General features: G+C 37.7%; 1 long non-coding RNA gene across 1 annotated transcript; it reads right to left on the bottom strand.

Moving 5' to 3' along the window:
• Window positions 1-41,331: 41,331 nt before the first annotated feature.
• LOC118352134 (uncharacterized) lies at window positions 41,332-111,804 on the bottom strand. Its single transcript, XR_004808731.2, has 3 exons — window positions 111,549-111,804; window positions 104,244-104,361; window positions 41,332-44,868 (listed from the first exon to the last, which is right to left on the bottom strand). It is a non-coding gene; the product is annotated as an uncharacterized LOC118352134 (long non-coding RNA).
• Window positions 111,805-144,179: the final 32,375 nt, after the last annotated feature.

Below are 144,179 nucleotides of genomic sequence, written 5' to 3'. Positions count from 1 at the left end.
TGACCAAAGAATTTTAAGTATTTCCAGGCCTGTAGCTGATATTTCCCATGATGAATCACTAATATGATGTTTGATTATGATTTGGTTTCCTGTGACGTTTGACAACAAGAATAAAATGTGCCAATCATACCAGAAAACATGTTACTGATCGCTGTGATAGCTATAATTCTTACAGTAAGTTTGTAAACCAACATTTCATGGGTCATAGTTTCCTAACATTTCATGAGTCAATTCCTTAAGGCTTTATCACTTCCAATAATAAAAACTCTTTCCCCTTTGTTCTTTCCAGTCCCCTTCTCTTCCCTTCCTTTTTGTTCCTTCTTGAATAATTCAGTTGAAAAGCCATTAGAAGCAAACAAGCAAAATTGGCGTTTTTGTGTGTAGGGGAGCCACAGGTGTCTAGAGCAGGATGTCAGAGCACAACCATGGTAAGAACATTCACATAGGGTGAGGAGTGAGAGATGGCTGAATGGTGGTAATGGAACCTAGAGAGAGTGAGGAGGAAGTCCACATGGGCGGGGGTTGGTGATAGCTGTGTTGGAGTAAGATGGTAACAAAGTAGGAGTCAAATTATATGGACCAACTATGATCCTATTTCCCCAAAACCTGGGAGATGCTTCAACAATGCTTGAAGAACTTAACAGCTTTGGGGTTGTGGGTAAAAGAAAATACTAAAATAGTGTCAATATGAGCTGTAATTTTCAGCTCTAAGAATGGCTGCTCTGCCAATGTTTTCCTGATAGCTCTATCTCAGTCTTTGAAGTGAGCATATCTATTCATCCAGTTTGCTTTTATTAAGCACTATCTATGCCTTAGCCACTGTGTTAAAATCCAGCTATATAGAATAAAATGACTTAATTTCTCTTATTTCATTTTTCCTGGAAGCAGCCCATAAACAAAGACTTGAATGCAAGCAATAATTTGCAAGTGACACTAGGAAGCATGACTGGAAGAATAGGGAAAGTGAGACAAGAACACTGGAAAAGCCAGTCGTGTGTGTATTTATGAACAACAGGTCACTGCTATGGGAAGTTGAGAGTCAGTTTACTGGGGACATTCATCAGAATTGTCCCAGGGAAGGGGCAAGGACACTGGGTATGATATAGTCATCTTCCAAATATACCCACAACAATACCTTCCCATTCTGTATACTTTTCTTTAATGTGATCTTGAGGTTCTTTCATTTAAGAGCTTGTGTTTTATGTTTCTTCCTTTCAGATGTAGGTGGACCTGTGACTTTAGTGGAAGTGGTGCTACATGACTTTAGAGGCTGGGACAGACAGAGCAATACAGCCTCTTCCTGTTTGCCTTGGGATGCTTGTGCTTAGAACACAACATCCATGTTGTGATAAAGCCCAACCTAGCCCTCACAGAGAAACTATGTGGGGGCAACGCACGTCAGCCAGAGCCAGCTGAGGACAAAGCACAGCAGGTACTAACTGCCAGAAAAGTGAGTGTGCAAGCCTTCTGATGATTCTCACCCTTAGTCATCATCACTTGAGCTTTTGCATCTTCTTAAATGGTGCCCAAATGTCCTGAGATAGAGACAAGATGCCCTCACTCTGCTTCTTGTAAATACCCGACTCTCAGAATTGGTGAGCTCCCAGTTAAGATCAACATTGTTATATGGCTCTAAAATTGGGGGTGGTTGTTATGTAGAAGTAGATAACCATACACTGGGCCATTTATCCATCAATAGGCAGCCCCGCCGATTGTCAAGTATTAAGCCCTCAGCACATTGAATGTGCCCTGTGTGGCTGAGCAAATGCCTCCAACCTTGGAGAAAGCCCTCATACAGAAAAGGATGACATTTAGGCAGTCAAAGTGGGGAGATGTCAGAGTGTACTGTCCCTGTCCCCTGCAGCTATGGGTGGGTGCTGAGGTGGACTAAGAGCACAGGGGCAGAGCAACACCACATCTACCTCAGCTTTGATCAGGTTGCACACGTGACCAAGTGAAAGACAAATAGGTGACCTGATAAGCTAAAAATATGCCATATCCAATGACAGGGTTAGCATAGAGCAACCCAGCTCAAAGGAAAGCTTCCTACCCCTGACCTCAAGGTAGGAGAAGGTTTCCCAAAAGAACAGTTAAAAGGAGCGGTTTATGATGTGGGATGGAGAAATTGGTAACCTCTCTAATATGTCAAACTCCTTTGGAGAAAAACATTTACAAAGATATCTGTTTTTAGGATAGCATTATTTGGGACTAAAAATAAAATACTGGTAGGTTGCAATTAAACACATGATCACTACTGGCTTCCTTTTCTGAGAGAACAATGTGTCAGCCTGTATAAAACTGATCTTATGATCTGGCTTATCTTTAAGACAGGGAGGGATACTTCTGCTGTTTTGGTGAGTAGTGAGTGAAGAGTATATGCTTTTTCATACTGAAATTCTGTAAATTCACACTTAATTTAAAAATGTATCATTTTCCAAAAATTGAAGATAGAGAAGGGGAAATAGAAAACCATCGTTATCCTCTGGCTCTCCATCTGAGTATGATAGCTTTGTGAAACACTACTTTCTTCAGCTAAAATTCTGACCCCCTATAATACCTAATTTTTCTAGAAATTTCTACAGTATTTAGCAAACTCTTCTGTTTGCATATCTTTGTGTGGATAAATTTTCTAGTGTTTTTGATTTCTTGACTCTAGGTAAACTTTTTATTAAGTATACCATACAGGGAAGTGCACAAATCATTTTAGCTTAATAATTTCTTACAAACTGTACACACTCATGTAACTAATTCCCTGATCAAGAAACAGAATGTAACCAGCATCCCAGAAACTCTTGAGCTTGTTTCTAGGCACTATCTCCCCAAAGGCAAATACTATCCTCATTTCTAACCATAGATTAGCACCCCCTGTTTTAAGCACTGTACATATGGACTCGTACCATAGATACTTGCTTGGGTCTTCTTTAGCTCAACAGTAATTTACTGAGATTCATACATCTTGTATGTAGATGTTTATGTTGATTGATTTTAACTGCTATTTATTAAAGTATTTTTCACTGGGAATAAAAAAAGAAGTTCACAGTTATCATCTCACATCTTGACATTCTGCTTTCCAACAGGAAAGTCTTTATTAGGAAGAAAAAGAAAAAAGAAAAAAAACAACTTTCTGAAACTCATTGCATTACAGTTAGTGTTTCCTCCGGAAGTCTGGCAAGGACAAAGGAAAGGGAGTGTATTAGTCATTCAGAGGATTTTGTCCTCAGATGTCCTAATTTTGAAGTTGAACAATTCCCATTGTAAGGTAGGATTAATGTCGTTATGCAGTCTCTGTGTATGACTCTATATTAGAAATGTAAAAGCTGAAGTTTAAATTCAAAGTGCTACCAATGATACTTACTTGCTTGCATTTGAATCAGAGTTTGGGCTCACCATCTCTATTAAGGCTGGGAATTTGGGGCCAAGGATGAAGGAAACTCTTTCCTAGAATGAAACATGTCAGTGCCTTAAAAAAAATGATGCAGAAAGATAACCTTAATTTAGTGATCTTTACTAATAAATTCTACCCTGCTGTGGTAAAACTGCAGGACCTTCATCATCCTTGCTCACAAAGTAGCGACATGCTGGGTTGAACCTGCCTTTATAAGAGAAATAGACAACTTAAAATGTGCAGACACTAGAAATTACAAAAGCAATCCCTCCAGGAAGTAGACTTCCTAGGGGAAGTGGGCAACCATCTTCCAAAGAGGTGTAAGCAAGCCCTTAGATTACTTACAAACTGGGTAAGGGCACAAACCTAGTAGCTCTAGCTATGTTTCCTCATCTCCCTGTATTCCTAAATTTTTCACAGGAAAACCCAGCCAACTGTGACTTCTATATGCATCTAAAGGATAATAGTATGTTCTGAAAAGCTAGAGTGCTCTTGGGCTGGTTTACCAGAGGGAGGTAGAAGACAAAGTTCAGATCAAATAGCTCCTTTTTTATGTTGGTCAAATTGCCCCTGCTATATGGTATTTAATTTTTGGTGTCTTGTTGTAAGATAGTTATTAACAAAATTGAGTAACTTTATGAGCTATTGATCATGGTTGTGAGAGATCTTGAGAGGCCCACTAATAGTCACTAACATTTATTATGACATACCAGACATTCCCTGGGAATGATGGCATTTAAACCTCCCAATAACCCCTGAGGTGGTTACTATTATTATGCCTATACTTTCCCACACAACAAGGCTTAGAGAAACTAATTCCCCAAAGGCTAGAGCTGGAAGATCTGAGTTTGGTCAGCTGACCAGTTAGCTCAGTTACTTAGAACGTGGAGCTTAAAACACCAGAGTTGTGGCTTTGATCCCTATATGGACCAGAAACTTGGGTATTCTTTTTAAGAAGTTTGCACTGGAAGAGCTGACTTTCAATCTTAAGTGGTCCGACACCAGATCCAGTGCTCCTAAACACCAAGCCATATGCCCTCATGCACATAGTGGTGAAGGACCCAATAACTATAAAATGGGTGCCTGCTTCATGACCTTCTTAAGCTATTTAAATGAGATGACCCATGTAAAGTGCTGACCAGAGATCTTGACCATAAGAAAGCCTTCAATAAATGCTGCCTGCTGTTATGAATGGAACAATGGTGACAGAATGACTAACCTGGATTAGTGGGGAATATAATTTAGGAAGGACACAGCAGTGGTCTTGGAAATAACACTCTTATAGGTGGTTACGTGTAAGTTGGCAGTCAGCATGGAGTGGTGGGAAGGGGATTGCATTAGTACCCAAAACAGGACACTGTTGTTTCCTTTTATAGCTGACTTTTGGCAAATTACTCAACCACCTTGAATCTCTTTCTGTGTCTCTATGGTGGAGACAATAATTGCTACCTTTCAGACTTTGTATGAAGCACATATAGAAAGAGACCTAAAAAATGTCTGGCACATAATGGAAACCTTACAGAGATTAATTTCCTTCTCATCAACTTCCATACTTCTGGACTAGGGAATGGAATTGTGATCAACCAGAGAAAGTATAGATTTGGCCCCAAAATCATTATCTGGACAAGTTTCCGCAAAAGAAAGTTCTGGTTCATGGAGGAAGTTGACTAAGTATGTCAGATGAGGGATGGGCTGGGTGAACTATTTGACCTCTAAATCTTTATCATAGAACCAAGAAAATATTTACATAGTCCTTCAGAAATTCTCTTGAAAATATTTAAGCCACAAGCAGTTTTTAGTAAATCTCAGGATCCATCAACCTTGTTCACAGCAAACAATAGTCACAAGAAAATGCATCACAGATTCATGTCCTATTTACGGTCTGCTTCTGGTCATCTTCTTGGCTGAGCTTTGTTTCTTTTCTAATTTGAAGGGCTGGTGGTTTTAGTTTTCATAATGACAGCATCTCGGACGGTCTTATTTTATTTTATTATTTTATTTTATTTTGAGAGAGGGAGGGCCTGTGTGCATGACAGGGAGAGGGAGGGGGGAAAGGAGTAGGAGGGGGAGAGGCAGAGGGAGAGGGCTCCAACATGGAGCCCAACTTGGGGCTCAATCTCACAACCTTGAGGTCATGACCTGAGCCAAAATCAAGGGTTGGTCACTTAACGAACTGAGGCTTCCAGGCATCCCTAGGATGATGCATTATTAAAATAATTTTAAGACATTCTACAATGTTCATTTCTCCTTTTTAAACCCAGAGCTGAGGCCTTTACAATTTCCTTTCCTTAGACTTTTACTGACCAAAAGGTAATGAAATGTGAAGGAGGAAGGGAAATACTGAAATGGCTTTGTAGGTAATAAAGGAAAGAAGAAAGATTTCTTCCAGTCTGGGAAGGAGTCAGTGATCCTGTAAGCAGAGAAGACATACTGCTTCCTCTGCTGAGAGCAGCCCTAGGGAGACAGTGAGGCCTCAGAGGGGACTGCCTGATGGACTTAGAGAACCCGCAGAAAGTGAGGTCTCTGAAATCAGCCAAAATCACCATGAATAGAAGCAGCAGCCAGCAGTCCTGGAGGAACTGAGTAAACCCTGCCAGTGGGCATCTCACTGTGAATCAGCAAAAATAAGCAGGTCCCTTTGGCATTACATTAAGACTCTGAGAATTCCTAAACTCTGATGGAGGGTAGCATTCCTAATTGCTAAGAGCCAGTTTTCCATCAGCTTGGTGGATGAAGGCTGAAGTCTGATTTAGGTTGATTGCTAAGAAATTACAATGATGCCTACCATGACTAATTTTGTATCTACAAATTTTTACCTTCCACAAACACAAACTGATTTGTCCAGTCTGAAGTCATAGTATTCAGGTTTCTCATAATGATTAGAAAATGTTGCCGCATTAAGCTGGTTAGAAGTGAACCAAAGAGACCCTGAGAGATACTATGAGACTGATCCAGCACCACCATCAGCGGGGGCCAGACACATGAAATCCGTAATTCTAGATTTCCCACTCACGATTGCTCCCTCTCTAGGTTTGAAAAACACTGTCTCAACATGATATCCATTATTTCAAGCAATGTTTTATTCTGCTTATGCTATTTATGGAAACCTGTAGAAGATGGAAATGCAGTGGAGCTCCCTGGTGCCTTTGAGAGCCCTACCCACTCCCCACCCCTCCCCACTCCCTCTCCAGTACACAGCCTCCACATGGCTTCTGTCTGGCTCTGAGAGTAGAGGCTTAGAGAAAGCGATTCATGATTGAAAAGGACTTTAGAATCCTGAGATGAAAGAGCTTGGTGAGCCTGAAGGGCCGCTCCTTGAAGGATTACCTCTGTTTATGTTTTGGCTGCCACTTGGTCATGTTTAAGGGAAAGGCTGATTTCAGAAATTGATTCCTTTACCCTTTGAGCGAGCCAAAGTGGGCAGAATTGAAAAGAGATTTGAGGCTGCTGCTGGCAGCTTTGTTGCAGAGGCCTGTTATCACCCTGAATGGGGACAGTCTTCCAGGCTGGGCTGGCCTTGAGCAGCTAATGAAGGCTCCTGTAGCATCACCTTCATCTCTTTCCTGCTACGCCTTGCACACTTGAAGGTGGGTGTGAGAGATGAGCTCCCAAGAAGGGAGGAAAGGGGCAGTTGTCTAGCTGCATACTGTCAGCTCCCTTGGCCCTCTCTGATCTGGCTGCTTTCAAAGCTGTGACAGTGAGGCAGTCGGTCCTTACACCATGGGGCTCTGACAGTATGGTAACCAGCCTGGGGTGTGTGAGGGTAGGGAGAGGCAATGTGAGTGGTGGGAAGGGGATTGCATTAGTACCCAAAACAGGACACTGTTGTTTCCTTTTATAGCTGACTTTTATAGCTGTGAGGGAGGAAGCATGGACTCCAGGAAGGTACTCATGATCTCTGGTCACTGTAGGATGACAGGCCTGTCCTCAGTCTTCATACATTGTGATGTCCATAAGTCTCCCCTTACCTCATTCTCCTGTTTTACTGACACTCCTTGTCTCACACTGACTTGCTTATTTTTGACAGCCTTCCTCTTCTTGTAATTGTTCTTTCTTCTTTGTAATATCTCCATAGAAGTAGAGTTTGTTGGAGCTTGAAAGAACTTGAACAATCATCTGCTCAAATCTCTTACTTTGTAGAAGGGGAATCAAGGAGTGAGTGACTAGCCAGCCTGATGACAGAGCCAGGGATGAGGATTTGGTTGTTCTGAGTCCTATCTAGGGCTCTTTATAAACTGTCCCATCTTTCTTCTTCTCCTTTCTTTCTCCTCTCCACTGTCCCCTTCATACAATGATGTCAGAGAGTAGGAAATTAGAGTTCTCGTCCTGATTGTCTCCAAGCCACCATGTGATGTGCTGAACATTACCCAGTCTCGACCTTCATTTTCCCCATCTGCAAAATGAAGGATCAGATCAAAGAGTCTCAGAGATGGTGACAGTTCCGTGCATTCACCAAATTCTGTTCATTTTCCCTCTGGGCATATGGGAGGACACATTTTCCAGCTTCTGCTCTACTGCTTCAGACCAGATGACTGAGTTTGGGCCAGTACAAGGGTTGGCAGTGAGGCAGCTCACCCAAGGCTTGGTTGGAATCCATCCTCTTCAGCCTTCCTCCCCTTTTGTGGTGAACATGGAGGCCACAAAGTCAAGAGTATGACAAGATGGAGAATAATAGTGTGGAGCATTCTCCCCACCACCACATGGCCCTTCTCCACATCTGGGATGTTGGGACATTCCAGGAAAGCACTAGACCTATATTAAGTTACTAAGAATTAGGGATTGTTAGTTAGAGGAGTTAGTGTACTCTAACAAAATCTCTCAGATCCCTTCCAGCCATAATGTGCTAAGATTTGACTTATCATTGTTAATTTATCTTATTCTTCTTTATTCGACATTTATTAAGCACCTGCAACATACCAGAAACTGTGTCAAGATAGAATGCCTCATCTCTGTCAAGAGACTTATTGCCCCAAATCTGATTTAAACATGATTGGGGAAAATTCAGCATATAAAGCAAAACCTGCCTTTGATTTTTCAGTCTTTCTTCCCACCACCATGGTAAAGAGGACGTTGGGAGGAATGGCTTTCAATTGCCATTATGCAACACCATTTAAGAAAGTCTCAATGCAATTATTAAGTATCAGTGGGCAAAGTTACAAAAGAATGAGAGGTAGAGGTGTTCCAAATTACGGAGCTGGTGGGGCCTAGCTAAAATGATTCAACACCATCCACTCCAGGGGACTGGACTATGTGACCCCATTTGGAAATACCTGTATTGGGCCATTGGAGTTCTTTTGAAAACATCTTTAAATCAGGCACATGGACAAGTACTATCTATCCTCATTAGAACTGTCAGTTCCCTACTGGCTGTGGTGTCCACTCCCACTCTCAAATTCTTTAGGTACATTTTTCTTCTCAGCATTGCAGCTGAGCACATCCATCTGGCCAGTGAAAGAATATAATAGGGCATATTTTCAGCATGACCAATTAGATGTGCAACTCCCATTAACAATAACAGGACTTACACTCCAGATTCTTCCTCAATAAATCCGGCCTTTCCCCTTATGAGCAACAGATGGGTTTTCCACAATGGCTCATTACCTTCTGGCTCAGCTCAGCTGCCAGAAGTGAAATATAAAGTTATTTATGGATGGAGAAAGATGCATAAGTCACTGTGGATTATTTTCTGCCATCTTTTTTCGTTTATTTAGTTAGAGTTTTCTATCGTTCAAGATGAACACGTTAGAGAAAATGGTGGGGTTCCCACTGGGAATGAAGATGGATGCCCCTTCAACTTGGTTATGTTTTCTGATGGCCACAGATCTCTGGGGTGATGCTGGGTTTCCCACAAAAAAAAAATGGTAATTGGGATATTTCCATAGAGAAGATACCCATTCCTCAAAAGGCTCTCTAGCCTCTGTCAGGCCATCTCTGTGAAATTTGGTCAGTGAGGGCACAAGTCAGTGCCACTTAAGTGCATGTGATACATTTGAGAAAAGAAAATGAATTGCTTCTTTAAGTCATGCCAATATATTTAGCACTTGACATCACAGCCAGATAGAGATTACTCCTCTATCAATTGAGGGAGAAAAGCAGGGAAATGGGCAAAAAGACTACCATACTGGGTGTTATATGGGAAAGTACACAATAAGAAGGGAAAAATACATGAAAAAAAAAGGAAGAAGAAGTGGGAAAAGGAGTGAGAAAGCAGCACTGAGTGCCACATCCTCTGTGAGTACCAAGCAAGCTGTTCTATATGAATATATGCCCCTTCTCCCCAGCATTCCTTGTGCAATTCCTTACATGCTCCATGCCTCAGTTTCCTCATCTCAAAATGAAAACAATAGGATACTGTAGGATTGATATGAAGGGTAAATGAATTAATATTTGCAAAGCATTTACAATAGTCCCTTCCATATAAAAAGTGCACTGTTTTTTATATAAAGAATCTCGAACCAGCAATGAACCTTACTTGCTCTGTCTTCCCATGTGGTTCAGTGGGGTTGCCAATTATGGGAAACTTCTTGCCCCCAGGCCACAGGAGATATATTATCAATCCAAGTTCTTCCTTTGAATTTTTTGAATGGATACAAAGGAAAGATGGTCAGTTTGTCTCTTAAGGGTAAGGCTATGAGTTATAAATCCAGATATTTGCAGAAGCCATGTGACCTACTATGTGAAGAAACCTCATTATCAATAAGATAAATGAACTCAGCACAGAGAGAAGCATAGATAAGAGATGGGAAGTCCTATAGCAGTGTTCCTGTTCCAAGTTTCATTGGTTGCTAAGCCAGCTATGTCCATGTACTTTCTGCAGTTTGTTTATAGGAATTAAGATGTTCCCTTTCTGGGACAGGAAGAAGGACATAACCAGTTCAAACTGGTTTTTGTCACTCACAATAACAACAACAAAAAATCAAAAACAAAATTTACTGGAAAAAACCGATACTTACTGGAAAATACAACGCCCTGTGCTCCTACCCTCTCTCTCTCCAACTTGTGCCAGACAGAGGCAGGGAGAGACACAAGCACACACACACACACACACACACACACACACACAGAGAGAGCAGAGAGAGAGAGAAAGAGAGAGAGAGAGAGACTGATCGGGGTGTAAGGAATGTGGAGATCATTTTAAAGAGACACCTGAGGAGATGCAATTTTGGATTGCTTCTACAGCCCAAACATGCAAGTCACAGAATCACAGGGTCCCAGAGCTAAGAATTACCTTCTGGATCTCATTCACATGATATGATTTCAGACTTTGCCTAGACAATAATGACATGGGGAAGCCGTTTTTTCTGAGGTGATCAATAGTTGTAATGAAGGCAATTCTGTCTCATGAAGCAAACCTGACAGTGTTCCCTTGTCATTCCTAGTCCTTCCTTCTAGAAGATTATCAGTTTCCTTCCTATTCATCAAAAAAGATTGCAATATTTGAACACGGTTTTTATTTCCTTGTCTTTTGCCCCTTGGGACAAACAGCCCTACTAGAAGCATTCCATTAAACAATACTGAGAGATAAACTTTAGGATATGAGAGAGTCATTGGGGTTGGTGGAAAGGATGTTTGCTTAAGGTCAGACCAATATTGTATTAAAGTGGCAAGGCTGATTGGAGTCTATCCACGTGAAAAGAGAGACAGAGCATGTGCGAGTGAGCGAAAGTGAAATGATCATAGGTCTGTGGCAGCCTTTCAGCAGAAAGAAGAGGTCGCTGCAGGGTTGTGATTCCAGGTACTAGAGACCTGACTTTGGCACCTACTAAACCAGAAACTAATTGGTAATGCATAAGTCCCACTTAATTTTTTTCCTAGGTTGATTTCCTTTAGAATTGACAATAATTAAAACAGATACGCTAAATGGTACCTTTGGTGGGTAATTAGGGTTTTCATTTAAAATACTACATGCTGCAGGGAGTTGATGGAAACACTATCTACCTTCCCTTTACAACCATTTTATTTTATTTTATTTTACTTTATTTTATTTATTTATTTTTAATTTATGATAGTCACACACACACACACAGAGGCAGAGACACAGGCAGAGGGAGAAGCAGGCTCCATGCACCGGGAGCTCGAACGTGGGATTCGATCCCGGGTCTCCAGGATCGCGCCCTGGGCCAAAGGCAGGCGCCAAACCGCTGCGCCACCCAGGGATCCCCCTTTACAACCATTTTAAATGAAAAGAACCTTTCTGAAACCTCATTTCCCTGGAACTATGAAGGAGAGATTAAGCACTAGAACATAGAAGACTTCTCTCCTCCTCACCTCAGATCTTATGCCTTTGGTACTAGAAGTTTGATTCTAGCTGGGATTTTATTCCTATTTAGAAAGGAGAAGTAGTGAAATGACTATAGCTTGTTTTTTAAAAAGTGCAATTGGTGAAACAGACAGGCCTGAGTTATAACTAGAAAAACAAAATGAGGGGGAAAAAGAGAAAGAACAATAATCTACAGAACTTACTGCATTTGAAAGGGCTGACATGTTGTCCCTCTAACATTGGAGGCTACAGAAAGTACCACTGGACATTTTGGAAGTCCTAACAGGTTTTCAAATGTTTCTAACAGGTTGAATCAGAAATAATTAAGGCATAGATTCACTTTGCTATTTTTATTTAAATAGCATTAGTAATTGTGAAGTCCAGAGCACTAGGAAACATTATACCTGGGTCATAATGGCCTAGTTCTTTTGTATCGCTTAAGCATTGGCACAAACACGTTAATCAAATTATAGTTAGAAACCATGGTATGTTAATTTAAATGGCTAAAAATCATAAAATCTGACAATATCAAGTCTTGGTCAGAATGTGGAGCACCTGGAACTCTCATACAATCCTGGAGATAATACAAACAGGGATGGCCATTTTGGGGAACAGTTTGGCAGTTTCTTATAAAATATACCACTTCCATATAACTCAGTGATCTGTTAAATAAAAGCATAAATCCACATCAAAACTTCTATCTGAGTATTTGTAGCACTTTTGTTCATAATCACCAAAACCAGAAATAATTCAACGTCCATCAGCTGTGAATGGATAGACAGGTACAGCCACATACCAGCATACTACTCAGTAATAGGCAGGACAAATTATTGATACATGCAACAATGTGGAACTAACCTCAAATTCTTTACCCTAAGTAGAGAAGGACACAAAGTACTACATACTCCTCAATTCTATTTGTATGATAATCTGGAAAAGGCAAACCTATATAGACAGAACAGATTCATGATTAACATTGGCTAGGAGTGGTGGAGGAAAAGGACTACCAAGAGGAATGAAGGAACTTTTTGGGGTGATGAAAATGTTTTGTCTTGATTGTGGTGTTGCTTTCATACCAGTGTGCGTTTTTCAGAATTTATAGAACAGTGTACCCAAATGGGTAAATTGTATTTCCTAGGTATTGTATTTTAATAAAAGAGCACTATACAACAAGTCGCTCCAAAACTTAGTGGCTTAAAAAATACTTCTTATTGTCAAGGCCCTATGAGTTGGCTGTGTGGTGGTAGACAGTTGATTTGGCCGGACACAGCTGTGGCAGCTTTTCTTGCTGGACATCTGCGGGTCAGGATCTGAACAAGTTTCTCATCCTGAACCTCCAAAATGGCTGAGGCATGTTGTTTTCATGCTGACAGTAGAGGCACTACAGAGCAACTACAGAAGTTCCAACTATAGAAGAATATTTCAAATTATTTGCTTTTATTCCACTTATTAAAGTACCCTTGGCAGGAGAAAGTCAACGACTTAGCCCAAATTCAAGGGGTTGAGAAGGAAACACCTCTAGTAGGTATAGCTACATGGCAAATGTGAGAATTAAGTGTTGGAAAAAGAATCCAATCTTACAGAAGGCTCTTTATTGAACTACAATTTAATAGTATGCTCCTATGCTTCTATAAGGACAGTATGAACAAAAGGTCATATGAAGAGCATTTTTGCTTTTTCTGCATTATCACTGTTGAAGATATGTTTTTTTTATTTTACTTTATTTTTATTTTACTGAGGATCCTTACTATCACTTCTTCTTAGAATTTCAACCAGACATTAATATGGTTTTCTGAAAAACAATATAGTTGCTCTTATCAGACAATTAGACATCTGTAGCTCATCTTGATTCCTTTTCACGTTCCTAACACCAATCTTAAAAGTAAAAGTCAGTTATTTTACTGCAAAATAAGTTTATTCAAGAATAGTAGAGAAATTACAACTCAGGACAAGTAAATTATGGCAAACCATAGGTGAGTCCAATAGACAAAGGGAAACTCAGCTATTATTAGGTTTCAGGTGGAAATTAAAAAGGGTTGTTTTCAACAAAAATTCATTGGAGAAGAACAGTTCGAGGTTATGACGACTTCTCACCAGCTCCAGTGGGTTCATTCTTTTTCTTTAAAGCAGGAGATAAAATTCCTATGAGAAAAGTGTCCTGCCTTGTCAAGACAAGAATTATCTTCCTTCTTTCTGCTTATGCATGCTGCAGTGAGTGCATGAGAGCTCCCCCTTCAGTTTCCCAACTCCATTTTTATGAGGGTTCCTTTACCCATTTTCATCATAACCACAAAGCTCAAAGCCGACTATATTGCTCAGTTGAGACCATGATGTTCCAGATTCTTTGCATGTTTCTCCTCCCTCTGCAGGATTGTAAGCTCTTTATGAAATCTGCCTTATTCTCTTTGTGCTTTTATTGCAAACTTCATAAGTATTTTTTGAAAATAGGCAGGAATACAGAAGGAGAAAGTCACAAATAATGCAAAGAATAGTGATTAGGGAGGTGGAATATTTACAGTTTAATCATTTCCTTGAATATACTAAGCGATCTTTGCAAATCTCTTGATCTCTCTATGCCTTGAGTTGTTACTTACCTTATAAGGCTAATTATGTCTCTCTTTACTTACTTTTCAACATGATGGAGAAAACATGTGAAATTACAATGCATTTTTGGGCACAACTGACTCTTTGGTCATAAGCCATTTTTATTAAGTGAATACACAGGTGTGACTTTGGCCCTAGAGGAAGCCCATATTGTTCTATAAATGGAACAAAAGCCTCTCCTTGATTCTTCCCTGTGGCTTTGCCTGCCGAGTGATTCAAGAGATTTGTAATAAGCAAGAGAAGGTGCAACTTCAGTTCACATGTGGTTTCAAACCTGTGCAGAAGGATGGCAATTCTTCAGTTTCTGACAGTTATGAAATGAGCTGGTGGTCTCAGGATGATTTTAAGTAGAAATCTTGCCACAATCCCAATAATATCCTATGGGATTTACTGTGTCAAAACCAAGGTTGAAGGAAGTACAGGGGATAAAGGAGCTTGACTGGCCACAGAAGGGTAGCTTCTAGGTCACTGAGTCATTGAAATGGTATACCTGCCAATCCTTAGGTGATAATGTGGGGAGGGGACTCTCAGATGAATAAAATTAGTTCAGAGGACCTGCATGTACTCTGCCCCAGACCCAGAGTGCAACACTAGACAAATGTCACAACTTCTTGAAGTCTTTTTTTTTTCCATCATAAAAAAACAAGAAGAAAGTAACTTAAATGACCAATTATTTAGCATTTCTAGGCCAGTTTGAGCCATATAATTTGTAATCTACATGAGCCCAGAGTACATGTTTGGTTTTATCAAAGTGGTAAGACCCATGTATTTCCAAGAAGCCAGAATCAGTAAAAAATTACTTAAAACTCAATGCAAAATTATACCTGAGGGCTCTATTTCTCAAAGAGCATGACAGGTAGGAAAGTACCAATCTATCTATGTCTGGTAATTTGAGAGTTAATTGACAAAAAGTCTCCCTTCGCAGAGAGACTTTTGTAAAAACATAAACTTGATCAGAATCACCTAAATTATGTATCAAAAGTGGTAATTGGGGCCTCCTCAGGACATCCTGAATTAAAATTTCAAAGGCCCTGCCTGGCACTTTTATTTTAAATGGTTTCTCAGCTGATATAAAAGATGATGTCAGAAAAGCCCTGATATTTAAACAAGGTCTACCTTAACTCATGTTTCACTAAGCTGGGTTCTTGTTTCCCTCAGATGCATGCAACTACAGGATAAACAAGGAGCATCACCCAATTTTTCTTCTCTTTTAAAGTAGTCTAACTTGGTACCATTACAAATTTTTTATTTTAAAAATGTTAAAGAGAGTGCAACTCTAGCATGACTTTCTCAGATAAAACAAGAACCTGCAAAAATAATCTTTGCTTGTGTAAGCTATTTTCAGGTATGCTTCCAAGTTTCTTTTGTACTCCTCCCTTCCCTTAAAAGGATGTGGTTGGAAAGTTTGAAAGACACAAGAAAATATTCTGAAGGAGAAGAAGCTGTCAAGGTTATAATAATTCCTTGTACATCTATTTATTTGCTCTACAGACATTTGAAGAGCACCCACTGCATGGAAGGTATCTGGAAAATATGACATGAAGACCTTTTCTGAAAAGGGCCTGAACAGCAACTCTAAAATGAAGTGAGCATGCACTGTGGCCCCGCAGTAGAGGAGAGGTCAATTCTAGCTCTGGGAGAGAAGCAGGGAGGTAGGGGTTGATGTAGTTCTATGGATGAGCATCATGGGAGCTCAGCTGAAGGAACGGTGTTTGTGTTGAGCTGTCAGAGATGGGTATGATTTGAGAAGAGTAAGAATGAGAAGGATGTGCTGGCCTGAAAGAATAGACATAAGCAAAGAAGAAATGGAGGGAGAGCAACATTCATTAAGTGCCCCCAGCAAAGTTACAATCATCACAGCAAGTACTTCAAAGTGATTTTTTGGCATTCAAAATTCATTTTAACTGGAGCACCCTCTTAAAATGCTGCCCACTACTTTTTATATCTTCCAACTTTGTTATATCCTATGCATTTTATTTTAGATACTTAATCACAACTGGTGCCATATTACTTTGTTAGCTTAATCAATTTTATTTATCAATTGAAGTGCTTTCATTTGGAAAACAGACTCTCGAGGGGTGGGTGGTTAGCATTTAAGGCTTTATTCAGAAACCCACTTTTTAGGGACTGCTTTTATCAACTACTTATCTCAGATCAATACCACGGAGGTTGGGGATTGTTAATTTGCTTAATGGATGTTAGAGATTATTTTTCATCAGTGAAAAAATGGTGTTCAGAATAAGTGTATTGATTAGAAATAATACACAGACAACTGTGACCTTGCAAATTATACTCTGTGAGGCCTACAGGCATTGTCATTTATGTCTCTATTTTTTTTTTCAGGAATTCTGTGGCCCAAACAGATCAAGGTTAGCCAAATTCCAGTATTGAAATGTCATTGATTGACTCCTTCACACAAAGGAGCTTGTTAGAAGGCCTGAAAGAATGGAGAACTGGGACTTCATAGAGCTTGTAAAACATTTGTGTGACCAGTTTTTGTGCTGCCTTTCTAACAAATGGTCAAATGTTTGGTAGAATTGAGTCTCAGAGTTGCCATCTTTTTAACATGCTAATTATTAATGAAATTGTACATAAAAAAAAACTATAGCTTTCTCCTGCTCTGACTTTTGGAGGATGCAAATATTTACCAAAAAAGAACTTAATAATTATGAATAACCCAAACAGAATTGCATTGGTTCATAACAGGATACTTCCTTCTTTGATTCAAATTATTCTTATCCTATGACCCAGCAATTGCACTACTGGGTATTTGCCCCAAAGATACAGATGTAGTGAAATGCTGGGACACCTGCACCCCAAGGTTCATAGCAGCAATGGCCACAATAGCCAAACTGTAGAAGGAGCCATGATGTCCTTCAACAGATGAATGGATAAAGAAGATGTGAGATACACACACACACACTCACACACACACACTAGAATATTATTCAGTCATCAGAAAGGACGAATACCCACCATTTGCTTTGACGTGGATGGAACTGGAGGGTATTATGCTGAGTGAAATAAGTCAATCGGAGAAGGACAATCATCATATGGTTTCCCTCAATGGGGAATATAAGAAATAGTAAAAGGGATTATGAGGGAAAGGAGGGGAACTGAGTGGGAAAAATTAGAGAGGGAAACAAACCATGAGAGACTCCTAACTCTGGGAAATGACAAAGGGTTTTGGAAGGGGAGGTGAGTGGGCGTTAGGGTAACTGGGTGATGGGCGATGAGGAGAGCACTTGATGGGATGAGCACTGGGTATTATACTATATGTTGGCAAATTGAACTTCAATAAAAACAAATGAAACAAAAGAACTAGGAAAAACCCCACAAATATTCCTTATCTCTGCTCTCCTATCTCCCTATATGTACATCTGTATATACTTCACTGTGTTTACTGGTTTACTCACTTGTCTTCTTCTCCTGATCATGAGTATACTGATGAGGCAAAATGATCCAGCCAATTTCATAAGTGCACATGTTTTGTGTACTCTTTGGCAAATAAAGGTAGACAACTAAAAGTTTGAAATGGGTGAAATTTAGCTACATCATATTACCCATATTCACTCACAATATTGTAAAAAGCAGATGGCTACTAACTAGATATCTATAGATAAAGAAGTACTCACAAAACAACAACAACAACAAAACAAAAACAAAAACAAAAACAAACCCACACAAGCCTTTCAAAGGTGTTCTAACTTTGTGTGGGGAAGATTCAACTGAGGATCCCTGCCAATGTGCCAGACCCAGCAGGATGCTACCCTTTCAGTGGGCTTCTGGCAACTAGAGTCCTCTAATTTCACAGAACCATTTGACTCTTGATATCATTCCTCAGTATAAAGGGTACACACATCACTGTGTTCCCATATCCTGTTCACACAAGCATGGGGAATAGTTCTACTAAACAGCCTTAGACGTGGAATACCTTTAATTTCACCAACGCAAATCAGTTCCCAATATTTATCACGGCATCAAGGTACTAATACCACATCTAGAAACTCATTCCTAATAGTCACCAAGGTAATTGGAAAGCCTTTGGTGTTGGTTGAGGTAAAGATAACAGATGTACTTTAACAATAATGCCTTATGATAATAGGCTATCAGATTAGCCCATTAGCTGAGTAACCCTGGAGTAAGCACTCTTGAGTAGAATGCAGTCTGGACCTGGGTTGAAATTTTATCCAACTAACACTCATAGGATATCATTCTTCCCATGCAAAACTATTTTAAAGACAATTATTCATATCTTGAACCTGGCTACAGGGACCTTGGTTCATTGGATTTGTAACCCTAGGTAGGGCTTTGCACATTGTCACACAGTGGGTTACCTATTCTCTATTTGTTAAACTAACTAACAAATAAGTGCATAAATAAATGCATGAATGAATTGGTGACTTATTTTAATCCTTACCAACCCTGTGGGATATTATCACCAGATTATAGATTAGAAAACTGACATCTAAAGAGATTAAACAAATTTCTCAAGGTCTGTCCACTTAGAGGAGCTAGTGTTCTAACCAAAGCCTGTCTGCTGCCAAAATCCATATTCTTCCCACAGCATAGGTGTACCTCCCATATGCACAGAGCTATGGAAGTCCACGGTATGTCTGAGAAAAGTAAGAAGTTTGATTTGGTACAACATTCAACCATGAGAATGATGAAGAACATAATTTGGAAATATGGATGTGATTTATCTGAGAACCATATGCCTTATTTTATAGATAGTGGGTGATTCGTTAAAGATTTTTTTTTTCTATTTTTGGTAGAATACTGAATTCCAGCTATGCTTTAGAAAGATGAATCTGGGAGTAGTTTTGGAAATAATCTGAAGTTGGAAATAGGTAAAGAGAAGGAAGCCTAAGCAGAAAGCAAATGGCAGGGAGAATTTAAACAGAATAGATGAGAGAGAAATAATTAAGCCTAAAAAGACAGAGTGTAGTGACTTGTTGACTATGGGATAATAGGGAGATGGAGGAGATTAAGATAACTCACAATTAGGTGCCTAAGTTACTGAAAAAATGTAATAGTGATTCATGTGGGGGCAAGCTGTCCTCTGGAAAATTAGTTCCAAGTTCGATCCCAAGATGACTTTTTTTTATTAATTTCTGTCATCCTGCTCAGATCAAGTCATTTGTTCCTGTGTTGAGTGCTCATGGCCCCAACCTCCTTCATAGCTCCAGGTTGAATTATCATCAAGAGAGGTACACACCTATTGTGACTTTTAAAAATATAATTTTCAGAATGTTTTTAAAAACCCACATAATTATACAAATAGATAGGGAACATATGTCAAAGTTTTAATGAGGGAACCAGCAGGATGACAAAGCCAGTTCAAAGGCAGATGAAAGGAATGAATTCATGTGTTACTTCAAAAGAGAAAATAAATGTATAGTCATTGAATGAAAAAAATGTTCAAGTAATATTTATATGTTAAATACTAAGCTGATTAATGTCACACAGCACAATAAAACAGCTTCTGTGGTTATCTTCTCTAATAGACAAAGTCATTTGCATTGCTATCAGGAAAAAAACTCTTTTGCATACCTATGAGATAGAAATAATTTGCTTTCATTTTCTAAAATTAACATTTTTACAGAACTGTAATTTTACAGTTATAATATGTATGTGCCCTAATTAATAGTAGTATGAAGCTACATTCCTCTGGAGAATCAAATGATCCTTAGGCAAGCTTAACGTTCTAGCATGACATTACAAGTCACAATCTTTTTGTTTTATTTCCAAACTTTGGATAATTTTTCTTCATAGACACGTGTAATATTCTCTTCCTACTCTTCCTATTTTTGGTGGAAATCACCCTTCTCTGACTCTATACTTATGGTTTCAGCACAGGTCACCTTGTCAGTGAGAGGTAGTCTTGCCCCCAAGGTGGGCCTCAGTCCAAAGATGTGTAAATGGCTCAGGAATGAGCTAGAAGATTGGGGCTATTTTTCAACTTCTCTCACTTCACCTGAGATTTATCACATTGAGTGAAATCATGTTAGTTGTGTTGATTTCCATTTCTGTCAACTTACAATTTGTGAAGCTGGATTTTTAGCAATGATTGTAATAAAGATAAATTACATGAATAAATTGGATAGTCAAACTCCATTTTATTTTATATGATCAAATATGAACACACAAGTCAATGTTTCTGTTTTTAAAAAGATTTACATAAAGTAATATATGTAATAAGGGGTTAATATCCAAAATATATAAAGAACTTATATAACTAAACATGAAAAAACCAAACAACTCAATTTAAAAATGGGCAAAGGACCTGCACAGATATTTTTCCACAGAAGCCATACAGATGGCCAACAGACACATAAAAGATGCTCAACATCACTAATCATCAGGGAAATGCAAGTCAAAACCACAATGAGATGTCACCTTACACCTGACAGAATGACTAAAATAAAAAAGGTAAGAAATCCTAAGTGTTGGTGAGGAAGTGGAGAAAAATAGAACCCTAGTAAACTATTGGCAGGAATATAAATTGGTACAGCCACGGTGAAAACAGTATGGAGGTTTCTCAAAAAATCAGAAATAGATATAGCATATGATCCAATAATTCTAATACTAGGTATTTACCCAAAGAAAATGAAGATGCTAATTAAAAATATATATATGCATCTCTATGTGCTATTGCAATATTATTTACAATAGCCAAGATATGGCAGAAACCTAGGTATCCATTGATAGACAAATGGATAAGGAAGATATGGTGTGTGTATACACGCTGGAATATAGATAAATATATGTAAATATAAACATGCACACACACGGGAATATTATGCAGCCATAAAAAGATGATATGGTGCCATTTGTGACAATGTGGTTGGAACTGGAGGATACTGTGCAAAGTGAAATATGTCAGACTATAAAAGACAAATACCATGTAATTTCCTCATATCTGGAATTTAAAAAAATGAATACACAAAAAGCAGAATCAGATCTACAAACCCAGAGAACAAACTATGGTTGCCAAAGGGGAGGACAGTGGTAGGGTGGGCAAAATGAATGAAGGGAAGTAGGAAACACAGGATTCCAGTTTTGGAATGAATAAATCATGAGATTAAAAGGCACCACCTAAGGAATATAGTCAATGGTATTTGATAGCATTGGATGGTGACTGATGACACCTACACTTGTGGTGAGCACAGTGTAATATGAACTGATCAACTCACTATGTCGTACACCTGAAACTAACGGAATATTGTGTGTTAACTGTACTAAAAAAAGGCTTCTATGTAATGCCAACTTTCTTTCATGTTAACATGCATTATTGCATGTATGCGATGTAGATGTTTATGTTTCTCTTATTTTGCCCTTAATGTTTTTACCAAGAAAAATAAAAATGGGCAACTCAATGTCTATTCCTTATTTGCTTGCTTACTTGTTTGCTTGCTTAGAGATGAGTTTTCTTAGAAAAACCAAGCCTGAAATCATCCTAGAAAACCTCAGAGAGCAAAACCATGTTAACGTTCCCACAGTTCAAAGTATAGCTTCAAGCCTTATAATTTTAGAAATCATACGAAGTGTAGGTTATACACTTACCCTACATATAAGGTAGACTCACATTAATGAAAATGAACATATAAAATGTAACAGTATATATAGAACAGAAATATCAATTAATTAAATTAATGGATTCTAACTACAGAAGGGATGGGAAAATTAAGTTCAGAATTTCTCCCTGAATTTATACAATCCCTAGTGCCAAATTACAATCAGGAAGTGACCAAAGAGCAAGTAAGTTAAACAACTTGAGGTGGGCTCCAGGATTCAAGGATTTGCATGGTTGATAGCTTTAGATGGCTTGCCACTGGGAAGAAGGTTGACATCTCCGCGAATCTTTTCTCTTGGGCGATGCTTAAGTGAACATTGCAAACATATATATCTATGCATCTTTTATTGGCCATCTGGGTGAAAACAAAAACAAAGAACCTCTTTTTTTTTTTTTTTTCCTGCAAATCTTTTCTTTTCTGATGGATGTAATACCTTCCATTGGAGTTCTCCAGGGCTGAAATCTCAAAAGCGAGAATGTCCCTTTTGAGAAATCTTTACATACTTGGATTCTGACCCATAAGGATTGATATTGATGTTTTATTCTAAGATGATTATTTTTCTTTCTTTGATATCTCTCCTTTTTAAGGAAGCATTACCACTCCTGTCCACTCCCTACTGCATGCAAAAGTTACAGAGATTGACTGAGGCCTTATCTGATGTATAAAGAGATTATTCCACCATGGGCCTTCAGTCCCCCTCTGCATCAAACCAAAGATACTGCTATAGTCTCTATGTTTATGTCCCCCCAAAATCCATATATTGAAGCCCTAATCCATAGTGTGAAGCTATATGGGTGGGTCTTTGAGAAGCAATTAGATTTAGATAAGGTCATGTGAGTGGAGCCATCTTGATGAGATTAGTGCCCTTATAAGGGAACAAAGAGATCAGGGCTCCTTCTCTTGACCATGTGACGACTCAGCAAAGAGGAGGCCCTCTGTCAACCAAAGAGTGGGCTCTCAGGAGAACCTCATCATCCCCACATCCTATCTGAGACTTCCAGCCTCCAGACTGTAAGAAATAAATTTTCTTGTTTAAGCCACTCAACGTATATTATTTGTTATAGCAGTCCATATAAGTAAGACACTTCCACTGATCCAGTGATATACTTTTCAGAGCTCTGCTACCTTGAAACTATGTTTTTGTTTTGTTTTGTTTTGTTTTGTTTGGCTCTGAGTTCATGTGGAAGTTATATGTCCAGATTTTAATAGTAATATTTTGCATTAGGCAGTCATTTGTTTATCTCACATCACTATTAGGAATTTTCTTTATCCCTACAATATTCCTTGCCCTTGAATTGATTTTGAATTTTAGAAATATTACTTGAGTTCTTCCAGTTTTTCTTTCCCAATAGTTATTTTTGATCTGTGGCTACTTAAAAACACACAGAGAATAAACATAAAGTTCTGGGCTCTTAACATTGCACATACATGTTTTTCCCCTCTTAGGGACTAGCTCAATCCTGAAATTAAAGCTAATATTTATTAGCTAACACCCTTCTTGTCACTATCCTAGACAGTCCAAGTTGTAAACTTAGGTGAATTCTGAATAATAAAAATTATTCCTTAACTTACAGTAAGTTAGACCATGTGAAATTGCCAAATTTCCACTAAAAATGTTTTGACCTATAAAAAAAGGAAATTTCACATAGTTCAATCTAGTAGTTTTCACATATAACAATTCATTCTTTTAAGCAATATTTCCCCAGAGCTCCTGAATTATTTATGAAGCCAATAAAAATGTTATGTATTAGAGAAAAGGTGAAGTGAGGCCAGGTGTGTGTGTAGGGGGGTGGGTGCTATGCCAAGTTGGAAGATTGTCGTCATACTCCAAACTCCTCTTTTCCATAGCCACAAGGAAGAGATAGCCATACACATCTCAGGAGCTGCTTCATTTTGTGGTTTAGTATCTTTGAAAAATCCTTGATCAAAGCCCACATACTTCTTGAATCATTTGCCTATTAGAAAACAAATGTTCTCTGATTTCTGTCTGACCTTATACACTTTACATAGAAATTAAGTCTTTTCCCCAACTTCCTCTAAGTCCCTTTTTCACAATTCCTAAGGCTTCTGCTTCACTTTTGAAAATGATCTTTCCGAACACCCACAATGCTTTGTTTCTCTGCCGCCCTCAGGGATTCTGGGGTTTTGATTACTTCCCTCTACCCAGAATCCCTGTTTATTATTCATCAATAATGTGAGTTAGTTCTCTGCCAAATTGAACAATAGTTTTCAAATAACAGAAGGATATTTACTCAGTTTTCTGTGTTATTGATAATGAAACAGCTACAGACACAGCATACTTTTAGGTTTAGTCTGCAGTGTTAGCATTTCCTTCATTATGTTCTTTTTTTATTTCTCTAAAATGTTTTTGACAAATCTTTCTTGAGTAGGTATCTATTTATCTTTTTTTCCTTTTCCTTTTATTTTATTTTTTAATAATAAATTAATTTTTATTGGTGTTCAATTTGCCAACATACAGAATAACACCCAGTGCTCATCCCATCAAGTGCCCCCCTCAGTGCCCGTCACCCATTCACTCCCACCCCCTGCCCTCCTCCCCTTCCACCACCCCTAGTTCGTTTCCCAGAGTTAGGAGTCTTCATGTTCTGTCTCCCTTTCTCATTATGTTTTTAAATGTAGAACAGGGATTGAAAGCTCTGGCCCTTTGGCCAAATCTCCCTGCACTCTTTTTTGTTAACAAAAGTTTATTGGAACATAGTCATGCCCATTCACTTACATATCTATGACTACATTTTTGCTACAACATCAAAGTTAACTGTGAATCAAGACATATGATTCACAAAAGGGAAAATATTTACTATCTGGCCATTTATAAAAAAAAGTTTGCCAACCTCAGGCCCAAAAGGGCAGAGGGCAAAAAATAAATGGAAGACTGGAGCCCATATTTTCAGTCAAAGAGAACAGATCTTTCACAAAGATGAGAAGCTGTTTTGAGAAAGATCTTATAAGACTTTCAAAACAACCAAAAAGTTGAATAAAACACCTTTGGTTGATCTATGTCGTCTAGAATTCCAAGAAATGTGGCAAAAATTTAAAAAGCACTTATCCTAGCAGAAGATATTCTAGTTTCTCTAGATGCTGATGAAAAATAAATTATCAATAGAAAGAGATGCTGAAGAGGAACCAAGCTAACCTTAAATAGGTACAGATGGTCCTCCTACCTATAACCTCAGTATATTAGCTTTTGAGCTTCATAGAATTCAACGAAATGAGCAACTCTCGGAAACAGAAGCACAAAACCAATGTCCAAATAGTGTCCTAGGTAAAATTTCACCTTTCTCTTCTGAAGCACAGAGGTTTCAAATTAACTGCAAGTCTATCACATTCCCACAGTTCTTGTTCGATGTTTATAATGCCCAAAAAAGAAAAAAGTAAAAGAAGACTGCAAGATAAAATGAGGGCATGTGTGAGCTGTAGAAATAACAGATGTCTTAAAAAGATAAATGATATTATAAGAGAAAATTGAAAAGGTAATTCTCAAAATGCAAATCCTTAATTACTTATTTCTTTTCTGGGTTCCAATCTAATTATTGCTAGAAACAGGAACAGAAAAATTTTCATTGTGTATTTAATACCATTACTATACAACATATTGAATATTAACAGACCCATATATATACTGTTAATATGCCAGTCAAACATGGTAAACTAAAATGAAAAGCTCCCACCAAATCTCTCAGGGGAGCACTGTACACTTTCCTGCAGGCAGATTCATCTGAGATTAGCATCATCTACTATCATGTATTTTATAATGTCTCAATTCTCTGATTATTTACCTGTTCTGGAAATGCTGCTAAAATGTAATTTACTTTGATCCTATTGTATCATGCAATCCTGGCAAAGGCCTGAATTAATAAATACAAATGGAAACACTGGCATTGAAATCTTGTGACAAAGTTTCTATAAGGAGGTCATATACCTAATCTAGAAAATGTGATTTGTTGATGATTATTAAAATAAAAAAATAAAAACATAAAGTTAAAGAAAACTTTTATAGAGAACTCCCAGACCTCTGCCATTACGTCCAAGTATACTGAGGAATCCATTTGTAAATAATTAATAGACAATATTTTTCAAATGCATTTGACTTTAAAACCATGTGTTTTTGGAGTAGCCAGTGGGAACATACTTCAGAACAAATTAAATTGAACATACTTCAATTCAAATTAAATTAAATTCATAACAAGAGTTAAGTTCTGTTTGTTGTATCTCTTTTCCAGGATAGATTAGCCAACTGGAGATATAACCTAGTGGAGGGTTTATATTCTCAGGATACCAGGGGAAAGCCCTTCAATATGAAGTTGAAGCATCACCTTCACACAGCCCAAAACACTTTTAAACTTTAAAAATAAGGAATAGATTACTATACTCTGAGTCCTGAGAGGACCAATGGCTAAAGTGCCAACCCATTGTAAAAGAAGTAGCTCTCCTGGTGATCTGCGTCCTGACGGGGCATTTACAGTTCAGAATGATCTCAAAAGAGAGCCTGTTCTTAAGAAACTCTGAGATCAATTTTGCAGTCTTGGTAAGTGTGGATAAAGTGAAGTCCCTTACAGACTCTTTAGGGCTTTAGCATGATTGTATCTTTACATTTACAGAGCATTTTTTTTTTCAAAAGGCCTTCAGGCATTTTATCGATGTGTGTGTGTGTTTGTGTGTGAGAGAGACAGACAGGCAGGCAGACAGAGGCAGACAGACACAGAGACAGAGAGACACAGACAGATAGACAAAGACAGACAGAGAGAGGGAGCTTTTGTAAAACGAGCTTTTTTTATTAGTCCTCTTGGGCTGCCATAACAAAATAACAAAGACTGGGTGGCTTAAACAACAGAAATGTATTTTCCCACAGTTCTGGAATCTGGAAATATATGATCAAGGTACTGACAATGTTGGTTTCTTCTGAAGCCTCTCTCCTTGACCTGCTGATGACTGCCTTATTGCTTCCCTGTATGATCTTTCCTCTGTGAGCACACACTCCTTGGAGCTCTTCCTCTTATAAAATGCCAATCCTGTTAGATTAGAGCCATTTCTTACGACTTCATTTAACCTTAATTATTTTTTAAAGGTTCTATCTTCATATACAGTCACATAGGGAGTTAGGGTTTCAACATATACATTTGTAGAGGGGACACAGTTCACTCCACAACAATGTATGATCATCATAGAGCATTCTAACAAAATATCAACGTATGTACAAGAGAGTAAAATTCTAAAAAATCATCTAACTTTCTACCCAGACTCAGACATAACTTTAGCTTTTAGGTCAGGGTTATTCTACTTATTTCTCCAACCATTTGGATGAATCACTAGCGTGATAGATTGCAAACAAGATGGGTAGATTTCAATCTATGTAAATAGATTCATAGTATACAAATTACATTCTAAATAATAATTTGAATTTTTAGTGATGTTGTGTTTTATCTTGCAATTGATTCTAAAACCAGTGTATAAAGTTATTATTTTCCCTAAAGATTTTTCCAACACTCATACAAGATACTTGATTTTATGTATAAATGCTGCTTCACTAATTCTTATGAACAGTATTCTTGAGACTTTCTAAAACTAGACTAAAGGGGGAAAAAAAGGAAAATCATGTACATATGTCAAGTCATTTAAACCATTCAATTGATATAAAAGAAAGGGTGAAAAATTATGAAGTGCTCCTAGTTACTTACAAGAGTTATTTCTGTTTTAATATAGTCTCTAGGGCAGCCCCGGTGGTGCAGCGGCTTAGCGCCGCCTGCAGCCAAGGGCGTGATCTGGATACCCTGGATCGAGTCCCACGTCAGGCTCTCTGCATGGGGCCTGCTTCTCCCTCTGCCTGTGTCTCTGCCTCTCTCTCTCTCTGCATCTCTATGAATAAATAAATAAAATCTTAAAAATATATATATAGTCTCTATAATTTTGTAAGTGGTTTTTTGTTTTGACTATTAAAACAAACAGTGACAGCATCTAGCATAGAATTGTAATAGCTTGTCATAGTGGATGCTCAATAAATATGTGTTGAATTAGAATCTACGTTTTACTTAATCAGAGCCACAAGTATTCTATTTTTTGAAAAATTATGGAGAAGAAAGGCCACCTGCCTTCCCAGTTTGACCTTTTGTGTTGGAGTCCTATTGAATAACTTCTGCTCTTACACCCTAGGCAGTGGTCTAATAGAGTGGGTTTTTACAAAGATGTTACCTTCTGTAGTCATCTATAAATTAAATGATGAAATTACACTCTATCTAATGTAGCAGAAGATTATGAAAAAGATTATAAGGACAATTAAGAGTTTGATGTCATTTTTGTATTTTTAAAATGTGTTTCTATTTTAAAATTCCTTGCTACAAATGATGATGGGATTAGGCTCTTCTAGTTACTCCTAATTCCTCTTCTGAGCACTTAGTGTTTGTTATGTACATGTGTGCACATATGTGTTCTATTTTTGGATCATAATTGCCACTATTTCCTAGATCCATTCTTTATGAATTTACTGTTCATGGACTTGCAGAGTTTGTACTTGTATCTTTTAGCTTCATCTTCTGCATTTCCACCTTCATTAAAAAAATCCTCTTAACTATTAGAAACTCACAAAGGAATTGTATTTCATGAGGAATTTGTAAGTACTCCATGATTATAGTTTCTGCATGTTTGAAAATGTGTATGACCTTTATTCTATAATAACAACTTGATTGGGCATAGTATTTGTGGGTCCCATTTTTTTTTCTCTAGGAATTGTATAGACCTCACTCCTGTATTCTAGCTTTGAACGTTGATGTGGAAAAACTTAATAAAAGGTTAATATCTTCCCCTTCCACCATCTGAATGCCTGGAGAATTTCTCATTTTCAATAAATGTTAAAAGCTTGTCCAGGTTTGCTTGAACGTCAATCTCTGTGAATCTATTTTTTCTTCTAAAACAAATTGGTTTTCAACTCACAGGTCAGGTTCTCCTTTTCAAGGCATTTCTTTGAACGCCTTTCTGTTTCATTTATCATGTTTCTTACCTTATCAGAAACATTCAAGGCTAACGATTTTCCTTGTGCTCAGTTTCTTCATCTTCCACAATATTTTCTTTCTAGAATTTTTGATCATCCTGTCATTTCCTTTGTGACAAGGCTCAAGACTTTCTTTAAGTTTGTCATTCTATGCTTAATCATGTTTATTGTGTTTTCATTATGTTCGGTTGATTTATTGTTTCTATAATAGAATTCTGTTTCTTCTCAGTTTGTAGCTTCAATTTTGTGATCTCATTCTTATTTTATTTCGTTGTTTTGTTATCTGGGTCTTTGGGAATTCATGTTATTATTCTGAACCATAAAATATTCATGAAAACTTACTTCTGTTTTTTGGATTTTTTTTTTCTTCTAGAACAGTTTCTTCATCCATTTATTCCTTCCTTTCCTCTCTTTTTTTTCTTCCTTTTTCCCATTTTTCTGCTAAATGCTTCTATAGTTGTTATTAGATAACTTTTCTTCTCATTCTTTTTTCATGCAGGGTCTACTCTCCAGCTGTCTTAGTTGTTTTTATATAGTATGCTTGGATTTTCTTGGACCTCTTACTCTTACCTTATCCAAGACATATATATCTATCTTCCCCTTTAATCTACAGTTGAGGATGGGATTTTAGGTTCAATTCATTTTTCATATTCTGAGATATGGGGTAAGGTAAGATCAACTGGAACTAGTTTCCATTAATGGAAATTACTAACTTTCTACCTTATAGTAGTGGTGCTGGAAGTAAAAAGGTCTCTTATTTCCATGGTTGACAGTTATCTTGAGATTCAGATTATTCTATCAACTGATCATGGAATTGCAGAGTCTGTACTTAGGTCAGAGTTCACTGTGATTATCTGCTTTCTAATTTTATCCCATCCTTATCCAGTAGATATTTCTACTTCCTCTGTTATTCCTCAGATTAAAAGAGGGAAAATATATCGATATTGCCTCATATTCTCTTTATTTCTACCTTTGGGGCAATCAGGATACTTCCAACGTTTGTTTGGCTCAGTACAGTTTTGGGTGGAGGTTAGGAACAATGCTTAATCATTTCAGAGTCTTCTTTCTTTTCTTTTCTTTTCCAAATTTTATGGTATTTACAATACTGGGCTGTGACTGAATTTGAATTTTGGCCTTTTTTTTGTTTGTTTATCAAAAATTTATTTTCACTTTTATTTATTTCTTTAGGTAATTTCAAGTGGGGGGAACTCAATTGCCATAATTACCTATAAGCCCTCATCAGGAAGTTTTAATTCCTCTCCTTTATTGTTGCTGAGTGACAGCTTTGTTATCTTCCTCAACTTTCCAGAGATACTGGGTTTCACCAACAAATAATGAAACTTATTTAAAAAAAAAAACAAACTATATGTTTGCAGGTAAAAACTAGCTATGAAAACCAATTCTTGGTTAATATTTGTTGCTATAACACCTAACACAGGATTTTGGGACTGTAAGATGATTCTATTTATTGTTATAGCAACAAAAATACTGCCAATTTAAGTGTAAGCATATCAGAGGGCTCCAGAGGCACTGTCAGTGGGCATTTCCGTTTTCTGCAAATAGGAAAGCAGATGCACAATTGCAGTATCCTGCTCAAGGTCAGATAGTTATAGAGGCATCATTTGAGCTCCTGTTAGCACTAGGACTGTATCTTTTAACTGTTCCTTAGGCAAGATATATTAAACAAACAATCATCACACTTAACCTCCTGACTGTGCAAATCCTGAGGCAGGAAACCATGGTGAGGCATTGTAGAGGCCCACCACTGACCCAGGCTGTGAATTTCCAACATCAAGTAATCAGTCTCCCATGGATGATCAAACACTAGTGTGCACAGAGGTGTGGGCATTTTTTCCCCCACTTCTGTTAGTTAATACATTCCCTTCTTACTGTGGAATTATACTGGCTTACAGACTGCCAAGTTTGTGTCTCTTAAAAAATTCAGCACATACTTTTAGTCATAAAAGTAGAAACCCAACTGATTTCTGCTCTTGTGAATTTTAAGAGCTGATTGAAAATGTCCAAAGAAATAGATCTAAATGTTCAGCTGTATTGCCTAGGGATGGAGAAAAGCAAGGGGGATGTTGGGGGCCTTCCAAGGAAGGAGGAAGACATAGGAGTCCCTTCCTTATTCCTTCTCAGCTAGGAAAACCTAGCATAACAGAACAAATGCTTCTAAACATCCTTCTCCCACTCCACCCTCTTTGAAGTCATGACCGCAAGCCAAGTGTTTATGGGTATGCTTCACCCTCTGAGTATCACAATATTTTTTTTTTTGAATCACATGGATTGTCTTAAATCACAAAGGTGAGAATTTATATACTCTTCAGCCAGTATCCCTTCACTGGGATAAGTAGACTTCACATATGTGATTAAGGACTTTGAGATGGATGATTATCTTGGATCATTATTGGGGTGGCCTCCATATAACCCCCACAGTCCCTATAAGGGAAAGAGGCAGCAGAGTCAGTCAAAGATTATCAGAGTCAGAGAAAGAGATGAGACAACAGAAGCAGAGGTCAGAGGGAGAGATTTTAAGATGCTACACTCCTTGCTTTGGAAATAGAGGAAGGGGCCATGAGATAATGAATATAGACATTCTCTAGAAGCTGGAAAAGAGAGGGAAATGGACCCTCCTCCAGAGCTTCCAGAAAGAATGCAGCCCTACAGACACATTTCAGAATCCTGACCTCATGAGCTGCAAGATAATAAACTGGTGGTGTTTTAAATAATTACTTTTATAGTAATTTGTTACAATAGCAATATAAAACTCATACAAATGCACAAATTCATGATTCAATTATTGACATGCTGATTTCAGAATAATAAAGCATGACTACTATAGGAACTCTGAGGTAAACAGATCTGGTGCCTTATAATAAAATCCAGTGTCCCTTAGAAGTTATATGAAAGAATCATTTCTGAAGGGATAAGGACCTCTTTTCCTTCAAGTGCCTCCAATACTTTTCAAGAACTGGTAGAAAATAATTTTAAGGGACACAAGAATTATTAATAACCATTTCTTGCTGGATTGTATTGAACAGATATACTTCATTTCAAATTGCCACTGTTTCTACTTCTGCATGCACAAATGCCCACTGAGCTTTTAAAGCTTTTGACTGAAGCATGACCCCACCAGAAAGCTTCTGTTTATGCTTGTGTTTTTCCCTACTCAGGGGGAAGGCTGTCTGTTTTCAAGTACAGAGCTCTATCCATAAGCTAGAGAACATGATTTTTATCATGCCATAGAGAAATAAAGGGCCTCTGTATCCTCAAAGAGACCCCTGATGGCCTTTGTGAAGAATCCTAGGAAGTTCCTGCACATTTATCTTCCTTCCCCTAAAAAAAGCTGCATGACTAATGGCTACTGCTTGGGTGCTGCTGATTCTGACACCAGCTTCTCCATCCAGTTGTCTTCATGAGTTGCTTTGTCTGAGAGACACATCCTACTGATCTCATTCTGTCATTTCTGTCATTGAACACTTCCAATTGCTCTTTTCCCCCCCTGCATCACACCCTTCTGCCTGGCCCAGAGGCTCCTTCATAAACAGCCGCCTTTGGCAACCTCGTCATCTACTACAAACAGTCCCCTACTTAGGGAATTGTAGTTCAGTCAATAGATAACTCAAACTTTATTTTCTCATAGAAAAGATATTTTACAAAGTGCTGAGATGCCAAACCAGCCTGTAAGATGTCACTTAAACTATAAATGTATTAATGGTACTCATACTATTTCCGCAACATATTCCCTTCCTCCTTGCCCCCCATGGTAAGTAAATATCAATAAGCGTTCTCACTTTGCTTGCTAAATGGATTTCTTACTCACTAGGATTACTTCTTGGGAGCTGAGAGTTAGATTAAAAGCAATGCTATGCAGCAATTCTAAATTTTCAAACTAAAAAGGAAATGTAAAGAATATATCCCTCACTCCTTGCCAACACCATTGAGGTGGCCATGATGCTCCTAGTAGCTGTGAGATTTAAAACTGGATTTGACTTGAATTTAAGTGGGGAAAGGCAGAGATTTTTCCCAGGCAAAAGTAACTTAATACCTCACCAAAGTGCACAAATAAAACAATGTTCTATAACTTTATGGCTATGAAAGGAAAATGCCATTTACATCTATTCATTTACTGTGTGATTAAGGAATAAAGAACAGTTGATTTGAATTCCTCTCACCCAAAGTCAGCGATCATGTGTGATTGTTCTTCCATGGAGGAGTTAGTAACTAGTAACATCCCTCACTTCTCTATAGGAAACTTTTGCTTCCTGCAAGGCTCTCTCTCCAGGTTCCATCCTTCCTTTCCCTTCAGTTATGATTCTTTCTTCTTCTACACCACAGAACATTGATTGTAAAGCTACCAGCTAGCTCCACTCTCCACCCTGTTTTTTTTTTTTTTTTTTTTTACATGTCCAAATTCTCTGTCTCCTTTACAACCTGTCTTGGTCCTCTCCAAGGCATTCCCTCTCTTTTCTTCTATAAACCCACCACTCTTCTCTTTTTAATGGGAACAGCAATCTTTTCCTTTTGAGGAACTCCTTGTTTTCCCACCTCCTGCCTCCCACCACTCTATTATCGTGGGAACTAATAATATTCCAGCTCCATGACCACAGTGAATGATATTTGATTTAGCTGGAAACATATGGTACTTGCACATGCTCCTCATCACAATGATTAGCCCACCAGCAATCTCTTCCCTAGGAATTGTCAACTGCTATGATGGGCCTTTTCTTTCCTGGTCACAAGCTGTGCAGATAAGCCCCTTCTAGTTGCCAGTCACTGGGGAAAGTCACTCTGCTTTGCAGAGAAAGCAATCTGCAATAGAAGAAAATAGAACTAGAAGCAAAGAGAAGAGATAAGTAAGATTAAGACACACAGGAATTCTTGAGGCCAACTTGACTCCCACTCTTCCAGTTGTATAACCAAAGAAACTCTTTTCCTTATGCTATTTAGGGTTGAGTGTTTGTCACTTACAAACAGGAGTCCTGGTATGCATCAGTCCCTTTCCACAAATCTCATTTTTAAAATGGTCTACACCATCCTTTAGCACTTATTCCTGCACTGTCCCATTGCAGACTAATGGCTTCTTTTGCATAGGCTTATTCATTCCTAACTGGATTGTGTGATATGAGGGCAGGTAGCCTAACCTAAATTTAGCAACACTGCTTATCATCATGGGAGGAAGCTCAGGAAATACTTGGTGGTTGATTAATGGAGGAACTTCCTGAACAGATGTGTTACATGTTTATCGGACAGTATCAGATATTATTAGCTCCATCAGGTCTATGTAAAAAGAACACAAGAGTCAGTTGATTCAAACCTTGTCTCTTCCTCTGTCTTTGTGGCACTGTTTATATTACTAACCTTTCTGACTTTAGTTTCCTTTTTATGTTTTAGGTAGGGATAACAATGTGTTGGTCATGATACTTTGGGTTGCAAGACACAGAAATCCAATATAATTTGGATTAAGCAGAAGAGGACTTTATAGTCTCATCTAATTTAACGAGTAGCAAAGTAAGTAGACCTTCAGGCACAATTGGATATGGGTAAATGAATAATATCAGTATCTCCATCTCTTGGCTCTAATTTCCCCTGTGATGCCTTCCTTATTCTTGGGTAGTGGATCCTAAGTGGCAAAAGCCACAGGTGTCACTTATCATAATATCTGTCCCCGCTCTCTCACATGTGGCTACAAGGATCAGATATCTCTAAAAGTACTTTGTATCCCAAAATGACCAACTGAATACTAGTTATTATTATATGAAAATGCTCAATTAGAAAGGACACTGGCTGCCCTCTAAGGCATTTTTTTAACACTATGATTAGGCTACTGGAATCATACACACTGTAACAAAAATTCCTTGGAACACATTTACTGCAATCAGGATTTTAAACTCTCAGTATACCTGGATGCATAGCCCTTTGAATTTAAAGATATTTCTTTCAGTTCTAGGAACACAGTACCCTTAGAAAGAACACATAGGTGAGCATCCTGCCAATCCCAGTTTAGTAACTGATGGACACCAAGATGAAGCTAATTATATAATGGCACATGGACAACCAGACCAAAGCAGGAGAAAGATTTTGGGTATTTTGCTTCCCAGACCACAGTGTTGAGGATCACATACTCTTCTCCATCCCAGACTAGTGAAAAGGGCAATGTAGGGATCCCTGGGTGGCGCAGCGGTTTAGCGCCTGCCTTTGGCCCAGGGCGCGATCCTGGAGACCCGGGATCGAATCCCACGTCGGGCTCCCGGGGCATGGAGCCTGCTTCTGCCTCTGCCTGTGTCTCTGCCTCTCTCTCTCTCTGTGACTATCATAAATAAATTTAAAAAAAAAATTAAGTAAATAAAAAAAGGGCAATGTAGCAAAAACAGGCTAATGCAGAATAGAGAACCTCCCCCTCAGAGACAAGAGGATCAGGTGTATAGGATTTCTTTTATCAGTAGAGAGAGCATCAATTGAGTCTTGAATCTGATACAAAAATTATAAGCATGCAATTTCTGGGGGAGAACTTGAACTCAACACAATTTTTATCTCCATTCTTTTGTGCCATTAAATCTTTGATAATGATCTGATAGTAATTTCAGTATACTATTTATGATAATGGAAGTGATTTTAGAATTCCGACTTTAGGGATAATTTTCTTTTGACTTGTGTCTTAACCCACTGAAACATGAACATAGGTGTTTATTTTTCTTGCCAAGGGTGATGGTGGTGTGTGAGTCATGTTTAACCTTAGGAAAGTGTGAAAAAGAGGGAGGTATTTCTGCTTATTTTTTATCACACAAATGTTCTGTTTCTTTGAGGAATTTGTGAATTTCAGGCTTTTCTGAAAAAATCTGGTGCTGCTATTACTGTGGTGGGGACCAGTGCCATGAGAAGATGGGCAGAGTATTGAGGAAAATATGGAACAACTTGGTTAGGATAGCTGTATCCCTTTGAACTTCAGATAACCTAAACACAAACATGAAACAACTTATTATTCCCAGGGAATAGTGCTGAAATGCTGCTGTTCCTGCCACTGTGATCCACTTACCTCTATAACTTTTGGTCAACATTCCACTTCTTAGACAAAAGATTTCAGAATTCTAAATGTCAAAATTTTCCCCTTCTTTAGTAGCCTCTGGGAGTCAGAATCCAGCCAGTTCTTTGAGATTTCCACTTGGTTGGAGAATTGGCATCAGGTTAGCTTATCTCGTGGTAAAAATAACACGTCCTTTTGTTGATGTGCACTTGAAAAATTAGTACAAGTATCTATGGCAAATAAAACGCTTGTTTTGAAAGTTTAAACACTAGGAAACCTGTGAGGTTTTCCCAGGCCACTTCTTATCAAATCCATCTTAGTCTTACTTGATAATAATGGGCATACAAATTCACAGTATTATTAATAGCCCCATTGAAAGTAATCCCCGTTACTAAGCACACATCACATCGTCCTTTATAACTTTGCCTATAACAATAGATATCAATATCACTGTCAGTAATAGCATCTTCTCACACAAAGAACAACCATCATCAGTATTTATCTTTGTCATTTATTTGTTATTCGTTTCAATTCCTCCACTAGTCCATTTTGTCAGATTAATTATAAAGAGCTCTTTCCAGTTTTTGCCCCAGACCTAGGAGTGATCTCTGAATCCACAGATAATTTTTTCCAATTGTACCCTTTCCTATTGGGGACAGAGGGCAGATGACTCCTAAGACTGGCCAGGAATTACTTTTGCTCATATGAAAAGAATTCGAATTCTGTCAAAGCTTCCCCTTGCTCAGTACTTTGATGGCAGGCAGTATATGCCCACAAACCTAGGAGGGCTCAGAGTAAGATGCTTGCTTTTTTGTAAAGCAGTGTTTTCTATCCCAGGTGGAATATTAGAACCACCTTGGGAGCTAAAAACAAGTCAACAAACAAGAATAACAATAGGAATAACAAAACCCTGCCTATGTAACATCCCAGATCAGTTAAGTCAGAATCTTGAGGACTGAACCCATGACTAAGGAAAACCACAGTTCTACAGTTTTAAGTAGTCACAATGCACAGGACTCACCACATTTGCAAATGCTGTATTACCTATTGAAATGAATAAGTAGAGCAAATCTGTAAAGTCCCTGCATGACATACTAAATCAGTGATTTTCCATGAGGAATGACTTTGCAGCAGACATTTGGTAACAATTGAAGACATTTTTGGTTGTCACAAGATGGGAAGAAGATGCAACTGGCATCTAGTGGGTACAGGGAGAGAATATTAAGCAGCCTACAATGTACAGAATAGCCTCTTGCAACAAAGAATCATCTGGCCCAAATCGCCAATAATCCTGAGGTTGTGAAAACCTGCTCTAAGAGAAGGTGACCTTCTCCTTTTACTAGGACCCTGTCTATAAGATATACTGAATTAAAATTCAAAGTTCACCCAAATGAGGCTCAGTACATTTCTTTTTAGAGTAATTAGTAAGGGACCCTGCTGATGTCTTTATCTTCATATAGTCATACACTCTAAGAGAAGATGTTTTTAGTAAAAATGGATATGATCCAGATTTTTTTCAATCTATTCTTCAGCTGGCTAACAGGAAATCAGTTTATTCTCCAAATACCAATACAAAGACACTGAAACACCATTTGAGGGTTTTTCAGACCTGTAATGGATCATAGATTTGAAAATTTACATCTCCCAACAGTTGTGACACCATCCTTCTTAATAATCTTCCCCTAAGTAAATATTTCCTTAAAAGAAAATAGAAAGGAACTGTATCAAATGAACAAACTACTCAATCATCAACATGTATATGTGAGTCATTTAATTTTAGGGTAAGAGAAAAATTATTGTCAAACTGTGGTTCAGAATTTGATATTGTCCAAGGTCACAGATAATGGCAGATTTGGGACTGATACTCAACATGTCTTAACTATGTACCTACTGCCCTTTCCACTAGTCAATTTTTTCAAATGTGAGTAACATCCAAAGATATAATTCAGTAATGTTAAATTTAGCCATTAAAAATTAATGACTCTTTTGGGGTTTTCCCCAAATGGGACTAAGAATGTCAGCTGTTTACCCAAGTAATGCTTACATATCAGGGTGGATGGATTTGATTCTGACAGCCTGATGTAGCAGATTGTATTTTACAAAGATAACTGCCACCAATATCCCATCCTGTATGTTCTTTTTACATCTCAAAGAGTAATGAGGTCTATATCACTCCCCTTGAACCTGGGAAGACCTTCTCAACCGCTTTGCCTGATAGAGCATGGTGTAAGTGACGTGTGTGATTTCCAAGGTTACTTCATAAAAATGACATGCATCTCTGCCTTTTTACTCTTGGATACTTATTCTTTCTTGGAGCAGAGCCATCATACTATGAGAAAGCCAAACAATCATGTGAAGGGACCACCTACAGGTGTCTCTGCCAGAAACCCCAGCTGCTGTCATGATTGAAAGCCAGCATCAGCTGTCAGACACGTGAGTGAATGAACCTGCAGATGCATCCAGCCCCCAGGCATCACATCTCTTCCAGCATTCAGGCTGTTCCAGCCAAGCTGATACCATGCAGAACACAGACATGTAGTTCCTGATGAGTCCTTCCTAAATTACAGATTTGTGAACAAAATAAATGGCCATTGATGTTTTAAACCACTAAGTTTGGGGTGCTTTGTTACTTCGTAGCAGATGACTGTTGCACTTGGCCTCATTAAGCTTTTGAATTATCAACTAACTACTTATGATCATGCTTGGTTCATACTAGATTTTCAATAATTCTTATTTAATAATTGATTGAATCTATTCCATGCTCACAGAGAACTTCCAGATCTAGTTTGGCAAATATTACAAATCCTGTAACAATTTCAGTTAATAAATTGGCATTCTGTATCTATACATTAGACTTTGTGAACAAGTTAAATGTGAATCAGCTCCTCAAAGAAAAATCTATTGTCTATTGCTAAACAGATTGGACTTTCAAATCTGAAAGGACCAGAAACTGAAGAATAGTAAATTCACCACTGTAATGGATCCAAGCCTTTCAGTACTTGGTAGTGAAATAAGTCTCTCCTTTCATACCTGAATTTGGATGACTTCAATCTCAACTGCAATTTTCTCCTTTTCTTCACATAATTTCATATCTAATAAATCACGATGTAAGGATAAAGAAGTGAAAAAACAAATAACTTTGATATGTCCTTAAAGACTATCCTGGGAGGCAGAGTCACAAACACTATTTTCCGGAGCCTATTCATGTTTGTGAACCAGCCCAATCTCTTCATAATCAGGCACATGTTTTTGTAGGAAGAAGCACCATTCTTTATGTTGGCTATCTGCCATTAACACAGAATATGTGTCATATAAACTCACCAAGGAAATCCAGGCCAAGTGTTTTTGATTTATGAAGTCTCAGATGTGGTCTACAATGAGTTAATTACTCTTGGGAGCAAAATGCTATCTAATAGATGAAAGTGGTACTTAAGATTTATTGGTGCTAGTGAAATAACTCAAAATAATATAAGATAATTTCTTCAAAGGCTGTTGCCTCTCAGAGTTGAGAAGTAATCCCTTTTCTTGGGAAATGGGGATATAAATTGGTGATGGCTTCCTCAAGAAATAAAGTTTCTTTCTCGTAAAAAAAGATTTCATTTATTTATTCATGAGACACACAGAGAGGCAGAAACATAGGCATGGGGAGAAGCAGGCTTCCTGTGGGGAGCTGGACATAGGACTCAATCCTGAGTCAAAGGCAGATGCTCAACCACTGAGCCACTTAGGTGCCCCAAGAAAAAAAGTTTCTTAAAGCAAGAATTATTTTGAAGTATAGAAATAGGATGAATGAAGAATAGGAAGATAGGGATGGGATGAAAAGTTTAACCCGAAATAAAAACTCAATATTAATCTAAATTAAGGCAACTTGATATAAGTGCAAGGATGGACAAATAAGAAACTTAACAAAACAGAGAGTATCCAAATAGACTATTACATATAAGTTAACTGAAAACATGGCAGAACTAACATTGTAGATGATTGGGAAAGTATAAAATGCTAATTAATTATGCTGAGACAATGGGTTATCCAAAACAAACAAACAAACAAAAAAAAGAAATTGAGTTTATATCTCATATAATTAATTAAATTAATACTCAATAATTAATTCCAAATGAGTTAACTACTTAAGATTGAAAGGCAAACTTTAAGCATATAGACAAAAATAAAAATGAAAAAGTTTATGACCTTAGGGGCAAGGTTTATAAAAGGATGCAAAAAACATACAATTTAAGGAAGATTGATTAATTCAACTACATTAAAATCGACAGCTTTATAAAACACAAAAACAACCAAACTCCCACCCCCCAAACCACAAGATGCAAAAAGGCATTTGCAACAAATAGAATTGACAAAGCTTTATAATTAAAAATATATTATAGACCCTTAAAATCAATAAAAGACAACTTACTATAAAATGGGTAAAAGATAGAAACAAACATTTCTCAGGAAAGATCACACATACGACCAAATTAAAAAAAAAAAAAAAGGTGCTAAGTTGTATTTGTAATCAGATAATGCAAAATTAAAACTAGAACAATACACCAAATTAAATCACTGGATTGGCAAGGAGTAAAATCTAATTATACCAAGTATTGACAAGACAGTGACCCAAAAGGAAATCTTGTATAATGGCAATGGGAATGTAAATAAGGAAGTCACTTTGGAAAAATATTTAACATAATCTAGTAAATTTGAACATATGTGGATCCTATAACCCCAGCAATTCTCTCTCCAGACATAACTTTGGCATGCTTTACAAAAAGATGTGTAAAAATATGTGTAATAGCACTTTTTATGATAAGAAAACATGGAACCAGGCTAAATCTCTATAGACTTAATACAAATGAATACTCCGTAGTTTATGGACTATTATAAAGCAGTGGAAGCCATAGCTATACTTATCAATAAAAATGAATCTCAAATACACAATACCATATGAAAAAAGAAAAAAATATAGTTACTATGATTTACTGCTTTAAAAAACGTTAAGAAAGGTGAAAAATAATATTTTGTGTACAGGAACCTACATAAATAAAAAAAACTATGAAGAAAACATGAGAATGATTAATGACATCCAGGATATTAATTATCTTTAAAAGGAAAAAGTAGGAGGAACCAATCAAGTACAGATACCCACAGATCTTTGAGGCTATGTTTTCTTAACCTGGGTTATTGGTTCACCATGTTCATTCTATCATTATTGTTTAAATTATACGTATATGGTATATGTAACCTTATCTAAATTACAGATTTCAAAATATACACAGCAAAGAAAGTAGATAACGAGTCTATCTGATGGCACTTTTCACATATTCAAACTTTCTGATATGTTTTAAACTAGGAAACTGGACTGCATTGATTAAATTTCATTTCAGTGGGACACTCAGATTAACTGCCCTGTGTTAACACATAAGGAGTTTGATTCCTGTTGCCAAGCTATAAATACATAAGTAAAGATTATTTTGAGAGGACAACAATGCCTGAGATTTGAATGTTTATTTTAAGAAGTGTTCTCTTGACATTTGCCCTTTCAGCATAACCTTGTCCTAAACATTCCCCAGACCAGAAGGTCCCCATCGAAGCCTTTCCCGGTATGCTATGTGCCTGCTTCCCCACCTCTTCACCTCGTTGGGCAGGATTGCCCTCCTGGTTACTCATGCCAAGCCTTCAACTTATTGTTTGTTATTATTGCTATCTTTCTTTTCTTTAAGTAGACAGAATCAAAATTGAAAGACTACTTCCAGTTTTTTATCTGATCAATAAACAAAGACCTTCTGAAGCAACACCCATAATTCTTCTTTTAACATAGTAAGGGTTCAAATATCACACCAAATCTTTGTCTCAGGGGCCACATACGATAGGAGTACATAAACAGTAAAAAATAGTAAATGGGTACTGAGCTCTAAGGACAATCGAAGTGCAAAAACATAAATTTTAAAGAACTTTATTGATGATGAAAGTGCATAACAAATTACAAATGTCTAATGTGTAAAATTTGATACATTTTGACACATATATCACATATATGTGATACATATATTCCCAGGTATATACATATGTGTCACCCCTAAAGCTTTCCTCATGCTCTTTGTAATCTATCCCTCCCTTCATTCCCCCTAGGCAGTCAAGAATCTACTTCATTTGCATTCTCTGGAATTTATATAGATTAGTTTGCATGTTTAAGGATTTTATATAGATAGACTCATACAGTCTTCTCTTTTTTGTGGGATAGGGGGAGACAGTCTAGCTTCTTTCACTCAGGATAGAATTTTGAAATCCAGCCATGCTATTTCACATTTTAATAACTTTCTCCCCTTTTTTAAGATTTTATTTATCTATTCATGAGAGACACAGAGAGAGATGCAGAGACATAGGCAGAGGGAGAAGACGACTCCTTGCTGGGAGCCCCATGCGGGACTCAACCCTAGGACCCCAGGACCACCCCCTGAGCCGAAGGCAGATGCTCAACCACTGAGCCACTCCGGCATCCCAACTTTTTCTTTTTCTCTTCCTGAGTAGAACTCCACTGTATGGCTATCACAATTTTCAGAGAAGACATACTATTAACTCAGATTTCCCCAAGCTTCACATTTTTAGATTGGACAAGGGTCACAGTGATAGTAAGCAGACAGATCTGGCTTATGCCTTTAGTGATTCATAGAGTGACTCCAAATTCCACCTCTCCCCTTTTCTATCCACTCTGAGTGTCTTCCAAGGCTGTCTTCTCTTGTCTTCTATGAGCTCACAAACAATTCCACCTCTGTTAAACATCTTCCACCCACTCTCAGTTACTGGGAGACTTCCACAGGCAGCTGCCCAGCATAGTGGCAGGGCTGGACACCTACAGATGCCCCAGTTGGATGACATTTCCCTGCAGATGCACAAGGATTATAGTCCACTTGAGAATTTCTCAAACTGACCTGCTGACAGAGCTTTGAATAAGCAGCCCTTCAGTCGTGTTTTTTTTTTCCTTCCTTCTTCTATAGGTACTAAATTCAAAGCCATACATTTAAGTTTACAAGAAATGTAAAGTTATTTTTCGGTAGTTTTAATATTCTATAGTGGAAATCAATGTCCAATTGACTCCCATGGCACCTAGTAACAGAAACTTAAATTTAGTCAATTCAGTGTAGTCACGGTTAAGTGTTCGGTTCCACTCACTCCCCCCCCCCTTTTTTTTCTTTTTTACTGAGCTTTGCAACTCCTTTCTATAGGGTACATGTGTGCACAGCAGTGACATATTTGGCCTGAGGTTGTCATCTACTCTGATGCCCATGGAGATGTGGCTTTTCCCATCAGTCTCCAGCTGCCAGCACCCGCAGATCACCCCTCTGCACTGTCCACGAGGCCTTCTCAGGTCCCCCCATCAGGGCCACCTCTTGTGCCATGGGAAACAGTTTTTATCCCTTCTCTTCTGAGGCTGGCTGCCTCCATACGTTTTAGTAGGTCTATCCCGGATCCACCCGAGATGCAGCAAGAAAATATTTTTCATTTCACATTTTTGAACGAGGAGAGGATATGTATGGATCTCTGGAACAGTGCTATTTTTCAACCTCTTTTGTTCTATTTGCACATCCTCATATCATCTAAAAGTATTCTTCTCTCCTGGGACAAAGGCTGAGGAATGATTCTCATGGGCTGGGGGAATCATCTCAGAGAGTTGGACTTATTCTTCTCCTCCACTGATGAAGAATTCATTACTGTGTTTATATGTCATTCAAAACTCCTTCTTTCTTTATAAATTCTAAGGAAAAGTTTCTTGGTCTTCATTCACGTGGGCTTCTGGTATACAGCCCTTCTCCGTTTGTCATATATACTCCAATACGTACAATTCCAGTGTTGCCTTCCTCAAAATATCATCACAAATCTGCTAATAAAGCAAAACTAAGCTTATTTGAATTTATTGTAGTTGGAGAGAACTCCTTGGTAGGATTTCAGAAGCAACTCAGAAGGGAAAGTCAGAAGTAGGATATTTGTAGCACTCTGAGGCTCTTGGGTCTGGGGTCCGGGCTCAAGTGGTATAAGCTGGGCCTTGCAAGGTGGGTAACTGGCTAGAACTGGACACAATTTATGCTATAATATTTCATAACTGGTTGTCAATCAGGCAACCCTTGAAGCATGTGTTGATAGGCACCTTTTTGTTTGCTAAGCAAGCTGTTTGCTGAGGTGAGGAGACTGTTGTCCGTGATAAATTGATCTGTAGGAATTTCTTTAAGCAAACATTGAAGTTATTTATTAGTTTACAGCTTTATCTTTCCCAGGCAAAATTTTCCTGGAAAAAATTTCTAAGTCATGTTGACATAGGCGACCAAAAAATCTTACGCAAATGATATTGACACAAGTTCTCAGACCTCACACTTAGACCCAAACTTGGACTCACAGTAAATACGAAGTTATTTTTGCAAGTTATACCTCCTAAATCCAGAGAAATTCCAGGAAATTTCTCTCAGTAATGGGCTATCAGAGAATGATGTTCAGATATGATATCTTAAAGCAAGCTTTGAAAAATGAGCAGGATATAGAAAAATGGGCAAAAGCAGTAAGGTGATTGGAAAGGAATAAGAATATGAGTGGAGGCATGGATGGTGAAATTTGTGAAGAACAAGGAGGAGAAGAAGATCTATATTTGACAGTGTGAGATTTTTAGCTTTGGTGGACAGATTAAAGCTAGAGTACCATGAGCTCTGGATGTACAATTAAGGAGTCACTCTATGTCTATTTACATATTTGTCACTGGGGCTTCCCAAGAGCCTTTAAGTTCACTGAATTCCTCTCACTTACATGCTGTCAAACACCCCTCAGACCACAAGAGCAGACTGCCATGTTGTGGGGTGGGGGTGGAGGGATGACTCTTGCAGCATAATTAAGAAAAACAGTAAGTCACTTAACACAGTTTCTTGCCCACAAAAAGCATTCAGTAAATAGCAGTTGTTATTATTATCACAGATTGCAGTCAGAGTGATGAGATTTTCGTGGAATTGTAATCAGGAACGCAGGGACAGTTGAATCCTGTGAACACAAAGAACAGAAGTGAAATGAGAAACACAATTTTATTAATCGCTGTGTACCAATGCCAGGCCCTATGTCTAACGTCACATTTGGAGCATGAACTTTAGGCCGTTCTGTGAAAGAAAAAAGAGAAGAATAAAGAAAAGAAAGTCCCAGGAAAACAGTGAGAAGAGTTAAGTTCATTTATCCACTCAGATACATAGTATCAGAGGAGGCAACTTGAGTTTGCAGACCCTCCTAAGGAGAACTCTCACTGACGTTTGCATCTTTTCCACTTGAAGAGGAAATTAGGCAAAAGCAGCATGGAAACTGAGTTTTTAGTGTTTTGTTTTGCTTGTTTTATTTGAGAGCACAGGGACTGCCCATTGGTAGTTGTGATCTAATGAAAGTCTTGAAACTCTGACCAAATTCACTACTCTCATGCTCTGCAGGAGAAGCTAAGAAAGGGGTGAGCAGAAGCATGAAACAGGGACAGGACACTGCCAAGTTCCCTGAGCCTGACATTCTGCTATTTCTATCCTCTGTACAAATTTACTCTGGATGAGATTGTGGGTTTGGGGCTATACTGATATTTTCTAAGAGACCTAGGAATCCCAAATCCTGCCTCTGTATCAATCTTCTTTCTATGGGATTCTCAAAGGAGCTCAGTCCACATGAAAGATAACAAGAAAGCGACCCAAGATTCCTTTATTAGAGCTATGTAAGAACCTAATACCTATAGTGGTATTAAATGGTATAGTGCATCCACATTAAAAGCTGGGTTGGTACATCCAATTTAGGTTGAAGGCCTCCTATCTCTTTCTAAATCTACATCCTGAGACTATACTATTTGGATGGTCATACAGAGAAAGGAAATTAAATATACTGGAGAATAATATGGCCATGTCTTTACTAAATATCTCGCTGAAAATTCCCCACACAGCCATATGCATCAGGTGGGTAAAGAGGAATCTGGAGTATCTGGGTGGCTCAGTGGTTGAGTGTTTGCCTTCAGCTCAGCTTGTAATCTTGGGGTCCTGGGATCAAGCCCCACATCAGGCTCTCCGCAGGGAGCCTGCTTCTCCCTCTGCCTATGTCTCTGCATTTCTCTGTGTGACTCTCATGAATAAATAAAATCTAAAAAAAAAAAAAAAAAAAAAGAGGAACTTGCACTTCCTTTGCAGGACCTAATAAGATACATTTTCCTTTCCTGCTAGAAATCATGGTCCCTTAACATTCCAAGTTCTGAACAATTATGCTAGTAATTGCAAGGAACTAGGAAAGAGGTGAGCAGCAGAGCCTGAGAAGAGGTTGAAATGTCTTTTCTCCCTACCAGAGTTTTGGGCATTTGCTTTGAAAGGCATCTGGAGACCCATGATTGAGAAAGATATTGAGCATGCTCCTGGCATCTCCACACTTGCACCTTCCTTCCTCCTACTCTTTACCTGTCCAGCCCAAGGCTACTGATGTCGTTGCACAAGTGGGCCAAGGAGTTAAGGCCTGAGTGGAGGGACATTGCTAAGTAGCCGAGTTTAAGCAGACTGTATGCATAGTTTTCAGTGTGTGACATGTGCCTGATAAGTATTTGTTGAGTAACATGCACGAATGCTAACCTGCATGTATTGCCCATTCTTTAAGAGCTCCTGAATCGGGAATTGCGAATACCTGTTTGTATTTGCAGGCACGTACTGCCTGTGTCATCATCACTCATGTGGTGGGAAGTGCAGCAGATTTTCTAACAATGCCCCCTTTCACCTAGATGCCACAAAAGATAAAATCACACTTTCTCAGCCTACTTTGCTCCTCAGGGTAGCCATGTGACTGACTCATTGATGGCCCAAGAGAGGTAAGCAGAAGTCTGCTGTCATGTTTTTTGAAAAGATTTTCCTCCACTAATAAAAATGACAGACATAAGCTATGCTTCCTCTCTCTCTTCTTCCTGCCTTGAATGCAGAACTTGTCTAATACTTGGCTAGCCATCTTATACCCAAATCTGAAGCCAAGACTGAGAGAGCCCCGTTTGTCAGCACTGACACCTTTCAGCCACTAAACCAATATCTGCAACTGCCTCTATCTATCCCTATGGCCACATAAGAAAAATAAACCCCTAACAGCTTAAGCTAATAGGAGTTTTCAATTACATAGAGCCATTAACATTCTTGACTGTTACAGAATTTATCTGGTAAGGAAACAGAGAAATATCTTGAAACTACATCACCCCAATGGAAATTCACATCGGAGTTGGAAAATAATTACCATTTTTCTTTTTGCAATATAAACATTTATAATTCACATCTGCATGATACTTTCCCCAGGTGCTCAAGACAGGGAAGATGAAGGGTAAGGCTGCTCTGGATTTTTACTTGTGAGTTCAGGAACAAATACAGAAAAATGATTCTCCATAGAGAAGAAAAAGCCAAGATTCAAATTTCAAGTGTCTAACTTTGCTCTGTGCCCAGTGCCCCAAGCCATGATGCTGGCTTACCACTCAGATTTCACAGGCCCAGATGTCTGATTTTGAAAAGCTGCTTTGTTGCAACAATGGAGCTATGCACTCTATTTCTTTTACATATTTAAGTTGTTATATATGTCTTCATTACGAACACAGCAGATTTACCAAAAGAGAAAATTATTAATGAAATAATACATCTTAGAGTTCTGGTTTAGCCCAAGACAGCTGGGCTTAATATTAAAACATTTCCTATTCATCTGGACCATGATGCTTCCAGGCTGTGCTTATATATTTGTGTCAGCATACAAGCGAAGAATACCAGCTTTGGAGCCAAACAAACTTGAAATTGAATCCTAGGTCTCCCATCTATAGTTGTACAAGACAGTAGCAGCTAGTACACTGAATGCTCATTAAGATTATAACTTAATGAGTTTAGTTAGTCTATTCAGATCTCAGCATTCTCAGCTGAAAAAAAAAAGTGCTAATACCTGTCATCAAGGTTGCAGTAAAAAGTGGAGAAATGCATTTGATATATAATATCAGCTATTATCATTATGAATTAGCACTTAACAGAGAAATATTATTTCTTTCTACATTACATCTTGCAGGAACTTTTCACTGAGTCATTTTTTTCTGGGATGGACTGGAGAAGGAGGATTATTGGAACTACTACTCCAGAGCTTCAGTCCATGCTCCTAACATCCCCAGGGCAGCTGCTTAAGCCATTTTGAACAAGAAAAATGTAGAAAACAGACATATTCATCTGAGTGAAGACGATCTTTGCTACCCTGTTTTCAGGGACAAAGGCGTTGGCAAGGCTGAGAGTCAGAGGTGGAGGGGAGGTCAGAACCGATCTCTTTTGGAAGTCAGGGCTCCAGATCCAAAGTAGCAAGGAAAAGCCCAGAAGTTCCCTCAAGAGGCCCTATTCTTAATGACACAGAGACGAAAAGCAGATGTGTGCTCACCCTCCTCCTGCACCACTCTCTGCTCCTCCGTAGATTAAAGGCAGAAACAGCTGCGCTCATTGTTAGTTTATTGATCTTGAATAAAGGAATTCTAGGCAAGTTCTTTATTTGGTACAATGTGTCCAAGAGGTACAGAATATGTCATAAGAGGAAGTCTGCCAGATTGTTTCACAGAATTATAAACCAAGCTGACTTCTTATTCTGACAACCACAAAAGAAGTTTCCAATGCTCTTAACCTATCCTAGTAAATATGAAATGCATGAGACAGGTACATTACAAAGATCAATTGATGGATCGATCGATAGATACATAGATAGATAGATTTCAGTGAATGGGAAAATTGAGGTTTAGGGATGTGCCTAAATCCAGAAATTGCCCAGAACCATCTGATGTTCTCCAGAGACTGTGTGGACTTTGGCCAAACCTCAGTTATAATTTGAGATGCACTATTAAATACTCATGGTTTCCTGGAGGTCACACAGCATTTCTAGGTCTCTGAATCCCCACCTATAACATGAGTTCACTTGGATTCAGTTGTCACTGAGGACACCACCAGATCAAAATGCTAGGATTCTTTGATTAAAAATGGTAGCCTTGCAAATTCACCTGAAAGGTAATACCCACCTAGTTGTATGACCTTTCCTGGTTGTCATCATGACACACATGGAATCATGCTGTACGTTCCTGGGCTGGACTACTGCCTTTTCATGCACACAGATTTCTCCCTTTTAATATACACAAGCAACATAAGACTCAAATTTTTCTGGTAGTATATTCCCATGGGAATGTCTTCTCTACCACAGTCAGATTCATTTGCAAGCAGTTACCATATATTATTGATACTTGGGGTTTATACAAATTGGAGGACTATTAGGCTATTTCACTGGACCCTTTTTATTTATTTATTTTTTTGGACCCTTTTTATTTTGAATTGAAAAAAATACAGAGGAGCAGATTCCTATTGCCCTAAACAGGCAGGGAAGTCCGGGAGCAGAGTTAAGTTGCACGGACCTGCAGTGCCACCTGTTGGCTGCTGTGTTAATAATCACAAATCACAGAGTCCTAAACTTTCAGAAGAAAAACAGAGGCTATCTCCAAAATTAAAAACAGGAGAGCAGAGTATGTGGAGATCAAATTGAAGTTAAACCTCGAGCTGAAAAGGAAAAAGGTATCCTTAGAAAATGTATGGTGCAACTTAATTCCAGGTGGCCATGCAGTAATTACTAAATACTATCACTTTACTTTTAATAAAGTACAAGAAGAAAATGAAAAGATAGAGTGGCAGGATTTTCAGAACTGGACATGTGTTTAAATCATAGCATAACTCCTCATTGTAGATATTAAGAAACCAAGATGCTAGAACATTATATATCCCAGAGCTAATGAGCTTGGGATACATGTTAGGACTATAACTCACTTCTTCAAATGTTTAGTTCAGGTTGCTTCTGGATGACTTTCCTTAAGAAAATGCATTTTAAGAGAGCTTTATATTCTCTATTCTTAATAGAGTGCTATTGAGAATCAGAGGCTGTTCTCACAATATTACTTATTTAAATTCACACCATTAGAGAAGCAATTTCAGTAATAACCCCTATTTCTAGCTGTCTATCAAAAACATTCGCTAATTGTTACGACGCTTACAGAATCAAAAATTGCCAAAGAATGACTTTTCTTCTCCTTTCTCATTCTTCTCAGCAATTCGTTCATTTTTCTTCCCACTGTGTCGATGAAAGGCTATGGTTCCCTTGGGACGCAGGATTCCTAGGTTGTGGTTGCCTGAGATGCTAATTGCTCACTTGAGACAACCAAGAGCAAATGCAGAGACAACTCCCAACCCACTTTCCTATCCAATCACATTAACGAGGCCTGTCAGAAAGGGATGGAAACTTACTTAAGTGAGAAATGGGTCATCATAACACAGACAAGTTGTGTCAGGGAAAAAGTTTAGTGTATGGCACCCTTGGGACAAAGGAAGACCGTAAGAGTCCGAGAGGGCTTGTAAACACCATCTGGGACAGAAGTCATGAAATAACTACCAGGAACAATAATTTTTAGAACTTTGCAGTTTTTCAAAATGAAAGAAACTTAGCTCCACTTTTTTATTTTATTTCATTTTATTTTTTAATTAGTGGTTAGCAGTACATTCTTTAAAGTGAAATAATGCTTACTCTTCTCTCCTGAGTGTAGTAAAGAGAACTTGGGAGACTAGGTCTTGCTTCCTAGTCAGTTTTGAGGGTATGTGGTGGTGAGTAGTGGAAGCTTCAGGAAGGAAAGGAAAGCAGATTGCCTCAAACTGGATCAGTTGGGGCAGCCCGAGTGACACAGCGGTTTAGCGCCACCTTGGGCCCAGCGTGTGATCCTGGAGTCCCGGGATTGAGTCACAAGTAGGGTTCCCAGCATGGAGCCTGCTTCTCCCTCTGCCTGTGTCTCTGCCTCTCTCTCTGTCTCTGTGCCTCTCATGAATAAATAAATAAAATCTTTAAAAAAAATGGATCAGTTGAATGGTGTCTTCATGCCTACAAAGTGATCTTAAGGACTTGATATTGGAAATGAGTATGGATCCCCAATTTAATTCCCCATTCGGTTGACTGCCCAAACTAGAAGACTTGTCAATAATTCCCCCTCTCCTTTGAGGAGATTGCACCATTTCCAAAATATCTCTGAATCTGCCTTTCCCTCTCCATTCCCCTATCACTCCTTAGCACAAGTGACATATTGCATTAGAACTGCCTCCTATGGGATACCTGGGAGGCTCAGGCATTGAGCATCTGCCTTTGCTCAGGGAGTGATCTCAGGGTCCCCAGGATTGAGTCCCACATCTGGCTTCCTGCATGGAGCTTGCTTCTCCCTCTGCCTGTCTCTCTCTCTCTCTCTCGATTAATAAATAAAAATCTTAAAAAAAAAAAAAAAAGGAACTGCCTCCTAAATAATTTCTTTCCCTTCACATCCATTTTCCATACTGGCACCAGCTTTATCTATCTGAAATGCAAATTAAATCATGCCATGTCTCTGCTTGACACCACTGAACAAGGACAAAGTCCAAGATTCTCAGCATGGCATATAAGATTTCTCAATTTGAGAGGAAAAAAAAAGCTTTCTCAATTTGGCTCAGATTTCTTATTCAACATTATTTCCTGGATCAACACCTCCAGTTCCCTTAAAAATTTACTCCTTTCTGCTATATATGTGTCTGACTTTGGCATCACTGTCTATACTTACAGTCAGTTCTTCCAACCTGTTATGTCCTTCACTCCCATCACTGGACCATTTCCATTAACACTGTCCCTAAGGAGGTTTCTCTAAAGCTTTTAGGCATGGAACTTCTCTATCCTGTGTAGTTGTACTCTGCTTCCTTATTACTTATATGTATTACCATGAGCATGAAACTCATTGTATTGTAACTCTGTGATCAGTTTGGTCTTCCTTGCATAGACCATGAGTTTTCTAATATAATATCCTGATAGATCTTTTTACAGTTCAAATTTTTATCATACACAGTTCCATAAATGTTCCCTGAAAATTAAGTGTACATCTATCACTGTGCTAAATACTGGAGATGCAAAGATTATCTATGAGTGGTATCCATAGTAATCTCACTCAAGGTCTGTGTTTTCTGTATACAAAGTATACAAAAAGTTGAAGGGTAGAGAATTTTGTGTGCTCTACACTGCTGCACCCCACTGCAATGTGGTGATTCTCTCATATACCAAAATCAATGCTGAAACATATTACATGTACAACTCTTTCCAGTGCTCTATATAGATGACATCATCAACAACATCATCATCTTGTCATGTTTATTGCTTTTTTTAAAAAAAAATGTGTATCATTTTTGTTAAAAATTCACAAAAATGTGAATTGTCCTATGCACTTGTTACCTATGTATTGTACACCAAGACTTGACAACCATTGAACTCTTATTATATGTTTGTGGGATGGATGAATGATAGGTAGATGGGTTAGTGGATAAGCTACTAGAGTGATGGACATAGGTGAGTGTATAGGAAGGCTGATATGTCTAGAGTGTGCAGGACAGAGTACAAAGTAGAAAAGAGTTTCACAGAGTGATCTCCAGAGATCTGTAAAGGGCCCCTCTTGGGTCTTCAGATGAATATTGATCAGAAAATTTGGGGGAAGGACTTTCTAAAACATACCAAAGCTGAAAGAATTTGTTTCTAACAGACCTGAATTATAAAAAGATGCTAAAGGAAGTTCTTCAAGCAGAAGAAAAGTGGTATCAGGCAGAAATCTGAATCTATGAGGAAGAATACATAAATGATGACTATGCAGGTAAATATACATAACTTTTGTTGTTATTTAAATTTATGTAAAAGATAATTAATGGTTGAAAAGAAAATAATAATGTATTATATATAAGGTTTACAATAGTTGTAAAAGTAAAATTTATGACAACTATAACATAAAATGCAGGAGAGGAGAAATGAATATAAAAGATCCTAATACAAAAGGAGAAGTGGTATAATATTACTTAAAGATAAACCCTGATAAGTTAATGATGAAAATTATAAATCCTGAAGCAAACACTAAAATAACAAACTAAAACAATAAGCCACAGATGAAGTAGAATCATAATTAATACAAAAGTAGTCAGACTTTTTAAAAATTAACAAAGAACAGGTAGGACCAAAAGAAAATAGATAACAAGTTGATATATTTTAACACATCTATGCTGATAATCACATTAAATATAAATGGCCTACATACCTAAATTAAAAGTAGAGATGGTCAAATAGGATAATCAAGGCTCAATACCGGCTACTACATGACTAGCACTTTAAATGGAAAGACAGTAATTCTATGGTAAAAGAATAGGGGGGAAATAGACTATGTTAGCATTAATTTTAAAAACCAGGAGAGACAACATAACCAGGAGAGAGAACATAATTAATCAAGAACATAAAAATCTTAGATGTTTATGCAACTAATAACAAAGCTTCAAAATATATAAAACAAAAACTAACAAAGCTTTAAAGAGAAATAGATAAATCTATGATTATAGTTCAGGGTTTCAAAAAGATTTTCCCAATTAGTAATAGTATAAACCAAAAAAGTCAGTATGAGTATGGATGTTAATAAAACTCTCAACCATCATGATATATTTGATATTTATGGATCACTTCACCCTCAAAATCACAGAATAGATATTCTCTGCAAGTGTATATCAAATATTTAATGACAGACCACATTCTAGACCACAAAAAAGAGTCTCAGTAAATGTAAAAGTATGCTACTTATACAAAATATACTCTTTAATCACAATAGAATTAAGTCAGAAATAGTAATAAAGGATCTCTGAATAATCCTCAAATATTTTGAAACAAATAACACATTTTTAAATAACTCATAGGTCAAATAAGAGATCAAAAGTGAAATTAGAAGGTAAGTGAACTAAACCAAAATAAAAACAAGACATTTCAAAATATGTGGGATTCAGTGAAGGAAGTAATAGAAATTTACAGTACTAAGTTCTTATTTTTGAAATTAAGAAAGTATCAAACCAGTGACCTCATTTTATACCTTAAGGAACTGGAACAATTAAAAAATTAGATACAAAGTAAAGAAAAGAAAGGAAGTAATAACTATCAGGGAAAATATCACTGAAATAGGAAACAGAAAAAAAATAATAAGGCAACTCAGTGAAACCAAAAGTAGTTTCTCTGAAAACATCAATAAAATTGGTAAAATTTCTAGCCAAACTGATTAGGAAAAAGAGACCAAAAACACAACTTACCAGTATTAGGAATGAGAGAGGTAAAGTTACTATACTATTAAAAAGGATAATAAGAAATATTATTATTTAAAAAATCCTTTATGCCAATACATTCAACAACTTAGATGAAATAGATGAATTCTTTGAAAAACACAAACTACTATACTTAATTCATTTTATGAGGCAAGGGATATTACTCAGATATCCAGATTAGGCAAAGATATTATAAGAAAAGAAAAATATAGACGAGTCACACTCATTATCATAAATACAAAGATGGTTAACAATGATTTAACAATCAAATTTAGAAATATAAAAGAGTATAATATAGCACAGTTGCATAGAAAAGAATTTACCCTTGCCCAAAGAGAGGTTTAGCCTTTATCCTTGACTCCTTGGTAATAATCTTTAAGTCCTACCTGATAATAATGCCTTTGCTTACCTGGGGGCTTTAGGTCATGCCAAACAATCTGACAATATGATTTACTGTGGAGGCTTTTGATTATGTGCTATTGGTTCAACCTCTGGAGAGGCTGGAGACTAAAGTCAGCCATTTGGGAAATTGTGACAGAGCTCCAATAAAGAGTCTGGACACCAAGGCTGGGGAGAGCTCCCATAGTGGGCAATTGTTGCTGGGAGAGTAGTATCTGCCATTATTGCACTGCTAGACAACAACTGGAAGATCCATGAAACTTCTCTGGACTCTACCCTGTGTCTCTTCCCTTGGCTGATTTTAATATACATCCTTTCTTTCTAATGAACTATAACCATGAGTATAACAGCTTTCAGGTGAGATGTCAGTAGATCCACAAGATGTATGTGACAAAATACAAGTTCCATTACTGAAGAAAATAAAATAAAATAAAGCACAGAAAACTAGGAATGGAAGTGACATTCTTCAACCTGATAAAAATCTGTGAAAAATACCTCTAAGTAACATCCTTTTCAGTAGTAAAACTGAATGCTTTCCATCTAGAATCAGGAGCAAAGGATGTCTGATTTCATCACATCTATTCAACATTATATTGCAGCTCTAGCCAGTGGAATAACAGAGGAAGGAAGATGAGGAAGAAGAAAAATAAAAGGCACCCAGATGGGAAAGAAAGAAACGGTCTCATTTTCAAGATAGCATGATCACTTATGTATTAAATTTAATGCAATATGCAAAATCATTATGAGAATTAATAGTGAATTTATCAATGTTGCAGGATATAATACCAATATGAATAATCAACTGCATTTCTATGACAACAAATTGGATATGGAAATTAAAAATTACCATTACAATAACAACAAAATATTAAATACGTGGAAATAAGTTCAACAAAAATGTTCAACACTCGTATGCTGAAAACTTTGAAAAATCACTGCAAGAAATTAAGAAAGCCTGAAGTCAATAGACATGCCATGTTCATGGATCAGAAGACATTATCATTAAGATGTCAGTTCTCCAAATTGATCTATACATCTAATACACTCTCAGTCAAAATAATAATAAGCATTTTTTGGTAGATATTGATAAGCTGATTCTAAAAATCATATGAAAATGTAATGATCTAGAATAGTGAAATAATACAACCTCGAAAATGAAAAATAAATTTGGAAAACTTATAGTACATGACTTTCCAAGATATTATATTGGAATCGAGTATTATATATATATATAAAATCATCAATACAATGCAAATTTGTTGTCAACATGGATAAATAAATTAATGGAAAAGAATTTAGGGTCCAGAATTAAAATTATATATATGCTTTATATTTTATATATATAAATCAATAAAGCATATATAATATATGAAATTTTATTAATTATCAAATAATATTAATATTATAATTTGTTATGTCATAAATAATGTAATTGATTAACATTAATTATATAATTTTATATATTATATATGCTTTATTGGTGTTCATCAAAGTTACAAAGGAAATTTAGTGAAGAAGGGATAGTGTTTTCAACAAATGGTACTGAATAATTGGATACCCATATACAAAAATAACTAAATAAAACAAACCTTTGATTGATATCTTGAACCATATACAGAAATTAACTCAAAATGGATCACAGGCATAGATGTGAAACTTAAACCTATAAAACTTTCAGAAGAAAATGTAAAAGAAAGAGTTACTTTGGGTTAGGGAAAGATTTCTTAGATACAATATCAAAAACATGATCCATCAAAAAAAAATTAGACTTCATCAAAACTAAGAATTTCTAAGCTTCAAAAGACACTGTTATGTTAATGAAAGAGAAATTACATACTGAAAGAGCAAATTCATAAATCATATATCTAACAATGGACTTACATCCAGAATATATAAATATCTCTCAAAAATTACCAAAAAAACCCCAAATAGCCTAATAAAAAATAGACAATTTGAACAGACATTTCGCCTATACAGACATATATAAAGGTATAAAAATATGCTTGACATCATTGCTCATTAGACAAATGCAAGTAAGACCGTATGCCCATACATTTGTCAAAATGCCTAAAATTGAAAAAATGGGTCATAGCAGATGTTAGTGAGGATGTGGGATGACTCTCATACACTGTTGATAGGAATGCAAAAATGGTACAATTATTTTGGAAAACACCTTGGAACTTTCTTAAAAAGTTAAATATGCACCTATCATCTAACACAGCTATTCCACTTCTAGGTATTCATCCATGAGAAAAGAAAACCTACACTGGTACACAAATGTTCCTACTAGTTTAATTTGACTAGATGCAAATTGTAAACTTAAACATCTATCAAGAGATGAATGCATAAAAGAATTGTGGTATATCTATACAATACATGAGAACTAGTCAATAAAAAGGAATGAAGTATTGATATTGGAAAACAAGGATGGAGCGTTAATTATACTGAATGAAAATAGCAGACAAATAGAGCACACGCTGTAGGATCATACTGATATAAAATTTTAGAAAATGCCAAGTAATCTATAGTAACAGAAATGGTTACTATAAATAACCTGCTATCTGAGGATGGGGAAGGGGCAAGAAGGGCCAAAAGGGAAGGATTATAAGGGCCAATGAGGAAACCGTGCACTTTGTCTTGATTGTGTTGATGGTTTCATTAGTATGTACCTATGTCAAAACTTGTCAAGTTTTACACTTTAAATTTGTGCAGTTTATAATGTCAACTACATCTCTACAGCTCTGTTAAATACTTTTTTCTAAAGATTTTATTTATTAGAGACAGAGAGGGAGAGAGAGAGAGAGGCAGAGAGACAGAGACACAGGCAGAGGGAGAAGCAGGCTCCATGCAGGGAGCCTGACATGGGACTCGATCCCAGGTCTCCAGGATCAGGCTGAAGGCAGTGCTAAACTGCTGAGCCACCTGGACTGCCCTGTTAAATATTTTTGAATGATCCAAAATGTTAATATGTTGTAAGAGCCATGAAACAAGTAATTGTCCATTGAGACAATCACAATAATAAAATTTCAGTCTTATACAAAAAATAAGGCTTTGGTTATCAATTGGAACTTATGATATGAGCACATAGAACTAACTACTTTGAGTAACCTAAAGATTTGTTGCATTTCTCCTTTTCTCAGACTGTGAATAACTAACTACAAGGTAGGTTAGAATGTTTAGTGTGCTGTGTAATAGCCAATGTATAGGGGAGTCCAAAGCCAAGATGCTCTGATGCTTCATGCTTCCATGATTTATGGTTCTCTCCCACATGCATTACATGTGCGTGGGGAAGAGTTTTGATTCTTCCTTCTTCTCCCTCTCTGTTCACTTTGAACTTTCATCTTCAGATTTGCTGTGGTTCTTTCATCCCTTTCCTTTATTCTCTCCTCCATTAGCAGCTCTCATATGCTTCATTGGTCTCAACTTCTCCACTTCCTTCAACAAAACTTGCCTCTTTCTTCATGTCGTGGTTAAATGCTTGTGATTTTCTTTTCTTCCTTTCAAGTTCATTTCAATAATAGAAATAAAAATACTCCCATCCAGTGTAAATATAAAACAAAAATGAGATATCAACAAATTCATGTATAAATTTGATGCAATCCCTAGTGATTTATGTGTGTGTAGTCACACTACATATTATATAATAGGTATCTTCATACACGGCTGGTGGGAGAAAAAATTCATCAAACAACTTTGAAAAAAGCATTTCTAAGACTTTGCAAATTTGATAAGCATGCACATAAGCAACATGATCAATGCATAAATTGTGTATCACAACATTGTTTGCAATAGCCTCCAATAAGGAAACAAAACAAATGCCCTTTACCAGTAGGATAGATACTATAATTATGGTTTTTTTTACACAATGTATTTCAGCTATGAATATGAAGGAATATAAACAAATCTTACAAATATAATGCAAAAGAAGTTAGGCACAAAAGAATATTTACAGTATGATTAGATTCATGCAAAATTCAAAAATAGACAAAATTAAACTATATTGTTTGGGGTATATTTTTTCATAAGTCACCATGAAAAGCAGGGAAGTAATTGATGTGCAATTCAAGATAGTGTTTACCTCAATAGAAAGAGAGGGAGTTGAGTTTGTTGGTTCTGTGATGCAGGTAATGATCAGTTGATGATGGTGTGGGCATTCAATTTAGAAATTTGCTAAACTCTTCATTTATGTTTTGTTTACCTTTTAGTATGTGGTTTATATTTCACAACAAAAATTAAAAAAAAAAAACCCTCACACTATACAGAATAGCCTGCTCCTTAATGTTTTTTAGCTTAGTAATTAATAGTGATTTTCATTCACACCCACAAGCATTAGCTATCAAATGTCTTTCCTAATTCGATAGATAACTAATATAATCTTCATGAAGATGGACATCTTAATATATTTCACCAATAGATAGGCACCTTCCCAATAATAGGTGCTCAACAAATATTTATTAAACAAAATAATTATATCTAACTGATTTGAATTTGGCATGTATTGCTGAAAGTTTGTTTTAGTGGTATTACTGTAAATTGATATCTTCATAGGCTCTCCTTTTTCTTTTTTATATATTCTGGCAAATGACCATCATTATTATTCAAAGAATGACTTTTCTGTATTTCATGGGATCTTCGTGTATTTTGTCTTGGTCAGCACTTTTTCTACTGCCCACTGAAAGGGCAGGGTATACTCCCTTTGCTTGGGTGAGAATAGTCACTTTCAGATTGGATCCTCAGTGGATAACTCAGTTCCTATTACAGATGAAGCATCCTACTGGCAGTAGTCATTATGAGGCATAATCAGATCATACTACAAGAAATGTTTTTAGCATATGTAAGTGTGCACACCCACATATATACTCATATCATGTGCACACCCACACATCGTATCATTAATAAGAACACCAGAGCACGTTGATGGTGGAAAAGATTGTTTTACACACAACTATATGTACCTTCCACTCTTTTGCCTAGCAAACATGTTAGGTATTTATCTACTTGAATGGAGGAGATATAAAATGACGGATGTTATGTATAAAATGAAATCATGTACTCAGATGATCTGTTATCTTTTCCCAAACAGATGTTAACTCATGAAATTGTCTTGAATTAAAAAAAAAACTGAATTGATTCAACATTAACTTTCAACACCGAGTTTGCAATTTTTTTTAAGTTTGTCACTATGAAAATAAGAATCAGGTAGTATTGCCCTGATGGATGCAATAGGGCTCTTAACTTGATGCATGGACAGGATAGTGCTCCTAATCCAATGAAATGGAGAGTAAAAATACAATAGTGTGAATTAGTTCAGGAGTTGATGTAGTTTTAGCCACCTGTCAAGATTTATTTTCTATCTCATGACTAAGGACACAGACTGTGAGCAAACATGTTTTTCCACCGGTAGGATCTTAGAATATAAAGCAATCTGGCTTTTACCAGGTTAAACAAAGTTCACTTCTTCAACAGGGTTCACCAAAATGTTGTTACCTGACACTCTGATTTATATTGAATACTTAATAAATATTTGATTTAAAAGTATTTCTCAGTTTTTATCTTTTTTGAACTCTCTGTAAACTTAAATGCTGTTGACAACTTCCTTGACCTACTTGGAGACTCTGAGCTTTGAACCCTTGATGTATATTGTCTTTAGATTTCTTTCAAGAACTTGCTGTCTTCTCCACAATCTCCTCTTGTTTGTTCCTAACGCATCCTGACAAGTTTTCTTTCTTTAGTCCTTTGTCATTCAACCAGACATCCTCTGCCATTCATTGCTGTGGCTTTAATTATCCCTACAATCTCTTTACTCAACTCTTTCCTCCACCTCAGGGCTCCTCATAAGTCCAAGCCTTTCTTCTTGCTTTCCTTATATTAAAAGTTAGCACCATTATCTACCTGGTCAGTCAGGACTCTGAGTCATACTCCATTCTCACTTGAATCCCCTACATCCAATTCATTTATGTATTTTTTCAACTCCAGGTCCAAATAATTTTTCAAATCTTCTTCGCCTTACTACCTTTCTACTATTGCTGTTGAGTAGGTTCTTATCATTCTTGACTCAACTGTTGGGAGTTTCCCTACCAAGATCTTTGCCTCTAGGCACATTCTACTCTAAGCCAACTCCCAAATTTGCTACCCACATACTGCGAGGCTTAAGTCTGATAACATGTCTCTTTTACCTGGAAATCTTCAGTGGGTTTTTATCATTTACAAGGTAATGGCCCAATCACTTAATATGGCATTCAGAACCATTCAAGATCTTGCCTTTCTGCATCTCCAACTTTATCTCTTCACCCTCCTCACTACACACACTCACACACATTCATGTACATGCTACACACACACACACACTTTAAGCATCACACCCTATTGAGTCATTTCCATATCTTCCTCATCTACCCAGGCTGTTTCATGCTTCCATATTTTGCATGAGTTGTTCATATCTTTGTGTCTCATATGTATCTGAAAAACTTCCTTTAAAAATTCTTTTCCCAACTATTAAAGTTAATCACTTGCTCTATGTTATAATAATGCCTGATACATGTTGTATGTAACGTAATGTATTGTGATTTATTTGTTACGTATCTAACACCCCTAAAATATTTCCTTGAGAATAGGCATGGTTTCTTGTGCTCAGTCCAAGGGATCTGCTTAAAAATATCTGTAACAGAATGATGAATGAATGAATACCTCTATGAAGTATAGATAAGGAAGACAGTGAAGTAGGTGATTTATTTACATAATGTTGTTTAATCTTTACTAACATTCAAGGTTTTATTAGTGCAGCCTTCCAATAAGTTAGGGATATGAGTTAAGAGCTAGAATAACTGTTGATATGTGACTGGTTTGGAAGCCACTTGTCAGCTGTACAACATTGGGCAAGTTACATAATTACTTGGACTCCAGTTTTCTCATCCCTAAAATGAGAATAATTAAAACACCTGTATTAATTGGGATATAGGTTAAATATCATTAGAATAAAGATATTCTAAAATATGACTTAAATAATAAGTGCATGTATTTATTTTTCATAGCATCCTTTGAAGTGGACCATCCTAACTAATCATGCTCCACGTTTCTATCCACAAAACACGTTCCAACTTGTGATTCTACCAACACGTTGAGTATTGACATGGCAGAAATTGTGTCAAGGTGATGATGGTGAGAATCCAAAGCAAGAAATTATCTTTTAAGGAATTGATGCAGAGTTTGCACATAGCAATTCAGCTCTCATTCCTTTGGAGGGAGCTTATTCACGTGGTCACCTATTTCTGCAAAATAGCCTGGGAAATGTAGCCCCTGTCTGGGTGGCCATAAACCCATTTAAAACTTTATTACTGGAGAACTAGGAAGGAGAGATATTGAGTGGGCAGTGAGAAGTTCACCCCACTACTTCATAATGCTGCTATGAAGATTTAAGATGAACATGTGTGAAATCATTCAAAATAGTGTCTGGCACATAGTGTGCACTCTATAAATATTATCTCTTATTATCATTACTTTTACAGGCAAGGAAATTGAGGTTTGGGAAGGTCAAATAACTTGCCTTGAGGGCCCACAATAAGTAAGTGGCAGAGTAGGAATCTGAGCTCTCGTCGACCTGAGTGTAAATATTTCCAGCCTTCCTACTGCCTAAAATATGCTGCTCACTTAATGGAGTTTGGAAAAGAGAAAACCAGTCTTGTTTCTTGGACTGTAATTGCATTCATTTTAGTGAATGAATTCTCTGTATTCTTTAAATAGCTTAATGCCAATAGGGCTCATAGAGACTTCTACCTTACTAATTGTCCCAGAAAATATTTTTAATATGGTCTGAATATTGACAATATCCCCTAAATAAGATTATCAGAAGGGTTGGGGCAAGAATTATCTATATTCATTACAAGAAGGTTAGGGGTTTCCTGCCATATATATGTTCAGAGCATTTTATCTATGGTATGCAATATAAGGGGTTAGCAGGTTTATCTTGCCTTCGAGGAATTCCAATCCACTTTTATGTTCTTTGGCCAATGTAGAGGGCTGGCCTCTACATGGCCTTTTAGCCTAAATGGTGGCTCTCCAAAAAATATGTCCACATCCTAATCTCTGGAACCTATGAATATGAACTCCTAGAAAAATGGTCTTTGTAGATATAATTAAGTTAAGGATTTTGAGATGAAATCATGCTGGATTATCAAATGGGCCCTATATCCAATAAACGTCCTAATAAGAACCAGAAATACAGATGAAACAGAGCGGGGCACATGCAAGATAGAGGCAAAGTTTGGAGTTATGCAGCAGCCATAAGCTGAAGAATGCCTGGAGCCACCAGAAGCTGGAAGAGGCATAAAAGGGATTGTCTCCTATGGCCCCAGAGGAGTACTACACTGCTGACAACTTGATTTGGACTTCTGTCATCCAGAACTATAGGAGAATAAATCTTTGTTGTTTTAAGCCACCCAGTTGGTGGTCATTTGCTACGATGACTCTAGGAAACTGATACACCTAGTGTGGAAATTTTAGCTGATAACTTAATAATGATCCAAAGATGAAGAAAAGAGGCAAGATACTGTACTCTTACAACACTCTTTTTCTACCCCTAAATGCCAAAGACAGAAAAGAGTGAATGAGCATGAGAAAAGAGAGACAGAGAGAGAGAGACAGGAGGGGAAGGAGCTCTGGAGTTTGTGGGAGGTCGGTGGGACATCCAAAGAACTAGCCTCAGTGGGAGAAGAATGGACAGGCTCATCATGTGGCTCCAGGGTAAGTTTTCAGAGGCACTTTTTCATCCTCAGAGTAATTCTGGATTGAGGCATATCAACTTTGTCTGTCTGTCCTATGAAGCTTTCTTCTCTACTGATCTATCTGTGGTCTGCGCCATAAGTAATATTTGTGTATTATTACGGGTAATCCCTCAGGAATAATTTGGGCTTTCAGTTTTTATTTATTTTTATTTAAATTCAATTAATTAACACATAGTGTATTATTAGCTTCAGAGGTAGAGATCAGTGCTTCACCCAGTGCTCATTATATCACATGCCCTCCTTAATGCCCATCACTCAGTTACTCCATCTTCCCAACTCCCTCTCCTCCAGCAACCCTTAGTTTGTTCCCTATAGTTCAGAATCTCTTACAGTTTGTCTCCCTCTCTTATTTCATCTTATTTTTCTTTCCCTTCCCCTATGATCCTCTGTTTTGTTTCTTAAATTCCACATATGAGTTCAATCATATGATACTAGTCTTTCTCTGAATGACTTATTTTACTTAACATAATACCCTCTAGTTCTGTCCATGTTGTTGCAAATGGTAAAATTTCATTTTTTATGGCTGAGTAATATTCCATTGTATTTATATACTACATCTTCTTTATCCATGTATCTGTTATTGGACATCTGGGCTATTTCCGTAGTTTGGCTATTGTGGACATTGCTGCTATAAATATTGAGGTGTAGATGCCCCTTCACATCACTGTTTTTGTATTATTTGGTTAAATACCTAGTAGTGCAATTGGTGGGTCATAGGGTAGCTCTTTTTTTAACTTTGAGGAACCTCCTTACTGCTTTACAGAGTGGCTATACCAGCTTGCATTCCTACCAGCAGTGTGGGAATTTTCTTCACATCCTCACCAAAATTTATTGTTTCCTGACTTGTTAATTTTAGCTGTTCTGACTGGTATGAGGTGGTGTCTCATTGTGATTTTGATTTGTATTACCCTGGTACCAAGTGATGTTGAACATTTTTTCATGCGTCTGTTGGACATTTGTATGCCTTTGGAGAAATGTCTGTTCATGTCTTCTGCCCATTTTTTGACTGGATTATTTGGTTTTTTTTGGGTGTTGAGTTTGGTAGGTTCTTAATAGACCTTGGATCCTAGCCCTTTATGTGATAAGACATTTCCAAATATCTTCTCCCATTCTGCCGGTTGTATTTTGGTTTTGTTGACTGTTTCCTTTGCTGTACAAAAGCTTTTTATCTTGATGAAGTCCCAATAGTTCATTTTTACTTCTGTTTCCCTTGCCTTTAGAGATGTGTCTAGCAAGAAGTTACTGTGGCCAAGGTCACAGAGATTGCTGCCTGTGTTCTCCTCTAGGATTTTGATGGATTCCTGTCTCACATTTAGGTCTTTCATCCATTTTAAATTTATTTTTGTGTATGGTGTAAGAAAATGGTCCAGTTTCATTTTTCTGCATATGGCTGTCCAATTCTCCCAACACCATTTTTTGAAGAGATTGTCTTTATTCCATTGGATATTCTATCCTGTTCTGTTGAAGATTAGTTGGCCACAGTGTTGAAGGTCCATTTCTAGGTTCTTTATTCTGTTCCATTGATCTATGGGTCTGTTTTTGTGCCTGTACCATACTATCTTGATGATTACAGCTTTGTAATATGAAGTCCAGAATTGTGATGCCACCAGTCTTGGTTTTCTTTTTCAACATTCCTCTGGCTATTTGGGTTCCTCTCTGGTTCCATACAAATTTTAGGATTATTTTTTCCAGCTCTATGAAAAATGTTGGTGATGTTTTGACAGGAATTGCATTGAATGTATACATTGCTCTGGGTAGCATAGATATTTTAACAGTATTTGTTCTTCTAATCCATAAGCATGGAATGTTTTTCCATTTCCTTGTGTCTTCCTCAATTTCTGTCCTCAATTTCTTTCATAAGTGTTCCATAGTTTTCAGAGTACAGATCCTTTACCTCTTCAGTTAGGTTTATTCCTAGGTATCTTCGGGTTTTGGTGCAGTTTTTACATGGGATCAATTCCTTAATCTCTCTTTCTTCCATCTCAGTGTATAGAAATACCACTGATTTCTGTGCATTGATTTTATATCCTGACACTTTGCTGAATTCCTGTATGAGTTCTAGCAATTTCAGGGTGGAGTCTTCTGGGTTTTCCACATCAAGTATCGTGTCATCTGTGAAGAAGGAGATTTTGACTTCTTTCCTGCTGATTTGAATGCCTTTTATTTCTTTTTGTTGTCTGATTGCTGAGGCTAGGACTTCTAGTACTATGTTGATCAACAGTGGTTAAGAGTGGACATCCTGACCTTAGGGGAAAAACAGAATGACATTTGCTTTGGGCTTTTCATATATGGCTTTTGTGATATTGAGGTATGTTTCCTCTATTCCCTACACTACAGAGAGTTTTAATCAAAAAAGGATGCTGTATTTTGTCAAATGCTTTTTTGCATCTATTGAGAGGATAATATGGTTCTTGCTTTTTTTCTTTTTCATGTGGTGTATCATATTGATTTGCCCTTTTTTAATGTGTTGTATCATATTGATTTGCAGGTGTATCATATTTATTCCTTGCAACCCAGAATAAATCCCACTTGTTCATGGTGAATAATCCTTTTAATGAACTGTTGGATCCTATTGGCTAGTATCTTGGTGAGATTTTTTGCATCTATATTCATCAGGGATATTGGTCTGCAATTCTACTTTTTGGTGGGGTCTTTGTCTGGCTTTGGGATCAAGATAATGCTGGCCAAATAGAATGAGTTTGAAAGTTTTCCTCCCCTTTCTATTTTTTGAAGAGCTTTCAACCTTTAAAACATAAGAAAGCATATATTGAAGTGCTAAGATCAGTATGGGGAACATCTATATGTTCTACCCCTAGAGAGCACAAATCACTGGGTAAGTTCTTGCATATATGTCATGCCTATGGTGTTGCCCCAATGAAAGGGGATAGCCTCCTGCTTGTTTTTTGTCACAGTCTGACAAGAATTCATTTTTTTGTCAATAATGGCTAAGATTATTAGTTCACATGACATTTCTATACTCTTATTAGTGTAATTGTGCTTTTCTACCAATTGTTTGAGTCTATCTTCACAACAGCCTGATATGGTGAATAGAGTAGATGTTATGATCCCTACTTTTGCTATTTCATTCCCTATTTTTTAAGTGAAAAATCTGGGTATTTAGTAGCTTCTTTCAGGTCATTAAGATAGTCATGGGTGCAGCTATTATTAAAAATGTAAGGTTACTGACTGTTTTTTTCCAATGTTAATTTCACATTGATCATTCATCAACTTACTTATAAACCACCAACATATTGAATATCTACACTATTTAATGCATTGAAGAAGAAAAGGCATAAGAGATGCAGAGTTGAATTCCTGACCTCATAACTGTAGCCATTTCTCAGATATATAAGTCTAGAAAGGCCTATCTAACTTTTAAAGGAAAAGGAAATACATATAGCAAAATCTTGTGATAATATGCCATAAAAATTTTCATATAATGTTATTTAGCCATTGGTCCCTTTTCTCCAACTATCATGTATTCTCATAAGTGAGGATGAGCAAAAGTGTACATAGAGAGGCTGGCAAAACTAGTCAGGGAGATGGTCTGGCAAATATGGAAATGCAGAGGACATCTGCTTACCAAGTACTTTTCCAGTGAGAACAGGGAACTACTAAAATGCAATTTGTGGTATTGCTGTCACTGTCCTGGATGTGTTAGCCAGCTGCCAGACCCAGATTTGGCCTCATTGACATTTATGCCAGAATAGACAACCCATCTCACTGGCACACAGAACTAGCATGAATTTCCATTTTGCATTCAGACTCCTATTCAGACTCTGCCCACACCTCGGCAAACTCTGTCCTTTTTTTACTTAAAAAAAAAAATCACTATGCAGTTCAAATAAGATACATGACAGATGAAAGAAAATGAAATTAAAATGTAAACAAAAGCTGCTGGATGGTTGAAATGCCCTTATTAGAGTGGTTTTAAAGTTCTTTTCCAGTTAATGAATTTTCTAGTTAAAATCATTCAAAATATACTACATTTGAATTATTCATCTTGAAAATTTGATTTCACGCCAAGTTTTCTTGTATCTGCATACTAGAGGCAGATGTTTCTCACAGAGATGGTGGAACATGATTGCTTTTTTCTCTTGTAGAATTTGTATCTAGATGTCAGGAAGTCAAGGTAAATCCCATCAGTATGGTACATTTGGGACCATTCACATAATTTTATTTACTCTAAAGTTAGCAACATTATCCTGATATTCTTTTAACAAGTTGAACCGGTGTCCATTAATACTGTTTCTACTCTGTCATAATAATTGTTTACATCCAGGTCACACACAAAAACCTCATTAGGGTCCAAAAAAAGTAAAAGAAACAGGATGTAAAGCATAGAAAACAGAGGGCTTTTGGCTAATTGGAGATCAAGTGTCCTTCATAAGGTATTCACATGTAAAATGTTAAAAAAAAAAAAAAAGAAACCAAAACAGTGTGCATAGACATAAAAAAGAAAGGAAAAAAAAAAGTCTGCTAATCTGTTTGCTAATTTGCAAACCCTGGTTTACTTATTCAATTCCCAGACTATACCAAATGACCTTTGATACACTGACTGTTATTTGTATACTGAGAGATTAGCTTTGAATTTGGCAAGAATAGAAGTTCAATAAATATTCAATGAATGAGTGAATGAAAAACAATACATGAATGAATGATGGTTAAATCTTAAAAATAGGAAACTGTTCTGGGGAAAGTGAAGTAAGATTTACTGTGTTCTTGCTACTACTATTTTCTTATTTATTTATTTCATTTAATTCTTATAAAAAAACCTTGTGAATACATGAACATTTTCATTTGTCAACTGAGGACACTGATTCTCAGAGATGATAGGTGATAGGTCCAAGGTCATAGAGTTAGCAGTGAGTGAAAGTGATTTCTCTTGGGCTTGAAAGCCCTCAGATGCTCACTTTACTAAGAGTAACTTTTCTTGACAAAGTAAAGTGCCAAACACAGCCTGAGAGTTAAAAGAAATACAAAAAATGGATTATTTTGACTGATTGTCAATATTCTATTTTATGGCCAGAGTGTTTATGGCACGGCAGGCCAAACTGGAAGTCTTATTTGCCGGGTTATTGGACTGTCAATATGCTCAGTCTTGTGATGATAATATTGGAAAACATGAGGTGTGAGTACAATATTACCAACTAAATGCAGACTGGATTTTAGAATTTTCTTCAGTACTCAGAGACATACACCATATCACCAATACTATATTTTCCATCTCCTTTTCCTTCGGCTCTTAGATATGTCTTGGCAAATTATCAGTGCTCAAAAGGAGCATTTGAAAACTAAGGGGATGCTCCAAGTGCAGTGATGAGGACTTAAGGAATCTGCAATGGCAACCACAAAGGAAATTCTTCTGATCGCTTTTGATGCTCTTTAGTTCTTTAGCAAAATGTCCTTCTTGTAGCCTTTGAGAGACTTAAATAAGTATTAAAATCAAAGAAGCTTCCTTGATGTTTGAGAGGGACTTATACAGAATGGGTTTTTAGGATGGCAATGATGGATTTTTCCATTTACCCAAAGGAAATGAGATATTCCAATGTCAAATGGAAAGCTGGAGAGAGAAGTTAGAGCAGGCAGCAAACTCACTCTCTGCACTCTGTAAGTCTGCCTGGTGCTTAGGTAGAGGGGCAGAAAGTAATTGTAGAAACATCAGTAAAGCATAACTCAGTCTCAGGCCATACTGGGTTATCTTATATCCCCAAAATAGTCCAAGAGATATTTAGATCCCAGATTGACTCTCCGTAGTAGTACATTATACAGCATGATTATAAAGACTCCACTTAGCCTCTTAGGAGGTCTGTTATCTGGGGCAAGATTTTTATCCTCCTGTCTCTCCCAATCCCCCATTTTTGTTAGCAGAGCCTTGCTCCCACAGTACAGATGAAAAATGTATTATTCAATTTCCCAGCTTTGTTTGCACCTACCACCTTGAGCACATGATTCAATCCAATAAAATCCAGTGGGATCTCAGGGAAAGCTTGCTTAGAGACCTCTGAGTTGCAAAGCAGGAAATGCTCTTGTTTTTTGGCCAGTAATTTTATCATATGGTGATGCCAGGACCACAGTCATCTTACAACATGACAGACAAGACTGAGAAAGTAGCAAATATACAAAGGATAGCATAATGGAGAGATGGGAAGACCCTGGGTTCTTACTGATATTTTGAAGTCAGTACACCAGTGATAGCCCCTCCCTTCCTCCAGTTAGGTTCTGCTTCTCAGTCATATATTATGAGACAATAACCATTCTTAAAGTTAGGGCGGTTTTAGCTAGTGCTTCTATAATTATAGCTGAATGGATCACAACAGATACAATAATTAATTATAAGGTTTTTTTTTTAATACATTTTCTTTTTTCTTTTTTTTTTAAGATTTTATTTATTTATTCATGAGACAGACAGAGAGAGAGAGAAAGAGAGGCAGAGACACAGGCAGAGGGAGAAGCAGGCTCCATGCAGGGAGCCTGACATGGGACTCAATCCCAGGTCTCCAGGATCAGGCTCTGGGCTGAAGGTAGCGCTAAACCTCTGAGCCACCGGGGCTGCCCTAATTATAAGGTTCTTACGAAGGTTAGAGGAGAGAATTCATTTAAAATGCAGTACATCAAAATATAATGCTAGATAGATGATAGATAGCTAGAGAATAATATTTATAATAACAATAAAAAAAAAAAACACTCTTTCCAGCCTGAAATTTTCCCCCCTCCATGAATATTGACTACTGTTTTTCTGATTTGATCACAACTGGTCAGGATCACTTCTGTCTTATACTTTTTAAAAAAGATTTTATTTGAGAGAGAAAGAGAGACAGCATGAGTGGTGGGAAGGGACAGAAGGAGGGAGAGAAGCAGATTCTCCTCTGAGGAGAGAGCTTGACATGGGGTTCAGTCCTACAACCCTGAGATCATGTCCTGAACCGAAGACAGATACTTAACTGACTGAGCTACCTAAGTGCTCCAAGGATCATCTCTGTCTTAAGATTTCATGGAGTTTGCATTATTAGAACATGTTTAATGTGTATATACATCAATATATCTTCTGCCACAACAGCCCAGTGTGCAAATGGAGTAGTTGAAATCTTTTGCTTCCCTCACATACTACTTACTGATAAGTTGTCAACAGTTTCCCAATTATTTGGGACATCTTCCAGGGCATTTCACCTGCTTCCCCCCAAAATTCTGACCTTCCTCAATGTCAGCTGTGAAGACTTAGCTGACTGATAAGCAGCCTAGAATGATTGCCACCACTACCTGCTATGATTACCTCCCTCTTGGCACTGCCACTTCCATGTCCTTATCTCCATCAAACACCTCTGGTGTTATGAAGACACTGGGACACTCAACATGCCAGGGTGTGTGTGCTGAATTCCTGAAGGTACTAAAGCCATGGCCTGCTTTGTGCAGAAGCAGGGATCACATGTTCCTCTCTATTTTGTGTCATATTAGGCATGTGGATCTGAAGGTAATTTTACCTGTGGCCCAATATTTGAAAGGAACTTTAGTCAAAATACATTTTATTTATTTTTAATTAATTAATTAATTAATTAATTAATTTTAAATTTTTGTTTATTTATTCGTGAGACACAAAAAAAGAGGCAGAGACATAGGCAGAGAGAGAAGCAGGCTTCACACAAGGAGCCCGATGTGGGATTTGACCCCGGGACTCCAGGATCGCACCCTGGGCCAAAGGCAGGAGCTTAACTGCTAAGCCACCCAGGCATCCCCAAAATACATTTTAGATCTTTACTTTTGGCCTGTCTCTGTCTGCTAGCCCTTTAATATTATCTCACTTCTCTAGACTTAAGGTTTTTTTTTTTTTTTTTTTTTAAGGTTAAGGCCTAGGAACACTTAGGAGAGGTAATCATCATGCCTTATATAGAATCTTCTTTTCATTTCCGGTGACTTCTCTTATGTCTGGTGTCTGGTGACATAAGTTTTGGCTTATGAGCCAAATTTGTTTCTCTCTCTCTCTCTCTCTATCCTAATTTCTCAGAGGCAAATATAATTTCAACAGTTCTTCCAACCAAAATTCTAGGTATTTCTAGAGTCTCCTGAAACCCAACTATGTGCAATGCTTGGGATTCTTTTGGGACCCTCCCTTGCCAGCACCCACTTTCACCGACTACCTAGAATTGTCAAGTAAGAAGAACATCTGTTGTACCTTTTCTTGCCACTTCTTATCAGTGAGTAGGACACGTTTTATCACTTCAGACTAAAGACAATATTACTTCTTCCCCAAACTCCAGAGAGTGTTTTTACCTTTTTCCTGTAATCTGCAAATGATAGTAAATAAACAAAGCTGTGATTCACTGTTTTAATCCAATGCTTACAAACCCTAGTGTCCTGAAATGATCTCAAGAATTGGCCTAAATGTCTCACACTGCGGCACAAGATGAAATTCTTCTCATTGGATATTTTGTGAAAATAGAGCCTGGCTGATCTTCCTGTCTGACCTAGCATCACCCTTTAAGCAAATGAAAAATTGTCAAGTCTATTTTTCTTCAGTGTCAGTAATTCTAGATATGTTAATGATTTTCTTCCCCCATGTTTCCAATTTCCCAAGAAGTCTATTGAAATATTCCTTTGAATGGTCTCCCTGTTCTCCCTTGACTCTTGATCAGACACAGAAACTCCAGTTGCTTTGATCTTCCTTTATAGCCGTGTGTTCTAGTGCCTTCATGGTAATAATGCCACCCACCTGCATTTTTGTTCTGTCCTCTCTAGTTCTGTTCCTAATATAACAGATTGCTAAAATTTGATGTTGATCTCTCCCATGGAGGGTCAATGGCAATAAAGGCAAGTGATACTTTCCTGGGGAGATGAGTAAGTAGTAACTTGGTAGTCACTCCTATCTTCCAAACAGACAATAATTCAACCCTCAGGAGAAAGAATGGTGGGAATATATGCAGGTACCATTCTTTAGAAATGTATTGAGTAACAAAACAAGCACTGGGTCCATAGAAGTTCAAAATCTGTGGGGTAGTTGCAAAATTACCCCTTTCCCAGGGAAAACTCCTTAAAATGGTTGACTTTATAACATATTTCTTCTGTTGTATGGATAGCTTTTTATTACTGCCGCATAGTAATTTGATTGTGATGGTTAAGTGACACATCCTATAGAATTAATTTGTAGAAATAAATAAACAGGAGCAGAGAAGTACAGAAATAGTAACACTGGAAGAGTCTGGAAGGTCACAAATGAAGAGATGAGTTTGCTGGGGTCACGTAACCATGTCAAATACAGATGTCTGTAGATTAGTCAATAGGATGACGTTTCAAATCAAAACACTTATTAATAAAATTTTTGAGCTTTTCTGCTGAGCTGAAGATGCAATAGGCAGGGTTGCCCACTAGAGACTCTTAACTCTAGGAAACAAACTGAGGGTTGCTGGAGCGGAGAGGGGTGTGGGGATGGGATTATTGGGTGATAGGCATTAGGAGTGTACTTGGTGCAATGAGCACCAGATGTCATAAGCAACTGATGAATTACTCAACTCCACATCTGAAACTAATGGTGTAATGTATGTTGGCTAATTGAATTAAAAAAAAAAAAGAAAGGGATAATCCTTACTCAGTTTTCTTTTCTTCCTTTAGGGTTTACAAGAGCAGATACATTGAGAATGAGGAAATTAAAGAGAAAATACCAATGACCTTCCAGAATAGGGAGGAGCCTTAAATGTGGAAATCCCATGAGCTATTTCCCCAGGAAGGCACATCTCTGACAAACACAGCATGTATTTGTAAATGTAGAATGGATAATTAGGTTTCTTTGTTTCAAGTAAGTCCACCCCTCATCTATGGGACTCATATCTGTGAATATAGAGAAAAATAATAAGCAAAACCATCCAGATAATAATAATCTGAACATAGTCCCTTATCCAAAAGTCTACCTCTTATCTACACATAGAGCCCAGCCATCTTTAGGGAAAATAAATGATGTTTTAGAGTCAACTGAAATTTTTCTATCTAGTAATGTCAGAGAATGAAAAATCACTGCTCAGATGTTCTTTTACAGACAAACATTTCTACATCTTTTCATTATGTTAACAATGACTCAGACCTTTATTTCACAAAGCTATAGTCAGGCCAACATTAAACTATCTTTTTTCAGTTAATTAAAAAAATAGGAGAGACAAAATAAGCTAAATAATTAATCAACTATTTAACAGACATTAATGTAGTGCCTCTTATGTGTCAGGCACTGTGCTAGAATAGGGGGATAAGAGGAATAAAACCCCAGCCCAGTGCTCTAATGCTCAGTTAAACAGAATGATCCTACAAACGAGACAACTGCAGCATCATATTAAGAGTCAAGAAGTATTATAAATAAGACACAGACATGAAGAAATTTTTCCAAAATGAACAAAGGCTTTTTACCAAGCATCCTTTAACTTAGAGATATAGATATTTTTAGGCAGGTAATGCCTAGAACAGTCTGGGCAAAGATACAAATGATCATAAGAACACAGGGAATCTGGGGGGAACTGTGAGCAGTTTGGGTTGACTGGAGTTGTAGAATGAAGGAAATAATGGAAAGGTCAGATTACCAAGGGTCTTAGATGCCCCATTAAGGGAGGGCCTACCTATTCACAGAGGCCAAGGAGGACCATGTAAGATTTTAGCAGGGTTCTGACACAATCAGGGAACATAACAGAGAGGAATTTGGGCTCACATGGAGAGTGGCAGGACAAGATGTTTGGACTGAGAGGGTGGTAACAAAGATTTGAGTTACTAAGGATCTGGTAACTGAATGAAAGGAGTTGTGGATGATCCATGTTAATTTTTGAAAATGGTCTCCCTTGCCCAGGCCATCATTAAATTTCTGGGGTCTAATTCCATTTTGTTTTCAATTCCGAATCTACCTCATATTCTGTGCTTGAGGCAAATTGTTTCTACCTATGAGACTGGACTGTTGAGTGAGTTGGGAAAGCATTAATGAACAACCAGAGAAATTAGACATCCAGAGATTGGGTTGGGAGAGGAGCCCCGGGACCCTTTTTTTCCAGGACTGTTGCATGAACAAATTAGTGATTAGCTAAGGCCAAAATGAGTGTGATTGTGAATGCAACATAAGGAGATTAAGTTGGATAGACCAGATGTTTCCCAATTTGCTTTGGGAAACCAAAGCCTTAGAGACAGGTTTAGAAAAAGCCACCAGGGACCACTAACCTATGACAATGGTCTATTGCCTTGATAATGATCTTTCCTCTCCACAAAAGTTTCCAATGATAGAAAAAATGGAAACATAAAAACCCATGTGCCTAATCAAGTCAATGCTTAGCTAAACTGAAAACAACACACAGAGCATTTTCAAAGCCTCTGTTGTGATCCTGTGACCTTCCTGGGATGGTGGAAGGATGTGGTTATTTTTCACTACACAACACAGGCCTTATATTCTTTTTTTTTTTTTTAAGATTTTATTTACTTATTTTTTTATTTGACAAAGAGACAGAGATCAGTGACAGAGATAGCATGAGAGAGCACAAATGGGGAGGAGAGGGAGAAACAGGCTCCTGCTCAGCAGGGAGGCCTACATGGAGCTGGATACAAGGACACTGGGATCCTGATCTGAGCCTAAGGCAGATGTTCAACCGATAGAGCCACCCAGGTGCCCCCTAGCCTTATATTGCTGTCGAAATTTCTTACCAGGAAAATCCACCAGACCACCGCTCCTCCCAGCCCAAAGAAGAGGGTGATAATTCTCATGCTAATTATTTGGGCTAGAGGCCCGACTCTTAGAGATATCCATTCTTCTTCTGATGAAAAATGCTTGTAATCTGGCAGGCCAACCAAAAAGCACCATTTCCAGTATTTGATGACATAAACTGCTATCAGCATTTATCAGCAGGTACCATTTGTACCCTAGAGCCAGGTGAGTGAAAGAAAATAGGTAAACATTTTGAAAGACAAGAAAATAAAACTTGCTAAGACCTACAACCTCACTACTCAGAATGATCCATTGATCATTGATCAGCAGATCAGCCTCACCTGCAAGCTTATAAATGCACATTCCTGGGCACCACCCCAAGCCTGTTGATTTAGAATTAGCATTTTAACAGGCTTATCTAGGTGATTCCTGTGTAGTCCTTTAGAGAGCCAGATGGGAGATTTCGAAGACAGGCCAGGGTAAAAGTAGCTAAGTGGCCTCTTTTCCTTTTAGACTTCTAACCAATTGGTTTTGGTTTCTGTCTTACTCTAAGGCAGTGGCTCTTATTTATTTACTTATTATAAGTATGCATGAACCTTTTCAGCAGTCTGGTAAAGCCTATGAATCCTTCTAGAGAATAGTTTTTAAATAAAATAAAACATAGGATAAAGAAAGCCAATTACACTGAGATACAGTTACTAAAATGATAATAAAAGGAAATGAGATGTGAATTCTACCAAACATTTTAAAAAGAACTAACACTGGGCTGCCTGGGTGGCTCAGTGGTTGAGCACCTGCCTTTGGCCCAGGGCGTGATCCTGGAGACCCAGGATTGAGTCCCACATTGGCTCCCCATGGATCCTGCTTCTCCCTCTGCTTGTGTCTCGGCCTCTCTCTGTGTGTCTCTCATGAATAAATAAATAAAATATTAAAAAAAAAAAAGGAACTAACACCAATGTTTCTCAAATTCTTCTGAGAAAGAGAAGGTGGGAGAACAATCTCCAACTCATTTTACAAGGCCAGCCTTACTCTGATACCAAAGTCAGATAAGGACACTTCAAAAAGAGAAAATTACAAGAGTGCCAAAACCCTTCAGCAAAATACTAGCAAACTGAATTCAACAGCACATTAAAAGGATCCCTACTATAAGCAGTAGAATTTATTCTAGGGATGGTTCTAGTCTAGGATGGTTTAATACATGCAAATCAATAAATGCGATACATCACATTTTAAAATGAAAGATTAAAAATCATATGATCACTTTAGTAGACACAGCAAAAAAGCATCAGACAAAATTCAACATGTTTTCATGATAAAAACTCTCAACAAACTTGTTATAGAGGAAATGTACCCCAACATACTAAAAGCCATATATGGCAAGCCCACATCTGACATACTCAGTGGAGAAACCCTGAAACTTTGTCCTGTAAGATCAGGAACAAAATAAGTGCCCACTTTTACTACTTTTATTCAAAATAGTACTGGAAATCTTAGCCAGAGCAATTAGGCAAGAAAGATAAATAAAAGAAATCCAAATCAGAAAGGAAGAAACAAAAGTGACTTTATTTGCAAATAACATGATTATATACAGAAAACCCTAAAGACTCCACCAAAAAAAAAAGTCAGAATTAATAAATGATTCCAATTAAGTTGAAGGATACACAATAAATATATAAAAATCAGTTGCATTTCTATATATCAACAATGACTATCAGAAATAGAAATTAAGAAGACAATCTCATTTATAATAGCATCAAAAAGAATAAAATGTATAAATTCAAGCAAGGAGGCATAAAATCTGTTTAGCGAAAACTATAAAACATTGGGGAAAGAAATTGGAGGAAATACAAATAAATGGAAAAATATTCTGTTCTTATGGATTGGAGGAATTAATATTGTTAAAATGTCCATACCACCTAAACAATTTATAGGTTCAATGCAATCCCTATCAAAATGGTATTTTTCACAGAAATAAACAATTCTACAATTTTATGGAGATACTATCTAGCTAATGCAGTCTTGAGAAAGAAGAACAAAGATGGAGGCATTACACTTTTTAACCTCAAACTATATTACAAAGCTATAGTAATCAAAACAGTATGACATAAAAACAGACACATAAATCAACAGAACAGAAGAGAGAGCCCAGGAATAAACTCAGTTAATTCATAACAAAGGAGCCAAGAATGCCCAATGGGGAAAGAACAGTCTCTAATAAATGATGCTGGGAAAACTGGACTGCTACACGCAAAAGACTCCTATCTTATAAGATACAGATTCAGAAAGCATTATGTTAAGTGAAGGAAGTCAGAGAAAGTCAAACACTACATAGTATCACTTTTTTAGGGAATATTTTAGGAAAAAAGTCTAACTCTCAGAAACAGAGTAGAAGGATGGTTGTTAAGGGCTGAAGGATAGGGGGAAAAGGGAAAGCTTGATAAATGGGTACAAATTATCAGTTATAAGACGAACAAGGTATAAGGATCTAATGTATAACATGGCGGCTATAGTTAATAACCCTGTATTGTGTGATTGAATTTCCTGAGAGTAGAATTTAAATGTTCTCACACATACACAAAAGTAAATATGTGAGGTGTGTTATTAATTATTAATTAAATTTCCAAATATATACATATATCAAATCACCATGTTATACACTTCATTTCTTTTTAAGATCTATTTATTTATTTATTATTTATTTATTTATTTATTTATTTATTTATTTATTTATTTATCAGAGAGAGAGAAAGCCCACAAGAGGGGGAGCAACAGGCAGATGGAGAAGGAGAAGCAAGCTCTCTGCTGAGCAGGGAGTCTGACTCAGGCTGGAGCCCAGGACCCCGAGATCACAACTTGAGCTGAAGGCAGATATTTAACCATCTAAGCCACCCAGGTGCTCCTACACTTTAAATAAATACCTTACAATTTTATTTGTCAATTATACCTCAACAAAGCTGGAGGGGGTTAGAATATGTGAGATGTAGTAATATATGTAACTTTTATATGCATTCATTGAAAGATAAAATCCAGAGGCAGGGCTAATCCACCCATAATTCTAAAGCAGTGATAAATGTCAACCATACTTGAGGATATCTGCAACAACTATAATGTGATATGAAAATACCTGTGACAAACTCATAAATACTGCTAATACTATAGTGACTTTTTACCAGCATTCATAATTGAACGAACTACTAAATATTAGTTTGAAATTAGTAAATATTAAGATATGATTTCCTTCCAACCAAGTTAACAAACACCCCTGAATTCTATTCATGGGTCTCCAGTTAAGTCTACTGTACTAAGTCATTAACTCATATACTAATTAATATACACATTAGTAGTATATTGCGGGATGTGTTTTAACTTGGTCTTGCTCTGATGTGGATGGGAACCTTGTGCAGGCTTAGTCTAATCCTCCTGAAGTGCATGGTGGAGGGAGGGATAAGGGGGCTGGTGTCCTTCTTTTAAGTGTCTAAACCTCCCCTACCCCTCTAAACCACTAAAATAGTGCTGCATTAGACAATTTGCAAGTCTTCAGTTTCCCTCATCAGATCTATTATTGCAAATATATGCATAAGTCACAGGAATATTTATAGGAAGGATTGTGTTTGTAGGTATCTCAATATAATATGTATTCATTTAGATTTTTAACCTCATCTTGGCTTTGATTTAGTATTCTAATTTAATCAGTGGCATTGCTTGACCAAAAGCCAAACCAAAACAAACAAAATCCACCAGGCTAAAATTGTTTGTTTGCAATATTGAAGTCATCATGAAAAAACAGTGTAATAGTGACCACATGGAAAAGAAGGAAAATAAAGTGACCTGATGGTGGCACAGACATATTTTACTTTCAGTCATTAATTTTAAATAAAACACAACACAAGCAAACAAAAACAGCCTGGCACTTAATAAGCACCCTGCAAATATTTGATGAATGAATTAAGGTACCAGGAAAAAAAAATATTCAAAACAGCCTTTCTTCCTAACCACTACTCGTTTTAATGTAGCTACACTTAATTGACTTATAATATTTCTGTTTTAGGAAGGAATTCATTAGAATAAGTGAATGGAACACATTCTCAAGTTTATTTAAGTTGTAGAATTTGATAATTTTAGTACAAACGGATGGACATAAGGGTCAGCAATGATCTGATATCATGTTCAGGAAGTGGCTTTGGCGCTGTCAAGTATGAAATAATTTAAAACCACCAAAGCATTCTCATTGTTAATATCTAAAGAGTTCTGGGAAATGTGTTCATTTATTTCGCAAGTTAAAATAAACAAGTCTTAAGAGCAAACTTTCAGTATCTCTGAACAAAATTATCATCAAGCACCATTAGAAATAGCTTTATATTGTTTATGAATCCACATCTGTGAACTCAAAGCTCCCTCTACAATATCAGCCTTTCAATCACCAGACTCTTAAAATACATCACTTTTCACTGATAGCTGATTATATTCACGATAGATGTTGAAAATGAACCCAAAACAGAAAAAGGAGTCAAGCTTGTACTACCCTTCCCTCGTAATATGGCTTCAGATAAGATGTAAGAAGTTTGAGGGTATGTTAATTCTTATTTCATTATAAATACTACAAAAGTAGGTTATTCTGGAGTAGTTTTTATTGCTGTTATCCTAGTTGATCTGAAGCACGCAACCAGAGCACAAGGAATTCTTTTCTGCAATACGTGAAATCCCCTATTTGCTGAGAAGCTTGATTCCAAGAGCTTCTTTCCTAAGTCCATCTGTTTATATATCCAGTGTGACTCTCTACACACAATTCCTAAGCCTATATCTTGGTAGTAAGCAGAATATGTGTGCCTTTGCTCTGGCTCAAGGTGTCATCTGTAAATTTTTAAAGAGAACTTTTTATCCAAGACATTGTAGGCACCGGACTTTATACCCCTGGAAAAACATAAGTTCTTTTGAATCACTTGCACTTATATTTCAGAAACTTGGCAGCTATGTCTTCTCTTAGGAGTTCACAATTACATTATGATATTAAAGAATTTGACAGAACTGCAGTAGACTCTTGGTGAAGATGGTACACTGAGCTGGCACAGTAGAAGTCTAAACCCTTCCTCAACCCAGAAGTTCTGGACTAAGTACCTAACCAGATTCAAAAGAAAGAAAAGGATATTTCCAAGTGACAAGATCAAATGGAGGGACTGACAAGACCTCTGCCAGCCCATATACCCTGTGGAAATCAGAAGGAAGCATCCTTTATTCCACTCTGCTGAAAACACTGTGAAAATACATTGACCCTTGAACAGCATGGGTTTGAACTGTGGGGTCACTTTCACATGATTTTATAAAATTTTGCTATAGTACAGCGCAGTAAATGTATTTTCTCTTTGTTGTGATTTTCTTAATATTTTCTTTCCCCTAACTTACCTTATTTTAATAATGTGGTATATAACAATCTAATATACAAAATATATGATAATTGAAGTTCTTGATAAGACTTCCAGTCAAGAGTAGCTCTTCATAGTTAAGTTTTTGGGGAGCCAAAAATTATACATGGATTTCTGACTGTGGCAGGGGGGATAGAGATCCCTGCATTGTTCAAGGGTCAATTGTATACTAATTTTATTTTTAATAAGTACTTTACTGCCAGGTATCAGGAAATTTCATTACTAAGTAAATGAATTTATGGTGCCTTAAATGTGAATAGCACTCCTTGGGTTTACACAGTGCACAGTGCGCACATGGGTCCCTGCAAAATTCTAAGTCAGAATGGGAATAGGAAACTGGGCAATGATGGCCACCACTGAATACAGACATGATTTCTGATAACATCCATTCTCACTCTCAAGAGTTTATTGATTTGGAAGAATAAATCATTATGGATAACCTACTCAAGAGATATAAACATATGGAGGCAGGACTTTTAGAGTGTATAGGTGGACAGAAGACCCACTGTAATCAATGCTGTTGTTGCTCTTCCCAACCCCCCTTCAGCCATACATTTCAGGGTGTGCACATTCTACTTTCAATTGCCAGTATCTCCATCTTTGGATTTGCTCTATTCTAGACATTTCATGTATATGTGATCCTACAATATATATTCCTTGGTTTCTGGCTTTATTCACTTAGCATGTTGTCCAGTTTCATCCATGTTATACCATGAACTGAAGTTTCTTTCCTTTCTATGGATGAATAATATTCTGTTGTATGGCTATACACTATCAGTCACCACTTCTTGGCTTTTCTGGTTTCCACTCTTCAGCTACTATGATTAATGCTGCCATGAACATTTGTGTCTAGCTTTTTCTATGGATGTATGATTTCAATTCCCTTGGATATATACCTAAGACTGGAAATATGAAAGCTTATAATAATGACACATTTAACTTTTTGATGAACTGCCAAACTGTTTTTCCAAGGTGACTTCAACACTTTACTTTCTCACCAATAATGCATAAGCAGGCCAACTTCTTCACTTTCTCACCAACACTTGTTATTGTCCATTTTTATTACTGTTACCATTATAATCATCTCACTGTGATTTTGATTTGCATTTCCCTAAATTAATGATGCTGACCATCTTTCCCTGTATTTATTGTCCATTAATATATTTTCCTTGGAGAAATGTCTATTCAAATTTTCTCCCAACCTTTAAATTGGGTCTGTTGTTCTTTTAATTGTTGAGTCATAAGAGTTATTTAGGCGTTCTGGTCCAATGTAGCTTCTTCCTTATGTGCTGTTTTGCTTTTTCTGTAATCTATACTGTTTTCATCTCATTCTATCTGGTCTACAATTCGTTAGCTCTTCTTGGTTTAAAGGCCATTATTGAATGTATGGAGCAATCTTAGTGTTTGCGTTTGTATTTGCTCCAAGTTTATTTTAAATACATACCTTTTTATTTATCAGTATGCTCATCAAAAGATTATATCTTCAATACTCTTTGTTAAAAGCAGGTGATCTTTTTAATGTTCATCCTTATTTCAAATGTCTGCTTGCTGTTTGTGGAGTTCTTATTGCTAAATGGAGTTGTCTGTTTGCTGTTCATTCTCTGCAGTAAAGAGCGCTTACTACCAAGCAGCGGAGAGTAGAACAATTATATATGCTCCCTGGAAGGAAAAGCCACTTCCAGATTAATATCTGACTTGAAAATAAGTATCTCTCTGCATAGAATTTTCTATGTAACAGGATTCTTAGTCCTTCTTCAGGTGAAGCATAGAGAAGACCATTACCATTTCACTGCTTCGTACCTTACTATATACAGGTTTTAACTTCTTAGCTTGAAAGAGAAATTTCTTTGGCCCCCTTCTCTCTCCTGAATTAAGCACACACCCTTTAGCCAAGGATTTGGCCATTACTGTTTTTTTTCCAGTGCCTAGAGAAGTGTCTAAAACATGGTAGGTACTCAGTAAAATATTTGCCAAATGAATTAATTCAAGGACTTTTATAAGCTTTCTAACCTTGTTCCCTCCTATAATCAAGCTATAATCCAAGTTCAATGAGTTTCTCTCCACTTCCTGAACTTTCCATGTGTTTTTCACATTACTTTTCTTATAAAATTTCTTCTGCCTGAAATGTCCTGCCATGGGCCATCTCAGCAGTTTAATTGGTCCCACGACACATGATATATTCCTCCATTATGACTATCACCAAAGACTACCTTGTATTCAAATTATAAATACTATTACTTCTATGCTATGAATCACATATCACTTATGAGGCCTTTCAGATCCTCTGTGTCCTTGTCCCTTGGTTCAGTCACTGCTGTGTAGACCAACTTTGTGTGGATTCAGACACACTCCAGCAGGCACACTCCAGTGCCCCATTTCATATCCATGTTGAGTCCTATCTTTTTCTGCACTGAGTTTTCCCTCTGGATGATCAGGCATAAATTACTATAGGAAGTTAGGTGGCTTCCAACATGTGCAAAATCCAGAAGAATGAGCCACTTCAGGCCATATGGGGCAAATCTTACCAAATGGAAGACAAAAACTCATAAATAAACTTTTACATCCTTTCCTCAAGGAAAGATTGTCCTAAAAACCATCATTCAGATGACCTCCCAAAAGACTGTCTTGTGAGATCAAGTAATCATTCACATTTGATAGCAGGTAGCAGCCAGCTCTGTATTAGATTCTTTTTCTTTTCAATGTTCCACAATGCCTTTCCTTCTTGCTTTTTGAAATTTTACTTTCCAATAAAAATGTATATAAGCCATTGCCATAGGCTTTGCTTTCTGGGAAACCCAGACTCTGCCATGATATGTGCCAACTCTCAATGCTGGGAATAAAAAAAAAAATAAGAAAAATGTAGCTCCCACTCTAAAGGATCTGACTGGGAAAAGGAAACATAAATTATTAACCACAATTAAAGGCACCGCAGTAATTGAAATATGAACAACATACTAAGGGAACAGATGAATTGACATCAAACTCTGCTAGGAGGCATGGGTTTGAAAGATACCATAGAGAAGATAACATTGAATTAGTCCTCAATGAATGAAAAACATTGTACCAGGTGGGTAAGGGAGGTGAGAAAAAGACACCTAAGACCAAGAAAGAGAGTAGCATGAATGAAGACAAAAGATGTAAAGAAGTACATTACAGACATTAGATATTTAATCATATTTTCCATATTTAGTTATGGGTTCTTTCTAAAAAAGAAAGATATTATGCAGCTTGGTACAATTTATACTTTCTTTCATTCATTCAATAAAAACTTGCAAAGTGCCTGGCACATAATACTTGCTCAATAAATTGGTGTTGATTGGGTCTGAGTTCTTAGCCAGAATTTACAACCAAACAGTAATATGAATGTCCGACTACTGTTTGTATCCAAAAGCATATAGAAACCCATTGGTTTGCTTCTGCACAGCAAAGGAAACAATCAACAAAATTAAAAGACAACCTACAGAATGGGAGAAGATATTCACAGATGTCTTACCAGATAAAGGGGTAGGCTCCAAGATCTATAAAGAAACTTATCAAACTCAACACCCAAGAAACAAAAAATCCAATCATGAAATGGGCAGAGGACATGAACAGAAATTTCACCAAAGAAGACATACACATGGCCAACAAACACATGAAAAAATGTTCCACATGACTTACCATCAGGGAAAAACAAATCAAAACCACAATGTGATACCACCTCACACCAGTGAGAATGGCTAAGATTAAAAGATAAGGAACAACAAATATTGGCAAGGATGTGGAGAAAGGGGAACCTTCTTGCACTATTGGTTGGGAATGTAACTGGAAGAGCCACTCTGGAAAACAGTGTGGAGGTTCCTCAAGAAGTTAAAAATAGAGCTACTCTATGACCCAGCAATTGCACTACTGGGGATTTACCCCAAAGATACAGATGTAGTGAAACAGCAGGACATCTGCACCCCAATGTTCATATCAGCAATGTCCACAATAGCCAAACTGTGGAAGGAGCCATGATGTCCTTCAACAGATGAATGGATAAAGAAGATGTGGTCTATATATATAAGGAATATTACTCAGCTATAAAAAAGGATGAATACCCACCATTTGCTTCAACGTGGATGGAACTGGAGGGTATTACGTTCAGTGAAATAAGTCAATTGCAGAAAGACAATCATCGTGTGGTTTCACTCATATATGGGATATAAGAAATTGTGAAAGGGATTATAGGGTAAAGGAGGGAAACTAAGTGGGGAAAAATTAGAGAGGAAGATAAACAATGAGAGACTCCTAACTCTGGGAAACAAAGGGTTGCAGAAGAGAAGGAGGGTAGGGGATGGGGTGACTGGGTGATGGGCACCAAGGAGGGCACTTGATGGGATGCACACTGGGTGTTATACTATATGTTGGCAAATTGAATTTAAATTAAAAAAAATTTTTTAAAAAGAAACCCATTGCTTTGTTAGTTTGACATGGCTTTGGATTTAACACTGAAAAAAAAAGTTGTGCACACTTATAATTATGCAAAGAAGCCTCTTAATGGATGTTGGGAGCATTTATGTGAACAAGCATCTATATGCAGTCTTTCTTCAATGCAGATGGATGATTCCAGTTCTCAGCATTCAGGAGAAATGATCTGAAGGATATGCAAGGTCTCAGAGGCAGAGAAAGTATAGAGACATAGCAATGCTTTGTGTTTATTTCTTATCACATTAGATCTTTTGTAAGTTTTGGCTCTATTTTACTTACAGTTCCATGAATAACAAGTGTATTGTTTAAAATCACTTCACCTAACATTTGCTGGGCTCCTACCATTTTCCAGAACTGTGTTCAATGATAGGACAGGAAAGGCAAGTCAATTTATTCTCCTTTGCCAACACAGTAGATTGGTTACAGCTGCCTGGAGCATTGGGATGCTAAATCTGGGCTCAGACTAAAAAGTTTTGGGGTCAGTAAGCAATGTCTGTTCCTGATTGGGGCGGGGGGTGGGGGTTTAATTCATATGTCTCCTATTTGTTGTATCCGTGCCCTAGGAGTACAGGTTAAGTGAAAATGCTGGCCTTCTTAGAACTCATAATGTAGTCATAACATCTGTGGATTATAACCAGTTGAGCGAGCGTAACAAAGTGGTACTGGACCCTGGAAGGGAGGGTGCCTCAATAATTCAGTTTGAAGGGCAAGATTAAAGATATTTCAAGGAAAGCTATTTTTATCTATTTTTGTATTAGTGCTTTCCCACAATATTACACTTAAAAACACTGTTACAGAATATAAAGTAATAAGTATGTGAAAAACTTTGGTATAATCCAACTTTTACAAAGTCATTTCCCCGAGTATTTATTTGTTCTCACGTGGACAGCCTCTGTAGTGTCGGTTTTCTTTCAGTGTATACTATGCATTTAACCCTGTGGGAGATTCTGAGCTCCCCAGAGACAAGGTCTGCAATACTAGATTCATTTCATCCCTCACCACACACAGGAGAGGGGTTTTGCTTTTGTTTTAAAATTTTACTTATTATTTATTTGAGAGAGAGAGAGAGAGAGAGATAGAGCACATGAGTAGAAGGGGCAGAAAGAGGGAGAGTGAATCTCAAGCAAAACTCCGCACTGAGAATGGAGCCCACCTTGGGACTTGATCTCATCACTCCAAGATCATGACCTGAGCCAAATTCAAGAGTCAGACACTTAACTGTGCCATCCAGGTGCCCAGAAGAGTGGCTTTGAATGAATTAGTGAAGAATTAGGGGGACCTAACTTCATTTGCCCTGAATATAGTCAGTCAGCATCAGCAGCTGAATCCCAAAGATTAGGAGGTGGTGAAAAAAATAGTTAATTCTGTTTCAACCTCAAGGAAATCTCATGTTAGCATTCGGCAAGGTCCTTACCTGCTGCTCACTTGAACAGCAGTAGTTTTGCCAGAGGGCCATTCAAGAACTGAGAGAGTTAAAATGATTAAATTTCAGCTCCAGGGCCAGTAAAATCGTGGAATACTGTGGTTATACAGGGACAGCGAAAGGCTTATTGAACTTGAACTACATGAGTAATTTAAAATGACAACAAAAGGCTCATTTTCCTTGACAGCAGGCAGAGGAATCATCTAGCCTGGCTTCTCAGCGTTCAGGTTCACTTTGCCAGGGCCACTCAAGCAGCTTCCTGCCCTTTGTTCTACGCAGAGAGTGGTGGGCTGTGTCATGCCTCCTGGCTGGGCAGGCGGGATACTTACAATTTAGACCACAGAGCTCTCAGCTCAAGAAAGGGCAAAAACTTGGACAAACCCAACAGACAGATGATCGCCTTTGGTTTGATTCCAAATGAGAATCAATGCAGCATGGCAGCTGATGGAAAGGAACTGCACAAAGCAGAGATAAATTGATAAGATAACTACATAATTTTGGAGTCATTTGGCATTTGGCCAGGCCAGTAGGAGTCCCACAGTAAATTATGATTGTAAGACTGCCACTGCCTGGGAGGCATGTAAAAATTAGCATTTTCACCCAAGCTAAATGAAGGTAGGTATTCCTTTTCTTTATCCCCTCTCCTCCCTTCTTTTCCCCTCCCCTTCCCCCCTCCACATGTAGCCTGACATTTTCACAAGTGTGGAGAACAGTACTTGTGAAGAAGCTCCATTTTCAAATCTGAAATGTGTTCTACAGTAACCTCCACTGGTGTATCAGTCTTTACAATTTCATGATGCAGGAATGTATAAGCCATGTGACTTACTTTTTGAATTCCTAAAGCTCTGGCAAAGGTGCAATAAAGTCAAAATTTCTAAGGCTTTTAGGTTCAGACTTAAAAAATAATAAAGTCAAGAAAAACTTAAATCTAACACTGAATTTTTGGCAAATTCCCTGTCAGTGAGTCAATAAATTCTTACTGTATAATCAGAGGGTTGCTATTCTCTATCCAGTTAGGAAGAGTTAGATGGAAATTCTCATCTCCCTGTGATTGGATAGAGATCTATCCAAAGTCTCCTTAGACTAAGAGGTTTTAGAGCAGAGAGCTCAGCAAGAGATCTGTCCATAGAACTCACTAGCAAACAGGTTGTGTTAGTTTGGAAGATTCTGTTACTGGCTTCATTTCTTTTCCACCCTCTCTATGGTGCCTTTGCAATGTGATTTAGCACTTCCTCCCATTACCTTCCCGCTGCTTGACTTTAGGCTCAACCATGAAACTTGCTTTGGTTAATGGGATGGTAGCAGATTCAACACAAGTGATGAAACATTGCTTGGAGGTTCACTATAGTCCTGTGTATTCGGTTTCCCCATTCACCATCTTTGTCCCTTTCCATCCTCTCTTGGTGATTCCCACTTCTAAAATTTCAGAATTAATCATCTATTTTCAGAATCCTTGTGAGAAAAGTCCCTTCTCCACTTTAGCTCAGGAGTTCATAACAGCACTTGCTTGTGTCATCCAGCAGCTTCAGTAGGTTCAAAACAACTTTAGGGGGGTATTTTGTATTTCGTCACATCTAACATATCCTTAAAAATGCAGGCCTTAAGGTTGAAGTGAAATTACTTTAAACAGAGTGTCCTGCAACAGATTTTGCTTCTAAAGAAGGCAAACTTTTTCTGTAAAGGGCCAGATAGTAAATATTTTAGATTTTGCAAGCCCTGTGGTCACTGTCATAGCTATTCCACTCTGCTTTTCTTGAGCAAAAGCAACTATAAAGGATGCATGAGTAAGTGGCTGTGGTTATATTTTTTAAAACTTTTTTTTAAAGGTAGTACACAACATTTAGCCTGTGTACTGTGGTTTGCCAATGGCTGATTTAAAGCACAACCCAGTACTTTAAAGATACTTGAAAATTCAAGTAAAACATTTACTTCTTAAATGTATACAAGAAAAGTTCTGAAATTAAAAAAGAAATGTATGTTCTAGCAACTGGTCATTTCAAAATTCTACTCCTCTGACTCTAAATTAATTTATGTATCATATTTTACACTCTTTTACTTTTAATACATTAAAATCATCATTATTGAGTGCAGGTTGCTATAAAAGAAAACTGGGGATCCCTGAGATTCATAAAGCAATTCATTAGTCCTAGTGATCATGGCCTCATAAAAATAGAAAATATTTTGAAAGCCATCCAGTTTCAGATATATATATTTTGCAAGTATTTGTTTCCATTTTTGTTTGTTTATTTGTTAGATAGCAAGGCATTCTTAAATACTGGATCTATTCTTGAGTATTCCACAATCTTTATTCCATGATGAAGATGATAACTAGTTGCCATGGAGATGATTACCAAAGCTCCACTGAGGTCTGTGATTTCTGGTGGGAAATGAGCATCAAGAACAAATGAATTTTTTATAGCCCTTTTAAATTTCAGAACTAACCTCTAAACTGACCCTATCCTATTATCACTGGGATTATCTAGTTATAATTACTTCTGCTAGTAATGAAAAGTCATTGGATATTAATACTTCAGTGGAGCTGTACGGAACACAGAATTAGATATAGCCATAGGCCACATCCTAAATTCAAACCACAGTTATCTCTGGGGAGAAGGAGCTAGAAGAATGGCTTCTCAAGGTTTCTGAATATTGTTAGGTATTTTTGTAAATGAAAGATAGGAAATAAAAATTTGAGAGTTTTTGCCTCCTGACATCTCTGTACTGGTGATTTTCTAGGTAGACTAGTGGAAAGGAATTGGATTGGTAATTAAAATTAGGTTCAGGTCTCTGCTACAAAGTCTCCTTAGACTAAGATTGCCACATTAAGCAAATGAAAATACAGGATGCTCAGTTCAATTTTAATTTAAGATAAACACTGAATGTTTTTTTAGTATATGTATGTCCCATGCAATATTATACTAAAAATTACTCACTGTTTATCTGAAATTTAAAAACTTAATTGACCATCCTGTATTTTATCTGGCAACTCTCTCTCAGAGAATCATATGCATAATCTTTCTGAGCCTAGCATTTCCCTATTAGATTAACTTTTATCTAAATACTTTCTAGCTTTAATATGATTTTTCATGGTTAAGAAAGGCTAACCATTATAACAAGTGCTCCCCACTTGTTACAAGCTTAATACAACCTGTGGTATCTTTTGCTCATGTCACATCCAGTGGGTTCAACAGTCTGCCTTCCATAGGTGATTCAGGTGATTCAGGGATGGAGGTGACTTTGTACCTGGCTTTGTCATTTTCAAAATATGATCTCAATAAAACTAAACAATAAAATACACCCGTCCCATTGGTAAGATCCAGTCATGGTTACCACCTAGACTCAAGGTGCTAGTGAATGTTAAACTGATCATAGTGCCAGAACAAAGAAATAGGATCCATGGGTCTCTAGTCACATGCTCTCATTTTATTCTTCCATTCAGTTATTCATATCCCTAGCACTATTTTAGGCATTGGAGTTAGAGTAGTGGACAAAATGGACAAAGTTTATGCTTTTGGAAAGTTTTGTTCTAGGGGAGAAAGATATAAAACAAGCAAACAAATAAAATAAATATAGAAAAAATCAGAATTAATCATGGATGCTCAGTCAGTTGAGTGTCCAACTCCTAGTTTTGACTTGGGTCATGATCTCATGGGTCATGGGATTGAACCCCACATCGGGCTCTGCACTCAGTAGGGAGTCTATTTGAAGATTCTCTCCCTCTGCTCCTTCTCCCCCCCTCCCAGCTCTCTCTCTAAAATAAATAAATAAATATTTTTAAAAATGTAAAATTCGTCAGTATTATGCAGAAGAATAAAGTAGTGTATAGGGATAGAGATTTCATGTGGGTGAGTATTAGACTTGTTAGGGCCTCTCTGATAAGGTGATTTTTGAGTAGAAACCTAAAGGAAGTGAGAACATCCAGGAAAGAGGATTCCAGACAGAAGAGGCAAAAAGTGCAAGCCTTATGACAAGGATTCATTTGTGTGAAGAATAGTAAGAAAGCTGGGGTGGTCAGAGCAGGGTGAGCAAGGCTGGAAGTGGTAGAAGTACTGGGCAGAGATGTAGGCCATTATAAGAACTATGACTTTTGCTCTGAGATGTGAAGCTATTGGAGTGTTTTGAACAAAAGAATGATAAAAAGTCAGGTGTTTAAAACTTGTGTCGCTTTGTTGAGTATATACCATAGATGAGAAAGGCAAGAGCTCAATCCCAAGGCTGTTGCAATATTCCAAGTGAGAAATGATAGACTGGTGTAGATACAGTGAAGTTAGTAAGAATTGGATGTATTTTGAATATATTTCAAAGGTAAAGGAGAGATTTGCTGAAGTTCCAATGTAATAGAAAGGCAGACTACTCTGAAGTTTCAAGCAGACCTGCTGGTAGAATAAACTGATATTTATTGATATAAATAAGTCTATGGGAGTAGCAGGTGTCGGGCTTGTGGAATTCAGGGTGGAGTGGGTTTTGAATTGAAATGAAAATTTGAAATGTCTATTAGTCATTTGGGTGGAGAAATATATCTGGAATTCAGTAGAGAAGTTGAGGCTGGAGATCTACTGGGGGTCACCACCATAGAGATTGCATTAAAGCAATTAGACTAGATGCAACTACCAAGAGAATGAACGCAGACTGAAAAGGGAAAAAAAAAAAAAAAAAAGAAGAAGAAGAAGAAGTCTAAAGACTGAGCCCTGGAACAGTCCAACATTAAGGGGTCAAGAAGATAAGGAATAATCAGTAAAAAAAAAAAAAAAAAATACTGAGAAGGCCAGAGAGGAAGGAGATGATTCAAGGACAAATTCAGTTAGAAGCCAATGAAATCAAAGTTTCAATGCTGTTGATTGGTTGAGGAAGTAGAGAATTCCCAAAAGACCAAGGATTAAGCAATGTGGACGTCACTGGTGACCTTTCAAGGGCTAATTTGATGGAGACATGTGGATGAAGGTTTAACTGAAGTTAGTTCAATAGAGAATGGGAGGAAGGTAGAGGCACAAGTATAGGTGACTGCCTGGAGAGTTTTACAATAAAGTAGAGAAGATAGCTGATTAGCTCTTTAAAGTAAGCCCAAGTTAGTCACTAATTTGTCTCCATTGATGTCACAAAAATTACTTCATGTTAACTATATAAAAGACATGACACTAGGTGCAATGGGTACTAAGACAAATATAATATGATATGATACAGGGGTACCTGGGTGGCTCAGTCACTTAAGCATCTGACTTCAGCTCAGGTCATGGTCTCAGGTTCTCAGATAGAGCCCTGGGTTGGGTTCCACACTCAGTGGAGAGTCTACTTGCCCCTCTCCCTCTCTCTCTGCCTCTCCCCCTGCTTGCGCTCTCTCTCTCTTTTTCTCTCTCTAAAAAATATAAATAAATAAAATCTTAAAAAATATATACTCCAATTTGCTGAGCACTTGCTTTTGAGGTCAGATCAATGCAAATAAGAGATTACAGAGCAGTGTTAACAAAGGTCCAATTAAAGTACTGGGAGAGCATGCTAAAAAGTGGTCATGATAAGTCATAGTTGGTCAGGAAATATTTCATAGAGATGATGGTGGGACAGATCTTTAAAAGATGATTGGGGTTCAGCATGTGATTCAGGACCTCAGGGCATTTCTGGTGAAGGATATGGCATCTACAAAATCTGGAGAGCATGATTTTCATTGCTGAATGTATAGGATGTATAAATCTGTCCCCAACTCTACTAAAGTCTGGTTCTACACATACTCCTTAGTGTTTGGAATCCTTCCTTCCCCCCATCATAAGCCCTCTCTCACTCACCTCCCTGATATCTTCATCAGTACCTCTTGAATTGTGGTCCTCAGACAAATAGCATCAGTATCACCGAGAAGCATTTTAATAGTACATATTCTTGGCCCCCATCCTTGTCTTACTGAATGAGAAGTTCTGAGTATAGTGCCTGGGAACTTTCATTTTAACAAAACTTCAAGGTGACTCTTATGAAGTTAAAGTTTGAGAAGCGAACTTAGTGTCTTCCTTAACACAATGCCTCCTGGGGCTTTCTCATCTCTCCCTTGCCCCTCCCAGTACCCACCACTGAAAACATTTGGAATTAGGGACACGTGTTCTCTAATTCAGTTCCTTCTTACCTTCCAAATCAGAAATGACCTTCTTCTGAGTCCCAACATGATATTAGCAGATACTCCCAGAAAAACAACCAAGTCAATAACCAAGAATGATCTAGAGTGTTTTTCTTTAGGGAATACTTGCTTTTAAACCATGCTTTGAAAAAAAAAAATTCTACTAGAAAAAGTTGATGTCAGAGGTATTTGCCTATGCATCCATCTGGGAAAGGAATTTTACAGAAAGCTTGAGAACAATCCAAAATTTAACATCCCACATCATTGACTGTTGAGGAAAACTTTGAGTCACCCACTAGGTTAATCACTCACCTAGTGCACATTTACTAAGCACTTGATGGGGTCCATAGCAGCAGACCCAAGAACAAGCAAAGCCACTCTTTAAATTATAAGGAATTCTTGCTCATGCCTACCATCTTTTCTAGGGCCCACATATTCCATTTTCTTTTAAGATCATCTGTGTTTAAAACAAGTTTTCTTATTTCTAATACTTCTGGAAAATGTCAGTTCAGAAGCTGAGCAAGACGAACTTCCATTCATTAAACAGATTAATATTTCTTGGTCATTTAGAGATGCTGCTGAAGGGAGATCAGGTCTGCACACTGTGAAAATGTTCGCAAAGTTGAGGATCATATAAAGCAAGGCTAACCTAAGCAGTCCTAGGAGGAAGGTGAACTATTTTCCGAACCCTACCTGTCCCTTTGGTTATCCTTCTGTCACTTCCTATCTCATCCACCCCACAGCATGCCCTATATCTCACAGGTATCCAGAGTCCTTATGTTTCATTCCAAATTACTCTTTGGAAAGTAACTAGCAATAACAGTAGTTACTCTATTGCCTTTAGTACACTCCAAGTGCTGAGTTAAGTGCTTTAGAAATGTTATTTCATCCAATCTTTGCAATGGTCCGTGAGATGATTATTATTACACTTATTTTAAAGTCTTAGAAAAGTTGAAAGAAACTTGCCCATGCTTATCTAGATTGCATATGGAGGTCTGTTGAACTCAAAATCCATGATTCATTTAATTTCACAAATGCTGCCTCTATGACATGTCATTTTGTTGCTTTTCCAGGAGCATTTATATTTGACATAATCTACAATGACAGAATGGATTTTCACTGCCTTGAAGGGACTTGGACATTGATGAATAGGTTGAGGTCATCTGATCCCGGGACCATGGGAGCCTTCCAAGATGGGTATATGAATACTTACCCTGATACATGAAGGTAAGACTCACAAGTGTTTGAAGAAGACAGAGACATCTTCCATGCCAAAATGAAACTTGCCTGTGGATTTTTATTCTTACGAGTCAAGGCATATCTGAGAGACTATTAGAAAGCTCCCTTTTAGAAAGAAGGAATTCTTTGCATATGCAAATGTTGTAACCATCTCAAATTCTACTGATTTTTAAAATTTTTTCCCAAATGCTACTGTTTTTGAGGAGAAAACTATGCATCTCCTAAAAAGTCCCCAAATGCTCCAGCAGTATATATACAGTTGTTGGATATGAGTGAGTAGAAGGAGGTGTGAGACACCTGGACTTCAGCACACATGCTAGTTATAATCAGTATGTCAGATCATGGGGCACAAATGTTAGACACCCAGGGGCTCAAATGCCAATTCTATAACTTACCAAATATTTCTCTAAACCTTGGTTTCCTTATCTGCGTGTGAAGATAATACATCTTAGGGTTACCTTGAGAATTCATACCTGTAATTCATACATGGGCTCTGTGTTGCCCAAATAATGGTGGCTGATAAGATTATGAGCATCAGCATTGACAGAGCCCAGACATCTATAAGACGACAAAAATCACTTCTACAGACTCCTGGACCCAGAAAATATGTACTGCTAAGCAATATTGTGCCTGCTAGGTAATATTGTGATGTCAGTAGGTTAGCATACAGACAATGATGGTAAGAAATATTAGTACTTTTGAACATTTACTAATGTACCAAATCCTACGCTAAATACCGTACAAGCACAATATCTTTTCAAGCTTCACAATGACTCTGTGAGCTATTGTTATCCCCATTTCACAGATGAATGGGTTGAAGTATAATCACCAGTTAATTGCCCAAGATCACATAACTAGAAAGAGGTGGAGCAAAGGGCTAAAAATCTCTATGGATACTCTCTTCCCTGATAAGGTCTAAGAGAAAATATTTGTAAAGCCCTTGCTAGAGGTAATCTCTGTTAATTTGAGGGAGATTATCATTCTTACTTTAAGTCTTTGTGTAGTTCTATAGAATAAGCACTGAGTGTGAGCTCGCATCACTATTTTCTTGTGAGTAAAAAATTGTTATCTAGATACTCAGAATAAAGTATAGCCTCGGTTCCATTAGTTATATGGGTTGTTGAAAACTATTACTATGAAATCATTCCCACTCCATTTAAACAGGACAGATTGTAAATCGAAATGATTGTATTGTCTCTACTTAGACTATATCCTAGTGTGTAGTCAGGGGTAGGAGGCGGATGGGGAAGGAAAGGGAGTAGAAATGGGACCACTGTCTAACAGATAAATCTATCCTTTAGATTAGCATTCATTGGCAGCTGAAAACGCACCAGGAAAGCTATCTGTGATGTAAATAGGTTAGGAGTGGACAGACAGCTTTTCACAAATCTGCTATTTACCTAAGAGAGGCATCTTGCGGGTTAGCCCAAAGGAATTCACTTTCCTGCTTGGTTTGCCATGGAAGGGAAGGAAGATCTTACAAATAGAGCTCTCGCGTTTGCTCAGCTGTGAGATTCCCATTAACCAAACAGAGGTTCGCCTGGGCACACTGTGTGTTTGCACAGCCCGCAGTGGCAGCTTTTCAAAACCCACCGTCGGCTGGAAAGCCCATCAGAGTCCTGACTCTATAATAAAGTCAACAGCATGCACAGCCATTCCTGCCAGGCTGATTTTATAGTGCAGCCTATGAATGTCACCAGTTGAATTAAATCTCAACAAGACCAAACACGACGCATGATAGTTAAAGGTGTTCTTGTACTTGTCGGCACATTAGCCACTTCCTGCAGGACACTGTTTCTCCACCAAGCTATTGGAAATTTTATTATAAAGTACAGATGGAGAGAAATCCATCCTGAGTTTTTCTGAGGAACTTTTCTTGACCTAGTAACCATATTTTCCCTTAAGACTTCAGGTTAGAGTACATAGTAGGATGATATCCACAGCCAGTAACTACATATACAGCCTGGCTTTTCAAAACCACTGTATTTTCTCAGTTATCTAGAATGAGTATCATTTCTATTATCTCATTTTATTCACTGGACAACTACTGCTCAGATAGATCAAGGATCTTGTAAAATTATTCATCTAATGAGTGGTAGAAACAAGGTGCTTATAGTTTTGTATCTACGGCCTGTAATCTTTCCATCTTCCTATACACTCTTTCTAGGTCTGAGTTACTCAAAGTGAGGGCTGAGGAGTAGCAACATCCCCATCAGCTGGGCGCTTGTTACTAAGACAGAGTCTCAGACCCTACCCAGGCTTACTGAATCCAAACTTACATTTTTACAAGATCTCTAGTTGACATTGAAGTATGAGAAGCACTGTACCAGTGACTTACAAGTATAGCATTTCCTTTCTCCAACTGAACAACATATTAACACACATGACATTTGAAATCATGTATGTGAAATACCAATAGGATAGCAGAGATCACGCCATTTCTTCAGATATTATGCAGGTTTAAGCTCTATAATTTCATCTTCACTTCTTGAAAATAACATTTTTAATACTAATACAACTGTATCCACAATAGCCTATTTGCCCACCGCCTAAGCAAGGAAATGATGCTGTGTGTCTCTACCTGTTTGGGTAACAATGTCCCTTTTCATTAGTGTGGTGTTTTGTGGGGGTAAGCCATTTGAAGCTTGAGCCAGATATTCCATTAGGGGCTTTCCAGTTGATGCAAACTTTTAAATTAAATGTTCAATGCCAAGTCAGTGCTTGTGAAATTGCAGCCCTCCTGCCATATGGTGTGCTGCTTAACAATGGATTATATTTGATGTTCCTAAGACAAATTATCTATTGGAAATCAATGCTATGTCAAATAGCTTTACTGATAACCAGTTAAAATGAGCTCAGATAAGTCATTTAAATGCCTTGGTTCTTATTTTCCTTGCCTGTAATTTTAGATCAGGTAATCTCTATGTAGCTCATCCAAGTTTCAACCAGAATTGGAATTTTAAAAGTTACTGTAGAGTTAGAGAGTCTGGAAGAACAAAGTGAATTTGCAGCCAAGTAATATCTTTCCCCCTGCATTCTTTTGTGAGTGGAATCTCCTGAGCCCTTCATTAATTACACTTAAGGTAACTATTTCTTTTCTTATCCCTAGCATGAAAGAGCTTCTAAAAGCTCAGCAACATAGTGTGACTCAGCCCCACAATGAAGAGTGCATGATGGAATGCCAAGGAGGTACAGAAGCTCTCCAAGGAATGCACAGTATAATCAAAGGGCCAGATGCTGGTAAGTTAAGGCAGGTTCCCTGAGGAGGAGCTTGTTGGTAAAAAAAAAATCATACAACAGCAGAAGCCTGCATCCTGAGATGCCACTAGTCTTTTTGTCACAGTATTACTCTAAAATAAACTTTAGAAGAATAGCCCATTCCCAATTTTTAGGTTTGTCTGGGCCCTTTTATTCTGAGACCTCCCTCTCATTTCCTTCTCCAAACATGGCCAGTTTATGAATAGACATTTTAGACAAGACTCAGACCCATGAGGTGAGGGAGTGTGGTCCAGCTGGTGCTGGTATCTGAGGAGTTATCTGCATCATAATCTCAGATACCAGTCCCTGGGATTATAATAAAAGGCGTGTGTGTGTGTGTGTGTGTGTGTGTGTGTGTGTGTGTGTTTAGTAGAACTACGGTGAGTTTTAGAAAGAGAATACTAATCCCAAAAGTCTAGAAAACATTGGACTGGGTGAAGTCTAATAATATTTAACACAGGGCCTAAAGCATTTCAAAGAACATGTCTCTAAATTAAAAAGCTGATATAACTTTCAGTTACTGTGATGGGTTCTGACTGCATTCATTTTAGTGAGCAGGGGTGGGATGAGTACATGATGGTTCCAATGTAAAGCAAGAATGAGAAGAGATCAGGAGAGCCAGGGTTGGTATAGCAGCCTCACGAAATGGAGGCAGGATCCAGGGACCATGTATCCTTAGGCCTTCCTGGGACTTCCATTCCCCAGGTTTGGGGGAGTCCTGGGATTACCTACTGAGAGTCTTTTAGGTATATAAAGAGTCCTTAAGACTGAATTATGGTATAGTCATTTGCCCAGGTCAGTTGTCTTGGAACTTAAAAAGCACAGAAATCTCATGATTTTACATGAATCCTAAATGTCAGCCTCCCTTCTGCTCTTAATTATTTTCCAGACCCACAGAAAAAAGGTGTTTCATATTACATACCAGTATCCACATGCATGCATATATACAAAACTGAACAAAAGTTTCATGAGGTACTATCTTTCCTGATTATATGTGGTATGCTCTGATAGTTTCATCTCTACCTGATTAAATTCTATTTTGTTATGAAAAACAGAAAAGCTAGCCTATAATTTCTTGCAGATTTGGGATACAAGGGGGATTTTTGCACGGGTACTCCCAGTCTGTCCTCTTGGGAGTTGTTTCTGGGCATCATGTCCTTCTTCCTGCCACTGTCAGCCTATCTCTGAAGTCCTTTGCTGGCTCTGCCGCTGGTCTTGCTGGAAACACTCTGAATCACTAAATGGCTCAGAGCAGAACTGCTGTCACTACTCTGATCTCATCAGAGAGATGTTGTAGACAAACCCCTGTTTCCTTACCTCTGTTGAGGTCCAGCCAACAAAACAGGAATCCTACCAGTTGCTTTAATAAAGAGAATGTAATATAAGGAGTTGGTTAAATATGTACAGAGGACTAAAATGTCCTCTAAGCCACACAGATATAGTGCCCATAGGAAGTAGCTGCCCCCTTCTTAGGACTGGGGGATGAAGCAAGGGAATCAGACTATTGGAAGCTTGAGGTTCAGAGTCCTGAAGAGGAGACACTGCCACCAGCACCAAGACCTTAGGAGCTTTCCCCTACAGGAAAAGGGAAAAATTGCAGAGGGAACCCAATTGCTACCACTGAAGCCAGCCATTGCTGATGGTGAACCATTGCCCAGGTGACACAGTGAGGAGGCAGCAAACAGAAGCAAGCCCTTCTTCCCTTCTCCAGTCTTGCACTCTCCCTGAATCCCTCTAGGACCCCTATTGTTAAGAGGCTAACAAGGAAGGAGCTGGCAAAGCAGAAGTAAGATCTCAGCTTCAGTGCCGTGGAGGAAAGGAGGTTAGGAAGTTGAGAGATGATGGCTTTGTTTACCAGAACACCCTTTCCTGCTTCATTCAATAATTCCCCACAGCACCACCTACAAGCCATATAGGGGTAATGGATCTAGGAGAACAGGGTAACCAACAAGAACTAAGGTATAGAAAACATGTACTGTTTATATTGAATTTGACAGTTCCCAAAACAAAGGAGAAATAATTCAGAGACAAGTAAAATTAAATTCTTCATCAGGCCTCCAGTTACTGTACCTGGCCCTTGAGTGGAGGCCCAACCTTCAATTTTGTTCCCATAGAATGTCTCCCCTTAAAAACTTTTTTTAAAAAGATTTATTTTTTATTTATTTATTTATGATAGACAGAGAGAGAGAGAGAGAGAGAGAGAGAGAAAGAGGCAGAGACACAGGAGGAGGGAGAAGCAGGCTCACGCGGGGAGCCCAATGTGGGACTCCATCCCGGGACTCCAGGATTGCCCTGGGCCAAAGGCAGGCACTAAACCACTGAGCCACCCAGGGATCCCCCTTAAAAACTTTTATAATGTGGAATTCAGTCCTCACTTTAGAGACCATTGTCTGCCACCAGGAGGTCTGGCCCTACAGTCTTGTCTTCTCTCCCCCACTCTCACCGGTATAATCTGTAGATCACAGAGCTCCCCATACTTCCTGGGCAAGGTGGTTCTGAATGTCTGAGTTAAGCCTAGCATTAACAAAGGGCTGGGGCTTGAGGCAAAGGGTGCAGTATAGAAAACACAGCAAAGTGTTCTTTGATACTCTAACCCAGCAACTAGCTTTTCAAAGTCTTTCAATCATGAGTCATGAGTTGTGTGAAGTCAAGATAGGTCTCCTCATTTTCCTGGCAGTAAGGAGGTAGCTATTTTACCAAACACACATGCACACACACACACACACACACCCTACATACATGCATATAATAATTTTCAGGGACATTAGAGTCTAATTCAATGGTTCTCAACCAAGGGCAATTTTGTCCTCAGGGGCCATTGGCAATGTCCAGAGATATTTTTGATTATTACAATTGAGGATAGGGTGCTATTGCATCTACAGGAGAGGCCAGGGATGCTGCCCGACACCCTACAATGTACACATAGGCCCAAACAACAAAGAATTACCCAGTCCAAAATGTCATCAGTCCTGAGGTTCAGAAACCCTGGTTTAGACACATAATATAATTGACTCTGCAAAGAATCCTACTCACAATGACACTAATATATTTTGCCATTTTACAGAGGGAGGTGGGACTCCCTGCATAGCAACACCAATCCTCTCTAAAGAAATGCTCCCCATCGTTCTGGCTACCTCTAATCCCTTTTATAGGGTGAGATGGATGATCTCTTGCATCTCAAGACTGATTCTTGGGTAACTCCTTTGCAGTCCTGCTTTGGTGGTCTAACACCATGGACATGTTCACACTCTGATACTTTACAGTCTTCAAAATAATGTGAGGCCCATCTTTGGAAGTGTTCAAGAGACCACAGGAGCATCCATCAGGGAAGAAAGTAAGAAGAGACCTTCATGGCTTAGGGAATCCCTTTAAACTCCAAACTCCAGGAGTTCCTCATTGCATTCATAAGACATCTATGAAACAAAATGTGCATGAGTCAACGAGCTGGAAAACCAGTGGTCAGAGACCACAGTGCTGGTTGACTCTTATCAAGGGAATAGAGGCTCTCTCTTCCTTGGTCCTATCCCCTACAGCATGGAATGGTTTCCCCATGTAGGAGGACTTCCAGGCTCCTGGATCTAAAGCAGCAGCACTGTGCACCAGAAAGCATGTTCAAGGCTTGGCAGGACCCAAAGAAGGGTCTTCTGTAAGCCTGTCTGCCTGCTGGCAGTCCCAACAGCCCTGAATGTGCTCCCTTATCCTTGCCAATATTTCTTGGGCATTAAATCAAGAACATTTTGAGAAGGGTTTGAGAAATAGCTTTGGATCCAGCTCTGAAGAAATTCAAAGCTGATGTCTCTGAGGTGTGACATTCACATGAATGAACACTATCTCGAAGGTATCCACCCATCTCTAGAACAGGGGCTAATATAGTGAAATCCTGTTAGCCACTGGGAGAATCTGGGGAGGGGAGGAGCCTGTGGCTAAATTTTATTTTATTGTATTTCTCTAGACAATAGTTGAGGTTGGGGTGTGTTTTGTATAGTTTGTGTGGAATTCAGCAAAGAAGGAGAAAAATGCAGCACTTTAATATGTTCCTTACATGAAGGAATAAATTCTACTTTCTCTCCTTATGGGGTGAACAGCCTGTTAATAAGCTGTGGCCTGACTTACCTTTGGCTTAAAACATCTAAAGGCAATACATTCAACTTTCGTCAGGTGACTCATAAGAAAGGTGCTTTCCCCTTCACATACTGCTTCTTGGGTGTGCATCATCATCACCTGAAGGACTTATTAAACACCCAGATCATAGGCCTGGGTGTGGTCCAGGAATCTGCATTTCAGACAAGTAGCCAGGTGATGGCAATACTGCTGGTCTGGGCTCACTGTTTAAGAACCACTATCCTCTACTGCATGATCAAAGTTATTATAAGCCAAAGATTATTCATGTGACTCCTTCCTTAGGAAACGTTCATGGACTCCAGTTACTTACTGAACAAAGTTCGTAATCTTAGAACAACTTTTAAGACCCTTTAAAATCAACCCATTTTCCACCACTTTCCTTCCCCAGAGTGTTGTGATCTCTCAGTGTCATGACTCTTGTCACGCAGTGTCTTCTTCCACCATCATTGCCTGGGTCCCACAAATGCTCTAAGAAACAGGCCAAGCACCACTCCTCCTCCTATTAAGTAGAAACCCTGGCTCTGTCACACCCATGCTCTCTTCTCTTAGCAGCTTGCTCCTAACAATAGCAAAGCTCTTCTCATTTCCTTTAAACACACACACACACACACACACACACACATGCCCTGCACTGAGACTAACTTTATGCAAGACAACTTGTCACACAAGTACGGAGGCAAAAAAAGCAATGTAGGGAAAAGAGAAAAAGGAGCATGCCCTGCAGTTCGCAGAGTTCTAGTTAAATAATTCACGTTTGCGAGACATATCACATTTCAATATTTTTTATAGTTTTTAAAGTTTAAATAAAGTCTAACATCAAGCCTGCACTGAAATGGATAAGAAATATAGATGCGGGCATTTTAGAGTCTTTCCTTTCTCTCAGGCTCCCACCAGAACCAAGAGGTTTCTGTGGTGTCTGGATAGCAGAAGCAGGACTTCTAATAGCCAGTTCCCAAATGTACTGACACCCTTATTATCCAGGCCACAGTGGTGGATCTCTACTTCCATGGCAGGCTTGAAATATGGGAATCATCACTGAAGCTGGAAACTTCTGCCCAGGGTTCTGCCTCCCTGAAGTTTATTTACCACCTTGTATGACTGCCACAGTGTGGTTCATGAATCACTGTTGCTCTTGGAGCCCCTAGACCTCCTCTGTTGAAAAACTTTCAGAAACAAGTACAGAAAGGATCTGCTTTCCTATTTATCTTTCCTGTTGCTTGCTTTATCCTCTATAAACTCCCCCCAAGCAATAAAGAAGATAGCCAGTCAGCAGCTCCAGACTTATCTTCTACCAGATTTGCAACACAAGGGGAGACTTTCCCAAGTAGGATTCTCATTGGCTGACTTGAATCATATGTTGATTTCTGAACCCATCATTATGATTCAAGGGATTTGGTATCCTAACTGGCCAAGACTGGTTGACTCGCCCACTTATGGATCCAGAGGTGGGGTCAGCCCCACATAAGCTTTCTGGCGGACATTGGGGAAGGTGTGGTTCCCCAAAAGGAAAGGATGGGTTTTGTTAACAGCAGAAGGGAAGCTGATAGAAACCATACATGTCTATTACAGTGTGCCAGAACTCAAAAAGTGATCAATTAATAAAATCTTAACCAGCAAAATTGTCATATAGAAGAAGAATCAGTCTCCTCCAGGTGCAGTGAATAAAACTAACTCATAGAGAAGTTGAGAAATTTGCCCAGATTTACACAGTAATTTATTTTTTAATTTTTATTTTTTTTAAAGATTTTATTTATTTATTCATGAGAGACAGAGAGAGAGAGAGAGAGAGAGAGAGAGAGAGGCAGAGTCACAGGCAGAGGGAGAAGCAGGCTCTATGCAGGGAGCCTGACGTGGGACTTGATCCCCGAGACTCCAGGGTCACGCCCTGAGCTGAAGGCAGGCGCTAAACTGCTGAGCCACCCAGGCATCCGGTACACAGTAATTTAAAGGAAAAACGGTCCCACCTTTGTTTTTTTTATGTTTCCTATCTGTTGTAGGTCCCCCACTTTGGGTGACTTGCCTGAGCCTGCCTTGCTTGCCCCCAAGTTCAGGATAGGTTTGTTTTACCTCGCTACAATCCTGCTCTCTTCATCAGGATTGATGCATTAATGAGTTAGTTAGATATACATCTTTGGGTATCATTTTCATATACATGTTTGGATAGTCTCCCAAAAGGTAGCAACTAAAAATAATTAATACAGTGAAGGCCATTTCAAATGCTCTTGGCAAATATTGCTACTTCAAAGTAGGAAGTACTCTCAATCGGTACCATACACTGGTCACGTAGTCAACATCTGCATAGCATCTGTTCTTGTCAAGGAAGATATTGGCATTTTGAATAAGTGGAAAAACATTTGTGAAGCATTATCACATAACAATAGTATTCAATAAAACAATACATATTGTATAATCTTATTTATGCCAAAATATATGAGTATAAACACAGAGAAGGAGATGTTTGGAAATACATTTTAAAATGGTAATACGGTTTATATTTGTTGAGATTATGGCTTTTTTTTCTTTATACTTTTGAGGTTTTATTTTAGGAAATTTTATAATGAGCACATATTATTAACACAATATATGTATGTATTTCCTGAATTTTAAGACATCATTGATTATAGGAGCACCATAAAGTTAAGAGCTTTTTAGTTAAAAAAATTCACTATTATTATATTACTATATATTATTTTTTATCTCAACCAAATGTATGACTTGTTCTTGGAGGAAATAATAAAAATGTAGGTTTTTTTTTTTTCAATAAAAGGAGAAGTAATAATATGAGATCATACCTTGGTTACAAGTTAATGATCATTTTCTACACAATGTGGATATGTCAACATTTAAAAATTTTAACTTTAAGATGGATATCTGCCACTAAAAATAAACACAAATCACTTGCCAAAGTTATAAATCCACAGACACTGAAATAAATAACCAAAAATGAATATGTTTAAATGCTGTAGTCTCCTAACAATGTTCTTAAACCAACCCAAATGCCAAGTACAAATAATGTGACAAAAAATGACATCAGCAGCTAATTTCCACTTCACTTCTTCATAACATGGCTGTCTGGTATTGCACATGGGAATTTCAAAGACTAATGACAAATCACTTTTAATAGCCAAGATCATCAACAAAGAATCTTAACCATATGTACAGAGACCAAAAATTTCCAAGTCTGATTTTGGGTGCCAGAGTTTGGTTCCCCAGAAGCAGACATGAGGCAAGAATTCAGTGCAAGTAGTTGTCAAGGAGTTGCAGGGAGGACTAGCAGGCCTTGGGGAAGGGGTGGTTATGGAGCTACCCATTACTTGGGCAGCTGAAACTTAATGCCATGAGGAAACATTGGGGTGTGGAAAAACACATACCTTGGAATTACATTCACTCCAGAGAGTTATGGGTTGAGCACTGGTCCTAGGAATTGTTAATTTTTCTGACTTTTCTGGCTTGTTACTTATGCTTCTGGACAGAGCAGTCTTCTGTGGTCTGGTGAAAAATAAGCCCACATGTAAAAGCTGCAGACACTGATGAACTTTGTCATGAGCAACTGGCCGGTATGAGGGATGTGGCTAGAGCACTGATCATGTTTGCCATATAGCAAATTACTTTCTCACCATTTGTAAAAGTTTCTCACAACATTCACCTCTTGGTTTTCCATCTCTTTACTCCATGGACCATATCGTTACTAGTTTTCCGTGTTATTGTCAGTATTACAAATTGCCTGGCAGTAGAGACTCAAAATCTCTTTACAGTAGCTCTGGGCATGTGTGGATTTGTTGGTTCACAAACTGGCTCCCATTCACTGAGAGCAGGGAGAGATAGAAAAAAGAGACCAGCCACTCCAGATTGGTAGGTGGCAGGTAGAACAAGTCAAGAAACTTATGTATCAGATTTGTCTTGAGTGACCGCAAGATGTGTAGATGTCTGAACCACTTCTAGGATCTTAAAGTTTAAAAAGAGGTTTTAACCATGTTACATGTGCTCTGCCAGTTATACTCTGCAGGTATTCTCAACACCACACTGCTCTCTCAACGCTGTGTCCTTGAAACAGCTCCTATTGTGGAAACAGTAGGTGGAACATACGTTCTAAGGACGGAGGGAGTCAGGGGTCTCTGATTGCCTGGATCTAGCCTGAGTATCAACCAGCAGTCACGTCGTCTCGATGACCTCCAACAGGATTCTACAATCTATTTGACATTTAAAAAATGATTTTCTGCACCATATTTCTGATAGTTTTACAGAAGCTTTGCTGTCCTGAAGTCCAATCCCCTTTCTCCTCTGAAAGGACACATTAAGGTGTGTCAAACCTGTGTTATCAGACAGCTGGAAATCTGAACCATAGTCCAAGTGGTCTCATATTTTTATCAAGACATAGTGCTTGAGCATCTGTGTACAGATGCAGTGGCCCCATCAGACCTGTTGGTACTGAAGATTCAGCAGTTGACAAGACTACCATTGATGAACCTCTGACATAAGAAGTAACTATCTTCCTGGGACAGAGAAACCAGACTGTGTCTGCACAAAGTTCACTGGCCATTTTGAGGCAGAGAGGACAAAAGCAAACTTATTTTTCTCTTTGAAAAATGTTATTTGAGTCATTATCACAACCTTCTATCCCAGGCCCATATTCTTTTGAGTCTCAAAATAGTTGACTATTACTATATAAACACACTCATCTGGATTTCAGAAATGCTAAAATATGAGAATTGTGCATCTTAGCATAAAAAGGGGGAAAATCTCTGCAGAGAGAGAAATGCTTTTCTTTTCCTTTTTAAAAATGTTTGCCCAACAAAAGTCTTTGGGGGGAGAGAAGTATCTTCATCTGGGAAATACTTGAATAAGGCTGAGTGAAACAGGAGACTGGGTGTGATGTGGGTATGGCCAGATACTAAAACCAGAGTGGGATGCTCCATGTGATAGCAGATATAATTTGAATGCCAAGGCTGTACATAGGGAGCACCTGAGAAGGAAATTTGAGAAGGAAAGACAGGAGTGGAATAGATGGAGAGAGGTTGAGACTTGGTGTGGCCAGTGAAATGCCACTATAGAGGAATGATGCTTTCTTATTCCTGGCAAAGCTGTTTTTATTGCTGAAAAGCGAAGTCCTACTCTGGTGTTCTGAATTATGATGTCCTTCCCCAAGAAAGTCTATTATGCTCACAAATACTTTGATGAGTTTGAATTCTTTTTTGAGATTAAAAAAAAAAATGAACTGAGATGGAAGTCAAATGGTTTTGGAAGTAGAACAGAGAAAGTATATGAGGTCAGAGGACCTGGGAGCCTGTTGTGGCCCTGAGATTATCAACTCCACCCTCAGAGCCCACAGCAGCGATGCAGTGAGGACTCTACCTCCTTAACCCAGGGAACTGGAAGCAATTTGAGCCAGTTGTATCTATTATTATAGGTCCAAGTGAAATATGGCATCCATGTATGTATGTGTGTGTGTGTGCTGCTTACCATCTGTCTTAGAACATTATGGTGAACCTCTTGTCTTTAATAAAATGCTCATAAAAACACATACTACATATGGATGGCATTTAAAAATAAATATGCATGTTATATCTCCTTTGGAGTAAGGGTTATATTTTTGTCACTTTTCTCAAATTATCATGCATCTACCCTTTGGTTTTATTATTTGATGTGGAGGCAAATTCACTTGTCAGTGGTACTGAGGAAACGATGGAGGAGGAAGAAGAGAGAAGATGGTGGTCTGTTTTAATTTTTTAAACTATTATGGCTTCTTTATTACAAAATAAGTTGATTCCTATAAGAATGAAGATCTCATAACCTTGTCAACATGAAGAGTGTAGAGAGAAACCTAGATGCCAAATATGATTCCAGTTATAATGAAGAATTTGTGTGGTTTATGGGCAATATTTATCTTTCATCTTAATTATAAAAATATGAGTAGTGAAATGATACATTTCATAGTTTATGTATGAAACCCTCTTATGTATGAGAAGTAACTATCATTGCTTTTTAACTATTAATAATTCATTAAGTTTTAAAATTAAGTGGATTATCTATGATTAAGACTTAGTCTAGGGGCAACCTGGGTGGCTCAGCGGTTTAGCTCCACCTTCAGCCCAGGGAGTGATTCTGGAGACCCAGGATGGAGTCCCACATCGGGCTCCCTGCATGGAGCCTGCTTCTGTCTCTGCCTCTCTCTCTCTCTGTTCTCATGATTAAATAAATAAATTAAAAAAAAAAAAGACTTAGTCTAAAATTAATGGAAACAAGGTGAATTGGCCTATATTTTGTTGTATACCTAAGATTAATTAATTAGTTGCTTGCTTTTTTTTCTTTTTACAAAATCACACTGTCTATATAGAAGTATAAAAATTTTCTGGTATGCTACCTTGTCAACAGTAAGCTTAGGGTGGAGAACTTCTGTTTCCATTCATCAGTTGATAGACATTTGGGCTCTCTCCATAGTTTAGCTATTGTTGATAATGCTACAAGGTGGTAAACTTCTGGATGAGAATTATTTTTCTTATTTTCCTAATTTTATTCCAATTTACAGTAGAAGAAATTTGACTATTTGGATTTTATCTTGGTTGTGTTTGTTTTATTTAAGTGTGGTATAAAGGAAAATGTCCTGACATAAGATTTAGAAGATCTGTGATCTGGTTAATGCTGAACAACTTTGCAGGTCACCCACCTAAACTTCCTGTACTGAATTTAATCTTTTTCAAAATGAAGAATGACCTTGTTAGCTTCCCATAGAAGAAAAGATCATGCCTAGCTTTTTTCTTTTTTTTCCTCATCCCTTATAACCTTATTGCTTAGCACAGAGCCAGGCTTGTGCTTAATAAGGTGCCTGGCTTTCAATACATAAAGATCAGATAATAATAATCAAATAATGGATTATTAATATTACTATATAAGTCATAAAAATAATAAAATGATAATAAAATACATGCCTAATGTCTAATAGATATTTACTGGAAGGTTGAATCAGGAATGAGGTATGAATGAGTGTTTGGAATTATTCAACAAGATGTCAAGGAATAATTATTATATAGGTAGTATTGAACTTCTCCAGTAACCAGATTACCAGGAGAATCCCTAAGTGGTCACACCTTATTGGCAAGAGAGGATGAATCAGGTCTTCTCTGTTAGGGTTGTAAATCTTGATCTGGAAAACTCTAAAGATTTCTCAAATTTCAAGGCTTGAGGGCAGAGCAATTGACTGCTTTTATTATTTGTTTATTATTTAAATATTAGTGTATAAATAATAATCTTCATTATTTAAAAATTTCATGTTATAGACATAGAGAAAAAAATTAAAATAACCCATAATCTTACCACCTGAAGATAAATGCTGTAAAGATTTCAGTATATCTCTGTAGATGTGTGTGTGTGCATGTGTGTGCATGTACATGCACACATGCAAAGAGGAGGAGAAGAGAAAGAGAATAAGAGAGAAGAAGACAGGAAATATATTTACATGTATTCATATATAATTTTTTACTATGAAGACAGAACCACATCAGCTAAACCCTTGTTCATGTTAATTTTTCATCTGATATGTTATAAGCATCTCTCCATGTAAACACATTTATTTCTATCACATCATCCTTCATGATCAACCTATATGTATATATCTCATTATTATATTGTATTTAACCAACTCTTTTAAATAGGTAGGTAGTTTATTCTCCATTTCTTGCTGTTATAAGCAATCTAAGTTGAAAACCCTTGCACGTTCATCTGGGCCTTTGATTAACTATCAGACTCCCAAATCCCTTCTTTGCACATATTTCTGTCCTTAGGCAGAGGCTGTTGCCCGGCACTACTGGCAATCAGGGAATTCAACAGACCTTGTGGCAGATGGTCTTCTATGTGTCCATACGTGGGGGTCAAATGATATTTGACTAAACTGAATGGACAATTAGATACAGAATTAGATTGGCTTTTTCCTCTCATCTATTTGATTTACTATCAATCAATATGGATTAAACAATTGATTCTCATTTTATAAGCAGACTTTGCTTTCCTTAAATCTTCCCTCTTTCCTTTCTCTGCATAAAGTAGGAAATATATATGTAAAAAAATATACTGAATACAAATTATAAATATATTGAATTATAAATATATTAAATATATGATATATTCAATAAAAAGTATAAGTAAGTTAATTTGTAAATATGTATTTCAATTTTGAAAGCTCTTGAAATTTCTCTACCATTTATGGGGCATACATAACCTCTAGTAACCTTCCCAAGGTCACATGGCTTAGTGGCAGTGCAGAAAATAAAACTCAGGATTCTAAGTCTGCTCGTTGTTTTTAAAAGCAGTATTACTTGCATTGCTGTAAAAACAGGAGATGATGACAAAACTGTACTTAGCTTCAGAAACAAGCTCAGTTTTTATTTTGCTTGACAAAAGTACATGAGTAGCCTTACAATAAGATCTTAATTGCAGGTAGCCTTTGATGTTTGCAGTGTGTGTGTGAATTCCCCTTGTAGGGAAAAAAGAATTGAGCCACATAAAAGCCTTTGTAGCCTAAAACTTACCATTTAAGGCTGGTTCACATCCATCTTTACTCTGGGATGATTCCTGAGGCAACAATTAACTATGTGGACTCAGAAACAACCTTGCTGCCAAGAGGGATTAAAGAATTTATGAGTCACTTCTTGTATTCTAAAACAGGTGACAAAGAAATAATGTCATGGTTTTTAAATTGAAACCAGTAGTTGAAAGGAATCCCATAGTGAGATATGGGAGTGGTTGGTGGCTTATGCTCTCTCGCCTTTCAAGAAAACGGTGTAGCCCTGGGATGAGATAACCTCATTTATTTATTTCTCTAATTAAAAGCACAGTACAACTTCTCCTGCCCTTTTTTATCTTTGCTTTTCAAGTGCCAACTAATAGAATTCAACAATGTCTGAAGCATAAGGGATACTCAATAAATATTTTTGTGATTGAAGAATGAATGAATATGTGAATTTACTGAGTACCAAGTATGTTCCAGACATTATTATATGTGCCAAGAATATAGCAATGAAAACAACAAAAATCCCTCCTCTTATCAAGCTTGATTACACTCCAGTAAGGAAAAAAAAGACAACAATAAATAAAAAGTAGAATGTATAGCATGTAATATATTGATAAGAGCTTTAAAGAAAAGTAAATCTAAGAAGGTGAAGAAGTATACTTGGGGGGTACAGATGATGTTGAAATTTTAAATAGAGTTGTCAGAAAGGACACACCTACCCCTAATATTTGCAGGACCTGGAGCAAGAGTACCAATGATGTCCACATGCTATACAGCTAAATACTCTAAAATTATAAATCAAAATAACAAACTGTTATTAAACTATATTCCATCCTCTTACTCTGAAACTTATCTTCATAATGACAAACTTGAAAATTATATATAAAGTTATGGTTTTTATATGACAGATGATATCAAATGTTACTGAATTTAATTATCAGTATGTAGTTTTGTGTGTTTTATTGACAGACCAGTCATGTTAAAGTGGATGATAAAATAGAGATATGTGTAGTTCATAACATTTGATATGTTTCTTCCATGAAATTTATCATATTTTTCTTCATTTTGGCAAAATCTCTATGTAAATAATCACATTTTGACATAATTTTTAAAGATTTATTTATTTTAGAGATAGAGAGCACATGCTGGTGCAAATGAGGAAGAAGTAGAAGGGGAGGGAGAGAAAGAATTTCAAGCAGATTCCCTGCTAAGCACAGAGCCTCCATCCCATGACCCGTGAGATCATAATCTGCCAAAATCTCAAGTTGGATGCTTAACCAATTGAGCCACCCAGGTGCCCCAACATAATCTTAAGCATCTATGGATGCTTAAATAAAATACAAGATGCAAAAATTAAGAGTATTTGTGTTCCAAATAAACACATTTAAATATTATTTCATCAAAAAAGTAAAGTAAAATAAATGTAAAAACTTTAAAAATAAAATGATTATGCAAATGCTTTTAAAAAGATATTTTATTATAAAATATTAAAAATTATATACTAATTTAACAAGCAAAGTATAATTAGAAATCATGAATATTGATTTTACCCTGAAATTTATTTAAAGCTGAATTTTAAAAATGTTATTGAATACAGAACAAAATCTTTTAAAATGTTTTTTAAAAAACAAAATTTCCAGGGCCTCTGGGTGGCTCAGTCGAGTAAGTGTCTACCTTGGGCACTGGTCCTGATCTCTGGATTCTAAGAACAAGCCCTACATCAGGCTTCCTGCTCAGTGGAGAGTCTACTTCTCTCTCTCCCTCTTAAATATGTAAAATATTTTATAAAAAGTAAAATTTCCTAATTCTAACATTCAATATCTGTCTAATTTTCAATGAAAACAAGTTTATCACATTTCACATGTTTCACCTACACTCACATACATACAGGTTTAAGAATAATACAAACTTTTTAATATTATGAATTGCTCATCAACTCCAATAGGCAAACATGAATATTATGTTAATTCATGAGTATCACCAGAGTCCTGTATCAGAACATAGAAAGAAGCAAGGAAATGGATTTTCAACAGTATCAGGAAATGATATTTCATTAAACAAGACAATATTCCTTCCATGCTGAGAAGGATTTAATAAGTTGATTAAATTATCTTTATCTTTCCCCAACATATTAGTCATCTATTAGTACATAACAAATTGTCTGAAAACTTACTCCTCAAAACAGCATTTATTATCTCACAAATTCCTCAGGAATCTGGGTATGGTTTAGCTGGATGCCTGTGGCTCAGGTCTTGCACAAGGTTGAATGATGGAGCTGTTTGTCAGGCTGCATCTCAAGGTTCTCAGAAGGGGAAGATTCCATTCCAAGCATACTTCCATGGCTGTTGGCAGGCCTTGAGTCCAATCTGTCTATTGGCTGGGGACATCAGGTCTTGGCTATTGTGCATCTCTCCATATGGCTGGTCACATGTCGGCTGCTTCCTTCAGAGAGATAGAGACACCCAATAGAAAAGTATAGTCTTTTTTTCTTTTTATACTGTAATTTCCAAGTGACATCCCATCACCTTGTCCTACCTTATTTTTAAGAAGTTGGTCATCAAGTCCAAGCCACATTCAAGAGAAAGAAGTTCCTTCCCTAGAAACATGAATACCAGGGGACTAGGACTTCTCAGGGGCCCTTTGGATGCTGCTAATCACACCCAACCTCTTCTGTTTCCAAACCTCCACACATGCTGAAACTTATACCATTTGGAGGCCCTTTTAAAGTAAAAGAGCACAAAATCACAAACACAAATTAGGAACAAAAATAAACATTTAGAATAAGAAGATAAATTACAATAACCTATAAATCTAATAAAATGGGCAACTATAATAATGCCAAAAATCTAAAAAAAATGATACATTTAATCAATTAACTGCTGGAGACTGTAGCACTTTTCCTTACATTTTTGACAGGTAAAATCTTTGACCATTTCTTTTTATGATAGTAATTTTATTATATATCTTTCTATAGATAGAAAGTAAAAATAATGTCTTTCATCTGGCATGATTGATCAAAATTTATTTATTTTTTATTTTTGGTATTTGAAAAGTTTTTCTCAACTTTATACAACTTTGTATTGGCAAAGTCATCAAATTTCAGGACACCAAATTCGAGAAAATGTATGTGTTCTTCTTGTATGACATGTAAGATTTGGAAGATTTTTCTTTATATAGACTCATTTCTAGCACTGGACATTTTAAGCCTTGTTTCTGCTCCACTACTTACTTATTTCTTGTGCCATGTGTCCGTGAGATAGCCTCAGTTCATAATACAACGTCTGGAGCCTGTACACCTGCATGACATGGCTCTGGATAAGTGAGCACAGTTGAATTGGGAGTTATTTCTAGAGGCCATTCCTACAATGGTACCACTATCAATAAATATACAACTATGTCAGCAAATTATATAAATATGAGTTACCTAACATTTTTCTAGCTGGAACTCCAATCTGTGGCCACTTGATATAAGAGACAATATGATGGAGATGTCAGAGTGGAAAGAGACAGAGGTGAGGTTTTAGTTAAAACAGAGCACTTTTAGAGTCCTGTTACAGAAACATTACTAAAGACATGGACTTTCCAAAACTTTTTCCATCATTTTGGAAAAGTCTTAATGTTTAAGCTTCATTAGCTTCTTCATAAATCCACCTCTGTTCTTGACAAAAACAAGCCAAAGAGGGAAAAAAATCCATATGGTACTATACAGAACAGATCTTTTAATTTTCAGAATTCAATATAATTAAAGTTAGTCTTGATTTAAAAAATGGATTCACTGTGTGGCTACATCTTTTCTAGGGGGAAGAACAGGATATGGACCAGCCTGTCCCTGCAGCCTCCTTCAGTTTCTATGATTCTGTGATTCTTTTTCTAGTGCATTCAACATCTTTAGTACATTCAGCAGCTGTGGAATTACAGCTGCAAAGTTACCCACTTGAACTGGAACTAGAGGGAGGTTCCCACTGTCAAAAGAGCATTAATAGTGAAGGGGAAGTTGGATACAGTGCTAATATCTAAATAATGCTCATGATGTTGGCTCCAGGAGGGGGTGACTATGCTGGGAAAGCTGGAGCACCCACCTGGACTGGGGCCTCTGACACAGGGAAACTTCAGTGTCACAAGTTGGACTTAATTTTACCTCTGAATCATAGTGAGGCTCAGTTCTTCTTAATTATATTTTCATTATTTGTCTCTGTTTAACCTGGTATTAATGGATTATTTTCACTCAGATGGTACCATTCTCCAAAAATGAAGCCTTAACTATAAGGGATAAAAGAATTCAACAAGGACATCTGTCATCCTTTAATTAATTAGAGTGCCTCTAATAAGACCCAGAAGAAGGAATAATATCACATCTGAACACAATTACATTGTATCTGCATGATGACCTGCACTTAGCAGTTCTGGGCTTCCTGTTTCTCCATATGTTACAGAAATATAGACAAATCAGAGCATTCCACAAATGTAATCCGTGCTAGATTATAGAAACCAAGCCTAAAAGACAGGCTTTGGAATTCAATTTTGCAAATAGTCAGTGGAGGGATTTTTGCTGTCCATAGAGGTTAAAAATGTCTCAGTGGAAATTGAAGTAAAGTAATTAGGTATAGGTCAGGGAATTATTTTAATGTTTTGTAACATGATCATTTTTACTAAGTCCCAGACTAGCCTTAAACATGGTGAATTTATGTCCAGATTTTTTTGAAACAGTCCACATTTCAATTTTTTGTCTTATTCCCCACCCCTAGGGAGGTTCATGTTTATCACATCACTGTGACCCAGTCTTTGGTTTGAAAATATGAACACACAAAAGTTTGTCAAAAAATAATGTGTGCTTTACTTCCTGGAATGATTTTTTTAATTGCTAAAGCTGCAAAGATAGAAGAAGATAGAAAAGTTGACATAAATTCTGCAAATTGATAGGCAATCTGAATATGCCTCTGTGATATAAGGATATGGCTTTCTTGTTAATAGTGAAATTCAGAAAGAATCTTTAAATCAGCCTTTAAGAAATTCACCATAGGTTGAGCCAAATGTGTGAATAAGATTCAGTACAGGTTGACTTCTGCTGCTACTTTTACTGGCAAACAATGGCCAACTGCCAAAGCATGGTCAACCCACACAGCTGTTTTCAATGATTCATTTCCCTTGATTTCCCAGCTGACCCATTCGGAAGGCGAACAGCAGGTTTCAAGCCTCAGTTGCTAGCCTCATTGCTGCTAGGAGCCCTCCCCTTCAATTGTGGGAGTATTTTAAAGGCTAAAGTGAGGGACAGTTGCCCTTGGGAATAAAGTTGTTTCCATGACTAGAGCGTCAGCAGGCAAGGAAGGTCAAGAAAAACTGAAATGTTGGTTTTATGGTGAGGTCCTCACCACCTTACCATAGCTCTGAATCATTACATGCCTACCTCCCCAGCTCTCTGTCACACCATGCCCCGACTTCAGCCCAAAAGTCCAGGCACTCTAACAGTTTCCAAAATACAGAAGGTTCTTTCAACCTTTGGTACCATTGCCTTTCCCACTGACTGGAATCTTATTCCCTCTTCTTTGTTGGAGAACCTCCTGCTACCTCTGAGATGAAACCCAAGTATTATAGACTCTTGATGTGTCTTGTAAACCTTCCAAGGTGGGTTAGATCCTGAATTCTTAATGGGGGAGATAATGCCCACAGTGGGATGAAAATTTGTTCTCGGTAGGCAAAAGACTCCTACAATTTTTATATATAAGGATATACATATAGTACATATGTACAGATATACATATAGTACATAGACATACAATTTATCTGTGGTATGAAACTTTCATTTTGGGAATGCATTAGAAGAAAACATATAAAAATTCTCCTTAAGAGGGCATTAATGAAAAAAATTTTGAGGAACTCTGGGTTACATGCTTCTTTATCTCCCTTGTACATACTTTTTAGCCTAAGTCGTTGATTTGGGCTCATTGTTACTACAGCAGAACCTGACTGATATGCCTTTTTTAAAGGCCTCTCTCCACCCACCCTGTCATGATCACAATGTTCTGGAGAGCCAGAACATTGCCTTGTGCTCCACTGCCCCGTCATAACCAGGCACCATGCTGGAATGGAGAAGATACTAAGGATACTGTTTGTTCAACAGTTGTGTGGAGATCATGGTTTCTCAATCCTGCTCACAACCCACTGTGCTCTAGAAAGGTTTCAATTCCTCTATCTTCAACAGCCAAAGTAGTGGTGTTTAAAAGTTGAACTTATAGTGTGGATATATCCTGTTCAAATATCCAACACATGCTTTGACTTGGCCATTGTTTGACATGCTCTATTTCTGAAAGGGATGGCATACCCCAGGTAATCCATGTCTTTGTCAAAAACATTTGCATTGCAGCATTATTTGAATCAGAAGTTCTGGGTACCAGTTTTAAGCCATATTTGCAGTCTTATAACATAGATCCCTATGACTGCTTTTTTAAAAAAAATTTTATTTATTTATTCATAGAGACACAGAGAGAGAGAGAGAGAGAGGCAGAGGCACAGGGAGAAGCAGGCTCCATGCAGGGAGCCGGACGTGGGACTCGACCCCGGGTCTCCAGGATCACGCCCGGGCTGCAGGCAGCACTAAACCGCTGTGCCACTGGGGCTGCCCCTATGACTGCTTTAAATTACTTAAAAGTCAGTATTGGGAAACTTTCCTCACAATGATTTGTACATATTATTCTTTTATTTTATGTAGCTCTTTCATCAATATCCCACATTAAAATGAGGATGAAGAAGAAGATAATGATGGAGGATAGCTAACTATGCAGCATGTACCATGTTCCATCCATTTTACTAAATATTTTCCAACCATAGGCTCATTTAACTTTTCCATAGTTCTATGAGAACTATATTACTCTTTCCTGTTTTACAGATGAGAAAACTGATGATTAAGGCAATTAAACAATTAGCCCGAGGACTCACAGCTAGAAGTGGGAAAGCTAGAATTCAAACCCAGAAAAATCAGACTCCAGAGCCTAAGCTTTTACAACACTATGCCAATTAAAAAGAAATCCGTCTCAAAAACATACAAAGAAAATTCTATATTCTAAAAGCATCTAAATGATGATGATTATTGCTGTTAACAAGACTAAATACACGGAGAGGGCATTTCAATTTTCAAAGGAGGGTGAAATCTTGGCTTGAGATATGGGCGTAACATTTCAGTTACAGGTCTATCCATGGAATACTGCCTGTCCCCACAAGAAGGAGTTGAAACAGATTATAAGGAAAATATTGAGATACATTGGAGAATTTGCATAATCAGATTTATTATTAGTTATAATTTATAGAAAAGTATGAATGTGTGTATTCTGGGGGAGGGTTTGGTTAAAGAAGAGAAGGAAGGAAGAGGGAGAAAAAAAGCTAAAAGACCAAATTCTAGTTCTTTCCTTTGAAGAGTCTGTTCAGCCCTCCTCCACTCCAGTTTTTTGTGTGCAGGAATGTTTTTCAAAGAAGTTGGCATAACGATAGAACATCAGGTCCTAAAAAAAAGGAAAAGAAAAAGAACAATCCACATGTGGAAAGTGAGTGCATGGCTCAGAGAGAGTAAAATGAAATTTCAGGTTTTATTTTTATCCTAAAAAGTCCTACTCCTTCAGAGCCCCCTTTGTGAACAAAAACTCTTTTTCTGAGACTTATCCTAAGGCTTGTTTACTCCTACTCATCAGCTCTTCTGTTATTGGAAAAAACACACCTAGGTGAAGGGCCTTCTCTGGAGTAAGACATGCCTCCGCTGTGTTCTTGGGCAGATGACTTCCCTTCTCTGACCCTCAGTCTCCACCCCTACCAAATCAGGTAATAATATTTACTTCTCATGGTGAGGAGTTGAAGGAACAAGCATATATAAAGGTTCAGCTCAGTGTTTTCTCCTCTTTCTTCTTCCGTTGTAAAATAACTGCCTATTGGTTGGCCATTGTTTCTCTAAGGTTTTTCCAACTTTATAGTTCTATGGTAGCTGATTCATATTGTCAGAAACATGTTTTATATTCAGTTGGCTTTCCTGGTGGAGTTTCCTGTAAAAATTTCACGAATAATGGGAGAATAAGGGCCAACAGGAAAGATGGCGAGGGGGAAATATCACAGTGTATTCTCATGCATGTAGCTGACCTCTGCTGCTTGTGGTCTGAATTAAGGAAAGCTGCCTGGTCACCACTGGCACAGAAACTTTTAAAGTCACTCTGTAACTTCTAGCTAAACAGATGTTTTTCAAGAATGCCAATTGGAAAGGATGGTGGAAAGCTGCGAGGGACACAGAAAAAAGCTACTGAGGGTTATAGAGAAAAAAAAAAGTCTATTGCATCAAACCCTTTGTCAGTGAGCATTTTACCAAATATACCAAGTACATTACATTGTGCAATCTTTTCAATAACATAGGAGAAAAAAAATTTAACAGATGAGAAAACCAAAGCTACAAAATGTTAAGTTTAATCAGTTAATAAGCCCTAAGTCAGGATTCCAAGCACCCCAGCTGAGGCTCCAAATGCTGTCCGCTTTACATGCTGAATCCCAATGATATATGGGTCAGGATGTATAATATAAATCAGTTTAAGCAACTACAAGGAATGTGTTCATTTCAGAAGCAAGTCATGGGAAGGAGTAAGAAGAAAGAACCGTCTCTAAGTACACACCGTTGGGTTTCCCTATGCCTTCCCTCCTGCCATCCTTCTACCCTTACTTCCACCTGTGCTCTCACCTCTGCCTCTTGGCTATTTCTCAGTAGATAGGAGTTTCATTCTCTCCATCATTTTTTCCCAGGTCTGAACTCATGGCCATGAGCAGCTTCAGTGTTGTATCTTACAACCACATGTCAAAGGAAATAGAAGTCTCCTCTGCCTTCTTGTACAAACTATTTAGGAAAGAACTGTTCTTGTTTTGGTTCAGTTGCATATCCATTTCTGAAGCAATAGGAGTGCACCTGGAGATGGTTACAATGACTAGGTCATGGGCCTACACACATGACCAAGGCTCTCCAGCTTGGGAATTGGAAACCCCTTGCAGAATCACAACCTTGTAGGAGAAGCAGCTACCCAAAAAGGAATGAAATCGTTGCATGGGGTCAAATGAAACAACAAATGATCACTTTCTAGTTAAGGAAAAACCCTGGACTTCAGAGCTGGGTAGAAATTAGTTTTAACACTATCTCCTGCTTCCTAAATGTGTAACATCGATCTTTAGTCACAGTGGTAAGTGAGATACCAAGCAACAAATCCAAGAACTAGCAGTGCTAAATAACTAATTGCTAAATGAAAGAATGATAAAGTGCTAAGTAAATGCAGGTCCTCATATTAATATAACTTTTATCTGTAATGTAAAATTTTCCTTAACAGGGCTCATGATTTTAGAACTAACTGCCCCGCCACACACACACACACACACACACACACACACACACTCACTCACTATGGTCATTTTTCCCAGACACTGTTTGAATATATTGTAAACTCCTAGAAAGCAAGGACAGTATTTTTCTGCATCTTTTGTTTCCAGAACACCTCACAAAGGGCTAGGCATAGGACTGCGTTAACAGCATTTTTTTTAAGTACTTTTTAATTTATGTCACTGAAAAGATTTACAGGCTTATCACATTAGGAATCCGTACTCAAATTGAGCACCTCTTGTGCTCTAGATGTTCTAGGTCCTGGGCAAAAAAGCATTTCTGAGATTAGGCAGTCAGAGTGTTAATATTCGCTTTTATCTGAAATGTGCAAATGAGTGACATTTTATCAATTGTTCTGGCCTAAAGTTGCAAGGTTATGTTAAATCATTTTCATATTCGATAATAGTGTTTCCTTGAAAATGAGGAATATTATGGATGTTAAGCCCTTGCAACGTGCTCTGCATTATGAATTCTCATTATTTAATTCTGTTCTTCTCATGATCATTTTTCATACATTTCCATGTATTAATTATGTTCACACTGATGTTCTGAAATCACCTCAGCCAAGCTCATTATATACTTTGATGGAAAAGCACTTAAATCTAAATGACAATTTACATTTACCTTTCTAAAATAGATTGGTAATGATGTTAAGGACTTTTCCCTAAGTAGACACTAATTTTGAAATTCTAATTGAATTTTATATTTTGTCCCACAAAAAATAAGCACATCATTATTTTGGCTGAAATTACTGGGTATCTTGCCCAATTATTCATTGCCTTGAAACACAAGTTGCTATTTCTTCTCCTTTTGTCAATGGTTGAAAACTTTCTTCCACAAATGCCATGACTTGTGGGTGAATACTGAAGAGACCCAGGCAATCTGAGGATACCTAAGGCTTATCTGTATTTGTGTGTGTAGAAAGTTCAAAGGCTGAAGGTATTAGAACATTAATTTGGATGTCAACATTTATTTCATATGGTAATAGAAGGCACAAATCTGTGAACTTGCTTTGCTAATTATGCTCCAATTGGCCTGAGTCCCTTTTCTTCTGATTACTTTTCAGTAAAGCCTTTGAAGAGCTTTCTGTTATTCTAGTACAGTCTAAATTGCTAAAGGCTGCTCTGAAAGACCTATAGATTTTGGCCTCCTCCTAATTCCCCAGCCTTATCTTGCATCAGTCTCCCCACATCCCTGCATGCTCCAGACACATTGTCCTTCAGTGGCTCTGATGAATGCACCATGCTTCCCACTACTTTATACCAAGTGTGTTCCTATAACCATTCCTCCTCCCTACAATCTTTCCCCCTTGCTCTCCTTTATATGGCCAACTCTCTTCAGCTCATTAGTTCCTGCCTAAATAGTATTTCCTCCTCACCTCCCAGACCACATGAGTGTTTTCAAGGAGCCAGTGTTTCAGGTTTGAATTTCCAAACTTAACCGAACTTAAGACAGTTTTGTCTCAAGATGAGCTGAAAGCAAGAAGAAAGAGCAGAAGAGAAGATCTAGAACATGTGGATTCTTTAAATGCTTTTTATGTCCTTTCCCCAGTTCTAGTTTTCCAGAAAACGAAGCCAAAGAAACAGGAACTGAAAAGGCGAAAGCTCCAAGGATGGAATCTGCCACAGATGAGCCAACAAATCAAACAGCTTCTCTGGGGTCTTCTGAGTGAGATGAATATGGTGCTCAGGAACACACAGTGGAGAAATGGCCCATGAAACTATTCCATCCAGGCAAATTATCAGTCCTGCCTGTCTTTGAGGTCTCCCCAGACCCCTCTGAGAACTAGGCTCCTTGCTATAAGTCATGTTGCGTTTGGGCACACTTTGAGTCCTACTTATGCCTAACATTTTTAGGCAGTGCCCTTGTCTGTCTTCATTTTAAATAGCTTACAAAAGTGAAGAGAGTGTGTGCATGTATGTTTAGATTTTGATGACTATAAACATATTTCAAATTTGTAATTTTCATAAATATTCCATATTCACAAATGACATTTTCCTACTGCTTCTGAAATGTAACTGTGATATCCCCAGAGCCCCGTGAGTAGATGAGAGAGATGCTGCTGTGTTGAAGACTGACCTCAAGCTACAGCTGCCTATCTACCATACATTGCAGGCTTTCCTTATTGGCAGTGTCCCAGCAATTAAGTATTTTTAAAAAATTATTTGATGTCTCCTCCCAATAGTCTGTATACTTCATGAAGTTTGGTATCCTCTTATTTGTTCATTGCTGGAAGAAAATTCAATTCATTCATTGAACATAACAGATACTCGGTAAATATTTACCAAATGAGCAAATGATAGACTCACGTGGGGGAAGGGAACAACAAAGCAAATTCTAATTTTGTTCCCATGCTAGCTCTGGGCCTCAACATTATGTGCTCCTGAAATGCCTCTTATTTTCTTCTCTTGCTCCTCATACTCGTGTGAATTTTAATTCCCTCATCATGTACTTATGTAAATGCTCTATAACAGAAGGAAATAAGGCACTTATTTTTGTGACTGTGGAGGAACCACTTTAAATTGTTCCAAGTTTTCACATTTGGTCAAATCTTTACTGAAACCTGTAGGGATACAAGATCTTTTAGAATAAGTTGTAGAATCTTTGATGTTGATGTCATTGTTCCCATCCAGGCCAGAAAAGGTGATTATGAGTAGTGATTCTTTTATTTGCATATAGTGAAAGAGTCATATCGTATACATTTCATAGAACACAGGTGCTCCTTTGAAATGTAGAGTAAAAAGTAAATATTGTCTTGGATTAGAAAAATTATTTGTAGTAATACACATGACTGCAAAGATTTACTTATGAGACTGCAGACTACACAATTGGGCTTCCTTTTGAGATGAGGAAAAGGGAAGCACAGATTGAGCAAACAGCAAATTGCAGCAGACTTCTGATTAGCTGAAGATAGAGAATAATGTTATAGCATTGGGCTCATTTTGAGGTAAGCTAGCCTAAAACTTAGAAAAGATAGTTAGTTTAAAACATTAGAATGAGGAGCCAAGAGACATTCTAGGAGAAGTCTAAAAACTAAGCGGAAGAGATGGGTGAACTGTGTGAGTGGCAGTGTTTGTTCCAGTTGACTGCTCCGTATGAGAAAAAGTGCTCCCTGTGAATGGACAAGAAAGGATCCAGACGGGTCAAGCAAGGGCTATGAGTCAGCTCCCACTCTCCTTCTCGGGTGGTCACCCTTGTGCAGTGCACAAACCATGCAACCATAAACTGCAGCTCTGCTTCCAGTTTTAGCAAGACATGAAATAAATGGACAGAGTTTGATGGGAAAGATCCCTGTTGTACCTTGATACTTTCTTTACACATTTTTCCTTTTAATTGTCATGAGAGGCACTTTAACAGAATGAACAAAGACTTGGAATTTGATGTGAGAGAGAAGAACAAGATAAATCCCAAGTTTATCACCCATGAGTTCAGTGACCTACTCTTCTTTCTGAGCCTGGATCACTTCAACTACAATATCGAAATGATAGTGTCTTCATTAGTAATCTATGGTAAGAGCTATATAAAATGAGGTCTGTATTGTGCTTAGAACACTCTTTCGTACACAAAAGGTGCTCCATAAATCATGTTGTTGCTGTATTATTTAGAATTTTGTTTTTGTTTTTTGTTTTTATGGTAGGATTTTATCAGGAGCTTTGTTTAAAGAAGGATGCTTATCTGGATCTGAGTAAAACCACACAGATTGTCTTGCTCCATGCAACCCTAACAATCGGTGGCAATATATCAACATGTCAAATTAATTAAGTTAAAACATTTTCTTGAATACTTAACTAAGAACAAATAATAATGACAATTGGATGAATTGAAGCTTTTGGCTGATCTTTGACAATACCAAAAGGTATAACAAATTGCCCCTATTCATGAAGCAACCTGGATATCAAATGATCATAAAAATGCAAAATATACTCAGTCTAGGAAGGGATAGAGACTGTGACCATAGAGATGTCCACTTGACTTACACAACTGAGCCAGTATTATGACTGCTTTTATTTAAAAGTGTATTTCATAAAAGTAAATAAAGTAAAAATGTATTTCATTGTTTCTTCATTTTTTTCATGACATGAAAAAGTTTGTTTCACACACACACACACACACACTGCTTGTGTGAAGATAGAACACACTGAATGCAGAGGTGAGGGGGTGTGGGGCTGGTACTTTAGATTTCAGTCCTAGCTTCACAAGCAGTTATTTGGCACATGAATTTCAAGAAATAATTACATTAATCAAAACTCTATTTAATCTTCTGCATCAGTATTGATTTCACCTACACTTACCAAATTTATATTCTGCCTCTTTAATTGCCTACCTCCTACTGCTTCTCACTGCCACGGCCAAGAGCACCTATGGATCTGCATATCTCAGATACACTGGGCCTTCATTTTTGGAATAAGATGTCCCTGAAACTTAGATACAAGAAGCAGGAATTAGATTCATTTTTTTCTTATCCTTGTTTCTCATCAGATACCCTCCTGACATTCTTTGGTTTATCCTTGTGTTTATTTACATTTGCTGGATAAGTAAGTAATGATTGCATTCTATTTAGTTCTCTGGAAATTGATAAATTACCTCATTCTTGGCATGACATTTTAGACTACAAAAGTTAAATGGCAACTCAGATCTTCAGCAGCAACTAAAAAGCTAATATTAAAATGGTATGAGATATCAATGCACTGTGTCTAATTCAAAGAGAGAAAATAAATAATAGATGTAATAAAGGCTAACATTTACAGGAGCCTGAGTAGAAAGTAAATAGTAATTCTTGTACTATTTATTGAAATGTTGTTGTTAGTCTGAAATTATTTCAAAATTTTAAAAAGTTTAAAAGACAATGCCAGATAAGATTTTAATTAATGATGACCTGTGACCATGTAAGACAGGGACTATGTAGTGTGATTTTGCAGAATGGGTGTAATTAATGAGGCCCATGGGTAAAGTACACAGTATGATCCCATAGAGAACATCCTACACCAAAGCCAGTCATCTTTAAAACACATTCATCTCAGCTTAGCAAATCCGGGTCAAGATCTTAATCATTTCAAAAACCCAACACTAGTCTTCCAAGTCACCACCAGCAAAATAAAATAAGATAAAACACAAAACAAAATAAAATATGAAGGCTTTCAAATAAATTTTGCTTTGAACATAATTCCAGCCAATATTAAATATCCTTGCTTCCCATTACTGAAGAATAGACCAAAGAAAAGCAACCCAATTTGCAAGCCATACACTGGCAGCCTCATCCATATCATACTTGAGATCAAAGTTTTTTGTGTTTGTTTTGTTTTGTTTTCTCTAGTTACTGGGCATTTTAATTATCTCGGTGGTCTCTAGGAAACCCACTAGGCACCCAGCACCCACAGCACAGCCATCCATTCACTCTTCTCCCTGCAGAACAAAGACATCTGCATTGAAAACAGCATTGCACAGTAACGTGCTGGGGAAATGAGTGTGCCCTCTGTGGAGTCTCTTAATTCTTTATTCACTTCAGCATCATAGCATTTTATGGCTTCCCTCGAGGGACAGCTCCAATTATTCTCACACTTTATCTAGGTTTCTGGAAAAACCTGTTTGAAAGTTGCCTTCCTACCCCATTTCCCCTGATGGTAGGCTTACTGGGGAATTCATATTGCTTTTACATTTTTATTTCTGAGGAAAAAACTGCTCACTAGACATTTGTTTTCCATGTGGTTCCCTGAGAGAGACACACACACAAACAGGAAGACTATAAAATAGAATAGGATAAATTGGGACACCAAGATAAACATGTACTTCAGTTCTGATATCCTGACCTATTTTTAAAAGCTAAGGAAAGAACAAGATCTGTTCCTCCTCCTAAGAAATTCCATGGGAATTCTCTCAGTGCTGGTGTAATAAAGAGCATAAAGTAGCTCTCTCTATTCCTGGAAGGGAAGTTCAGCATTTTAAATCTCTGAAAGAAATGACTGTCATTGCTCTTTACCTCTCAGCAACTACCTCTTTTTTGTAGCTCAGTGATGGCAACCATCAGAGCTTGGACTGAAGCATAAATGAAAGGTCACTAAATTTCCAAGATTCCTTAATTTTTGGAGTTTTCAATTCAGAATGTTTTGGGGAAAAAAAAAACAAAAATAAAATAAAATTAAAAAGGAGTTTGAAAGGTCAAATGTCCATTGCCTGATTTTATAGAATGATTTCTTTTTGAGAACAGAAAATGGGAATCATTTGGAACATGATTTTATTATCCTGATAGGAATGCAATGAAATTTATTCCAAAGAACACATTGAACAGGAAACCGGTCAATTGTTGTCAATCCTAGATTGCCCATGAACACTGGGGATGGAGAGGACAAAGCCAGTGAGATTCCAGGATCATCTGAATCCTTCTTTTGCTCTTTTCTTCTTGCTCCCCATGTTCCTTTCTGCTATGAGGTCTTTGAATATGCTGTTCCCTACTGCACACAATAATGTTGTAGTCAAGTTTGCCTTTTCCTTATTTCTCTTCTTGTACCTGTATTTAAGTCTTACCAATAATCCAAAGGATTGAATCAACAGAAGGGACATTTACTAATTCAACAACTCTTTATGTAGCCAACAATGGGCAGCACTTTCTTGGCATTTGTATAGGAATGAATGAGATGGAAGGCCTTTCAGTCAGCAAAGGAGACATCCACAGACATGAACTGTATTCTAGCAGGGTCAGTGCTCTGGCAGAAACATGAATGGAATGGAAAGTGACCAAACATGGGAGTTAAGAACTGGTGTTCTGGAGTAACATGGCCTGAGCTGAGTGCTATTCTGTCACTTCTTAGCTGTGCGACCTTGGGCAAGTTATCTATCCTCTCTGGGTCTCCGTGTACTCATCTGAAAAATGCAGTTGATGGTAATACCATATCTACCTCAAAGGATCACTTTGGTGATTAGATGAAGTAATATATATATAATATGCTCAGATGAACACCAGCAGGTCGTAGAGTTTGTTCTTATTACCAATGCTACAGGAGTTCAGAGGAATACATGACTAAATCTACACAAGAGACTTTTTAGGAGACCTATCATTAAATTGCATTTTTAAGAGCACACCAACGTAGAAAGAATAGACTTCTCTTTCAAACATCTTGACAATACCAGAAGGTATTTCCAGATCGCAGAGTGCCAATTCATGACAGCTATGTAAGTTCTAAGTTTCAACCTAATACTCTTTGCCTCAAGTTCTTTTCCTTACTCTTTAAAGAAATCATTCTTTTCTGTTTTTGAACAAAAGCGACCAAATCGTCTCAGAATTCCCTCATGAATGATTCTAGTTTTGGAGAAAGTATTTTTAACCACAATAGCCAAAGGTATTTCAGTGTAAGACGTCTGGAACATGTGCCCTAAATTTCCCTGGACTATACCTGGGCTTCAAGGGAAAGGAAGGTAGTAATCTAACTCTGCTTGGAACATTCTGGAAGAGGTCACATTATCAAACTAGTTGGAGACACTTGCTGAGAATGAAATGTGTCTGGCTGGATTTACTCACCATTATTACTCCCTGTGCATACTTAGGTATCTCAGACCATCAGCAAATAATTGTAAGTGACTTTTGGTCACATTTAACCAAAAAGTCATACTTGTGTATCAAAAAAAAGATAAATTTCAAATTGGTGAGTTCTCTTTCTCCTGGACAGAATCTGTGCCATATGATACATGAGAGATTAAAAGAAAACATATTGAAGATTTGAGTTACCTTAAGTTTCTGTAGAATGTAAGCATGACAAAATAAACTGGAAAATTCCAAATATTTAAAGCATCAAGTTTACATTGGGATTTAAAGAAATCGAAACTAAATGCACGCTTTGTTTGGCAGAATAAAGCAACCTTGAGACAAGAGGGAGAATTACATAAAGTGATCAACCCTAGGATGAGAGAATAAATGTGAACCTAATGTATTTCCTTATAGAAATATTCAAAAATCACAGCAATATCATGTACCTTTTATATTCTCATAAACTGATAGCCTTTGAAATTATTTCTGTACATTTATGAATCCTCCCAAATATCATTTGGAATGTTTAAAAAAATAATTAAAATGTGGACCTGGGAATGGCAGCATAAAAGTGCATTAACTGTTTTGTGATAAAAAATAAAATAAAAGGAATTTGAGCTAGGTGTCAAGTAAATAAAGATACTTAGCTAGATAGAAAGTGGTCAACCCAGGGATCCATTTATTTTTCTTTCATTCAAGAAACACACTTATTCAGGGCCCACTATGGGGTAGGTTTTTTTTTTTTTATGTAAGGTAGATTTTTTAAAAAAGATTTTATTTATCTTAGAGAGAGAAAGAATGTGAGCACAAACAGGGGGAGGAACAAAGGGGGCAGAGGGGGAGGGGTGGGGTGTAAGAATCTCAAGCAGACTTCCCACTGAGCACAGAACGGAATACAGGGGCTTAATCTCATGATCCTGATAGCATTACCTGAGCCGAAATTAAGAGTCGGTTGTTTAACCTACTGGGCTGCCTAGGTGCTGTGTAAGATAGATTTATTTTAGTCCTCAGGGAGTGTGCCAGGAGGCACATGATTAATAGATGGGTGTGATGCAACTTAGGAAATGCCAAGGTGGAGGCACTTATCAGGTGCTATGGGGACCTTGGGAGGGATCAAACTCAACTCAGGTGGGGTAGCAAGATGATGTGGAAAAAAGTCCCAGAGAATGCAATTCTGAGCACCTACTCAGCTTGCATGATGAAGCATCATAAGCAGAGGGGGGTCTCCAGGCATGAGGAAAAGAAAAGGAGCAAAGTCCCAGAGTAGTGATCCCAGGATACATTCTGGAAAGAAAAAGTTACTTCTGCAGAGAGTGCAGTATGGAAATGCAGTATTAAATGCAGGGCTTGGGGCAGCCCCGGTGGCTTAGCAGTGTAGCCCTGCCTTCAGCCCAGGGCATGATCCTGGAGAACGGGGATCGAGTCCCACATCGGGCTCCCTGCATGGAGCCTGCTTCTCCCTCTGCCTCTCTCTCTCCTCTCTCAATAAATAAATAATAAGTAATAAATAAATAAATAAATAAATAAATAAATAAATAAATAAATGCAGGCTTAGCCAGGCGGTGGAATTCTAGATCTAGCCTGAAGCTAGGGCTTTAAATATATTAAGGAATGTCGATTGCGTCCTTCAGAGCAATGGGGGACGTAGAAGAACCAAGGAAATAATGGGAGGAAATCAGAAAGATTCCTCTGGCTACAGTGAGAAAAAAAAAATTGGAGAACAGGACATGGAGATAAAAAACTGGAGACTTCCTCCTTTTAAAAAATAATTAATTAAAAAAGACTTTAATTTTTTTGACTTTGAAATAATTATATATTACAATAAGTGGCAAAAATACTACAAAGAACCCGTGTATCCTTAACCTAGCTTCTCTTAACAGTGACAACTTACTTAACTACAATACAGTACCAAAACCAGAAAACTGATATTGCACAATACTATTAACTAGACTATGATCCTTACTCAATTTTTTTTTTTTTAATTGATGAGAGACCCAGAGAGAAGGTAGAGACATAGGCAGAGGGAGAAGCAGGCTCCTCGCGGGGAGGTTGATGTGGGACTCGATCCCAGAACTCCGGGATCATGCCCTGAGCTGAAGGCAGATGTTCAACCACTGAGCCACCCAGGCGTCCCAACCTTACTCAGATTTTATCAACTTTTGCTTATCTATAGTTTTGTGAAATTTTATCAAATATTTAGGTTCATATAATGGCCCCACTGTTAAGATCAAATCCAAGTGATTTTTGATAAGGACTTGACCAAAGAGGAGAGATTCAAAAAACAGAACACAAACTCTAATAGTTAACAGCATTGATTCTAGAGCCAGAATGCCTGAAGGCAGCATCCCAGCTCTAGCACTTTATTTATTTTTTATTTATTTATTTATTTATTTATTTTTTAAATTTTTATTTATTATAGTCACACACAGAGAGAGAGAGAGAGAGGCAGAGGGAGTAGCAGGCTCCATGCCAGGAGCCCAACGTGGGATTCGATCCGGGGTCTCCAGGATCGCGCCCTGGGCCAAAGGCAGGCGCCAAACCGCTGCGCCACCCAGGGATCCCCCAGCTCTAGCACTTTATAGCTTTGTGACTTGGGATCCTGCATTTCAGTTCTCTTGTCTGCGAAACAAGGATAATCATAGTAATTTCTAGAAATGTAGTGAGAAGTAAATAAATTCATGTTTGTAACAAGCATAGAACCCTGGTCAGCATATGGTAAATGCTATGAATGTGGTATCCATTACCATTAAGTATAATCTAGAAATGGATGGGATGCAGAGGTGAAGAAAAAGTCAAGAAAAAAACAGAACATGGGCTTAGTTACCTGGTAAATGGCACTGATATCCACTGAGATAAAAGGATAAGTTTGGGAAGGGTGGAGTGAGTAAAATTTAATGTGCCTTTTTTACCCAAGTAATGAAATACAAGGGTAAGTTCAGTATTCATATAGGATCTGAGGTTTAGTGTAATGTTTGTGTCAAATTTTTATCCCTTATGAAGTGTAGCATGCAGATCATCTAGAAAGAAATATGCCTTTCATTTGGTAAGAGGTACTTTTTCTCTTGTCTACATGGTTTATTCAGAGTATAACATAAGCATGGTCACATGCAGGAGACTACATGGAATACAGAATGTGATTTGGAAAACTCTCAGCAGGTATGTCTCAGGGGAATTTGGTCACCTTCCTTTATCCTTCAGCTTCTATATTTTTGGCTGATATTCTCAGGAATCTTGATGTCATTCTTTATTTTCTCAGGTGATTCATGCTCCACGAAGTGAATGTTTCACACTCTCTTTCTGCAGATTTAGCTGCAGTTATTAATTTGGTCTTGGAATGGACCACTGGGAGGTTGGACATCAGGGAGAATTTATCCCGAAAATGGCTTCCCTTTGGTGTTCACACTGTGGAGGACTGGTATTTCTTCATTGCGTTAGCCTATGTTGGGAGATGGCCAATCGACACTTAATACTACATTGCCCTGAAGGCAGTGATTGTCCAGAGGAGTGAGCATGGGGCCAGGCTCTGGCAATCCCAATCCCAATTTCCTTCTGGAAATTTAAATCACAAAGAAATAAAAAGGGGATAGATCAATACTCCCTTCTGGAAGAACTCTAGAGAGAGGAATAGCCCCCACCTTGGCCATTCAGTCTTTTCTTTGTATCTGTGAGCTACCTCAGCCTCCTTTTGCTATATCCTTTTTTTTTTTTTTTTCCATTAGTTGGCATTTTTTTTTTGTTTCTTGCAGTGGAAGAACCTTAATTTTTAAATCAATATTGGCAAAGCTGTACTGTTGTTTGGGGACTAGAATGGTATAAACCTGGAAATACTAATTTGACACTATGCATCAGTATTTCTTTTTTTTTTTTAATTTTTACTTATTTATGATAGTCACAGAGAGAGAGAGAGAGAGAGGGAGGCAGAGAGAGAAGCAGGCTCCATGCACCGGGAGCCTGATGTGGGATTCGATCCCGGGTCTCCAGGATCGTGCTCTGGGCCAAAGGCAGGCGCCAAACCGCTGCGCCACCCAGGGATCCCTGCATCAGTATTTCAAGTATAAATATATATATATATATATATATATATATATATATATATATATATATATATATATATATTTGACTCAGCAATGTTGCTTCTAGCGATCATACCAGAAAAAAATGGTTAGACCAGTTCAGAGAAATATATGCATCAGATTCTCATCAAAATAAAGACTTGAAACTAAATATCCAAGAAAATGATCATTTGCTGGAAAAAAAATATAGGGCACAGCATATTACTAGAATATTACACAACTATTAAAATGATAATATACGCACATTTACTAACTGGAAATGGATCCCATAAAATATTCAGTAGAAAAAACAAGTATAAAATATATAGTATTGATCCAATTTTCATAATGTAGCATGATTATATAAATGTGATTAGTATGTAAACATGTGTGTATGTGGGTATATGTGTAGCTGGAGAAAGAAATTTGAAAGGGTATATGTCACATTCCAAAAAATGGAGATTATTTCTGGATGATAGAATCCTGCCTTATTTTTATTTTCATCTTTATTTTATATTGTCTATATAACCTCCCATACATATTATTTATAATCAGATTTTTTTGAAACATGAAGTATCTCCTTTGATGCAGAAGTCAATATGTATTTTCTTCTGCTGCATGGGCATACTTTTCCCACAGTTGTTTTATAAAGAGGAGAGACATTTGAATATATAATATGCTCAAATAAGTCTTGTATAGATTAAGAAGATTGAACCCAAGGTCTTAAATGTGTCATAATTAGAGAAATAGCATATGTATTAGTTTTCTATGGTGGCAGTAACAAATTATCACAAACTTAGTGGCTTAAAACAACAGAAACTTATTCTCTCATAGTTTCAGAGGTCCAAAGCCACTAACACTGGGCTGAATCCAAGGTATCCACAGAGTTGCACTCCCTCCTAAAGTTCTAGAGGGGGATTCGTTTCTTGGCTCTTCCAGCTTCTGGTGGCCCTCCAACATTCCTTGGCTTGTGGCCACCTTCCTGCTTCTAAGGTCACATCTCCTACTCCTCTTCTGTCTATAGTAAAAATCTCTCTTTCTCTCTCTCTCTCTCTCTCTCTCTCTCATATGGATATTTGTGATTACAGAGTCCACCAAGATAATCCAGGATACTCTATCTCAGGATCATTAACTTAATTCCAGATACAAGGACCCTTTCTCAATATAAAGCAAAATTTACAGATATCAGGGATTAGAACATGATGTCTCAGGGACACATTTTTTATCCTACCACAATATGATATCCTAAAAATAAGAATCCCACCCTGAATTTGACAGGATTATTGATTATTATTAATGAAAATAAGATGCTGTTGCCACCACCATGCTGATATGCATATGGCCTATGAGCTAGCCTAAATGTTTAATGCAAGAGACAGATCTGATACCTGATTTATAAACCCAGTGCTTCTCATGTCCAAGAGAGGCTTTAGCCTCTTCCTTTCTGAAGTCCCTACTATATTAAAAAATTAAAAAATACCAAAGAGCATTAGAAAAAATGACACATTGTGCACATATCCCATGCTCCTCCTAAGAAGTCCGGTAGGAACTCTGTACGTTTGGAATTGACCATCCAGCTTTTGGACCATTATCTTACTCACAACCCTGTGCAGTGAGCATTTTCTTTTGGTCCAGTTAAATGTCATCTATAGCCACGGCTGGCACGATGCCATTTCACACCATAACTAACCTGGCCATTGTGCATCTCCAAGATGTCACAGCTGTCTAGAATCTGGGAGATGAAACCATAAACAGGTGAAACTGTGTCCAAGGAATTCTAAATGTAGAGTTGAATGAGTACATCAGGAAGCTGAGGAGAAGCCAGGCCTAAGAGAGATGAAAGGACAGAGTATGTATGAGGTCTAGGCTGTCACAGAAACTAAGATCAAGTCAACAGAACCTAGACATTAGAGCAGAGCTGTCAGCTCAGGATGTGGCAATAAGAGGCAGAACCTGAAGAAAGTCCCTGGAGCTGAAATATTGAGCAGTATTTCCTTTTTATCCATCCCTGTGGCTCAGTGCTTTATATTCATTCTATCACTGAACCTTAAACAACTTTGCAAGACAGACATTACCATCTTGATATTACAGATGATAAAACTGAGGCTTAGAGAGGTAAAGTAAACTTTCCAAAGTCATCTTAGGGCAGGGACTAACCCATGAGTGGAGAGGGAGATATTCGGGAGTGCCAAGTTGGCTCCAATAATCAAAATACTTTCAACTCCTTTCCTTGGGCCTCCCTAAATTTATGTTCAAATTACTACCCAGTCATGCAAAATGGGTAATAATTGGCCATCACATGGTTGGGAGAAAAGCAAATAAATGACAAATTAGCTAATTTTGTATCTGAGAATAGAAACAAGCTCTAATTGTGAGCTGTCTAGGTTTGTCCTGGCTCTTTGTCTCCATAGACACAGACTATACTTTCCAACTCTTAACCCAAAGCAATCGTATGCACCACTTCCCTGTGGTTTTCCTGCCAATAAAACTGTAGATATTCCTAGAGTGTGTACCCTTCTCTAAATATTTCTGTTTAATCTCCCCACAGCTCTACTCTCTTGTTTTTCTCAAGCTTCTGATTTGATATGGTTCTCTCAGCCGTGCCAGCATCAACCCTTCCAGGTAGGATTCTACTCTCTCTTTCTGGGCCTCAGGACCCCACATTCAGCTCTGTCCTGTTTTAAACACCCAAACCAGCAATCTAGTCCTTTTTCAGGAAGGGAAACCTATTAAGAACTATCATGGTAGAAAACAGTCCCCATCTCTTTTCCAAAGCAATAGGAATCTCTGCACTCACTCACTGGTCTGGCAAGCAGAAGAGCCAATTCTCATCTGTGATGTGTGGTAGAAAGAGGAACTAATTGCTACAACCCTGCTGCTGGACAGCAAAAACAAGGGAGATTCTAAAAAGTCATGTCTGCATTTAAATGGGCTGAAAGCAAAAATGATTCCAAAACCCAGACCAAGGGCACAGGACAAGTAAGAAATGGCAAGTGGGTCTCGAAACAACACCTGAGACACAAACAGAGGGCTTTGTGTGTAGTGTTTGAGAACAAGCCTGTGTGTAGGGATGGGGGTAGTTAAGGTCACTGTGCTGATTTGGACAATGAGAAATCTAGGGCCAACACTAATGCAAACTTCTTGAGTGACTTCATTCTGAGGTCTGCGGTCTGAGTCTGCATGGCCTTCCTGCACACCTCCTTGCTGTTCAACTCTTCTTGGAGGTGCATGCAATAAAGTTACAGAAATTCTTTACAGAAGCAGAATTGCTACTCCAGGCAAGTGCATGATGAAGTAACCCTTCTAGGAGGTGTATATTGTGTATATTGTAGGCTTTTTGCCAATCCCTGAAGTATTTTAGCTATAGAACATTCACTGGGGCCACAAGAATGTGTCTGGCTAAGGCCCATTAAAACAGAAAAAAAAAAAAAAAAGACCTCCCCCCCCACCAAAAAAAAAAATTAGAGTACCTGATCCTCTGAATAATTTCTTTAACAGACAGAACAGTCTACTAGAAGGAGAGTAGACCCATTCAAAGCCACCTTTGGTAAATCCTTTTGCAGTTTCCTTGTTTCTAATCCAACCAATGGACACCATCACATCTTGTTTTTTATATTTGTTGGCTTATGGAAAAGTACGCCGGCTCACTGACTGCATGTCTAGTGGATATAATTTTGACCAGCCTGTCTTCTTTCTTCCTTAACACAAGCCTGAAGATTGACTTTTTGCCTTTTTAAGTCCAGACATTTTTTAAGATGCTGTCACGCTGCTAGAGAAAGTCTAGAGGAAACAGTTCCCTGGAGAGGCATGCATGTCCTCCACTCAGGGAGGCAGAGCAGTCTCCTTGGAGCGTTTGTCCTCTTTGATCGGCCGAGAACTTCTCTGTGGTCAGGAAGAGAGGGCAGAGGTCTGAGACCATGGGGCCACCACTAATTCAGAGTAGGAAAAGGAAATGGTTTTCTAGCAGAGATCTGGCTGAGAAGTCTCAATCCGAGTCAGGTCAATGGCCACCACTTTTTTATCCTCTAAATGCCTTCCTTCTTAATTCCCTTCCCTTTTCAAAGAAGACGAGAAACAGTATTATGTTTCTGCTTGTAATTTCAAATTTAAAAGAACACCTGGCCCTTCTGCTGAGCTTGATTCAGACATCTGGTACAGCCATCAAGAAGCAGTGCCAGGGGCTGGCGGGATTCCAGTCCTCGTTCCCTTCTCAGCTTACTCCACACTTTCTAGGGGTTATCAGAGCATCCCCACGAGTGAAGAACAGTATGCACTTTCTTCACCCTTATGAAGTGCTTACTGTGGTTTCTGCAAGTGGCAAATAAAAGAGCAAGTATTTTAAAAAGCATTTTATGTTTATAAATTTCTTAGGTTGAAGTCTCTAATAAGGTAATATCATGATGGCAGCGTGGATCTCCCGGGGCTGCCAACGGTCTGCTTCAATCTCAGAGGCACAGTTGTGATTTGGGATAGATACCTTCATCCCTAGGTTTCGTCACTTAAACATAGTCCTGGAGCATTGAAAGGAATTCTGTTTGGAAAGAGTTCTTGATTCCTTTCACTTCCTGTTTTTCTAAGGTCAGAAACAACCAGTAATTAAAAAAAAAAAAAAAAAAAAAAAAGCTTCAGTTTCTACTTAAGATGGAAATGATGGCTTCCTCAAGTTCCTGCCACAGAGAATATACTTGTGAGATCAGCAGGCTGATGTGTGTCAGTTTTTCCGGGAGTTTTGAAGAGTGGAATAAACCTTCCAAGACAATACCCAGGTTCCTGTATTTTGAGAAAAAAGATAATTTATTATAGAGCTTCTCATACTAATGAAGTTGAATTGTTATCTGCATATTTCATCTCAGCACTCCCCATGGATGAAGAGACCCCAGAGGGCAGGACTGTTGGTCACTTGGTTCATAGGTCAAAATGGTATGTAGAGCCTAGGGCATGGCAGATGGCCATGAATGTTGTTAAATAAATTTGGAGGGGAGTTGAAGAAAATATCTCTGGAAACATCTTAAATGTACATGTTTTCTGGGAAGATGGAGGCAATTGAAATGAATTAAATCAGGGATCAGCAAACTACAATCTGAGAACCAAATCCAGTAGCTACCTTTATCTTAAACAAAGTTTTATTGGCACACAGCCATGCTCATTTATTTACATAATGACTATGGCCACTTTCACACCATCACAACAGTTGGGTGGTTGTGACAGGGACTGTATGGGGACTAAGACAAACTTAATATCTGGCCTTTGATTTAAAAAAAAAATTACTAGCCCCTGACTTAAGTGAAAAAATGAATGTAGCACACAAGTAAATAAGCAACAAGTAATTACTGAATGCTTGTCCTGTGCTTAATATTATCACAGGATTTGCAATAGACACGGCAAGATGTATCTTCTCTGAGTAACAGGTACTTTAACCATTTGAGGGCACCAATTTTTAGCAGCTGAGCCAGTGATGAAGGGAAGGCGTCATCCACAAGTTGGAGGGAAATGGACCTCATTGAGATGTAGCAGCTGGTAAATCAAAGAGGGGGTGAGCAGAAGGAACCAAAGCAAGTGCAAAAGTGGAAATTACTTTGAAGGTGGCATTGACAATAGCAACCAAAAGAACGCAATCATCATCCAATCTTTCCCATTCTTATTTTCCTGGAAGGTTCCTGGGGAAGGCATTGCATTCTGCATTCACGGTATAAAGTTCCAGAGTATAAAAAAAAAAAAAAAAAAAAAGTTCCATAGTATAAAGATTGGAACTATTTTCCTTGGGTATTGAATTCAAACGTGATTTCAGAAGGGTGAAAAAACTCAGTGACAGGTTGTTGATATTTGATCTCAACTGTATGTAGTTATTACCTTTCTAAATTTTATTGAAGACCTACTATGAATAAAAGTGTTGTGCTAGGTGCTTTACACATATTGTTTAAATGGATTATAGTTTGTGTGAGAAGCCTTATTATTTCTGTTGTATAGCATCAACACCTTCATAGAAACCTCTGAAGCCACACAGTATACGAGTCAGAATAGGCCAGATGATGCTTCAGTAACAAACGGTTCCCACATCTCAATGGTTTAACACAATATTTGTTTATTTCTTGTTTATGTTACATGTTCTCTGTAGGTCGGCAGGGGTCACTGCCTCCTGTAGTAACTCAAGAAACCAAGCTGGCGGAGACCACCATACATTGGCAAAGAGTATTAGAGCACCTCCTATTGTCTATAGTAAGCTTTGTCCAGAAGTGGCACAAATCTTTTTTACTCACATTGCATTATCAGGATAGAAACCCACTTCTTTCTGATTCCAATACCCTTTATCTTTCTACTAGCATTCATAGCTACATAATACGCCCTTATTAATATGATAGTGTGTCTCATAGATCTTTTTCACCCAAACTCAAGCTTTACACATGCATGTGCCAACACTTACTAGTTTAAGAAATATTTACTGATGCCTCCTATGAGCCATACACTATCTTAGCTACTAGGAATATAGAAAAAAAAAAAACAAAATGGACACAGCAATCTTACATTCTACCAGGGAGGGAAAATTAACACATTAAACAGATGACTTAGTAAGTAAAACATAATAAAACATGTATAACGGTTGGTGATAAGTTGATAAGTGCTATGGAGAAAGTAAGACCTGTCAAGAGGTAAACAAGGCTGGAGGCTGGGAGCTGACATGCTCCCTGACCCCACAGAGCCCTTTTAGCATTTATGCCTGAGCATGCCATATGCCCTAGGGATCCTGGAAATCTGCTGCTTGATGGAAACTGGCATAAGAGTCAGATTTGTATTATTTCTGGCGGTCTGCAGTCCAATACACAGTGGGAATCTGAAAGTGGTAGAGAATCTGGGTGGGGTGGGGGGTGGAGGATGGAGGGGTAGTGGTTTGGCCAGGACGATCTAGTTTTCTGAGGCCCTTTCAGATGGAGTTGAGGAGGTTGTTGGCGGAAGGGGGGCAGCTTAAAAACTTGGATTCTTCTATGCCTCCTTAAATATAATATAATTGTGGCCAAGAAAATAAGGGTCCTTAAAACAAGTCTTCATGGGAAATGCCAAAGGGAGGAGGAGGGGTCTGGTATTAAAAAAAAAAAAAATCTGAGCATGTGCCTTAGGTACGTGTGAACAGGTTAGATCTACGCCTGTTTGGCCTTGGCTGGTAGAGGATTGCAACGTTTCTCTTCATTTGTAATGAGTGACATGTTTATAATGAATTTTACTCACCCAAATTTGGGTCCCTGTTTCCCTTTTCCTAAAATTAACTCTATTTTCTCCTGTTCCACTACAGTGCCCTCTGGCCCTTTCAGTAGGTCCCACTGATAGCTCATGAGGTGTTTTAAAACCAAATTATTCTTCTTACATTCAGCAATGCCTTTCTCTTTTCCCCTGCAATTTTTCCAACTTGCTATCAATCTTCATGTTAAGGTTTTCAGTAAAGTGTGTGGATAAAGAATATCTCCTTTATAAGTGGTTTTTTCTATTAACCTGGCTCATCCCACCTTGTCAAAACACTTAGCTGCGAGATAGTAACTCCCTCAAAGTCCTGGTTCAGATTTCAATTTACCAGTGACCTTGGGTGGATGAATCACTTTGCCATTGTGACAAAGAAGGCTCCTTGGGGAATATAAGATTATTCATTTTTTGCTCCGCTACAGAGTCAGAATTTGAGGATTTCTTAATATTTGAACAGTTCAAAAGAGTGATACAGACATCCTATTTGACTACCTTGATCAGTTGGAGATATGGGGGAAGCTGCTGTCTAGAACACTCTCAGAGCTCAGGATTGCTTCCAAAGACCAGAGTACCATTGTGGTTTATCAACTTTACCCTGTTCTTAAGCCAGCATCCCACCCTACCCCCACCCACAACCTGACTACCTCCTTCTCTCCATGCCCTTTTCAATCTACCCCACAGTAAAAATATGAATCATCTCTTACTGAATGCTTACAGTGTGCCAACCATTGTGCCATGTTGCATAAATAGTCACAATTATTCACACCTCTAGGTTTCCAAGACCTTTGCCACATGACTTTGCCCTTCCTCTTTTGGAGGCAGAACGTCTTTCCTCCATTGATATTGGGTTTGGTCATATGATTTGCTTTGATGGATAGAATAGATGTTAGTAATGTACCACTTCCGTGCCTAGTTCTCAAGAAGTCCCAAATTTATTCACCTTATCCCTTAAACCTCTGTGTCAGCTATGAGAACAAGCCTGAGCCAAGCACCTGGAAGATAAGAGGTATGTGGCCCAGTTACCTGAATCACTTTAAAAGCCAGCCAAAATCTGGTAAATCTCCTGGCTTGTGAATGAGGCCATCTAGACCAGCCAGCCTCCAGCTGACTACAGATATGTGTGTGAGCTAAGTGACATCAACCAACCTTGGTACAGGTAGTGGCAATGTTGAGATTGCCCACAGTCTAAGGAGAAATAAGAACTAATTTTTCTTTTAATCCATGAGTATTGGGATGTTTGTCATGCAGTAATAGCTAGCTGGCAAGCATTTTATAAATATTAGTTTACTTAATCCTAATAATGATCTTAAACAGTAGATTCTATTACTATTCCCATTTTATAGAAGAGGAAACTGAGACTCAGAAAGTTTTAGGATCACACAGCCATGAAGTAGCAGAGTTAGGATTGCAAATCCAAATATCTAATAATTCAAAATCTGACGTGTTTCATAATATATCCCTGTGAACACCCCTCTCCTTGCTTATTTTGTTCTTGTTCATTTTGGAGGGGAAGGGTTCAATTCTAAGCAATTGAAATTTGCTAAAACTCAGGCTTTTCTTTTATAGATGAAGAATTCCTTTTCCTTTTCCTTTTTTATTTTTTAATATTTTTGAATTCCTTTTCCTTAGACTCAAAGTGAAAGCTTCAGTAATTGACTTTTCTTGGAGTCTCTGTTGTAAAGTTTTTCTGAAGCAGGTGTCAGTAAAGAAAAAGACACAGATTATTTCTGAACAGGTATAGAAACACATTTTATGGTAATAACTTATTTATGCAAATAACAGCAGTGTGTACGCTAAAATTTCCTAATGTACTTTCCTCATAAGTTAACATAATTGGTGGATCCTATCACTCAGTCAGAAATATGTTTGTTCCTGTGCAGAATAAGTAATTGAAGAGGTCGATACATACATACATGCTTATAGGGGACAGCTTTGTGAGAAGGGAGAAATGAAGCCTCACTGGAAAGTGCTTAAATTTCATGGAGGCAGTGGCATAAATCGTGGCACATCGCTTCTCTGCAAAGTTGCCCTCAATCCATGCACCTTTCCTGGAATAGAATAATGAAATGATTATTCTTTATTCTAGTATGATACACATAAGAAACGCTTACACTCTCTAGAAAGATGAATTGGTTTTATTCTTAAGGAGATTTCAATAAATAACCTGTTATCTTAAGCACTCATCTGTTGTTAATTTGCTCTTATTTGCAAAGTTCAATATGAAGACTTCCTTTCTTTCAAGCTGTTTTTGTTTTAAACATGCCATGGTCGCTATTCCATCTTGTTTGAACGTTTTGTAAAAGTGCAGATGAGAAGTTTCAACATTTCTAGTGTGTCATGGAGCTTTTCTACGGCTTAAAGAGAATGAGGAAAACAGCTACTATCTTTCTGCTCACAGCCAGTAAATCTGTTCTATTACACACTGCTATAATTACTTTCCAAACACACAGCTGAGAGTGCGAAAAAGTTGAATGCCTGTGATTCAGAATCATTCAGAGCCCTCGTGTTTGTTCTGTTGGCAATGACAATTGCATGACTTTTTTCTGATTTTCCATTCTATAAAAAGTTGGATAAGTTGACATTCTTCTTCTTTTTTTTTGACATTCTTCTTTTGACTCATTCTCACAAAATGGGAACAATTCCTCAATAGGACTTCTTGGCAGACTTAGGGCCTAAGTATAATTAAATAAGTGAAAATTCAATACAATTCTTTAAAAAGAAATACAATTATTAAAAGATATCTTGTCTAATTTGTTTTAAAGATTTTATTTATTTATGAGAGACACAGAGAGAGAGGCAGAGACATAAACAGAGGGAGAAGCAGGCTCCTCACAGGGAGCCCAATGTAGGACTGAATCCCAGGACCCCAGGACCATGCCCTGAGCCAAAGGCAGATGCTCAACTGCTGAGCCACCCAGGTGTCCCTATCTTGTTTAAGGTCGTGAATACTAAATACCAAATACTTCTAGAATGATTGAAAACATGAAGTAATTTAGATCTTATTTTTCTGCCTCACATTATTACTTAACTTTTATAAATATATTTTGATTCAAAAAGAATATAACAGTATTTCTAAGTTATTTATCTAATGTACTTCCTCATAGTAGTAGTATTTTCTGACATTTTCCATTCATTTAATTATTTAAAAGTTCTCAGTAATAGTTGGCATACCACGTTAGCAATTTCCAAAATCATTATTAATTATTGTAGCATTTTATGCTTGAAATAATAAATGTACATTTATATGCAAATAACTGCTATATTTTATCATATGTAAAGCATGTGAGAAGATTTTTCACTTCAAGGTACATCTAAAATATGTACTTACATTTGAAAGTGAATATTCACATAGGAACAGTGAATCGGAATGTACTGCCTTGCTTGTTTTCCTGCTTTGGTTTTGCTCTTTAGGGATGATGGTAACCTTGTCATCATATCAGTCTACCACATGTTTAAGGATACCAGGAAAGGTATGAAATTGCACATGAATCTTCAGCCTGAATCTTTCAAAGGCCAGTGCTGAGACTGAGGCTAACAAGTACATTTTGGCTGAATATCTAGGTCAGAGCTAAACTCTGATGCATCCCTAAATAGTTTCCATTGGGAGATGAATAAATTTTAAGATATAAGAAGGTATATTTTCCCAGAACATTTTGGATTTTTATTTTGTATTTGGGTGCAGTTCAGAAAACATAAGAATCTTCTTCCAGTCACTTCTGCCAAATTTAAAAGGCAGCAGTTAGCATATACTCACTGTGATTCGGTCTAGTAAATCAAACCCTTTGCTTATGGGTAAAATGACTGACTTTCAGAGAAAGAACAAAAAGAATGACATAGAATGGAGCATGAAAAACACTCAGAAATGAAGTAATTAAGGACAGGATAAAATGGTGAAGCAAGGCCGACAGCTCATCCTTCAGGATCCAGAGTCTAGAAGAATTTGGGCCATGAGTCATTTGCAATCCAGGGCCACTATTTGGTCTTAAGATGGATATTGTCTGTGCTGAAGGTTGGCAAATGGAAATAGACCAGATTTGACCCCAATTCTGCCTCCTTGAGCTTGATAAAATCTAGATAAAGGGTACTATCTAGAACCAAACACTATAGAAACACACAAAGAGGCATTTAGTACCATTCTGAAGAGTTAGAAAGATTCTGAAGAAAGCATCTTTATTGTAGCCTGACATTTTTGTCTGTGGGCAAGACCAGTAACTAAGTCCTGATGTGGACACAGATAAAGGAAACCATCTGGCCATTCAATATTCTCCTTTAAACTTTAGAAATTAATATATTTTGTGAATATCTGGGAGTCCAAGTGACTAATTGATTTACCGCCTCCAGAACTGAAGCCCATGTTGATCTCACTCAAATTGTCACTGAAATAAGTACCCTATATTATAAATCAAGATGGGATCAAACAGAATCTCATATATCTGACTCGATAGCTTTTAGATTGTGCCCAAATTATTGAGATTCCTTTAATTTCAGTATTGTCTGCTCTAAAAAGAGAATAGTAATAGAGTTTTTAGAATGGTAAAATGAGATAAGGCATGAAAAGGAGGATCACAGTTTAGTGCAATACAACCTGAAATGTACATGGAGTTTAGATTCTCTATTTCTATAACAAATACAATTTTTTTTGCTATTCTTATTTCCACTGATGACAGAAATAATGGCAAACTTTTCAATTCCAAGTAATAAAGTTTCACCTATTGTAAGCAGTATCATTTGGGGGTAAAGTAAGGTTTGTATTTCTTTCTGAAAGAGTTCTTCCTCTCCTACCTTCTTCCAAAGATGGCATCTAGAGAAAAGAGAGTTCATATAGCCTCAGAGAGTCTTCTTTCTCCATGGCTTCTTTTGTTTTTAATTTTTATTTATTTATGATAGTCACCCAGAGAGAGAGAGAGGCAGAGACATAGGCAGAGGGAGAAGCAGGTTCCATGCACCGGGAACCCGACATGGGATTCGATCCCGGGTCTCCAGGATCGCGCCCTGGGCCAAAGGCAGGCGCCAAACTGCTGCGCCACCCAGGGTTCCCTCTCCATGGCTTCTATTGACTGACAGGTGAAGTGTAGCTCCTTGAGCCTGTTCTCTAGCCATTGGGCTCTACCTTCCTTGCATCCACTAAAGAAGTGTTCCCAGATGCTGTAACTCATGGTCTGGCCTCTTGGCACAGTAAAGACTGGGTTTCCCCACATCACTGCCTTGGCACCATTTCAGCTCTTTCTTATAGTACAGACTGTCAGGGACTTATCAGTCACATCCCTTCTCACCATGGCCATCCTCTCAGCCACTGCCCATCTTGTCCTTGGTTTACTTCTCAATGTACCTGGAGCCTACGAGAGGGAGCATTCTATTACTGAGTCTCAGGCTTTATCCTTACTTCATATTGATCCTTCCGAATCTCTTCTCTCCTTCATCTGAACAGGTGCTATTTGCTTTTTCTCTCCGAGAACTCTCCCTACATAATACTTGGAATTCTTTAGGGTTAACTCTCTTTTCTTTTCTTGGCATGAGTGTATTCATGACTTAGGTGTAAATTTGCAAAGAGGTGCAGAAGGGAATAAAAAGGATTATCAAAAATCCATCAAGAGATATTGCATAAATATTACTCCATTATATGCAAAAAGTACTGAGAACATTAAAATATAGTGAATAATGAATAGCAGCAGTTATTTACTTAAGATTAAAATAGCATAGTAAAGCCAGACCTCAGAATCTTCCTTTTCTTATAGCCCAAGAGGAAAAAGCAAGCAAACAAAAATATCCAGCTAAGATAGACTAGTAGCAATCATAAAAATATAGAGTAAGTTGGTTGTCAGTTGAACACATTAATAATTGGCAAGGCTGAGTGTGGTAGACGATTATAAAAGCCCCCCGCCCAACTCCCAGCCCCTTATGTACACATGTACATGCCTTATATAATGACCCTGGGCCCCTTAAGTAAGTATGGGTAGATCCTATAAATATGGTGGAATAGCACACTTGTGTTTAGGTTACTAACCAGTTGACTTAGAGTTAACCAAAAGAGATTTTCCAAGGTTGGACTGATTTAATCAAGTAGGAGAAAGTGAAGTATCAGGAAGGAGAGCTCCTGGTGGCCTGAAGAAAAGGAGCAGCCATATTGTAAACTGCGTACAGAGCTTGGGGGCAAGCCCCTGAGAATAGCTTCTGGTTGCTAAGAGTGGTCCCTGGATGGGAGCTAGTAAAAAAAGGGGAACTCAGTCCTACAATCACAAAGAAATGAAGTCTGCTAATTTATTAATAAAATAACAACATTTTCCAAGCTCACCAGTGGTGAGCAGAGGATCCAGCAAAGCCCTGGTTCCTGGCCCCTGGACACTGTAAGAAAACAAGCATGTATGTTTGTAGGAATTTGTTATTTAGTAATTGAAAGCTAATATACTGGGCTTGGCAAACATTCAAGCAATTTTAAAGCCTGCCTTCCACGGAAGCCATGCAAGGGGCAATGTAAGAAAGGAAAGTAAACATGTCCCTCCCTCTTCCCCTGACACACACGTCCACATTCACACAGACACACAAAACTCTTAAGATACATATCCAACTTGGAAAGAAGTGGAAGGACAGCTACTGTCATCAGTTCCAGAAGGAGAA

The sequence above is a fragment of the Canis lupus genome, chromosome 23 (genome assembly GCF_003254725.2).
Source record: "Canis lupus dingo isolate Sandy chromosome 23, ASM325472v2, whole genome shotgun sequence".
Classification (NCBI taxonomy): domain Eukaryota; kingdom Metazoa; phylum Chordata; class Mammalia; order Carnivora; family Canidae; genus Canis; species Canis lupus.
Note: the sequence above shows the minus strand (reverse complement) of the source record. Positions and strands in the feature narration are given on the sequence as shown.